Raw genomic sequence first — 140602 nt, forward strand, 5'->3', positions numbered from 1 at the left:
TGTCATTTCATGGCCGTCCAACCTGTGACGCTTTTTTGGTGTCTACGGAAGCCCGCGGGTGTCTAGGGAAGCCCGCGGGTGTCTAGGGAAGCCCTCGGTGTCTAGGGAAGCCCGCGGGTGTCTAGGGAAGCCCTCGGATGTCTAGGGAAGCCCTCGGGTGTCTACGGAAGCCCGGAAGCCCTCGGGTGTCTAGGGAAGCCCTCGGTGTCTAGGGAAGCCCGCGGGTGTCTAGGGAAGCCCTCGGATGTCTAGGGAAGCCCTCGGGTGTCTACGGAAGCCCGGAAGCCCTCGGGTGTCTAGGGAAGCCCTCGGGTGTCTAGGGAAGCCCTCGGGTGTCTACGGAAGCCCTCGGGTGTCTAGGGAAGCCCGCAGGTGTCTAGGGAAGCCCTCGGGTGTCTAGGGAAACCCTCGGGTGTCTAGGGAAGCCCACGGGTGTCTAGGGAAACCCTGGGGTGTCTAGGGAAGCCCTCGGGTGTCTAGGGAAACCCTCGGGTGTCTAGGGAAACCCTCGGGTGTCTACGGAAGCCCGCGGGTGTCTAGGGAAGCCCTCGGGTATCTGGGGAAGCCCTCGGGTGTCGGGGGAAGCCCTGGGGTATTGAGTATCTGCTGCGGAAGGGGAGTGAGATTCTCTCCCTCACCGCTAGGGGGCAGCACATGGCTGGGCTTGGTCAAGGGATTTTTGGTCCAGCATTTTGAATCTCTGGCCCCTGTGGCAGGGCCGTGGGTGGTGCTGTCTTTGCCGTGGCAGCTCCTTGCCCAGCCTCTCCCGCCACCATGGATCTCAGAGCTCCTCGTGCCTTCCCGAGAGCGGGTCCATCTCGGCTGCTCGTGTCCAAGAAGCTTCTTAGAAGAGCACACCACTGGTTGTGCCTCGGGGGAAAGGGGCGAGGCGTTTAGCCGACCCCCTGCCTAAATGACACGCTAACCTGGGGTTCACACATGGGCGATGGGGAAGCAGACTTGCTCTCAGGGGCAGTGTTCGGAGAGGATGCAGTGGGAATCCCCCTGGGAGCCCCCAAATTCAGCCGTCGCCCCCAAATCCATCGCTTTCTTGTGGCCCCATAGGAAGAGACGTCCCGGACCGGCGGGCAGAGCATGTGTCAGGATTGAGAGCTGCACCACGTGGTCTGGGAAAGGCAGGCATCAGCACGTCCGGCTCTGATCCTAAACGCTTGGGTGCTCTATCCTCTCTGCTTCAGTGTCTAATCTGTAACGAGGGACTAACATGCGTTAACGCTGCAGTGGGGGGACTGATGATACATTGTGTCTATTCACTAAGGGATACAAACTTGCAGCGACGCCCGGACAGGGCTCATTGCCGGCTCCCTTCCTCTGTGGACCACACAGCAAAATGCCTCAGAGTTGCTCAAAACGGCACCTGAGGCTGCACCTCTGCGGCCGGCAGCCGGCGTGGGTCTCTGCAGCTGCATCCCGCCCAGCGGCTCCTGCGTGCCCAGGGCCAGGGGTGCAGAGCCGAGAGCTGCATCCGGTCTCCAGGGCTGAGGGCTCGGTGAGCAGAACCGGAGGCCCAGCCCGGAGGCCGCTGAGTCCTCTCGGAAGATTCCTTGCCCGGAGCTGACCTTGGGCGGCCGCGCAGCCGACACAGAGGGTGCCAAACGCTAGGAGGACGGCTATCGATCAGGTCTGGAGGGAGGCGGCGGCAGAGTCGTAAACGCTTATTAATGGCCTGAGACGGGACGGATGCTGGGTTTCTGGCAGGAAGATAAGGGTGCGGAGGGAGTTAAAGAATCAGAATCTACAGCCTTTGCCCCGGACTGCTGGCTGCCCGACCGGCTGTGGGTCAGAATCAAGGGGGGTGGGGGAGGGAGCTTTTATTGCTATTTTTTTTTTTGCTATTTTTTAAAAATATATTTTTATTGATTTCAGAGAGGACGGGAGAGGGAGAGAGAGAAACATCAGTGATGAGGGAGAATCATGGACCGGCTGCCTCCTGCACGCCCCCCACTGGGGATGGAGCCCACAACCCAGGCAGGTGCCCTGAATGGGAATCGAACCGTGACCTCCTGGTGCCTAGATCGAGGCTCAACCACTGAGCTCGTGGGCTGCCCCTTTGACTTTGGGGCCTGGAGACTACAGGCTCTGAGGGGCGAGGGCCTCTGGTGACCGCCTCCTGCTGCGGTGACAGGGCTGCGGTGACAGAGGGGCGCACAGGGGTGGAGCTCACTGGGGGGGGGGGGGGCAGGAGGCAGGTTGCGCTCAGCGCGGGTCTACATATTGGCACGTGCGCCTCAGGCTATGCGTCTGTCCATTGCCCGGGAGCGGGCAGAGAATTTCACTCACTGTATTGACCGTGTCCGCTATTGGACGGGCGGCGAGGCCCTGGGACTTGTTTCCAAAGCCACGGGGTGTTCAGATGCGATGAGCGCCGGGAGGAGAGGAAGCCGCCTGTGCTGGGAGCGCCCACCTGGCGGGGGACCCGGGATGGCCTCCCCGCCCCCCGCCCCCTGCGCATCCCCCGAGCCACCTCCCCAAGGAGCCGGAGGGTCACCGCAGGCCACCCCGCGGCTCTGCCTCCAGGGAGCCCCTCTCCTGCCTGTGGAGGGGCGCTGAGGCCGAAGGGGTGGCCAGGGCTTGCGGGGACGCTGAAGGATCTGTCCTGCTCTCTCTCTCTCTCTCTCTGCCTGCATTTGGGACGTTCGGGGATAGGGTTCGTGCGCATGGCCAGGGTGTCCTACAGTTTCGAGCTGGTTACATGGTGTGACGAGGGGGGCCCTTGCTGGCAGCCCAGCGCCTGGCCGGTCCCCTTGTAGGTTGATTGTTGTTGTTGTTGCGGGAGAGACACAGAGAGACACGTGGATGTGAGAGAGACAGATGACTGGTTGCCTCCTCACGTGCAGGATCAAACCTGCAACCCAGGTCGGTGCCCTTGGCCAGACTCGAACCCAGGACCCTTCAGGCCGCGGGCCGATGCGCTATCCACTGAGCAACATCGGCCAGGGGTCCCCTTGTAAGTTTAGCTCCCTGGGGACTTCACCCAGAGGCCACCCCCGGTCCTGGGGTTCCCCGCGCCCCCAGATCCTCATGCCGAGGCCCAGCCCAGCTCAGGGTGAGGCCTCATTGGAAACGGGGCCTTCGCAGGTGCAACCCGTTAAGATGGAGCCGCACCGGCCCGCGCCCGCGGTGCCCGGTGCTCATAAGCGAGGGGGGATTTGGACACAGACACACGCACGCGGCGTGGGAAACCCCGTGGAGGCAGAGGTGGGGGTGGAGTCGCCCTCGCAGCCCGCGGGGAGCCAGCCCTGCCCGCTCGGACCCGGACTTGCAGCCTCCGAGGGCGGATTTCTGTGGCCCAAACCCCAGCGCGTGGGCCTGGGTCAGGCGCCCGGGAAAGCGATGCAGGTGGCCCGGGTGTGGGCAGCTCAGGGCAAGGAGGGGCCGCGAGAAGCCGGGGCCGACACTGGGGGGCGCTGAAGGCCGGCTTCCCGCGGGCTGGGGGCCTGGTCCCGGGTCACAGGTGCGCACCCCCCCCTCCCCGCCCCCCGGCAGGAGGGGCCGCAGGTGGCAGCAGTGAGGAGCCCAGGCAGGTGTGAGAGAAGCAGCAGCGCTGGCTTTATTCGCAGGGACAGGCGCCCGGTTGGAAGAATCGCCGCTGGTTCAGCCTCTGCCGACTTTCCCTCCCCTCTGGGCACGGGTCACAGGCCGGCCGCGAGTCCCCCCGACACCGGCAGGGGCGTCCCCGCTCCACACTCAGCGACAGACGCGTCCCTCGCTGTCCTGGGAACACAGCCCCCCTCCGTCTGTCTGTCCCCCAACTTCTGGGGAGAGACGTGTCCAGGAGAATTATTTCCCTATTTTAAGAAAAGGGGAGGAGTTTGCGCTCTGGTGTGGGGGGGACAATCTGGGTGTCCTGCCTGGAGGTGACGGCAGCAAACCCACCGGATTCTGTCAGGGATGCTCAGGTGTGAGCGCCATTTCGCCAGAGTGTCTGAACTTCTAAGAGGCTCACACATCCAGATTTTTTCCTCTTGTCTGTGTGTGTGAAATGGGCAAAGTGCCAGCTATTGACTTGTCCTTTATAGCACTCACCGCGACCCGAAAGTGACCTCCTTTGCAGTTGCTCCCCTACCAGCTGCAAGGCGCAGAGAGCGGGCCTGGGCCTGTCCTGGTCGCGGACCGGCACATGGCAGGTGCTCGGGAAGCACCCCCGGGAAGAGGCGCTACTGTTCGCACCTGGCGAGCCCTGGGCACGCTGCCCTGTTCTGTGGACCCGTCCGGGCCGCGTTATCAGAGGAACCTGAAGTCCAGCCGTTTCCACGCGGACAGTCACCCAGGCCACGGACACACACAGGACGGAGCCATGTCCGGGCCGCAGCCGGAGGGAGGCCGGGGACACCCCCGCCCCCCACCCCCCGCCTCCCGCCGCTGTGGCTCTCTGAACGCCATCCCTCAGCTGCGCTTAGCGGAGCCCCTTCATTTATCTGTGAACCCGCAGGTCCCGAAGGAGCCGCTGGGAGCAGGAGGAGGCGGTCTGTCATCCCCCCTCGCGGTGCAGGGCGCGGGGGGTCATTGCATGGCGCCGGACCCTGCAGCCGCAGGTCCAGCCGCGGAAGCCGCAGCCCGGCAGCCCTGGGGACCGCGGGATGGAGGCGGCCCCTCGCAGGGTCAGCCGCAGACACGCCGGGCGGACTCTGCATGTGCACCCGGAGGGTTTATAATCCATGTTACACCCTGTGGCCCGGGTCCGACACATTGTGTCTGCTCCCAAATTGAGGGGAGGGAGGGGGGCGCAGCGGCTGCGGCAGGAAACGAACAGCAAGTGGGTGAGACGGGAGGAGCAGCGGGACCGGGTCACCCAAAGGGTCCACAGTTACCCCCCAGGCGGAGGAGGTGAGGCTGCAGGGGAAGGGCCTGGGGCTGCGGGGGGCTGAGGTGCAGGCCCACAGCTCAGCGCCGGTGCGGGGAGCGAGCGCAGAGGGTCAGGGTGTGAACCTCTCCTAGGACTCAGCTACAGGCAGACAGAGAGCGAGGGCGGTGGGGGGCGGGAGGGAGACTCACAGAGACACGGAGGAGAGACGGGAGGAAATGGAGAGGGAATTGGAGAGAGACAGCGACAGAGGAAGGCGGAGGGAGACAGCGCTGATGTGAGGCGTGGCCGGACCTGCTGCGCCCCTCCCCCGCCCCCAGCCCTCGCATCTGCTAGACAAGGACTCACCCCCTCATTCCCCCTCCACCTCGGTGGGCACAGGCCTCGCCTCTGAGGGACGCACAGGTGTTCGGGGCCACCCCAGCCTCGGACGCACTGCAGTCGGCCCGATCGCTCTCCAAGGTCACGGGCCGTGCGTTCTGCCCGTGTGCCAGGGGGCAGTGGGCACAGGCTCCCTGCCCGACCGCCTTACCCACCCGGAGTCCCAACCCTCCTCCCCGGCACACGCCACACGGACGCCCACGCCTGCGTCCACAGCCCCGGCCAGGGACCTGCCGTCACCGCCCGGACATCACAGGGCCGCCCTCTTCCTTCCGAAGAACCGGGGCCGAGCGTCAGCAGGGACCCTCGCGGCCACTGTCCACCCTCAGACCAGCTCCTTCCGGGGCAGCCAGCCTGGAAGGCTGCCCGGAGGCCTCCTCGGGGACCCCCATCTTGGAGCCCACAGAGACCCCGTGAGAACTGCCCGCTGCCCACAGGGACCCGGCCGGGGAGAGGCTGGTGCAGGGAGGGCGCCTCTGAACGCGGTGCGGCTGCTACAGGAAAACCTCGGGTCTCTGAACCTGAGTGACGTTCTGGGCCCGCGTCCCCGGGGACAGGGGAGGAAGCGCTGACTCGCCGGCACGGAGGGCTCTGTCCGTCTGTGTGTCTGTGTGTCCTGGGCACCAGTTAGAAGGGGCTGTGGCCCCCACGCGCCCCGATGCGCCACTGCCCGGCTCTGCGGATCAGCCGGCCACTCTGGCTCTGCCTTTGGGCGGTGATAGCCTGTGGTCACGCCTCCCAGGGCCAGCGGGGCCACGCTCATGGCAAGACGTGCCCCCCGGGTCCCGCCACCCACGTCCCCAGCGACCACTTCCGCTCATCCCAGGGCAGCGTTCCTCCCTCGTCCACACCCTGAACGGCGGACCCACGCGGACCTCACACCCGACCCCCTGATTAGAGAGAGGGGGGCGCCTGTCCCTGGAGGCTCGCAGCCGCTCAGAGATCCGGGCTGTATTTCTCTCCCCAGTTTCAAACATCCTGCCACGCGTGACGAGCGCTTCGCCACTGACCCTGGCCGTGGGGACATGGGCGTCCAGAGGGATCCGGCCTCCGGGCGGAGCCAGGGGTGTTTCCTGGGACTCTGTTGACAATGTCACCGGGGTCTCGTCCTGTCCTTCCTTCCTCCCCCTGGCGGGGCACCCTGGCCGCCCACCCCCAAAATTAAAGGCGAAAAGGTGAGTGAGAACCACTGTCCGCGCGCGTGCGCGCTACACGTCATCCCGGAGGATCCCTTCCACGTAGCCGCGTGGGTCCTGCTCCCCAGGGTCCAGGGCCCGGCAGACCCAGCCCGAGTCTTCCTCGTCGCCCGACCCTGGGGCGCCCGCGGGGCCCCTGTCCTCCGGGGAGGAGGTGGAGGTGAAGGTGGTGAAGGTCACCCTCCTCCGCTTGGAGGTGGGGGACGCGGGTGGCTCGCTCTTCCCCTCGCTCCTGGGGGCGCCTGCGGCGGGTCCGGACAGCAGCTGCCCGTTGGCGCTGTTCTGGGTGCTGAGCAGGAACTTGCTCTCCTCCAGGTCCAGGCCCCTGTCCGCGGTGCTGACCGGCTCGTCCTGGGCGAAGCGGAGGCGGCTCTCCAGCAGCTCCGCCCCCGGGCTCAGCCCCACCCAGTCGTGGGCGTGGCTCAGCCCCTCCTGCTCCTCTAAGGGCAGCTGCTTGCGCCTGTACCCGAGGGCGAAGGTGGCGCAGTTGACCAGGAAGACGAGGATGGCCAGGCAGAAGACGCCCAGCAGCGCGTACATGCCGATCTCCAGGTCGCTCAGCCCCTTGGAGGCCTGCGCCAGGTCGCTCGGGTCCGCGTCCGCGTCGCCATGGCTCCCGGGGAGCTCGGCCTGGGCTGGGGCGCCGGGGAGGTGGGTGGGGACGGTGTGCAGGCTGCCCCGGCCGTCGGAGAGGCTCTCCCAGCCCTGGTTCCTCCGCAAGGCCGACCTCTCCGTCGTGGGCGCTCTCCCGCCCGCGGTGCCCACGGAAGCGGACGCGCCGCTGAGCGCCTGGCCCTCCGGCCCGTCCCAGGCCGGCGGGGGCCTGCGGGGCCGCCTGTCGCCGCCGCCCGGGGTCTCCAGGTGCGCGCCCGCCCCCGCGCGTCTGCTGTCGCTGGCGTTGGGGTGGGCGTCGGTCTGGCCGAATTTCACCCGCACGGCGGCGGTCCCCGCGGCCAGCACGCTCTTCCGCTGGGACTTCTGGCAGGACTCGCTGATGACGATCTCCACCCTGACCAGGGCGCCCTGCCCCTCGGATTCCGCCACGAGCACGGGCCACTGGGAGGCGGGGCCTTGGCGGATGGAGACCACCTGCTGGTCCGCGGAGGTGGCCGCCAGGGAGAAGTCTCCCCCCGCGTAGATGTCCAGGGGCGTGACGGCGCCGTCGCTGAACTGCACCCAGCAGCTGAGGGCCGCCTCCTGCGGGAGAACGCGAGTCCGTCAGCGCGGGCGCCAGGCTCAGCGAGCACCCGTCACGGACACGGCGGACGGACGGCATGACCGCAAAGGAAACGCGGTGAGCCGTGTGGAAACAGGAGGTGCGCAAAGCTCAGAGCAGGAAAGAAAACTCACTCCCACACGAGGTGAAGCGGAGGAAAACCACCAATGACGGCCCAGGGCGGGGGGTGGGGTGGGGTGGGGGGGGGGGAGACACCCCACAACACGAGGCCACCACCTGCGTGCGCAGCGAGGCTCACCCAAATCCCACGTTCCTCCCAAGAGGCAATGCGTCTCACCTCTGGGGTTCGAGGGGTCTCCCGTGTGCAAATCCTGTTAACAGTGTGACCTCTCCTGCACTGTGCCCTCCCCTGGGTGTGCCCTCACCTGGGTGTGCCCTCACCTGGGTGTGCCCTCCCCTGCACTGTGCCCTCCCCTGGGTGTGCCCTCCCCTGGGTGTGCCCTCACCTGGGTGTGCCCTCCCCTACACTGTGCCCTCCCCTGGGTGTGCCCTCCCCTGGGTGTGCCCTCACCTGGGTGTGCCCTCCCCTGCACTGTGCCCTCCCCTGGGTGTGCCCTCCCCTGGGTGTGCCCTCACCTGGGTGTGCCCTCACCTGCACTGTGACCTCACCTGGGTGTACCCTCACCTGCACTGTGCCCTCACCTACACTGTGCCCTCACCTGGGTGTGACCTCACCTGGGTGTGCCCTCACCTGGGTGTGCCCTCCCCTGCACTGTGCCCTCCCCTGGGTGTGCCCTCACCTGGGTGTGACCTCACCTGGGTGTGCCCTCACCTGGGTGTGACCTCACCTGGGTGTGACCTGCCCGATGCGACCCCACCCTGTGGTGTCCCAGCCTCTGTACCTGGCCCGGCCTCTGCAGAAGCTCCTGAGCCAGGGCTGTGGCGAAGATGGCCCTGTTGCTCCCTGGGCTGAGCTGCAGGGAGAGCGACAGGCCTGCCACCACCTGCACCCCCAGGTCCGTGACGGTGACCTTCTCGTCCAGCACCGTGATGGTCTTCTCAGCCAGGATGGCGTCCGACAGGGGCGACAGGATCTGGAAACAGAACCGCATGACAAGCGGAAACGGTGCTTTCTGGTGTCTTCTTCCCAAAACTGTGTCCTGCCTGACAAGTTCCTGTCTTTTTAAACAACAGCAAGATGGGAGGGGCTGGACAGGGCGAAGCGCCGCCCCTGCCCCACCACGGAGATGACCTGCGTGGCGTTAAAGAGGTGGGGGGCGCCCAGCCGGCGTGGCTCTGGGGGTGAGCGTCGTCCTGGGCACCAGGTGGTCACAGTTCCATTCCATCTCGGCACATGCCCTGTTGCAGGCTCAGTCCCCAATAGGGGCCGTGCAGAAGGCACGATGCTCTCCCTCATTGATGTCTCTCTCTCTCTCTCTCTCTCTCTCTCTCTCTAAAAACCAATACAACATATCTAAAATATAAAGAAAAGAGGAGCATCCTTGCCCCGGGGACGTCTTACCTGGAGGGTGGTCATCCCGAGCTCCTGGCCCACCAGGACCTGTCCCCCCTGCAGCCGGGCGATCCGAGGGTCCTCCACCTGCATGAACCCCTTCACCAGCTCCGTGATGTCCACCTGCCAGTCGGAGCCCAGCAGGTGGGCCAGGGGGCCCCCAGGGTCAGCTGATTCGGCCACAAACTGAGTCAGGACGCGCACCATGGCGTGCTGGTACTGGAGGGCGCAGCCCCGACCCCGCCTCTCCTCATCTTCCTCTTCCTCGCTGTCCCGAGCTGGCCTGGCAAAGGGTCAGTTCCGTTTAGCAGGTCCTGACTCGTTGGGCCAATGGTCATGGGCTGTGTGCGGAGGGCGGGGCTGTGCAGAGGGCGGGGCTGCACAGAGGGCGGGGTTGTGCGGAGGGCGGGGCTGTGCGGAGGGCGGGGCTGTGTGTGGAGGGCGGGGCTGTGCAGAGGGCGGGGCTGTGCGGAGGACGGGGCTGTGCAGAGGGCGGGCTTGCGTGGGGGCGGGGCTGTGTGGAGGGCGGGGCTGTGCATGGGGGCGGGGCTGTGTGGAGGGCGGGGCTGTGAGGAGGGCGGGGCTGTGCGGAGGGCGGGGCTGTGCAGTGGGCGGGGCTGTGCGGAGGGCGGGGCTGTGCGTGGGGGCGGGGCTGTGTGAAGGGCAGAGGGAGGCAGTGGCGCCCCAAGTCGCCCCCCGCCCCAACTCGTCCCGGCTGCCTGTTCCCGCTGAGCCCCGCACACTGACTTGGGTCCCTGCCGGGGTCCCCACGGACGCGCCACCTGCTGTCGGGGGCGATGGGCACCCTCCAGCCCTTGATCTGGTTGAGCTCGGCGTCCGAGACCTCGATGTGCAGCGGGAGCCGGGGCGCCCACACCGTCATCTCCAGGGGGGCGCTCAGGTGCTGGTAGGTGAAGGTCACCACCGCCCCCACCTTGCCCTTCATCTCCTTCCCGTTGACGAAGACGTAGTCGCAGCGGTCGGACACCTGGGGGGGGTGGGGGGGGGCAGGAGGCCGTGAGTTCCTGTCGTGGCCCACGGCCCACGGGCACCAGGGAAGGCGTTTCTGTGGTCCGTGTCCTGGGGTCTTTCCCGCGAAGCCTCCTGCCAGGGGGCGTGGCTGGGGCCCAGGACTCGGCTGCCCCCTGCTGGGAGGGCAAGGTAGGGCCCCCCCCCCAAGGGTGGCCGGGCACCCAGCACATCCTGGGCGGATGGTCCCCGCGGGAGCGGCGGCCAGAACGCCCGGTCCGACCGACCCCTCTTCTCCTCCAGCCCCTGGTCACCCCGCTCATTCCAGGGCTCAAGGCTCCAACCCGAGATGAGCTGGAGAAACGCAAGGTCTGGGGGCGCCGCTGAGACCAGCTCCTCCCTCTTATTAAAATATGACCCGTTGCTGCCCGGCCCGCGTGGCTCAGGGGTGGAGCGTCGACCTATGAACCAGGAGGTCACCGGTTCGATTCCCCATCTGGGCACCTGCCCGGGGTGCGGGCTCCGTCCCCCGTGGGGGGCATGCAGGAGGCAGCCGGTCCATGATTCTCTCTCCTCACGGGTGTTTCTACCTCCCTCTCCCTTCCTCTCTGAAATCAATAAAAAAATATTTTCAAGAAATATGACCAGGTGTGCGAGCCGAGGGATTTATTCGCTCCCACTTCACAGTGTGACGGCGGGAAGGGCCGTCCTTTCAGGCTCCCCACCCCTCCCAGAGCGCGAGGCGGAGCCACGCTGATGGCTCCCACTCCGCCGGGCACGGCCGGGCACTTATGAGAATTTAATGCCATCTCCTTTTTTCTGCGTAAATGCCGCTCGAGTATAAATCTTAGTTAAATATCGCCAATACTTGTGGGGAAATTTATGTTCTCATGTTTTGCTCTTTTTTTTAAGAGCTAGAGCTAAGGATATTAAAATTCTTCCCCCCTCCACCCCCCCCCCCTTTGAATTTATTTGCGTCTGTTTCTCCATCTAGGCATCGCCTCTTCGAAATTAGTTTTTATCCTGGGCCAAACAACAAGTCACGTGCACAATAGTGACAAGGAAATGCGTGGCTACGGGGTACCTAGGGCTGTGCGGCATCTGATTAGATGCTTCGCCCACGGAATCCTCCCCGAGAGCCTGGTGGGGAGGCACGTTTACCCCATTTTCCAGACAACAAACTGAGGCACCAGGTCCCTTCGCTGTCAGGGACGCGTCCCGCTGGCTAATGAATGAGAGACAACTTTACCTATCTCTGTGGCGTCTGTTAGCTTTTATATGGATACTAGAGGGTGTTTCTATCTCTCTCCCTCTCCATTCCTCTCTGAGATCAATAATATATATATAGTAAAAGCATAATATGCTGATTAGACTGGACGTCCTTCTAAATGACCTTCTGAATGAAGCCGGGGCTGTGAGGGAAGCCGGGGTCCCGGGTGACAGAGGGAAGCCAGTGCCGGCAGCCGGGGGAAGGACGGCCTACTCTTGCACGAATTTTGTGCATCGGGCCTCTAGTAGATATATAAAAACGACAACAAAAACGTTCAGGCCAAACACCATGTGTGTGCTGGCTACACATACGACCGAGACCCTCGAACTTGCAGCCTCTGACGCAGAACACAAGAGAACCTCATGGTATCCTTCTGTGTGGGGGACAGGGGAGGGGGATGCAGGAAAGGGCTTGGGCTTTTGGGCCCGTGAACTGGCCATAAAAACATGGCAACAACACGCTGACAGACAGTCTCCTCACACGGCCGCCGTCCATCACGCGGGAGGCTGGGCCGTGACATACGGTGACGGGCCATCTGCAGCCTCTGGGCCTCCCTCCCTGCAGCTCCCCGCCACCTGCCCCTGCTCGGGACACAGGGAGGCCCTGAACCAGCACACCCCGCCCGCCCTGCCCCTGCTCGGGACACAGGGAGGCCCTGAACCAGCACACCCCGCCCGCCCTGCCCCTGCTCGGGACACAGGGAGGCCCTGAACCAGCACACCCCGCCCGCCCTGCCCCTGCTTGGGACACACGGAGGCCCTGTACCAGCACACCCCTCCCGCCCTGCCCCTGCTTGGGACACACGGAGGCCCTGAACCAGCACACCCCTCCCGCCCTGCCCCTGCTTGGGACACACGGAGGCCCTGAACCAGCACACCCCTCCCGCCCTGCCCCTGCTCGGGACACAGGGAGGCCCTGAACCAGCACACCCCGCCCGCCCTGCCCCTGCTTGGGACACAGGGAGGCCCTGAACCAGCACACCCCTCCCGCCCTGCCCCTGCTTGGGACACACGGAGGCCCTGAACCAGCACACCCCTCCCGCCCTGCCCCTGCTTGGGACACACGGAGGCCCTGAACCAGCACACCCCTCCCGCCCTGCCCCTGCTTGGGACACAGGGAGGCCCTGAACCAGCACACCCCTCCCGCCCTGCCCCTGCTTGGGACACACGGAGGCCCTGAACCAGCACACCCCTCCCGCCCTGCCCCTGCTCGGGACACAGGGAGGCCCTGAACCAGCACACCCCTCCCGCCCTGCCCCGGCTCCGAGCCACAGGGTGCTTCAGGCTCCCGGACTGTGCAGGGAGCCAGAGGCTGCGTCCCAGTTCAGTTAGGCACGGGCGCGAGGGCGGAAACCAAATTCTCCGAGACTCGTTTTTCTTCGGCTTCTCTCGCCCGGTTCCCTGCAGCAGCCGGCGTCCAGCAAAGGGTAGAAATTACAGCCCCGTTCGGGGGGATAGAGCGACAGCTCCGCTCACCGGAAGCTGCGAAGGCAGGAGGTTCTTGGGGAAACGCATTTTCTCTTTAGAGGAAAGGGAGGGCATTTGCTGGGGAAATTGTCAGCCTCCTCTGCGAGCTTCGACTGAGGCTTTTTTGGGGGGGCGGGGGTCAGAGAACACTGGTCTGTAAATCACAGGAAGGAGCAGTAATTCCTACAGGAAACGGCTCCGGCCGCGAGTTCCAGAGGCAAAGGAAGGGCCCAGTGGCTGGGGAGGGAGGAAGGAGATGGTGACGAGCCTGGGGGGTGCGGAGGGGGAGGGGGAGGGGGAGGGGGAAAGGGGGGGAGGGACGGGCACAGGGAGCTCCCTGGACGGGGAGGCGCTGGGTCCTCCGTCCTCAGGGCTTTAAGGGGGGACTTTCAGGGAGGCCCCAGGGGTCTCAGTGGGAGCGCAGCAGCTCCCAGGTGTGTCCTTCAGGGTCGGGGTCTCCCCTGATTGGCTGGCGGCACCAGGTGCGGCACCGGTGACATCATTCTCACCAGGCAGCACCCCCCCACCCCCCAACCCCCACCCCCCACCCCGGAGGTTCCTCAGTTTACAGACCATCCTCGCAGGCAACACGGCGCCCCATCCCCCTCACCCCCTGGAATCCGCATCCTCACTTTCAGCATCTGCTGCCATCGCATCCCAGAACCTTCCAGAACCTTTCGGAGCCCCAGTCTCCCCCAGGCACCAGGGTGCAGGGCACGTGTCTGCAGAGCCCACAGCACCCTGGCTGGGCTCACAGGACAGTCACACCCCGTGGGCGACACACAATGGCTCTGGGGTCCCCCTGGGAGTGGCCACGTCCCTGTCACCTGGGTCTGGCTCCCCGCCCGCCCCTCCCGGCCTGGCGAGGGGAGGGGGGTGGCAGGAACCTCCATGGGGTGCGGGTCCCTGTGCCCCCTCCTGCTCCCCAGGGGCTGGGAAGAGCCCACGGTGCTGGCAGGTCGGAGCATCCCGCCCTCCTCGGCGGTCTTGCACCCTCTGCTCTTTCTCTCTCCCCCACGGCAGCGATGGGAGGGGAGGGGCCGGGGACCCAGGGGTCCCTCGGGTCCGGGAGCGGGGACACTGACATGGCAGCGGGTCAGGGTTCGGGTTCCGTGGGGACGGGGAGGCGTCACTCGCCTTGATGACGTCCTCGTCGGCCGACCTGCACTCCACGGCTCGCAGCAGGTCCGTCACGGCACCGTCCTCCTCCACCGAGACCACCGTCACCGGCACGGCCACCGCCTCCCCCGTGAGGCCCGCGGTGTTCAGCACCTCCGCCTCCTGGAAGACCAAGCACAGGACCGGCCGTGACCGCGACCCCCGGGTCCTGGTTCGACGCTCAGTCACTGAGCCAGCTGGCCGGCGCTGTCCCCCTTCTAATGGGAATGGAAAGGTGTTCCCAAGGTACCGGGCCCCGCGGGAACGTGACGTTGGGGAAAGGGTCGGTCACAGTGCGCACAAGGTCCCCCCCCCCAAGCCCTCGTCCTCTCCCCTTGGCCGTCCGTTCCGCTCAGGCCACACTTTCTACGCGTCTGACCATGTCCCGAGGGTCCCCGTGAACCTGAAGAACAGGCCACAGTGCACGTCTGGGGACGGCAGGGTGAGAGACCAGCCCCTGGGGCTCGGGGAGGACAGGTGCCACCTGGCCCCTCACTCAGGGCCGCTCTCTCCCCTCAGCCGGAGGATTAGGCTCTGGGTGTGAGTCCTCCATCGGCCACTGGTCATGTTAACAGACTGTCCTCCCATCAGGAGACCGCGTGCTGGCCGAGCCTGAGCCTCGTTCCGGCCACATCTCCTCCCAGCGCGAGGCCCCTTTTGGAGAAAATGGGGGTGGGGGGTGGGAAGGGGTTGCACTCTTTCCTCCTCGTCCGCACGCCCAGCGAGGCGAGCGTTTCCCAGGCCCCCAGCACCGCCGCCCGCACAGGCCGCCTGAGAGGCCTCCTGGCCCCGGAGGCCGGCGCTGTCCGTCACTCATTCCCAGTCCGACTGAGCTTCGTTGGGAAGCAGGTGCAGCTGCCTTATCGGCTCCATAGCCGGTGGGTGAGGTGGTTGCAGATCACCCCTCCCCCCACCCCACCCCCCTCCAGGGAGAGCGTGCAGCGCGGGAGGCCCCGCCACGGCCGTTTTATTTATAAACTCAGCTTTCATTGCGATGCTTTAAAGGTGGCGAGCAGCTAAGCCAGCGAGCCCAGCGGCCCCGACGCCCCAGGGATGTGGTCCAATCAGATCTGTATTTACTACTCGATTAGCTGCCCCAGGAGGTCCCCGGGCCAACGGCGCCGCAGCGTCAGACCTGCCCGCAAACACGCACCGAGAGGGGCAAGGGACCCACGGGGTCTCAGAAGCCACTTCCTGGAGCGTGTGCGTCCCCTGTGCATCGGGGGAGGGGTCCGCCCGACCGAGGGCCCCGCGCCCCAGGCCGCAGCCCCCTCCCGACCCGTTAGGCAGAGGCGTGAACGAGTGGGAGACTAACCCCATGTCACCCCGGAGAGCGGGGTCTTTAACATGGAATTTCCACGGAAGAGAGGAAACCACACCGTCGCCGGCCTTTAAGTGCACGAGTGGGGCTGGCGGGCATCCCAGCGCCAGGGAGAGGGCGCAAAGGATGGACCCCCCCTTCCTTTTTAATCCTCGGCTGGGCCCCCCCAGGTAACAAAACACAAGGTGGAGAGAGAAGGTCAGAGCCCTCGTGGGCAGAGAAGAGGCTAACGGGCCTCATGAGCCACCACTGGCCTGAGATTTAAGAGACAGGACATCATTAACCTTTTAAAAATATGTTTTTATTGATGTCAGAGAGAAAGGGAGAGGGAGAGAAACATCCATGATGAGAGAGAACCATGCATGGATCGGCTGCCTCCTGCACGCCCCGCGCTGGAGATCGAGCCGGCAACCCGGGCCTGTGCCCCGACCGGAATCCAGTTGTGACCTCCTGGTTCATAGGTCGATGCTCGACCACTGAGCCACACCAGCTGGGCTGTGCACATTTTTAAAACACGCTAATCCTCGTGTCAGAAATAGCAGAGCCCGTGCTCCAGGCCCCGTGACAAGCGACAAGGATCGCGTGTGTGTGTGTGCACTCGGCATGTACCGGGGACCGACCATGGTCAGCGCTGACACGGTTCTTACAGACAACGGTGCCTCCTTCCCAACCGCTACACGGCAGCCTGAGGGTGCGAGTGACGGCCGCGTGTAGGGGCCTCTTCCCGCCCTGGGTGTTTGCCCTTTGAAACCGGGGGGCGCCTGCCTGTCCCTTCCCCCACACGGCTGCCCCCCTCCCCCCCATCACCACAGCACAAGGCATGTCAAATTGTCAAAGGCGGCAGAACCGCCCCCCGGCCAGGAGCAGCCGGGAGCAGCCAGTTTTCCGTACACGAAAATGAGAAATTAATTCAACTGGCCCGGAACGGACAGCGGGAACCGACATCAAAGGGCCGCTCCTGCTGCACTGAAGCGCAGTGTGGGCCTAGGAGTGGGTGTCTCTCGGATCGCGGCCCCAGCTCCAGAGGGACTGCTGGGGTGCGAGCCCTCTCCTGACCCGGCGGCCTCAGGCAGCTCGGCGGCCGGTGGCCGGGAGCCGGGTCTGATTATCTATGCCGGCAGCCAGCCAGCGCCGTGGACCCGGGACCGCGGAGAGTCCAGAAGTCACCCGTGGGCCCGCCCCGGAATGCGTGATGAGTTTTTTCTCTCCTCCACCAGACAACTTCTTAATGATGTTGTCCTGAGGCTAATGCGAGGATGGATTTGCATGCCTCGAGTTCACACTAATTAGGAGGAGGAAGGGATGCAATTAAGATTGCTCTGGGAGGCGGGGGACGACCGCGCGGGGCTCTAAGCCGGTCGCAGTCACCCCGCGACACCGGCCCCAGGACGCCTGGCCATGGGTGCGCTCGGCGAGTCTGCCCTCCGCCTCCTGGTGGCGGGGTGACGGGGTGCGACCTTGCAGAGGGAGGGACAGGGCAGTTTTTGCTGCTCCCCAGCCGCAGCCTGTCCGTCTCCGTGTCTTCTCGGTGGACAGGGCTGCGTCTCTGTGAGTCCCAGGCGGGCTGGCCCCTGAGGCTGTCCCCAGGCCTTGCAGAGTCAGACGGAGAGGGGTCACGGGGCGAGGGGTCATGGGAGCTGGGCGAAAAGGAAAACCATTCCGGACCCTGCAGAGTGGCCGAGCTAACGGACACTGACCCATATCTCTGTGAACCTAGAGGAGGTGTGTCCAGCAGAGCAGCTGGGTGACCAGTCGTGTGGGGGCGACGTCGCCGTGGGAGGTCACCCCCCCCACCGTGTGATCTCCTCCAGCATCGAGGTGCCCAGCTCGGTCCTCGCCCCTGAGCACCCCAGGTGCCCCTGCCCGCCTGACCTCTCCGCGGGGTTCCTCCCTCCACTGGCTTCGCCCTCAGCGTCCCAAACAGTACGCGGTGCGATGGGCCCCCTGGGGGCTGCAGACCGAACCCCAGGCGCCACCACCCACTTTTCCTTCCCTGGTCCCCAGGGCGCTCCCGGCACAGGGTCCCCTCCCGTCAGCACCACGGACAGCGCACCCACCATTTCCTCCCCGCCACCTCCATTGCTGTCACCTTCAATCAGACACCACCCTGTCGCCAGGGTTATGAGAAAGCCCACCTCGTCATGTTCCCGCTCATTCTGGCCGCTTTGGGGAACCGTTTTCCCCAGGAGCCCCCTGGCGGCCTGAGCACCCGGGGTGCCAGCTCCAGGGGGCGGGGTTGGCGCTGCCCACCCCCAGCCCAGCGCGGACTGCAGGCACCTGCAGCTCTGACGTCACAGTTCACATGCCCACGCCCAGCCCAGCGCGGACTGCAGGCACCTGCAGCTCTGACGTCATCACGTCACATGCCCCACCCCCAGTGCAATGCTGACTGCAGGCACCTGAAGCTCTGACGTCACCGTTCACATGCCCCACCCCCAGCCCAGCGCTGACTACAGGCACCTGCAGCTCTGACGTCATCACGTCACATGCCCCACCCCCAGCACAGTGCTGACTGCAGGCACCTGCAGCTCTGACGTCAGCACATCACATGCCCCACCCCCAGCCCAGTGCTGACTGCAGGCACCTGCAGCTCTGACGTCACAGTTCACATGCCCACGCCCAGCCCAGTGCTGACTACAGGCACCTGCAGCTCTGACGTCAGCACGTGATGTGCACCACCCAGGCCTCACCCCCTGTTGTCGGTGTGAGGCCCTTTCAACCACTTCCCACGGCAACAGGTCACTGCCCGTGGCCGTGTCCCCGCTGCTATTCCGTTCACACTGACAGCGCAACGCGCCACCCGTGGGTCCTCGCCGGCGCCTCCGGGCCCCGCGTCTCCGGGCCGGGATGGGGAAATCCCGGCGCAGTCACCGCGCTGGGGGTGAAAAGTGAGCCCCACGTGCACAGGGGCCACGCGCGGTCGGTGTCTCGTTCCGAGCGGGACCGCGAGGGGGTGTGGCTGCCCCGCGGGATCCTCTCCGTGTCTCCCTCCCGCCGCCATCGCTCTCTCTGGTTTTACTCAGGAAGCTGGGGTGCGGCCGAGGGCACCCCCCGCCCCCGCGGAGTTCAGTGGCCGGAGGGTGTCCGCCCCTCCGCCTCCCTCGCCCCGGAGTCGGGTGTGTGCGCAACACGGGCTCGGGGACGCGGATTCCGCTGCGCCCGCGGCGCCACGCGCCCGAGGACCTGGAGCATTGAGACGAACCCATAAAACGGCGGCGGCGGAGGGAAATAAACACACGCACCCCGCCCGGCCAAGCAGGAAGGCTGCCGGCACCGGGAGCTGGAGGCCACGATCAGGGAATGACAGCGAGGCTCAGGGAGCAGGCCGCGGGCACTTGCGAATCAGCCGAGGTTTGCACACCCAAGGAGCTGCCCTGAGACATGGCCCGTCTTATGACGATATTCCCAGAAACGGCGCCCACTGGCTCCTCCGGGGCCCGCGGAAAGCTGGCCTTTTCAGGCTGGTTCGGTTCTGGAGAACGGACGCCCCTGCCCACTCCGCAGGCTGGCGGACACACATCTGGGCTCGGCTTTGATGTGCACAGCTTGCGCCTTGAGAAATCGACGTTCCTCCAACACTTGACGTCTAACGACCTGCCACCCGTCCGCTCTCGCCCGCCCAGTCACTAAATCAGTCTTGCTTTACGGCTTCCTTTCCAATCCGAAGCCCATTTCGCGAAATTTCCCATTTTTCTCTAAACCTCTGTGAGGTACTGGCGGCACACACGGGGTCAGAAACGCATAAAGAGCCCTGACTGGTTTGGCTCAGTAGATAGAGCGTCGGCCTGCGGACTGAAGGGTCCCGGGTTCGATTCCGGTCAAGGGCATGGGCCTTGGTTTCGGGCACATCCCCAGTGGGAGGTGTGCAGGAGGCAGCTGATCGATGTTTCTCTTATCGATGTTTCTGACTCTCTGTCCCTCTCCCTCCCTCTCTGTAGAAAATCAATAAAATATATTTTTAAAAAAGAAGAAAAAAAAAGAAAAAAAGAATATGCTGGGAGTGGCGCCTTCTTAGGATAATCAGGTTTTTAATGACGGACAGACATACAGGGACTGCTCTGATGGTGGGCGAGTAGAGTAATTTTTACGCACAAAGGCAATGGGTGTGGGCGAAATCCGTTACGGTGCACTGCGTGGGCAGACACACTGCGGAACATTCTGGTAAGAGTGTCTCTCTTTGTCGCCCGAAAGGGTTGTGCAGGCTCCTACAATGGTTCAAGTCCATTACTCAGACTCCATAATTAGTCGGCCAGAGAATCTCGTTAGACACACATTAAGTGTGTGGTTAAGCCATATTGCAGACACTTGACTATAATAAAACGTCCAGTCAAATTAAAACTCAAATTTATGGCCGCTCTTACTTTCCTGGAGAACAGAACGCTGGATTGAATTTTTTTTTTTTTTTTCCTCCACAAAAGAACAGCCCTGGCCAGGCTACGCATCTCATAACCACTGTGTTAGGTAGAATTTACATAAAATGGAGTCAACTATTTTAACTGTATAACTCGACGAGTTTGAATAGATTCAGACGATGGTACTGATATCCCCACCCACCGCCCAGGCTCAAAACATCCCATCAGCCCCTCGCGCCCCCTGCATGCTGTGTGGCTTGTCCCTCACGATCCATCACCCTTCCCGGACGTGGCGGGTTCCGTTTGACCAGATGTTGTGAATCGCGTCTGCACGGCTGTCCGTGAGGAATGCTGGCCGACAGTGTCCCGTCTTTAAGAATTTAAACAAATATTTTTTTTTATTGATTTCAGAGAGGAAGGGGGAGAGAGGGAGAGAGAGAAACAACGATGATGAGAGAGACACATCGATTGGTTGCCTCCGACACCTGCCCTGGCCAGGGCCCAGGATAGAGCCTGCAATCCAGGTACGTGCCCTTGACCAGAATCAAAACCAGGACCCTTCAGTCTGCAGGCCGACGCGCTATCCATGGAGCCAGCGGGCCAGGGCTAGGTTTGTGATTACAGAATAAATGCACAGCTCTGAGGTTTTGAACGTTGAGTTCACCTTGAAGAGCAAGACCTGACTCTCCAAGGTCAAGGTGCTGGCTGCTGTTTCTAAGACACTTCCTGCTCCACACAGGCCTCCCTAAGCCAATGGCCTCCCCCCAGAACTCCGCCCACTGCTTTCCCGTCTCAGAGGAGGGCGTCCACCCAGCTGCTGGAGTTCCCAGCCCAGGAGGCTCCCAGACGCCTCCTCACCCCACTCCCCATCACCGTGACTGTCCGCCCCCCTCTGAGCCGCCAGCCCAGCCCCTCTCTCCACAGCATCCCGTCCGTCCCGCTCCCCGAGCCCCTCGGCCAAGCCGCCGTCCCTCCTGCCCGGGTTTTGATGGGAGAAAGAGCTCCCATGTGGCCCACCCGGCTGGACCCCACTCAGGAGCCTGTTCGCCCTGCAGCAGAAGGGCCCTCCCTACCGCCCGGGCCAGAGTCTGGGGTGTGAGGCCCGTCACCCCGTCCTACTCTCTGTGCACAGATGCGGCTGCTGAACACATCGCTCTGCAGACCAGACCCGAGCAGCTGGGAGGAGCCGGCCTTTGGCTCGCCTCCGCGTTAACATCTGGGCAGATGTGATCCCGGCCCCGCTGAATGCAGAGTCAATTAGAGCCTTTAATGGGATTCTCTCGAGCACGAATGAGGGGGAGAATGTCAATCCCGCACAGCAGACGACTCTTGATTAATTTTTTTACGGGTCAGCTCACCGCCGACGGGAGACATCTTAGATAATGACTTGTACTGGGACCCACCCCTCTCAGGTTCTGAACGAAGCTCCGGAATGTTCTCGCAGTGGTTGATCTTGTTTGGCTGAGTCAACGGAGCGGGGACCTGGCTAGGGTTTCCACCTGGACCCTGAGCAGCCCCCGGGACAAAGGGCCGGGGGCTCCCACATCACAGTCACTTTTGCACGAGGACAGGGACCGCCGTGCGCAGGGCGGGGCCTGGGGAAGTCACGGCCACGGGCCCCGGACAAAGGGCAAGCATTTCACGCGTCTGAGCGCAGGGGAGTGGCTGTGGGAACTGCGAAGGGACAGGAAGTGAACTGGACCCGGGGAGGCAGAAGCGAGCTCGCTGAGGAAGAGAGTTAATAGGCCATGTGGCTCAGGGGTCGGGCGTCGGCCTAGGAACCAGGGGGTCTCGGCTCCATTCCCAGGCAGGGCACAGGCCCGGGTTGCGGGCTCCACCCAGTGTGGGGCGTGCAGGAGGCGGCCGATCCATGATTCTCTCTCATCATTGATGTTTCTCTCTCTCCCTCCCCCTTCCTCTCTGACATCAATAAAAATATATATAAAGAGAGGGGGGGGGGCTGACAGCCAATGTCCCCCATGAACCTGCACAGGATGCGGCGAGGGTTTCACGGCCGAGACCTGCTTCCCGTGGCTGCGGGGAGGGTGCCGTCACTCGGCTGGTGGTGACACGCACTCACTCCTTCGCTGGGGCCCGCGGCTCTCTCGCGGCCCAGAATAAAGTATTTACTCGCTAACCTATTCTTTCTGCCCGTTAAGCTGCTATCAAAGGAATGAAAGCCCCACAGGCGCCGACATGGCTTTTCCTAGTAACGTCTCTTTTTTCTTCACCGAAAGGGCCTTTTAAAAGCCTTCTGAGCAGCAGCTTTTACTCTCGCTCAGACTGTCCATCAGCCAATCGCGGACGCTGCCCCTCTGGGAGTCGATGAGCAGATTTCCCTGGGGAGTGTCCGGGTTCTGCCCACTGGTGTTTTGCTAACTCTCTGGGGGGGGGGGGTTAGTGTAGGGGTTCCTCTGTGTGTCTTGCTTCAGAGCATGGAGTGGGGGGGGGATGGGGGATGTATTTTAAAGGATGACATCAGCCCTGGCCGGTTTGGCTCAGTGGATAGAACATTGGCTTGCAGACTGAAGGGTCCCAGGTTCGATTCCCGGTCAAAACACAGACCCGGGTTGCGGGCTCCCTCCCCAGTGGGGGGCGTGCAGGAGGCAGCCGATCCGTGATTCTCTCTCCTCATTGATATTTCTATCTCTCTCTCCCTCTCCCTTCCTCCCTGAAATCAATAAAGATGTATTTTAAAAAATAAAGGACGACATTTACAAGGCGCGTCTGGGCCAGCGCCCGGTCTCCTCCCGGCATCGGCAATCCCCCCGCGTGCGATGCCGTCAGCCTCAGACGCTGCGGAACCAGCTCGCGCCCGGGGTTTGGCGACTGAAAGACATTCCCTGCATCTGGGGGACCACAGCCTCTAACTCTCACGGGGTTTCCTCTTCAGACCTTGCTCTGTGGTTTCCCGTCCTTCTTCCCAGAGAGAGGAGACAGCCCGGCCGGCGTGGCTCAGGGGCTGAGCATCGACCTATGAACCAGGAGGCCAGGGTTCGATTCCCGGGCAGGGCACAGGCCCAGGTTGCAGGCTCCATCCCCAGTGGGGGGCGTGCAGGAGGCAGCCGGTCCATGATTCTCTCTCATCATTGATGTTTCTATCTCCCTCTCCCTCTCCCTTCCTCTCAGAAATTAAGAAAAAAAAGACAGGAAACAAAGCTGGAGTGCGAGTCACCCTGGGCGACCGCAGGGCTGTGGGGCGGAGGACAGACACACATCGCCTGGAATAGCTGATGTCACACTCGTTCTCGGGAGAGTCCCGGGACGCGGAGCCACACCACTGGGCCACACCAGCCGGGCTGCCTGTGCCATCCGCCTAATAGCTACAATGACGCCCTATCTTGGTGTCGCCTGCTAGAGTTCCTGTGCGTCTGTGTGCGAAGACGGGCAACGTCTTTTCACATCGAGTCAGAAGAGCTGATCCCCGCGCATCGACCCTGAGACCCCGAAGCCGTAGGTGGCCGCGTCTGGGGACACGTTTGCTGAAGGACACGGCATCTGAGCGCCTCTCGCTCGGCTGCAGCCCAGGCGGCCCCCGTCCCCTTCGCCGCGGCGACATGACCTCATCGGCCCTGTGATCTCACCCCGTAAACGTGACGCTGTGGGTCCGGAGTGTCCCAGCCCCGGGGAGTCTGTGCTGCAGGTGGAGGGAGATGGCAGGGAGGGACGGCGTGAGACCCAGTCCCGTCTCCCTGTGCACGGCAGACACCGCTGGGGGCCCCCAAAAGGGCTCCGTCTGACAGGGGGTGACACCGAGGGCGAACCCCTCAGGGAAGCAGCGAGGCCTGTGGAGCTCGGTCCCCGGGAAGCTGACCCGCTGTCTTTTCTGAGCCGCACTGTCCCCCACCTCACCTCAACTCGGCCTCGGGCGGCAAGCTGTTCTCAGACCGGCTGTTCTCCGCCCTCCCTCCTCCCCCTTTTCCTCCCGCCGCTGCGCCCTTAGGTAAGACGGCGACAGTGTGCCCGCAGCCCCTCACGCCCACGGAGAACTCGGTGCCCGAGACACACCTGCTCAATCAGGGGAGTGTGTGTGTTGCGTGGGAAAAAGATGCACCTTCTTATTTATTTTTTAGTTACTGATTCCAGAGAGGAAGGGAGAGGGAGAGAGAATCATGGACCGGCTGCCTCCTGCACGCCCCACACTGGGGATGGAGCCCGCAACCCGGGCCTGTGCCTTCGACAGGAATCAAACCTGAGACCCTACAGTCCACAGACCGACGCTCTAACCACTGAGCACACGGGCCAGGGCGTATTGTGTTTCTTATCACGATCATACAAAGAAGCAATAAGCCCTCCCCCGTCTCCGTGGCAAGACTCGGAAACACGTCACAAGGTCGGCGCTGAAGGACGACCCGGTGTTTTTCGGGACCTCATCTCCCTTCTGCACGCCGGCCCCTGGCGTGGGGAGTGACGCGCGGCCGTGGGCCCGGATTTATGTTCTTGGCGTGAACGTGCAGGCTGGGCCCATCAAGTGACGCCAGGCCTGCCTTTCCCGGAGAAGGATGTCCGGCTGGCCCGGGAGGCCGGCAGCGCGCGGGGAAATTAGCCTCCAGACAGTGCTAATCACACGCTCCCCATTAGCGGGAGGGTAATCGAGCCACTCAGCTGCTCAGTAAAGAAACCCCCGCTGGCTCCCTAACGGGAAGCGACAGTGTTTAATGTTGTAATTAAGACGCAACAGTGTAGCCGCTGGACGGAGGGGAGGAAGTGCAGTGCGCACCGTGAATTAAGAGACGCGGAGGCTCCGGTAACACCCCCGTCGGCCCTCGATTTACAAGGAGGTGTTTCGTGGGGCAGGTGTGAGGGCAGGGATGTCAACAGCCCCGATGCGAGCCCTGGCCGGTGTGGCTCAGTGGGGAGAGCGTCAGCCTGCGGACTGAAGGGTCCCGGGTTTGATTCCGGTCAAGGGCACGTGCCTGGGTTGCAGGCTCCTCCCCGGCCCAGGCCCTGGTCTGGGCACATTCAGGAGGCAACCAATCGATCTGTTTCTCTCACATCGATGTTTCTCTGTGTCTTTCCCGCTCTCTTCCACTCTCCCTAAAAATCAATGGAAAGACATCCTCGGATGAGGATTAAACAACCAACCAAACAAACAGCCCGATGTGTGCAGTGCTGAGTAGCACTCATCACGCACCCGCACCCTGGGACCTCACAGAACTGGCTTACTGCTGCAGACACAGCTACAACCCTATACTCCTGTTTACAGGGTAGCCAGATACAGTATTTGTCTTTATCCAAAACAAGCAAATAAACAAAAAGAAAATGAAATGATTCACTTTCACAACACGCCCTCCGTAAGACAGGTGGGCGGTACCGACACCCACTCCAAGGTGACCTGGAGAGCTACGGGGTCAGCCCCCACCCAGCGGGGAGCAGGGCTCTCCCGGGAAACGACCCATCTGGGCTGCTGCTCGCGGTGGAAATAAATATTACTTTGTGTCGCATTGGAGATGCACAGCAGAGAGAGAGAGAGAGAGAGAGGGAGGGAGCTCACCATTAGAGCCGCTAACTAACACTTGTTACAATTCCCCGCAGTGCCTTCCGCAGACAAGGTCCTCTGCAAATGCCACCACGAACCTCAGGGCTCAGCCAGGCGGCCCCTGGCCAGCTGTCGGCCAGCCTGACCCACAGACGAGCTTCTGTTCAGCCCTTGCTGCCCCTCGACAATGTCGTCTCAGGGTCGTGGGTGGGAGAGCTGCCCTGAGTGGTCCTTCCAGCATAAACACGGGCCTGGGTTCGGCAGGGAGCTGGGCTGAGTCTGCCTCAGGTCTGTCTCCTGCCATCCTGGCCACGTCACGAGCGGAGTCTGAGTCCTGCGGGCGCTGAGGACGAAGGCAGGGGCGGCTGGTGAAAGGGACGTTCCTCTCCCAGAAGCACAGGGGCGCGCTGGGCTCAGGGACGTTTATTGAACATGCGTTTGTTCCATCAGAAGCTTTTCAGGAGCAAATTACATGGTTCTAAAACGGTGGGTGCGCTTCCTGCGCTGGGCTCGCAGGAATGGAATATTCCACCGAGTCAGAGATCGGGGGCCCTGACCGACGAGATTTAAGGTGCACGTGAGACGAGGAGGAAAGAGGCTGCCTACTGCCAGGTTCCTGTCAGCCTGAGAGCCACGCGAGCAAAGAACTCGGTGTGCAACTAACTGAGTCAGCGATGGGCCTGGCCAAGCTCCCCGCGTTGCCTGGGTGATGGAGACGCTCCCTCCAGCCAATGGGAAGAGGCTTCGCACAGGGCATGCGCAGTCGGCGGGGTGATGCACAGTGCATGCGCAGTCGGCGGAGTGATGCACTGGCGCTGGGCTACCTGCACTCTGGGAGGGCGCCGAGGTCGGGAGAGGGTAGGGGCGGTCCAGACAGTAAGGTGAGCCCAGGAAGCATGTGGGGGGCGCGTAGAGGGACGTGCTGAGCCGCGCCTCCCCGTCACCCTGGGTGTGGCTCCTGCCTGTTATGGCTCCTGGGGTGTCATCTCCACCAGCCACGTTTACAAGAGTGATTCCGGCCACTGGCCACGGGTCTGCTCTGCGCAGGGGCATCTCGGGGCCCCAGGGCAGGAGGGCCAGGCGTCCGGCTGCAGGAGGAAGAAGGAGCATTGGAAGAGGGGGCTGGGAGGCGGGCGACTGGGAGAGCTCTGAGGTTCGCGTGCTCGCCCCCCCGTGTCACCTGGCAGGAAAGCCTCCAGATGGGACATGGGGCGGCCCTTCCCGGAGAGAAGCGCACGGGCCTCTCTGTTTTTGCTTAAAAACTGTCTCCAGTTCCTAAATCTGCAGGGCGGGTCCGGCACACAGGTCCGCACTCTCCCGTCCCCAACCCCTTCGTCACCGGCCCCTCCGGGCGCGAGGCCTCCGGTTACGGTCAGTTCTGTCCATCCAGACGCTGCCGGGCCTGACAAGTTCTATCCGGAGCTGAGAACCCAACTCAAGTCTAAGCATAAGCCTCCCGCCGCAGATCAGTGGATTCGACCTTGCGCCAATCAAAAGGTTAGGATCGCCCGGCTGGTGTGGTTCAGTGGTTGAGGTTCGACCTATGGACCAGGAGGTTGTGGTTCGGTCCCAGGTCAGGGCACAGGCCCGGGATGTGGGCTCGATCCCCAGCAGGGGGCGTGCAGGAGGCGGCTGATGGATGATTCTCTCTCATCACTGATGTTTCCATCTCTCTCCCCCTCTTCCTCTCTGAAATCAATAAAAACGTATTTAAAAAAAAAAAAAAAAAAGCTTAGGATCCCCTGTGTAGGGGAACAGGAAGTAGAGGGGCGGGGCGTTAGCGCTGGGCGGGCGCAGCCTCCCGCTGGAGATGAGAGAAGTTTCTGGAGCTCTGAGATTGCACAGTAGCGTGGGCATATTTAGCGTTAATGAACCACACAGTGAAAAGCGGTGAACACGGCCCCCTTCGTCTCTGGCTTTCAGCACAATGCTCAAAAAGGACTTTAAATGACAAAGTCATAAGAATTTGAATTCCCAATCGGAAAAGGAAATGGGCTCAGAACAAATGTTTAAGAAGGAAATTTAAAAACATATAATGGAACCAAAAGGGGGAGCGACGGGGGGGGGTGGGGGGGGGACGAACCAAGGCAGCGCGGCGATGTGAATTGCCTGTAATCGTCCACTCTGGAGCCTGAGTGCTTCTTGCTGGTGCCGCGCGGGGCAGCGGGCATTCTCCGCAGCAGGCGGGCTGTGGCCGCTCCGCCGCCGGGAGGCCGCCGGAGGACGGTTACCAACAAATGTTACAGCGCTGCCTGTCCTATGACCCACCCCCTCTGACTCAAATTTATGTCTGCGAGTTTCTCCCCGAATCCATCAGGGACGTGTGCAAAGATGTTTGTGCTCAAACACAAACCACGGGATGTTCTGTCACAGAAAACCTCTTGCACATCGTGAGCCCACGTGGTGGTACCATGGAGACACACGGGGAGCTTTCTGGTTGGGCCTGAAATGAGAAGTCACCTGCCTTTCTTTCTTTTTTTAAATGTGTTTTTATTAATCTCAGAGTGTGAGAGAGGGAGAGATAGAGACATCAGCGATGAGAGAGAATCATCGATCGGCTGCCTCCTGCACGCCCACACTGGGGAGTGAGCCTGCCACCCAGGCCTGTGCCCTTGGCCGGGAATAAAACGATGACCTTCTGGATCATAGGCCGATCTCAACCACTGAGCCACGCCAGCCGGCCGCCTGCCTTTCTTACTTCTGCTCTGCAGACACGGACATGCTGGCCGCACCCCAGCGGCCACCTGGGGCCTCAGGGTGACCTTGAGGACAGGGTCCATGCCCTCCCTCGGCTGCTGACGCAGAAATAAAGCTGGGGCCTGGGCCTCGGGGGGCACTGCGCCGGCCCTGCACCCCATCCTTTAGTGAAGGGAGTTCCTTTAGTGAAAGCAGCAGCCGATTTGCCCTGGAGCCACTCCGGCCGGTGGGGTGGACTGGCCTGGACTGGACAGCGAGGGGCAGTTCCCAGCTCGTGCAAGGCTCGACGTCGCCTCAGCCAAGGCTGCTCCTAGCCCTGCCCTTACACAGCCCTGCACATCCCAGGAGTCACAGCAGGGAAGGGAGAGGCCTGGGGGAGCAGCTCCCAGGCCCCGGTGAGAGCAGGGGTTCCCGTGGGGTGTGAGGAGCAGGGTTGGGGACAGGCCTGGAGCCTGAGGGGCATCCTAGGCAGAGAAGGCTGAGTCAGGACACAGACCGAGCTCGTCAGACCAAAGGTGCCGAGGGGAGCAGATTGAATTAATTACTTATTCGAGACAAACGGTCTTGCCTCGGTGGTAACAGACCCACTGATGGCCCCCACGGAGGCATCACTATCACCCGTGAAATGAAGGACCGGGAGGCGCCTTTGCAGTGAGAGAACAGAGAGGGAGCGCCCTGTCCACGGATTCCCCCCCGCCGGCGCGTTTCCCCGTGGACAACCTCACCTGTCGTCACTAGGCAACCGTCATGGCGCCTGTCACTGGGAGAGGAACTCCCGGCGGCCTCTCACCCCGGGAGAGTCACGCCTGTCAGCATTTCCCATCGGACGCCAAGGGGACACGCCAGGCGGTGCCCACAGGCCACCATGCGCGTCACTGTCACGGGAAACGCGCGGTGACGGGAGGGGGGCCGCTCTTCCCACAGACACCGCTGCGTGGTCCCCGGCCCCAGGGCTGGTCCCTGCGAGGCAAGCCCATCCGTGTGGCACACACACCCGGCGGCAGACAGACTGACGGCCTCAGCCTTTCCGATTGGACACACGGCCCACACCGGTGACCTGGGGGCGCCAGGAGGGGCGCAGCCTGCAGCGTTTGATTAAAAAAGGAGTTCCAGCAGGAGTGAGAGGACGCTTCCATCAAATCAAGATCTGCAGCTTCTCTTGGAAAACCAGGAGATCCTAACAATTCGGAACATGGGTCTCCAGCAGGGGGACTGGGCAGGTGTCTGCCACGCCCCCCATGTCCCGCCACGCCCCCGCACGTCATGCCACGCCTCCCCTGAGTGTCACTCACAGGCTCCAGCTGCTTGGTCTCTGCAGGTGCCTGTGTTTGAGGCCCCTACGCAGTCACATTGCGGGATGCAAACATCCCATGATCGATGCTTTCCGGATAACGGGAGGCCCAGACCTACCACCTAGAGCAGCGGTTCTCAACCTGTGGGTCGCCACCCCTTTGGGGGGTCGAACGACCCTTTCACAGGGGTCGCCTAAGACCATCGGAAAACACATCTATCATTACATGTTGTTTTTGTGATGAATCACGATGCTTTAATGATGTTCAATGTGTCACCATGACATCGGGGGTCACCACAGCATGAGGGGCTGTATGAAAGGGTCGCGGCGTGAGGAAGGTGGAGAACCGCTGCCCTAGAGTTTGGTTGTTTTCCTCATAAGGAGCTATTATTCCGCTGTAGGGGAAGACCGCTTTCCGAGTCGGCTATTTCAGCAGACGCCACGGTGCCGCGGCCCCCGCCTCCCGGTTTCCCACGGACACCTCCGCCCACGTCTGGGTCACCGGGCGGAGCCTCCCGTCCCCGCGGCCCGTGGGGTCGGCCCGGGGACATGCTCACCATGGCCAGGGGCACGATGCCGACCAGCTCCTTCTGGCTCACGTAGATCCTGGAGACGCCCAGGTCGGATGTGATGTCCCCTGGATACTCCACCTGCCACGTGACGAGCTGCGTGGCCGGCGGGTCGCTGTGCGCTTCGATTTCCACGTCAATCTGCATGACCTCCTCCGCGGCGCCGGCGGCCCTGGGGGAGGGGAGGGGTTCTTAGGTCGGGGTGCCAGCTCGATCCCCAGTAATGGGGGGGGGCAGGAGGCAGCTGATCTGTGATTCTCTCTCATCATTGATGTTTCTCTCTCTCCCTTCCTCTCTGAAATCAATAAGAATAAAAAAGGTGGGTTCCTTCCCGCCCCTCCCTCCCTCACAACTGCTCTTATGCTGACCTCTAGCCTGTTTCCCGTGGACGGTGTCAGTGACCTTGGAAAGGGGCGGTGCTCTCAGTGAGAGAGGCCCCAGCATTTCAGGGTAACAGAGAGAAGGAACTAACGGGGGGTGAGGGGTGCAGAATCAGGAGACATGAACGGCCTCTGTGCGGGAGCAGGAAAAAGGGCACAATTCTGTTCCCTGACGAGGCCCTGGCGCTGCTCCCTCCCCCACCCCACCCCCACCCCCCGTGGGATCGTGGGATCGTGTCTCCACTCGTGAGCTGGAGCATCTGTGGGGGATGAAAATAGGAAGGGAACGAAGCTGCTCTCTCAGCTCCACGCCCTGACATTTCCTTAAACACGTTCACTTGGACCTGGAGAGCTACTTTATTTTAAAACATTTCTTTCTGTTGGGAGGTTTTTTTTCCTTTAAAAGGAATTCCATCTGCACCCACAGACACACTCGCTTTCCTGCCAGGGCTGCCGACGCCCCAGTCCCTCCCGTCTGCCCACAGGTGATGGGCGGGTGGGGGTGGGGCTCAGAGGCTCCGGAACCCCATGGAGCCCCGCCTGCAACGGGGGCAGGACGCAGCCTGGGGTGGGGGCGCTGGCGAGGCAGGTGGGTCCCTCCCCCCTCTGAGCTGGATCAGCTGCACGTGGTACACGTCTCCCCTTGGACTTTGTGCTGGAGAATTTCTCATTTAAAATGTCTCTGTACCCTGCGGGGGGTGGGGGGGTGGGGGTCGGGCAGCTCAGTTGGGTGGAGTGTTGTCCCAATACACCAAGGTTGTGGGTTCGACCCCAGGCAGAAGCAGCCAATGGATGATGCATAAATAAAGGAGCAACAAATCGATGCTCTTCTACCCCCACCCCCACCCCATTTCCTCTCTCTCTCTCTCTCTCTCTCTCTCTCAAATCAATTTTTAAAAATCATCTCTGGTCTGGCCAGTGTGGCTCAGTAGTCAAGTATGGACCCATGAACCAAGAGGCCGCTGGTTCGATTCCCGGTCTGGGCACAAGCCCGGGTTGCTGGCTCGATCCCTAGTAAGGGGTGTGCAGCCCACTCATCGATGTTTCCATCTCTCAATCCCTCTCCCTTCCTCTTTCTAATATCAACTTAAAATATTTTCTTAAAAGTCTCTGGTACATCTGGCATCCCAGTGCCTCTTCTTCGGCCACCCCCTCCATTTTTATTCAGTTTTAAGAGCGACACTAAGAGGTATTTGCCCATCAAGACTCCCTCTTGGTCAGCATGTGAGCAGCAGCTCCCAGGGAAGTGATGGAGATGAAACCCTCCGCGTGTTGACACCGGTTTTAAGGCGCGGCCCCGAGGGAGGCGCCACGCCCCAGGGGACGGGAGGATGGCCGGCGGGCTGCCCCCCAGGTGTCTCCATGACAGCGAAGCGACCTGTGAAACCTTCAGCGCCTACACGGGGACCGCCAGCTCAGCGCTGGCGCAAGGAAGGGGGGAGGCGGGGGGGCGAGACGGCGTCTCTCTCCCCAGCCATGGTCTCTGTGAGCGGCGGCGGCGTTGCTGGAGGAGAGGTTCTACACGCCTGTGAATATGCAAACAAGATGACTAATTGATCGTGATGATAATTGCCACGTCTCCTAATGGCTTTCTCTACTCCCACCTGACATGACAAATGGAAGCCCCGGGAGGCTCCGGTGTTTAATTCTTCTGCGATGAAACGTAACTCAAGCGTGTACGTGGTGAGCCCTCACGCCAGAGAGCGCCAGCGTGAGCAGCCCACCGGCCTGGGCTCGATACACCGCTGTGCTCCTGCCCCCGGGGCTGCGGGTTCGAGGCGGGAGAGTTAACCTGCTGGTTTAGGTCACCAGACCGTCAGCTAAATTCTTGGGATCAATGTCAACGCATCCCGTTCAGCCTTGTGGTCTGAACACGCTTAGAGATGAACGGCAAGCCGATGTTGCCTTTCCGGTTTGCCGGTCCGGCGGGCGATTTGCTAAAAATATCCTCCCGAGAAGGAGGTTTTCATGGAGGATTTTGCTGTTCGCCTCCAGGCAGAGGAGGCAGGCTACTCGCCCCTGACGTCATCGCAGCCCTCAGACGTTCACCCAGGAACCTCAGGGGTCGTGTCACCGACATGCGATTTTACAGCGCAGAAGGCCGTCTGGCCAGCATCAACTCTCCCTGGACGAGACGCCGGCTAAAGGCCCTGGGACGTCCGGCTGGGAGAATGGGCTCCGGTGAATCACAGCCGGAGAGAACCCTGAGGATGGTACCCGTTATGTGACCTAATGTTCTCTGGGGGCCTCTGGTTTCTCAACCTGAAAGTGTGGCTCAGTGGCTGAGCGGCATCCCGTGCACCAGGGGGTCATGGCTCGATCCGCGGTCAAGGTCACATGCCCAGGTAGCGGGCTCGATCCCCAGTAGGGGGCGTGCAGGAGGCAGCCGATGGATGGTTCTCTCTCATTGATGTTTCTATCTTTCTCTCTCTGAAAATCAATAAAAACGTATTTTTTTAAAAAAAGTTTTAAAAGTGATCAATAATTGCAACCATCTCCTGGAAACGTGGCCAGGCCTCTGAGGATGTGTGCGGGGTGTGGATGGGGGACACGGGAGAGGGGGAGCCCTGACCAGACTGGGGGTAACCCTCACACAGCCAACCTGGGGCTGTGCAGCTGTGGGGGATGCGACCTGTGCCTCTGGATGGACCGTCCAGCGCCGGCGACGATGATGAAGGGGGTCCCCCCGCGTGCAACGCACTTAGGCCTGCGCAGCGGCAAAGCCGGCGAAGGGGTTTGGGGAGGCATCGCGTTAGGATGAGCTCCCGGCTGAGCGGGGTATTAAGCCTCAAGTAAGCTGTGCGTAGAGTTTGGGGAGCGATGGCGATGTCAGCTGCGAGTTCAGCAAAGTTAGTTCTTTCCTTTCTCCTCGTCTAGCGCTGGGTTCGGACCTCCTCCTTCACGGGACCCATTGGCCCGGGGAGCGGCGCTGTCCACGGTGCTGAGGCCACAGCGGCTGCCGATGGCGCTGTCCACGGTGCTGAGGCCACAGCGGCTGCGGGGGCGCTGTCCACGGTGCTGAGGCCACAGCGGCTGCGGGGGGCGCTGTCCACGGTGCTGAGGTCACGGCGGCTGCGGGGGCGCTGTCCACGGTGCTGAGGTCACGGCGGGTGAGGGGGCGCTGTCCACGGTGCTGAGGTCGCAGCGGCTGTCGGGGCGCTGTCCACGGTGCTGAGGTCACAGCGGCTGCCGGGGGCGCTGTCCACGGTGCTGAGGTCACGGCAGCTGCCGGGGGCACTGTCCACGGTGCTGAGGTCACGGCGGCTGCGGGGGGGGCGCTGTCCACGGTGCTGAGGTCACAGCGGCTGCTGGGGGCGCTGTCCACGGTGCTGAGGTCACGGCGGGTGAGGGGGCGCTGTCCACGGTGCTGAGGTCACAGCGGCTGCCGGGGCACTGTCCACGGTGCTGAGGTCACGGCGGGTGAGGGGGCGCTGTCCACGGTGCTGAGGTCACAGCGGCTGCCGGGGCGCTGTCCACGGTGCTGAAGACACAGCCGCCCAAACCCGCAGAGCCTTGGCTGGAGAAAGGGCACCCCACGCCTCAGGGGCCACTTTAATGAAAGATGCGAGAGCGCCCCAGCCGGTTTGGCTCAGCGGAGAGAGCGTCAGCCTGCGGACCGAAGGGTCCTGGGTTCTATTCCAGTCAAGGGCACGTACCTCGGTTGCAGGCTCCTCTACGTCCCAGGCCCTGGTCAGGGCAAGTGCAGGAGGCAACCCATCGATGTGTTTCTCTCACACCGATGTTTCCATCTCTCTCTCCCTCTCCCTTCCTCTCTGAAATCCACTGAGCCAAGCCGGCTAGGGCGAGCAGGGCTGCTTTCAACACAGCCGTCGCCACCGCTACTCTCGCCACACTTTTCCGGTGGCGACTGGGAAGCCATCGGGGAGTGCAGGTGACGGGCGCGGGCGCGGTCAACGGTGAACTCTGAGCCGGAGCACCCGTGGACGCCGAGCAGTGCTGTCGCTCACGGAGGGCCTTGGGCGCCGGCAGGAGGTCATCGCCTGGAGTCGCAGGCGCTCTCATCACTCAGGCCTCCTGGGCCTGTGCCTTTAATTCAATCAACGGTTCCGTTTAATGGACCTGATGACGGGCAATAAACGGCAAACAGGCGCCATCCCGGGGAGGCTTCCGCTCTGACCTGCGATTAAACGCCCTGGAAACGCAGGTTGGCCCGTCTGCTCCGCATCTGAATGTGGCCGTGACTCAGCTGCCAGTCACACAGACGCAGACACCCACCGGCGGTAAAGTAGAGGCTTAGTTTGTGCTCAGTAGGGATGGGAACAAGGAAACCGTCTCTGCAATGTTTTCAGAGCTGCACCTGTCACCGGGTGGCAGCAATGACTAAAGGCCTATGAGTGAGAGAGTGAGTGAACAGCTGAATGAGTGAGTGAGTGAATGAGTGAATGAATGAATAAATGATCAACTTGGCGATGAATGAACAACTGAATGGATGAATGGCAGGGCACTTGGATGGACAAGTGGAAAACACAGAAGCTGAACCTGAGAATTCCTCACAAAACCCACGTTACCAGAAACACCTGTGGTCGCAAGGACACATGCCGATTCCCTGATTCCTGTCGGGGCCCAGGTGAGTTTCCGAATAAGAAGCATGCTGCAGAGCACCTTGTGAGACAGGCGGCGGGCGGGCGGTTTTCTCCAGAAATTGAGGTGCTAGAGAGGGAGGAGTATTTTGTGTGTGCATGCACCTCACGTTACACCAGCCTTCTGTACTGACTGTTTAAGTAGAAAGACGTACACACGCACGCACACCACACCCGCTCAGGTGCGCACACGGACAAGCACGCAGGACAGCACACGCCGATCACGCGTGGCCACGTGCACGCTACACGGCATCCTCTCGGATGAGATGTGAACGCTTCCTGTCTTTAGCCACTTCTGTTCCAGCAACAAGCCCAGCGTGTGAGAGGCCCCGTCGCGCTGCGGGGGCCGAGGCCCCGGTAGGTGGCTCACTTACGGGAATTGGGGATCACCCCCTTCCGGCACCTCGCGAAGCTAATGTGTCACCAACATTAGGCAGCGCACCCACGCGGCTCTAACGTCTATAAAATAAGCATATGGAGTGTGAAAAGTCTGGGCGCCCATAAATAGCCACACACGTATTGGAGCACCGTGTTACTTCCTATTTGTATGTTACGGAGCTCAGCCCAGGCGCCCGGGAATGTACAGAACAGAGAAAACACCACGCACGCGCTTCCACGCAACACAGGAACACGGCGCGGGTGGCCGGTCGGCCGGGACGCCGAGGGTGCCCATAGACACACGGACAAGACGCCGGCGGGCTGGAACATCCGTTAACCCCGGTCACGCTGCGGGAGGCTTCTAGGACACATTTTTGGTTTTTATACTTTTTTAATTTTTAAATACTTTTCTAAAATACATATTTTTATTGGTTTCAATAGAGGAAGGAAGAGGGAGAGAGAGAGAAGCATCCATGATGAAAGAGAATCATGGATCGGCTGCCTTCTTCACTCGCCACACTGGGGATCAAGCCCACCATCCAGGCATGTGCCCTGACCGGGAATCGAACCCTGACCTCCTGGTTCCTAGGTTGATGCTCAACCCCTGAGCCACGCCGGCCGGGCCTGACTTGCTTTTCGTACGGAACCGTGTAAGACTTGTTTGCGATCGTGCGGCCGCTGGTTCAGGAATAAGGAGGGTGGGGTTTTTGCTCCGCCGCATCCCCACCCCCGTCGGCTGCAAATCCCTGTGACTCCAGCTCCGGCTGCGGCGCAGTGTCCCTGCCGAGGGAGGCGGTGTCTGCAGGATGCGCGCTCCTCCCCAGGAGCTCGGCCGCGACCCGCCCAGCAGCAGTTCTTCTGGAAATCTCTGTCCTCCCCAGCTCACAGGGCTGGAGCACTTTTTCCCATAAGCAATTAAACCCAGCGTGATGTAATTCTTCCTTCTCCCGCACTGCTGTTTCAAAAGTTATGCATTTTTAAAAAAACACACCATTTTGGTACGTGTTCAAACTCAAATGTCACAATGCAAAAAAAAAAATGTCTTCAGGACTTCCACACAAGAATTCTCCTCTCTTCTTTGTTTGCAGAATAATTATTTCGGGGGGGAAAATGTGCCTTAGATTTGTTCGTGTCAATGTCAGAGACATGAATTAACCCGAAACTTTGAACTCGGAACCTTATGTTCTCCTATCGCACAGCCATTGGCCGCAGGTGGCTACTAAGTGCTGAAATGTGGCCAGGCCCGGCCGGCGTGGCTCAGTGGTTAAGCGCCGACCCAAGAAGCAGGAGGTCACAATTCAATTCTCCATCAGGGCCCAGGCCCGGGTTGCGGGCTCCATCCCCAGTGGGGGGCGTGCGGGAGGCAGCCAATCAGTGATTCTCTCTCATCATGGATGTTCCTCTCTCTCTCTCCCTCCCTCCCTTCCACTCTGAAATCAATAAAAACATATTTTTTTAAAATGTGGCCAGTGCCGCTGAGAGGTAGGATTTTAAATTTAAATTTAACGTAGTCTTCAGCGGCCACAGGTGTCCAGCAGCATCCACACTGGACAGCACAGTATGAGTGGGGTTTGTTTGTTTGGTTGGTTGGTTGGTTAATCCTCACCTGAGGATGTTTTTCCATTGATTTTTTAGGGAGCGTGGAAGAGAGAGGGAAAGACAGAGAAACATGGATGTGAGAGAAACACACCCATGGGTTGCCTCCTGCACGCGCCCGACCAGGGCCTGGGCCGGGGAGGAGCCTACAACCCAGGTACATGCCCTTGACCGGAATCGAACCCGGGACCCTTTGGTCTGCAGGCCGACGCCCTATCCACTGAGCAGCACCGGCCAGGGCCACAGTATTGACTCCCATGTCACACCAGCGAGAAGCAAGGGGAGAAGCAGCACGTGGGTTTAAAAATACCGGGTTTATTTATACCGGCCGTGCGGGGCCCACGGGGGACGCCCACGGGCCCGCCAGCGAGCAGGCGCATCTGCTCCCAGTTTGCCGCTCGGCTCCTCCCGACAGGTTCCCACGGGTTCTCGTTTCAAGCTCCCCCACCCCCGTCCTCCTCCCGTCCCAGGGCCGCTCGCCGTCCTCACCTGACCCGCACCTGGGTGCCCGGCCCACTCCCACCCGCCTGCACCTGGGAGCCCTCCGCCCCCCGGCCCCCGGCCCCTGGCCCCCGGCTTCCAGCCTCACTTAGTGGAAACCCAGTGCCTCTCCTTCTTCCTCCCGACTCCACAGCACCCGTCCCGGTCTGAAATGGCATCTCTGCTTTGTGCTTATGCTTATTTAATCATTAAAATATATTTTTATTGATTTTTTTAGAGGGAGAGGCTTGGAGAGGGAGAGACAGATAGAAACATCCATGATGAGAGAGAATCACGGATGGGCTGCCTCCTGCAAGCCCCACACTGGGGATGGAGCCCACAACCCAGGCCGGTTCCCTGACCTGGAATCGAACCCTGACCTCCTGGTTCATAGGCCGACGCCCCGCCACGGAGCCACGCCGGCCGGGCTGAAAAGGGGTTCTCTTCATTACTGATCAGGTAAACGCAGAACGAAACCCCAGAGATAACATTTCCCCCCTCAGATGAGCGAGGAGCAGGCTCCCATCCAGGCGGGGAGGAGGGTGGGAAGTAAGCGCCTTTACAAGTTGGCGTCAGGAAAATGAATTGGCTCAAATTTCAGAAAATTAATCTGGGGCGTCAGTCATAAAAAACCCACCAATTCTCTGACCCGTAAATCTCACGTGGGCATCAATCTTCGGAAATAAAATCTCCGGCGTCGGAGGGTGTGTGCAGAATTATTCATGGTGATGACAATATCTGCAAGGCACTATCCATTCTGGTGGAATAAATTATGGTAAAACTAGCCGGTTGGTTATTATGCAGATATTCAACAAAGAAAGCATCCAATCGATAGGTATTGATCTTGAAGAATATACAGGAAGTATTTTCAGGTTAAAAAAAAAAAAGTAAATCTCAATTTATTTATTTTTTAAATGCCCCACACTGCAGACATTTAGGCAGGCGTGGCTGGCACTGCAGGTCTGAAATGATACCATTTTATAATTTCCCTTCTTCCTCTTTTGCATGAAAAAGTGCTGTGCAGAGGGAATCAGCCTGGCCAGTGTTGCTCAGTGGTTGAGCATCGACCTAGGAACCAGGAGGTCAGGGCTCGATTCCCGCTCAGGGCACAGGCCTGGGTTGCAGACTCCATCCCCAGTGTGGGGCGTGCAGGAGGCAGTCGATCCATGATTCTCTCTCATCATTGATGTTTCTCTCTCTCTCTCTCTCCCCCTCTCCCTTCCTCTCTGAAATCAATAAAAATATATATATATATTTTTTAAAAAATAAAATAAAAGCGAGAATCAAACCAGGGATGGGGAGAGCCACCGGGACAGCGTGGCCGGCTGTGCTGTGGTCTCTCCGCCGGTGATGCCCAGAGGGCCTGCCCTGCCTCCTCACAGAAAGCTCTGTCCTCCATCGCATTCCGGCGGCTGGCTCACCAGGCACCTGATTCGTCCAGAGTGAGGCTGGCAAATGGATGTCACTCAAGAGCTGCACCGGGTTGACCGGTCCTGGCAGCCCGGAGCCATGTCAGGGCTCAGGGAAGAGTGTCACAGTTCGTCATCAGCGTCTCCCCAGGCGGGGGCGGGGGCGGGGGCGGGCCTGGCGCGGGAGTCAGCAGCAGGCCGCCCACCAACTTCTAGGTGCCCTTGGCGACAGACGTGCTGTGATGGGAACGGAAACACTGCGTCCAAGAGGGGAAGGAGGGGACGGGAACGAGGCTGGATTCTTAGCAACGCCTCTTCAGGCGCACGGTGATGTCTGGTGGTACTTACGGGGATGTGCACGGACCAGCAACAAACACACGTCACCGCTTTGACAAGGACAGACGACTGCATCTTAATTTTCAAAAATAGGTTTTCCAATCATCACAATTTCAGGCATGAAATTCAATTCATTAAAGATAAACAGCTCATAAGCATGAACTTCCTTCAATTTGAAACAGCCTCATGGGGAAGCCTCCTGGGCAGCTTTGGCTGAGAAAGTATTTGACATATTTGGGAAATTACCTAAACCTATTTTTCCTGCTGGTTTTAAATCATCTCTTCAAAGATGTACTTTTCTCTATGAGTATGATATTTGTTGGGTATTAAAGACAGTTCAATGATGATGATGATGGTGATGATGATGGTGGTGATGGTGATGGTGATGATGATGGTGATGATGGTGATGATGGTGGTGATGGTGATGGTGATGATGGTGATGGTGATGATGGTGATGGTGATGATGGTGATGGTGATGATGGTGATGTGATGATGGTGATGATGATGGTGATGGTGATAGTGATGGTGATGATGGTGATGGTGATGATGGTGGTGATGATGGTGATGATGGTGATGGTGATGATGGTGGTGATGGTGGTGATGGTGATGATGATGGTGATGGTGATGATGATGATGGTGGTGATGGTGGTGATGATGGTGATGATGGTGATGGTGATGATGGTGGTGATGGTGGTGATGATGGTGATGGTGATGATGGTGATGATGGTGATGGTGATGATGGTGGTGGTGGTGATGATGGTGGTGATGGTGGTGATGGTGATGATGATGGTGATGGTGATGGTGATGGTGATGGTGATGGTGATGGTGGTGATGGTGATGATGATGGTGATGGTGATGGTGATGATGATGGTGATGATGGTGATGGTGATGGTGGTGATGGTAAAAGGGATTAAGCAATTGGTCAGGCTCCAACATGTATGTGTCATTCGTCCCCTTGCTGGCTCTCCCTGGCAGAACGTGCCGTCTAGTTTAGAGATCCACGTCCTCTAACGAGCTGTGTGACCTTGGGCCATCGCCTTCCTCTTCCTGAAGCTTTGTCTGCTCCCGTGAGCTGGGGAGATGAGCCAAGCCTCAAGGAAGTTCGTGCGGATGATAAGCCCCCGTGCGGGGCACACGCTGAATCATCCTTCCTGCTCGTGCTCACATGTACTTTTGCTGAAATGTCTGTGTCTCATGTGGGGTGAGAACAGGACGTGTGGATGGCAGGAGGCCAGAGACTGAAAAACTCGAGGAGGAAAAGGCTCGGGCCCGGCCGCTCCAGCATCCCTGCCCTTGTCCAGATACGACGCCGGATCCAAGGAGGCAGGGCCCTTTCTGGTCTGATCCGGCTCATTCTGACTCACTCTGCCTCCCAGCTTTTGTAAGAAACAAGGTGAAATTAAGAGTACAATTTTTTCCCCAATTTTCTGCAGGAGGAAAATACAATAATGGAGCGTGGGGTGCCAAAATGCCACCGGTTTTGCTTTTATTTCAGGGAGCGCTTTCACGGTGACGGCTGCATTCACCGACTTTCCAGGGGCGACGTCCCGCGGAGCCAGCCCGGCCACCCTCCCCCCCTATCGCTGCTCTACCGCGCAGCGCTCTTCGTCCTCTCTGGGATTTTTAAAAAATATATTTCTATTGATTTCAGAGAGGAAGGGAGAGGGAGAGAGAGATAGAAACATTAACAATGAGAGAGAATCATGGATCGGCGGCCTCCTGCACTCTCCACGCTGGAGACCAAGCCCACAGCCCAGGCATGTGCCCTGACGGGGAATCGAACCCTGGCCTCCTGGATCACAGGTCGACGCTCAACCATTGAGCCACGCCGGCGGGCCAGGCTTGTGCTTTTCATGGAAACGCATAAGGTGGACCTTTTCTCAGGGGGAAGCTCTTGTTTCTCCTACCTGGGCCCGCCTAGTCCAACCCCGGTGACCCCCAGACAGGGACAGACTGAGGGGAGCAGAGAGGAACACGGGCAGGGCCTCAGGGAGGAACCTGAAGGAAAGGAGACGCCTTGCTCGCGTCTTAAACGGGGTGAGGAGTTTTAAACACTGAAATGGCATCACAGACGGAAAAACACGCGTTACAATCGAGTGGCAATGGTCACGTCCGTGTGGCGGAGACAGCGCGGTGCTGGGGCCAGAGCCCACGGCTGCCCCCGCGGAGGAAATGATCCGAGGGCCACGTGGTGAATGAACCCTCTGCCCGCCACCCCAGCCGCCGGCCGGCCGCTGGGGGCCGAGCACGCCACACCCGGTTAACTTCACGGCGGCACTAACTCCTCCTCCTCGTTACACAGAAACCGCCTGTGCAAACAGGCGCCGCGAGGAAACGCCGGCCGCCCTTGGGACACGGTAAAGAATTCTTTCGTCCAATGAACGCCTTCGAATCGATTATGAACGGGACTCCGAGGACGTGAGGTCAGCGGCGGAGCAAGGCCGGAGAGCGTTAACCCACCGGGTCCCAGGCGTCCACGGGAGCAGACTCGTCCTGTCACCGCACACAGCACGCCCGTGTCGGCCACTGTTTTTTTCTTTAAATATTTTTATGGATTTGGACAGGTAGGGAGAGGGAGAGGGAGAGAGAAACATCCATGATGAGAATCATGGACCGACCGCCTCCTGCACGCCCCCCGCTGGGGATGGAGGCCGCAACCCGGGCCTGTGCCCTGACCGGGAATCGAACCCTGACCTCCTGGTTCACAGATCGATGCTCAACCCCTGAGCCACGCCGGCCGGGCTCTGAGATTCTTATTTTAAAGGGAAACCGCGTTCAGCTGCATCACCTGTTCCCAGGACAGTGGGTCGGGCTGGGCTGGACAAGAGCTCTGGACACAGAGTCCTGCCCGGCATCGGCTTCTGAGTGAGCAGGGCCACCTCCAGCCGAGGGGACCTGGTCAGGGTGCCCACCCCTCCACCCACCGCTCTCCGGGCGAAGACGGGGTGTGCACAGGACTGTGCCACGGACTCACGTGGCCAGAGACTGACACCTGCGACTGAGCTCCTCGGCACCTTCTCCAGCACCGCGGGAGCGCTCGACGAATAATGACGCGTCCCTGCTGCCAGTCACTCACGCCTCGTCATTTCCCGCACGCCTGACCCCCTCCAACGGCGCAGGCTGACCATGCCCCCCGTCAGTCACCGGGAAGCCGGGTTGGCGGGGACGCCCAGCCTAGGGGCGGTGGGCCGAGACGATGTGCCCCTCACTAACAACCGTTTATCTAGCTGAGCCTCGATTCCTCATTGCTCCCGTGGCAGCCGTTATAAATGCGTTACTACCTGTAACAGCTCTTGCCAACGATGTCCATTCATCAGCTCACTCCATCAGCGAACATTCATTAATTACGTTCCCCGGGGAGGACACGGGGCTGCGGGCACGTCCGAGCCCTGCAGGGAACACCGGGCGGCCATCCAGCCGCGATGAGTTATGGGCTCCCCCGTCCCCCCCCCAAAGGCACTGTGCTGGCTCCTGTTCTCTCACATTATTCCCCGAGCCTGAGCGCCCGTCCCCCCTCCCTTGTGGCGGAAACTCCTGGCCATCCTTCAACACTCAGCCTGCATGTCACCACCTCCGGGAAGTCTGCCCAGATACACCCAGGGCCGCAGGGACAGCACAGCTTCTGCGAGGAGCCCATGGAGCCTATTGCCATGACTGGTATGTAGGCCTCCCCCTTTCCATGGATACCAGCCCCTAAAGGCTGGGAACTGTCCGCGGTGCTGAACGGGAAACCTGGCCGGTACCAGGTACGGAATAAAAATGCACTTTCAATGAATAACTGAGGATGGAAGTTAAAATAGGCGCCCGTCCTTATAATCCGATGCCGGAAGTAAGCAAGGCTTTTGTGAGTGCTTGGATGGAAAAGACAGAAACACAAATCTGGCTTAGGCCCCAAAATAATAGTAAGTTTACCGGAGTCAATTCCTAAGAAATTCCAATGGCCGTCTCCATCCAGACCCGGCGGAGCCCAGGGTTTAAGCTCTGTGGTTGGGACAGGTGCTGGGGGCCTGCTTTTCCACGTGACACCCAAACCCCTTCCCGCCGTCAGCTCTCACTGCGCCTCTGCACCTGGGGCGGCACCAGGAGACGAGAGGGACCGCTCAGGGGTGGGCAGTGCTGGGCACTAACCAGGCTCCCCGTGTCCTGGCTGCTGCCTCCAGGGGACGCGGGCGGGCGAGCGAGTGAGAAGTGGTGACCGGTCCCTGTCAGTGGCACTCGGACTGCAGCCACTCGTGGCTGATCCCTTGCTCACCGTGGACTCATGGCTGACCCCCTGCTCACCGTGGACTCATGGCTGACCCCCTGCTCATTATGGACTCATGGCTGACCCCTAGATGCCGTGGACTCATGGCTGACCCCCTGCTCACTGTGGACTCATCACTGACCCATGACGCTGTGGTGACCGGAGACGCAGAAGGGGGAAGCCACACCCCGGCAGCGCCCGATACACTTGTCAGCGCTCATCACTGTGAGGAGCTGTGACAGGCGCCGGCGCAGACGTCAGTGAGCCTCATCCCTGACCCGGGGGGGGGGGGGCGGGGGAGACAGTCTAACCACCTGGGGTCCCCACCACCCCTCAGAGGCTCCGGGCAGCTGCCCAGGTGGCAGACCTCCCGTCCTAGGGCTGGGTTTTTGTTTCCACCCTGTCCTGTTCCCACAGCGAACCCTTGAGACACGGATCACCGACACACAGGCCCACAGCGTCCCCGCGCTGGTCCCCAGGCCCCTCCGGCCGCCTCCTCCTCCCGTCACGCCTCGTAAACCGCATTCCCGTGGGCCTGGAGCTCCTCACCCCCGACAGCCGTGCTCGCCGATCGCTCCAGCCCCGGTGCTCCCCGCGTGGCTGTATCTTGGCGTGAGATAAATCACAGTTCACGGTGCGCACGCCTGCAAAACCTGGCTTCTTCCAGATGGAAACAGATGTTTTGCTGTCTTCTGTTTTTTTAAACTTATTTTTTAAAATTTATTTTTCAATTACACGGGACGAGCCACGGCAGCGTGGTTTCCAGGTGGTGCCTGTGCTCACGTGGCCCTAACGACGGGCCCGGCGAGTCCCCCTCTGACACGGAGCCCCACACCTCCCGTCGCCTGACGTGTTCCCTCCCCTCCCCTCCCTGGTGAAGAACACGGCCCCTGAGCAGGGACCTCGAGAGCCAGGGAAAGAGCACAGTTCATGCCCCCACGACCCAGGACGCTGCCCACAGGGCCGTGCAGAGAGCAGCCCTGGCGGGTGGCCCAATGGTTAGAGTGCTGGCCCGCCCGACGGGGTTTGAGAGTTTGATTCCTGGTCAAGGGCGCATCCTTGGATTGCAGGTTCCATCCTGACCCCAGGCAGGGCGCACGTGGCAGGCAACCAGTAAATGTGTGTCTCTCACACCCATGTTTCTCTCCTCGTCTCCCCCCTCCCTTCCTCCCTCCCTTCTACTCTCTCTAAAAGTCAGTGGGAAAATACCCCCGGGTGAGGATTCACAAAACACCGACCACAGACGGTCCTGGGAGTGGAGACACGGCGAGGTGAGGAGAGCCGGGTCCTCGCGGGAGGCGGGGCTGAGCGGAGCTGCCGGCTCCCCGCAGGCTTCTCACCGGGTCAAGGCCCCCTGGAGCCCTCACGCGGCTGCTGAGCGGAGAGGGTAGTGACCGCGATTCCAGAGGGATGGGGCTGCCTGCCTGTGCGCAGACATGAGGCCCCGAGAACCCCGGAGGGACGGACGGGGAGACACTGGCCGGATCCACCCTGAGTCGGGCCCCTGGGGCCTCTGGACAGACGGCTCGTGAAGCGAGGTATTGATCCCGGCTCTAAATTTGCGTCTTTGACGGTAAGAGCGATCTGTTGTGAAACAGCCGCACAGAATGAGTGCGTTTGGGTTATTGACTCCCAGACAGATTCCCGGGGGCAGCTCTGCACGGCTCGGCTCGCAGGCCTGCTCTGTGGAGCCGCTGGGCGGTTTCCGGGAGTTTACTTTCTTTTTTGGTGGGTTATTCTGGGCGATGGCGGTGCCTGGAGTGGGAGGTCACGGAGAAGGTCCTCTGAGGTCCTCCCAGTGACGACAGCATGAGCGGCCTTTTTCGGGGGGAGTGGGGGTTCCCACTTTGTGTCAGGCACGTCATCAGGGTTTCGCTCACGATTCCTAATTGGATGCATCCGCCTGACGATTCTATGTGTTGGGCATTTGAGGGGTTTTCAACCTGCATTTCTAAAAATATTTTTTTATTGATTTCAGAGAGGAAAGGAGACAGAGAAGCATCAATGATGAGAGAGAATCATGGATCGGCTGCCTCCTGCATGCCCCCCACTGGGGATGGAGCCCACAATTCAGGCCTGTGCCCTGACCGGGAATCGAACCCTGACCTCCAGGTTCATAGGCTGACGCTCCACCACTGAGCCACGCCAGCCAGGCTCAGTTCTGTGTTTTTAAAAGCGTGTCGTGAGCCCTTGCTTTACTGCCTCAACTGCCCGCAATGTCTCCAGGGGCAGGAGGTTTACCGTTTCCTCCAGCGCCAGGCACACGCCACGGCCACGAAATGCCTCCTCCCTGATTAGCATTTTTGCTCGACAGCTTTGTTTGCTGTAAAATGTCACCCCGAGAGCTAGAAAGGTCACCTGTTGGAGGGACCGGTACCTGGCCCCCTGGGGATTTGACAAGCAGGGTGTTTACTCCGGGTGGTCGGACAGGCTTCCTGCTGCTTTTCTCAAAGGCTCCAGTGTGGTCGCTTGCAACTTTGTATCTTAGCTTGTCATTTGCAACTTTGTATCTCAGCTTGTCGTTTGCAACTTTGTATCTTAGCTTGTCATTTGCACCTTTGTATCTCAGCTTGTCGTTTGCAACTTTGTATCTCAGCTTGTCGTTTGCAACTTTGTATCTCAGCTTGTCGTTTGCAACTTTGTATCTTAGCTTGTTGTTTGTATCTTAGCTTGTAATTAAGTGACGCTGACCTGGTGGCTTATAAATAACAGACATTTATCTCTCGGGGTCTGGAGGCTGGATGGACGTCTGAGATCAGGGTGCCCATGGGGTCGGGACCTGGCGAGAGCTCTGGGTGACGCCACCTTTTTCACAATAAGCACCTTCCCAAGCACATGGGATCGCAAAAGCTAACGCCTCTCAGCGAATACAGGGACTTCCAGAGTTTTCCTCACACGCATGTGTCATGCTTACCTGTGTACATGTGAACACAGACCTGCTATGATGTGGCGATGGATATAGCGACAGAGATGAAGCGATAGAATGGATACATAGATGCGGACATCTTTTTCCCTGCGGGGCTTTTACATTTTTTCCCATGTTTGCAGAGGTAACTAGGGCTGCACATGTATGTGCACATGTGCGCACATGTATACACACGCACACGTGTGCACACCCACCTACACAGATGTGCACACATGCATACACTTGTGACACATGGACACAGGTGAACACGCACCTGCATGGTGCACGCACATGAACACACTCACGTGCACACACACGTGCACACCTGCCTGCCTGCTCACACGCACACACAGTCACTGGAGTTGTGAGTCCAGAAATTCCCGTGAGACACGGCAGCCGCGGTTCTCGCCGTGCAATGCCGTGTGTCCCACCGGCGGCTCTGCTCCTGCGGACACTCCCGGTCACTGCGACGAAGGACGCGCTTTATCTCTCCCTGCGACCCGGTGACATCACAGCACATGCGTGGCTGTTAGGCCGTGGCTTGTGCCGTGTCCGCAGCTGCAGCAGGACAGCCCGGCGTTCAGCGCGGCGGGCGGGGAGCCGCTCAGAAGCGAGGACTCCCCGCAATGAGCCGCGTGGCAGCAACTCCCCGCCCGCCCACCCGCGGAGAGCGGCTGCGGCATCATTTCATTCTAAACACGGTGCTCGCCGGGAGACGAGGCCCTAAGCACCAAATATACGGCGGCAATAGAAGCGGAGCAGCGCCGGGTAAATCAAGGCGAGGCCCACGCTCCCCGCTGCCTGGTGACGGGCCTGCAGGGGCGTCAGGACGCGGTAAACGAGTCCGCCCGAGGGGTGATTTCCTCCGGAATTGGGCTCATAACTCCCGTCGCTGAGCTGCCACGGCCTCCCAGCTCCGTCTGCGTTTCTAACAGAGGCAGGACTGCGAGCAGCGGGGACAACACGCGGGCTCCTGGGGGTGCCAGGCCCGGCCCCCTCGATGCCTGCACCCCCTCCACACATCCCCCAACCCCCCCATCGCCCCCCGCTGCGTCTCGCGTGAGGGTTTTCGGGCAGCTGCCCTGTCTCACCCATCGACACCCACGGGGACTGGGCATTCCCCCCACAGAGCCCAGCGGGTCTCCCCTCCGCGTTCCCTGCGTCCGGCCCGTCCGGCCCGCGTTGTGCAGGTGACGTGTTGCTGTCGCACAGGTTGGTACCCGAGCCTCCCGCCCCCTCAGCGTGACGTTTTCAGATCCTCCCAACGCTGTCCCACGTCATAACCGACCTGGGCCCCCCCTCGCCATTGCACCGATTCTACCCCATGACGCACCGCCTTTCAGAATCCACCCACCGCTGGACGGATGCCTAGGCTGCTTTCAACGGCCGCCTATTTAAAGGGGCAGCGATGACCGCCGGCGAGGCTCAGGGGCTGAGCATCGGCCTAGGAACCAGGAGGTCAGGGTTCGATTCCCGGTCGGGGCACAGGCCCGGGTTGTGGGCTCCATCCCCAGCGGGGGGCGTGCAGGAGGCAGCCGATCCATGATTCTCTCTCATCGTGGATGTTTCTCTCTCCCTCTCCCTTCCTCTCTGAAATCAATAAAACATATTTATAAACTACTAAAAATGCAGCGACAAACACGCTTGCTCACTCTCCACATCTGGGGTGAAGCCTTTACCAGAGGCAATGCCCCCAGACCTGGGACCTCAGGGTCACATGCAGACACGTGTGTGACGCGTCGGCCAGGTGCCTACGGACACAGCTCCACGGGGAGCGAGCGGCTCCCAGCCCCCCAGCCCCCCACCCCCCCACCCCCCCCCCCCAGGGAACCAGAGGTCCCTGCAGCCCCTCATCCCCAGGAAAGCACTTTATTATTTGCATCTTTTTTGTGGCCAATCCGATGAAGGGAAACGTATTGGAGACAGTGCCTCGCTCTGCGGCGTCCCTAATGCGGAAGTTATTAAAACGCGCCCGAGAGAAAGTGCTTCTGACAGCTCATACGTCTAAACACAATGAGGAAAGCCCGGCTCCCGGCTCCCGGCTCCCAGCTCCCGGCTCCCAGCTCCCGACTCCCGGCGGCCGATGCCCTCCTCCCCGCGCCGGGAGCCTGCGGCTGAGACCCGGGTAATGAAGTCTCCTTCCTGATCTCGGCAGCCGTGGCTGGGGGGGTCGGGGAAGGGGCTGCACACGCCACAGGGAACACGGGCCATCACTTTCATCCTCCAGAGGCCATTCACAGATGGGGGCCGCGCTGGGTCGCGGCAAAGCGCGTGTCTGTCCGAAGCCGGGGCCCTCTGGTCTTCGCAGGGTCCGTGGAGGCCGCCTCCGTGACGCCGATTTACAGAAGATGGGGTTCGCCTCTCGTTACCTCCCAGCGGGAGGCGAGATGGCGGCCGGCGTCCAGCGAGAAGGAAGCGTTGGGCTTCCTGAACCTCATACGCGGCCCTTCCCTCTGCGGGGAGAACCGTTCAGACGCAACTTTTTTAAAAAAATACATTTGTACTGATTTCAGAGAGGAAGGGAGAGGGAGAGAGAATCATGGGCCGGCTGCCTCCTGCACGCCCCCCACTGGGGACGGAGCCCACAACCCGGGCCTGTGCCCTGACCGGGAATTGAACCCTGACCTCCTGGTTCCTCTGAGCCTTGCTGGCCCCCACACTCCGGATCCCGCTCACAGTTATGAGCTCCACACCCCGGTCTCTGCCGAGCCACAAGCCGGGCGTCAGGGGCCACCGCCTGCCGTCTGCCTCCCACGGTCGCCCCTCCCAGCTCCACACGGACCCACGTTCACGAGGGGGGTTTTCAGAAACACTGAGCCAACGCAGGCAGAACACCAACCACAGAAATCCACGCCCCGCCCCTTCCCAGAGCCCGGTCTCCCACTGACCTGCTGGGCTTAGGCGGGTCCCAGCGGTGAGAAGGCTCCACCCACCGTCCCTCCGTCTTACCTGGGAGCATCCCCAAGACGGCGACACCCACCGAGGACCCACGTGGACCTGGGGCGGGGAAGCCCCTTCGAGCACAGTGAGGGGGACTTACCCGGGTGCTGGGCCGGGGGACTTCCGGCGGCAGACGATGACGGCGGGGGCCGCCTTGCCGGCCCGGTCCACGCTCGCCTGGACCTCCCAGACGGCCGGGCTGCTGGCTCTGACCGCGGCGATGCGCACGCCCCTCTTCACCTTGACCCTGCGGGGGGAGACGGGAGGATCGGCTGAGCCCGCTGGGAGCCCGGGTGGCCGCTGGTTCCGGGGAAACATTGTTGCCCGGCAGGTGATACAATGTAACCTGTTTGATACAATGTAACCGCCTCCCAGCGCATCTGCCCCGTCCCCCGCTTTTCCTACTTTTCACGGAGGAGCTAGGATAGCACGTGACCCGAGCAAGTGTCACGGACGCAGAAGCGCAGGCGTGCGCTAGCGGGAGGGCTTGCGTGTTTGTTTGTTTTTAAAAAACACATTAACACCTGGAAAGCCCGGACTGTTAAGACCAAATAGAAAAGGGGAAATGACTTAAACATGTGCAAGTGCAGCCCTAGCCGTGTGGCTCCGTGGATAGAGCATCGGCCTGCAGACCGCAGGGCCCCGGGTTCGATCCCGGTCCAGGGCACATGCCCGGGTTGCAGGCTCCTCCCCGGCCCAGACCCTGGTCTGGGCTTGTGCAGGAGGCAATCCATCGACGTGTTTCTCTCACATCAGTGTTTCTGTCTTTCCCTCTCTCTTCGACTTTCTCTAAAAATCAAGGAAAAAATATCCTCGGATGAGGATTAAAGAAAAAAGAAAAGAAAAAAGAACGCAGCTTCTGCTTTAGCCCGTGAGGGGCCGAGCGTGTGTTGGGGTTAATCCTGCGGCCGCTGTGTGACTCGTGGCGCGAACCTCTGGGTTTAGGGGGCACCGGACGCTGCAAAGGCTCCAGACGGAACCCGCTACAATGTATCACCGATGAGATACAGTCACGCGAACCCGGCTCCTGGGCCTGACGCCGCGGACACGGGCGGCCCCGTCGGACCGCAGGGCCCGCAAGGCGCCGTCTCCGGAGGTTTCTGCGCTGGCGGCGCTGGGGAGTGACTGTCGCGGAGTCTGCGTCCCCGGGGCATTTTAAAGTTGACATTTAAAACCCTTCCTCCCTCCCTCCCGAGCGGCAAAGGTGGAGTTTCCGGCTCACTGTAACTATTGACATTTTAAAATTAAACTGTTACATCGCGCTTCTAAGAGTTTCGCCGGAATCTAAATACCAGGGCGGGCTTGCCACCCTCCGCGATGCGTCCTTAAAAAATTCAGCCTCTTCTTCTCCAGACGCGGAATGAATGTTCATTCATTTATTCATTTATTTTTCGCTGTTGGCTTGCAGACCTGCTCTATGCCTGTCTCAGAATCCTACCCGCGTGCAGCCTATTTCTGTGTCCGACAGTCCTTATCGATCACACTTGTCTGCAGCAAAGACACGCACACAATTCGGATTTAGCTTTCCCTGGGCCCAGAAGTCTCTACGTGCAATTTTATTTTTTTATTTTTTTAATATTTTTAATCTTTTTTTCAGAGAGGTAGGGAGAGGGAGAGAGAGAGAGAAACATCAATGATGAGAGAGAACCATGGACTGGCTGCCTCCTGCAGGCCCCACACTGGGGATCGAACCCGCAACCCGGCCTGTGCCCTGACCGGGGATCGAACTGTGACCTCCTGGTTCCTAAGTCGATGCCCAACCCCTGAGCCACACCGGCCGGGCTCTAAGTGTGATTTAAGAAATTCTAGATCGAGACTCATTGAAAGTATTTTCGGTGCACACTTCAGCAAACATGGCTGTGTTTGCATAAACATACACCTTTTAAAGAATGAGTCAGCCTTAACGCAGGGCGAGGCGCTCAGAAATGCACTGCCCAACGACAGGAACCGGGTACAGTCAGGACAGCCTTGGGCTAAGCCCGCAGGTCGTCTGAGGCCTGAGAAACCATTTGGTCTGGCCCTGCCGAGGCATGAGGGGTGAGCTCATTAAATGTTTGACCAAATAGAGCAGGCTCGTTTGTTTTTAAATATATTTTTTATTGATTTCAGAGATAAAGAAAGAGAGAGAGAGAAACATCCGTGATGAGAGAGAATCATGGACTGGCTGCCTCCTGCACGCCCCACACTGGGGATGGAGCCTGCAACCCGGGCCTGTGCCCCGACCGGGAATCGAACCCTGACCTCCTGGTTCCTAGGTCGACGCTCAAGCGCTGAGCCGCACCGGCCGGCCAACATGCACCTGTGAACACGGCACCTACGAGCAACAAGTGTCTTGCGTTGCACGCGGGGCCCCCGGAGACTCGATGTCTGTGCGGGGCTGTCCCCACCAATGGGGCCGTGTGGCCTAATTACACACAGGCGCCCGCAGCCAGTCCACCACGCCCGGCTCTTTCCCCGAAGTGCCCCGTTCCCCGGGCGCCGTCTGTCTCGGGGGACTCCCCCCTCCCCCCGCTCATTTATTTGATTTTTTTAACTTCAGCCAAATTGCCTTCATTTAAACCCAATTAACTTGGTGAAAAGCAAGGCATCACCGTGATCCCACTCGCTGAGCTGCGTTCTCTCCATGTCCCGCCGCCGGCTCCCGGGGCGGGTGTGTGAGCATGAGGCCGCGGGCACCGGCTCAGCGGGCTCCGCCGGCAGGTGGCGAGGAGACCGCACAACCCTTTTTGACGCCGGCGGAGTTTCAGTCCTGCTTCTCTCCCTCGTTTAAACGCCGTCAGGGATGTTGGTAAAGGGCGTTCCACTTTACACCTGAGTGCACGGCCCTCGGGGGAGAGGGACTCGTCGGATATAAAAGCCTGGCCTCGCCCTGGCCGTGTGGCTCAGTGGGCAGAGCGTCGGTCCACGGACTGAAGGGTCCCCGGGTTCAATTCCCGGTCAGGGCACAGGCCCGGGGTGTGGGCTCGATCCCCAGTGGGGAGCATGTAGGAGGCAGCCGATCCATGATTCTCTCTCGTCATTGATGTTTCTATCTCTCTCTCTCCCTCTCCCTTCCTCTCTGAAATCAATAAAAATATATTAGAAAAAAAACACCTGGCTTCCCTCTAGAAAGGCGTCCGGAATGAGCTGTATTCCACTCCCGCCCTGAAATAGCGCAAGGCCACCCGCTCCCAGTCCCTCTCGCTCATCCAAACCGACTTCCCCTTTTGTCCCCAAACCTGCTCTTCCTGCGAGAGCCGTCTGTCCATCCGCCCAATGGCTGGGGTCGCCTTGCACTTCAAGCTCATTCTTTCCAGCTCACCAAGGAGCCCTCAGCCTGCGGGCCGCCCCCAGCACCGGGCGCCCGCCCCCGCTCCAGCTGCCGGGGACCCGCGCCTGCTCCGTCTGGACCGTTACTGTCACAGCTCTGCTCCCTCCACGGCCCGACTCCTGCCCCTCCCGTCTACTCTCCACAGAAGCCTGACCATCCCCCCTAAACATGCCAGGCTGGCCCTGCCCAGTGCCCGGTCTGCACCGCCAGGAGCCAGGCCGCGAGGCGCTGGGAGAGTTTAGGAAACTGCACTGCACCCTCTCGCGGCCGCGGAGCCCCAGGGGGGCGGGGGGGGGGTCAGCCCGAGAGGAGCCCTCCCCACAGCTCAGCCCGGCCCTGTATCTGCCCCACAGTGTTTCCCGATACACAGACATTCTGGGTCCACCCCCTGGGGGTATTCTGAAACCAGGACAATCCAAAGTTTTCAGGAGACGTGACCAGGAACCGAACCGTCGACGCTCAACCGCTGAGCCACGCGGGCCGGCCGGGCCTGGGTGAGATTTTAAACCCACGTGGAAACCCTGTCGGGCCCCGCTTCCCAGGGTCAGGACACAGATGTCACCCCGCGGCCCCTGGGCCCCGTCAGGATGTGCTCCGTGACCCCAACGCCCGCGCCAGATGGCGGCCCATCGGACTCGGCTCCGCCGGGCGCCACGGGCAAACGTTCAGCGGAACCTAATGAGCCGAGGCGGGCGCGTCTCTCGCCTTCTACGTTCCAGCGAGGATCGCGCACACGCTTCCCCCTAAAGGACACGCTCGCCTTCCCGCCCGCGTCTGGCTGGCGCTCAGGCCGGTCCCCGCGCGCCGGCTGCAGGCTCCTCGCACGTTTTGCTCTTTTCTCTCGTGAACGCCCAGCGTTGCTTCCAGAGACAAACAGGCGGCTGTCCCCCTCCCCTACTCCCCTCTCCCTCCCTCCCTCCCCCCTCCCCCCTCCCCGCTCCCCCCTCCCCCCCTCCCCCCCTCCTCCGGGCTCTCAGGCTGAACGGACGCCATCCGCCCAGGCCAGGCCCACCTGCCAGCCACTTACTTATTTTTTAATTTTTTATTCGCTATTCTCTGTTGTTAATCCTCACCTGAGGATATTTTTCCTTGGGATTTTAGGGAGAGGAAGGGAGAGACGGAGAAACGTCGATGTGAGAGAGACACAGCGACGGGTTGCCTCCTGCGCTCGCCCCAACCAGGGCCCCGGCCGAGGAGGAGCCTCCAACCCAGGTGGGTGCCCTTGACCGGAATAGAACCCAGGACCCTTGGGCCCGCAGGCCGATGCTCTATCCACTGAGCCACACCAGCCAGGGCCACCTGCCAGCCACTTAACTCCAACTGTCAAGGGGCCCAGGTGGGCTGTTAGCCTGGGGGTGCCCGACACCTGCCCAGGGCACCCCCCCCCCCCGCCCAGCTACACAAAAGGCCTCACGTGGGTGCCCCGGCTGCTCCGTGACAGCCTAGACCCGTGGTCGGCAAACCGCTGCTCTTGAGCCACTTGCGGCTCTTTGGCCCCTTGAGTGTGGGTCTTCCACAAAATACCGCGTGGGGACGCGCACGTACAGTGCGATTGAAACTTCGTGGCCCACGCGCAGAAGTCGGTATTTTGTGGAAGAGCCGCACTCAAGGGGCCAAAGAGCCGCATGTGGCTCGCGAGCCGAGGTTTGCCGACCGCGGGCCTAGACCATGGGTGGGTCAGACACCTCCACCGCCAAAGGGACACCCGCTCAGATCAAACGGCCTGACTTTGCAGGGAAAACGGGGAGCCCGGTGCACACAGCTCCCCCAACCCCTTGGCGGGGGCGCCTCAGAAGCCACCTGCCCCCCCTTTCCCCCCCCCCCCCCCCCCAGCGCACTCACCTCAGGGTGAACCGGTCCCACGTGCAGTTGCTGGAGACGGAGACGGGGAAGGTGAGCAGGTCGCCCGGCCGCGCCCTCCGGGGCGGGTAGCGGACGGCCACGCGGTCATCCAAGCGCAGCTCCCGCAGCGGCGGCGGGCGGGGCGCGGGGCGGAGGAACACGCTGCCGATCCTGCGCAGGGGCGGCCCCGCCTCGTCCCCGCCGCCGGCCCCCGGCTCCGCCCGGGCGCAGTCGCCGCCGGCCCCGGGGTGCGGGTCCCCGGGGTGCGGGTCCCCGGGGTGCGGGTCCCCGGGGTGCGGGTCCCCGGGGTGCGGGTCCCCGGGGTGCACGGTGTAGTACAGCTCCACGGGGCTCCCCTCGGCCGGGCCCGCGGGCCGCCGCCTCCCGGCCACCACGGCGGGGGCGCTGAACCAGGCGGGCGGCAGCCGCAGCTCGGCCACGCACAGCCCCAGCGCGCCCCGCAGCCGGCAGCCGGCCCGCACCTCGCGCGTCTCCCGGAAGGCGAACACCCGCAGGCAGGGCAGCGGCTCCGCGGCGCCCGGCTCGGCCCAGTCCCGGCCCAGCACGTGGAACAGGACCTGCGCGACGGGCCGGCCCGGGTCGATCTGGTCCCGCAGGATGTGGGCCCGCAGCTTCCAGCCCAGGGGGGGCGCGCCCGGAGGGCCAGGGGGGCCGGCGGGCAGCAGCAGGTCTCGGGGCACCGCCTGCTGCGCGGAGAAGGGCCCGTAGCGGGCGCGGAGCACGGGCGGCCGCCGGGCGCGCAGGACCAGGAAGGACTCCACGCGGGCCTGCAGGCTGGCGTTGCGCATCACGTCCTGGTTGGCCTCCCGCAGGAAGAAGGCGGCGTCGGCGTCCACGCGGAAGCTCACGGGCAGGTAGGTGGGCAGCAGGGAGAAGCGCGGGGCGCTGTCCAGGAGGCCGCGGCCCTCGGTCACTGCGGGGAACGCAGGGCATTAGAGGGGGCAGCCGCGTCCCACGTTGTACCCCAGACCTCCGCCCCCCACGCTGTACCCCGAACCGGCTGTGGGCCACCGTCCCCCAGGCATGGTATGTGGTCCTGTAGTAATGTTGTGATTTCCGAAAGAAAGTCGCACGTTGTTACAAAGTTGCAACGTTGTTGCAAAGTTTGCAACGTTGTTACAAAGTTTGCATCGTTGTTACAAAGTTGCAATGTTGTTACAAAGTTTGCACTGTTGTTACAAAGTTGCACTGTTGTTACAGAGTTTGCACTGTTGTTACAAAGTTGCACTGTTGTTACAAAGTTGCAATGTTGTAACATCGCCCGTGGCAATGCCATGCTGTAGCGATGTTGTAACGCTGTCATGTCTAACACTGTCACATCTAATGTCTTAGGGCCACGCATCACTGCTCTCTGCAGGCTCAGCCTCTGGATGGCGATGCATCGGCTAGAACCACCCGGGTGCTCACCTGGGCAGGTGAGCTTCCCCCACCCTCTCCCCCTGGGGAACCAGGGACAACTAGGCCAACCTCGATGGCTTTCATCGTGACTGCAAGACGCCCTTCGCAATAACCAATGGAATGAGGGTTTATGACTTATGGGCCCTGCAGCACGCGGGCCAGGTTCTGGGGCCGAGGGTGGGAGCCGGGGTTTCGGGCTCACTGTTTGTGCATCTAAGACGCCGGGGGCAGTTTAAAGCACAGGAAGAGAAAACACGTAGCCCCAGCGGTCAGTGAGAGACATGAACACGTCCGGCCGGCGTGGCTCAGTGGTTCAGCGTCGACCTAGGAACCAGGAGGCCACGGTTCGATTCCCCGTTGGCACAGGCCCAGGTTGTGGGCTCGATCCCCAGTGGGGGGCGTGCAGGAGGCAGCCAGTCCATGATTCTCTCTCATCATGGATGTTTCTCTCTCCCTCTCCCTTCCTCTCTAAAACCATTAAGATAGATAGATAGATAGATAGATAGATAGATAGATAGATATAGATAATTTCATTCTACTTATTAAATCCCAAGATGGCCTTCGCCCAGCAAAAGGGCACCTGTGGTTATGAAGAGGGACTTCCAAGAGGAACCCCATCCCCCTAACTCGGGTCCTGGGACGCCCAGGGAGATGGTGGCAGAGTGTCACCCCGTGGGCCTTTCTGCCGCTTCTATTTTCAAAAGCCCTCCTACTGCCCACGGCAGCTGTTGCCAACCGAAGGCCCATAAGCCAATTCTGGCTCCAAAGCCTGTTTTACTGTGTCCACTCTGTGCGCCATTATTTAAAATCCTAATTAGGTCTTCATGCCAATATTTATCAAACAGATTTCACACGAAAAGCTGGACTCTGGGCTTTTCTTCCACACGTTGCAAGATGTGAGACATCTGTGAGCCCATCGCCGTATTGTGACCAGCCACCAAGCTGTGCCCTTGGGGTGGGGGGTGAGGGGTAGGGGCGGGGACTCACTCCTTGGCCGCAGGCCCCACCCAGCCCTTATGCCTGGTTTACATCATGTGCTTCCTCTGCAGGCATTGGCTCATCTCTAGGCTGTAGGGTTGTTCACAAAGTAGAGGTTTTAAAACAATCACTGTGGCTCAGGCCGGCCTGGCTCCATGGTTGAGCGTCAGCCTACGAACCAGGAGGCCAGGGTTCGATTCCCGGTCAGGGCACAGGCCCGGGTTGCGGGCTCGATCCCCAGTGGGGGGCGTGCAGGAGGCAGCTGATCCATGATTATCTCTCATCTCTCTCTCTCTCTCTCTCTCTCTCTCTCTCTCTCTCTCTCTTTTCCTCTCTGACATCAATAAAAACATATTTAATTTAGAAAGTGACATTTTAAGAAAACAACCCATCACCCCCGATAACCTACAAGGGCTGCCCATCAGGGGACAACGTCTGCGGCATTTCTACGGCCAATAATGCACTGTATTGATTGGCTATTACGGAACAAGCTAAGAAGATTAAATGACTCCTGTATTCATTTAAAAGAAAAATCTTACTTAAAAGGTCTCAGCTATAATATTCCACCCAGGGGCCAGGGGGATCAATGAAATCAGAGATCTCCATGCTAATCCTAAATGGCCACATTAGTCCTCGCTGAGGAATAAATGGAATTAAAATAACTATTGTCTGTATTGTCTGCCTTTGGAGCAGACACCTCCCACCAAAGGCTTCGAGGGAGCGGGCTCCTTTGCAGGAGAAAAGACGAGGGAAATGGCGAGGAGCCGGAGGGGGGAGGGCAGGGGGCGGGGGGGGGGAGGGGGGGAGGGGAGAGGAGAGAGTGGTGTCCACGTGATTGCAACAACATACACCCCCCATTCCATACGTCGCCTTATACTTAAGGGGCCAGAGGTTACAGCAAAGGGAAAGCCCGACACACTGTAGCCAAAGGCGGAAACACTCGAGAGGCAGGATAAACTGTGACTCTGCTTCCACTGAAATCCGAGAGGGCAGAGGCCACGCTGACCTGACAAGCTCGGGGGAGGCCTGCCGGGCGGCCTTGCAAACTCGGCCCTAAGTCACCACAAGGGACGGTCTGAGATGAAAAGCTTTTCCTTGAGAAGCCATTTATGGTGGGTGGTCACGTCCTAGGCCGGTATCTTCCCCGACAAAGGCCCAGCTTTGCCTTAACTGAGCCCACTGCCTCTTTGCGTCCACGACAGCGGTTCTCAACCTCCCTGACGCCGCGGCCCTTTCATGCAGCCCCTCATGTTGTGGGGACCCCCAACCATAACATTATCTTCGTGGCTACTTCATCACTGTCATGTTGCTACTGTTATGAATCGTCGTGTAAATATCTGATACGCAGGATGTATTTCCATTGTGACAAATTGAACATCATGAAAGCATCGTGATTAACCACAAAAACAATACGTAATTATAGATGTGTTTTCCGATGGTCTTAGGCGACCCCTGTGAAAGGGTCGTTCGACCCTCAAAGGGGTCACGACCCACAGGTTGAGAACCGCTGCTCTATGATAACATATCGTTTGAATGTGACAATCATTCTCCTTCCCCCCGGCCCGACCCTTCACGGCCCAGGCCCCGCTCTGCTCCCCGGAGACCACACATCCCCTCCTTGTCACTGAGCTCACTGTTGACTGTTCACCATCCTGCGCCCTCCTGAGTGGAAGAAGCAGGTGTCCATCATTTTACTTTTCATCCAATCCCAGAGGCCTTCCCCCCCCCCACCCCCCTCACTGTGCTTCTCCCGCCTCCCTCAGCTATCGCCGATGGGTCCATGTGACCCACTTACATCTCCTCTTTTGACTGTGATGCATAAAACAAGGTAAAAAACAAACACAAAAAAAGCATTCTCCGGAGCATTATCCCAGTCCTTGGAGATTCTGCCTCACAGCAATTGTCAGCAGTTTGGCTCAAATAAACTCACAAAAATTCCTTACAGGTTTGGTGTGTTTTTCACGTTCACACCGGAAATTGGGCCTCGCGCCGCCCGTCTTCAGTAACTCGGCGAGACGTGCCGTCTCCCTCACTTATTTTTTACTTTTTTGGTTAATCGTCACCAAAGGATACTTCGTCCCTTGCTTTTCAGGGAGAGTGGAGGCCGGGAGGGGGAGGAGAGAGGCCTGAGTGATAGATTACACATCGGGCGCCTTCGCCAGGCCCTGGGGATTCGAATGAAGACAGAAGGTGTCGCCTGAAGGTGGCCGTCCGTCCGTCCCTCCTTCCTGGTGACGGCGTCCGTTCCTATCCGAGCAGCGGCCGGCGTGTCCATCACTCACGTCAGCACTGACCTCGCCGACTCCAGGGGCCGGCCCTTCATCGCTGGGGAGAGACACGCCGATTGGTTGCCTCCCACAGTCACCAAGACGGGGGGCCTGGGACGGAACCTGCAACCCGGGAACATACCCTTGACCTCGAATCGAACCCGAGACCCTTCAGGGCACGCCCATGCTCTAACCATTGAGTAACACCAGCCAGGGCTGATTTCACTTGCTTTTAAAACCAGTCCCGTCCTGTGGGGGTGAGGGGTGGCTTGTCAGGAGCCAGGCCAGGAACTGGGGGGGAGGGGAGGGGGTATCAGGAGCCTGAGGAGGAACAAAGCCGACAAGCCCTGGCCCTGGGCTGGGGTGGGGGGGGGGACTGGCGACGGGAAGATGCCATCAGGTTTGAAAGCCGGAAGGAGAGCGGGCCTGGGCGGGAGCTGCCGGGTGTGGGGGTGGGCGGGCGCTTTGTGGAGCTGAACAAAGAATGTTCCATTTTCTCTCTCGACACAGAAGCGCTGTTTTGTGTGTGTTCACAGGCACGTAGGCCCCGGTTGCCGGGAGCAGAGAGAGCACGGTGTTCAGTCCTTCAGTGAAGGGCGCCCAGGTGCGGCGGGCAGATGCGGGCAGATGCTCTGTGCCCCATGGGAGCAGCGGGGGGGGGGGGGGGAGCTATATTGAAGGGGATGGGGCGATGCAAACTGGGGGGGGGGGTATTTTAACTCACGCTGGACCTGCCCCTGTAAGACTTTTTCTCTTTCTTTCTTTTTGGTTAATCTTCACTCGGGGATGGTCTTCCATTGGTTTTGAGGGGGAGTGGGAGGGAGAGAGGGACAGAGAGAAACATCAATGGGAGAGAGACACACTGATTGGTTGCCTCCTGCACGCGCCCCGCCCAGGGCCCGGGCCGGGAACCTGCCACCCAGGTGCGTGCCCTTGACCGGAATCGAACCCGGATCCTTCAGCGAGTGCCCAAGAGGCTGAATATTGAAAACGTCACAAAATGCAAGAGCCGGACTGTCCCCTCCAAACATCCAGGCCCTTCCGGGCCAACAGCTCCGCGTTATTAGATCCAGAAACAAAGCAGCAGGACAGGACCCCCGTCCCCCGGCGGAACCCGAGTGGTTAAGGGGGAGGCGGCGGGGTGCACGGGCCCTCGACACGGCCCCTCAATCACAGATGCCGGTAACACCTCCAGACCGAACCCGGGCTCCCGCCAGTCAGGAGGCACCTTTACTTAAACAATTTCAAATCGTTCGAAATGCTTTCTTTTCCTGAAAAAATAAAATAAAATAAAGGTAGACGGACACGTTAATTGAAAAAAGACGGACGGCCCATCGCCGATCGCATGAAATCCTGCGAGTCCTGGAACGACACAATAAAAGCCATCAGTTCCCGCAGAAGGGGAGGCGAGCGGACGTTTCCTGTCGCACGAGGGCCACGTCCGCACGGGGCTATTTATGAACCGGGCGCTCAGGCGCGGGGCGAGCTGGGGGGGAGCATTTTTAACTCTTGATTTGCCCGGTTTTTTTCTTTTGTGTGTGTTTTCTTTTTTTAAATGATTTTTTTTTTTATTGATGTCAGAGAGGAAGGGAGAGGGAGAGAGAGAGAGAACCATCGGTCGGCTGCCTCCTGCACGCCCCCCACCGGGATGGAGCCCACAACCCGGGCCTGTGCCCTGGCGGGGAATCGAACCCCGACCTCCTGGTTCACAGGTCGACGTTCACCACTGAGCCACATTGGCCAGCCGGTAGCCTTGTCTTGACCTTGTCCTGACCTTGGGCTTTAGTCTTCGCCCGACGCCCTCCCTGCCCACCAGCCCTCCATCACCCCCGAGGCTCCGGGGCCGGAACCCCCTTAGGTTAGAGCTGAAATGAAAGCCGGCCCGGGCTTCTGTGTGTGAATGACCGAGGCCCACTCAGCCCTGAGCCGGGGCTGTGTTCACGGCCCACTCACGTCGAGGACGGTTTTCTGTGGGAGGAAGAGGGGAGACGGGAGGGAAAGAGCAGGCCGGGCGCTCCGCCCCCAGCCTGTGCTCAGAACTTGGGGAGTTTGGGGGGTGGCGTGGGGGGGAGCAGGAGGGAGACAGAACCCCTCCCCACCAGGCATGCTGGGAGGTCCTACCACAGAAGGGATCCGAACCCGAAATCTCCACGTGGGATCCTGGGCGTCCAAACCCACTGGAGGCCCCGCTGCCCGCGGCAGGGAAGCCAGAGAGCCGTCAGGGCCGGCCGCTCCATCAGGAACTTGGAGAAATCGAGGCACCACCACTCCGGGTCTGGGGGCCCCGGGGAAGGACAGGAGTCCGTGTCCTGCAGGAGTTGGGGGGCCGGGCGGAGGGCCGGGGAGCTGCGTGAGGTCTGGGCCGCACCCCAGGCAGCAGACCGCAGACCGAGCTCCCGGAGAAGCCGCCGCGGGGACTGGAGGCCGACGCCCCGGGGACCCAGTGTGTTTAGCGGGGGGAGGAGGCCCTCCCCGGCCCGGACTCGGGGCCCCCCAAGGGGGAGGAGAGCCGCCAGGACGTTCCCGGGGGTGGAGCCAAGCCTCAGGGTTTTCCCAACGAAGGAGCCTGCGCCTCCCTCCAGCACGAAGCAGCCGGCGAGGCTCAGGGGCTGAGCACCATCCCGTGCACCAGAGGTCACCCAGAGGCCACCCAGAGGTCACGGTTCGATTCCCCATCAGGGCACAGGCCCGGGGTGCGGGCTCCATCCCCAGTGGGGGGCGTGCAGGAGGCAGCCGGTCCATGATTCCCTCTCATCATGGATGTTTCTCTCTCTCTCCCTTTTCTCTCTGAAATCAATAAAATAAAATAAATGTTTTAAAAGGAGGAGAGTGACAAGCAGGCCCCGTGCACGGCCCGCGGACGCCGCCATCGTTTCCGAAGCGAGGCGAGCCGTGGGAGGCACCGGGCAGCGATCCACCACCCGAGGCCTTTCCTTTCTTTTTCCTTTTTTCTTGCGTCGCCTGCGTCGGCAGAGGGGCCGGGGTCGCGCTGAGAGGTTGCCGGTTTCGTTGGCTCTGACTGCGTCTCTGTGGTTCCAAATACCATCCCCAGCGCCAGTGACTCACCAGCGGGCGTCGCAGCCAAAATCCTGCCCCGAGCGCCCGGCCCTGGCGGGGTGCCACCTGCCTCCTCCGGGTGCGCGGTCTCCCCGGAGGCTGCCAATCCTGCGCCTGCCTCCGCCCTCCCTCCCTCCCACCCTCGCCCACTCGCCAGGTCCCCTCCGTCCGCCCAGGCCTCTCCGCCCCCCCCCCCCAGTCCGCGTGTCACCTCTGAAATCACCCCGTCCCTCCAGCCACAATCCCCCTCGGTGTGTGTTGTCTTTCATGCAAACGGATCGCGCCCCAGCTCTGCTGGAAAGACTCCCCCGGACTCCCAGCCCGAGGACAACCACACACGCGTCCACCCAGAACCCCCACCTGCCCCTCTGAACCCCACCACGCCCACCTTCTTTCTTTATTTCGTGAAAATATATTTGTATTGATTTCAGAGAAGAAGGGAGAGAGAGAGAGAGAGGGAGGGAAACATCAATGATGAGACCCCTGGCTGGTGTGGCTCAGTGGATAGACTGTCGTCCTGTGGACTGAAGGGTCCCGGGTTCGATTCCGGTCAAGGGCACAAGCCTGGGGTGCAGGCTCCTCCCCGGCCCAGGCCCTGGTTGGGGTGCGTGCAGGAGGCAACCCATCGATGTGTTTCTCTCACATCGATGTTTCCCTCTGTCTCTCTCTCTCTCTTCTACTCTCTCTGAAAATCAATGGGAAAACATCCTCGGGTGAGGATTAAAAGAAAAGAAAAGAGGGAGAGAGAGAAACATCCGTGATGAGAGAGAGTCATGGACCGGCCGCCTCCTGCACGCCCCCCACTGGGGATGAGCCCACAACCCGGGCCTGTGCCCTGACCGGGAATCGAACCCTGACCTCCTGGCTCCTCGGTCGACGCTCAGCCCCTGAGCCTCGCCGGCCGGGCTCCCCGTCTCTATTTTATGTTTTGTTACGGACGCGGGTCCTCCAGCCTCAGAGTCCTGGCCTGTGTGTCCCCTCCTCTCTCTTCCTCTTCAGCGGCACCGGTCCCGCCGTTTGAATCTCTCCCCCGTTTGTCTCATTGACCCAGAAGCGTATGTTCTAGAGCAGCCGGGACCCCTGGATCAGAGCTTGGGGGGGAGGGGGTTCAGGGGGGCACCCCTGGGGAGGCGCCCGGCCTGGCGGTTGTCTTCTGCCCGGTCATCTCGCCGGCGGGAGTCCCGCAGGAAGGGGCGGGATCGGCCGGGAGGACGTCTGTGTCCAGCTCCCGGCCCCAGCACAGAGCACAGAGAAGCCGCCTGTGTTCGGGGAGCCCGGCTCTCACAGGCCCCGTCTGTCCGGCCTCCGCCCGCAGCGATGAAAAGGGCCCTGTGTCCCGGGTCCTCCCCTCTGGGCGCAGCCAGGCCTCTGGGCGCCCCCCCCCCCCCCCCCCGGCCCCAGCGGCTGGGCGGGGTCCTGGCTCAGGAGCCCTGGCCGGTGTGGCTCAGTGGATGGGATGTCGGCCTGCGGACTGAAGGGTCCCGGGTTCGATTCCCGGTCAGGGCACAGGCCCGGGTTGTGGGCTCGATTGCCAGTGGGGGGCGTGCAGGAGGCAGCCGGTCCATGGTTCTCTCCCATCCTTGATGTTTCTCTCTTTCTCCCTCCCCCTTCCTCTCTCTCTAAAAATCAATAAAAATATTTTTTTAAAAATACCCACCAGCCACAATCATGTTTTAAAAGGGACCTTATACCCAACAGATGGGTGCCCGCACGCTCTGAGCAATTCTAAAGGCCGTGTGTGAAAACACGTCTCATTTCCCAGGTGGGGCTCCCTGCTGTCCCAGCGTGTACACATTCTGGGGGAGGGACACTCCATGTGCACACACATATGTAGAGACGCAGATACACAGATGCACACGTGTGTGTCTAAGTACACGCACGGAGTTTACATGCTGAGCGCTCCATGTGACCTGCCTCCACACAAGAGAATGGGCCCCTTGGTCACGTAAGTAACCCGGGTCCGGGACTAGCGAGCCCGACACTGAGCTGTGATGACCTGTGCGGGGGTGACGGGAGACAGGAGTGGGGAGTCGGGAGACGGGAGTGGGGTGTTGGGAGACGGGAGTGGGGGGTCGGGGGTGACGGGAGTGGGGGGTCGGGGGTGACGCGAGTGGGGGGCCGGGAGATGGGGGTGGGGGGCCGGGAGATGGGAGTGGGGAGCCGTGAGACGGGAGTGGGGGGCCGGGAGATGGGAGTGGGGGGTCGGGGGTGACGGGAGTGGGGGGTCGGGGGTGACGGGAGTGGGGGGTCGGGGGTGACGCGAGTGGGGGGCCGGGAGATGGGGGTGGGGGGTCGGGAGACAGGAGTGGGGGGTCGGGGGTGACGCGAGTGGGGGGCCGGGAGATGGGGGTGGGGGGCCGGGAGATGGGGGTGGGGGGTCGGGAGACGGGAGTGGGGGGTCGGGGTGACGGGAGTGGGGGGTCGGGGGTGACGCGAGTGGGGGGCCGGGAGATGGGGGTGGGGGGCCGGGAGATGGGAGTGGGGAGCCGGGAGACGGGAGTGGGGGGCCGGGAGATGGGAGTGGGGAGCCGGGAGATGGGGAGGTTCACCCTGTTCCCACGGACACCAAGGCCTGGACGTCACACTCCCGGGCGGGGCGGCTCCTGAAGCCAGTCATTCCATAACCCGACCTCCCTCCCGGGAACCCCGACAGCCCAGGCAGCGGGGTCACCCCAGGCTCCTCTGGCCCATGAGCTCCAGGGCCTTCCCCTCAGAACCTTCTGACGCTGTTTGGGGGGTCCCTTCAGAAGCTTGGCCCTTTCAAGAAAGATTAGTGCCCCCCCCAAACCCCCACACCCCCAATCTCCCCAAGCCCCACCTTTCTCTCCCTCTCTCTCTGTTAATCCTCATCTGAGGATATTTTTTTCCATTGATTTTTAGAGAGAGTGGAAGAGAGAGGGAAAGACAGAGAGAGACATTGATGTGCGAGAAACTCATCAATTGGTTGCCTCCTGCATGAGCCACAACCAGGGCCCAAGCCAGAGAGGAGCCTGCAACCGAGGTCCGTGCCCTTGACCAGAATCGAACCCGGGACCCTTCAGTCTGCAGGCCAATGCTCTAGCCACTGAGCCACACCGGCCAGGGGTCTCTCTTTTCTAAAAATATATGTGTGTGTGTGTGTGTGTGTGTGTGTGTTTCTTGATTTCAGGGAGGAAAGGAGAGGCAGAGAGAGAAAAAAACATCGATGGTGAGAATCACTGATGGGCTGCCTCCTGCACGCCCCCTATGGGGATCGAGCCCGAAACCCAGGCCTGTGCCCGGGAATCAAACCGTGGCCTCTTGGTCCCTGAGCCAGGCCGGCCGGGGCCTGAGCTTCTCTCTCGGTTCCTCCTCTGGGACCAGCGTGGGCGTGGGGGGCGACCAGCCCGCTGATCCTGGCTCCCTGGCCCCCGGCCACTCATCACGGGACCGAACGCGGGCCCTGGCCCCGCGCACATCACAGGGAGACGGCAGCCCCCCTCCCTGCCCGCCCCCTCACCCCCCGGCCGCTCACACCGTGTGAGCTGCTTTGGCAAAATGGCTTTAACTCGTTCCTGTCACGCCGCAGCCCCCTCGGTGATAAACACGTTTAAATTGGATTCGGAGGGAGAGACGGTGCCTTCGTCGCTCAAGCGAGGCCTCGCCTCCTAACGAGACACAAAGTAACGAGAACAAATTGTCAGTCTGTAGCTGCGGTTTGGGATAATGGCCTTCACAAATAACTCGCTCTTTCCGGGGAGAAGGAAAGAAAAGGAAAAGGAAAAAAAACACAAACACGTCCTCTCCACTCGGGGGCCCACCCCTCCCTCAGCGGCTTTTCGTCGGCGTCGACCGTCTTGAGAAGGAAATAGGTCCGTGATGAGCGGCGTCGCCAGTCGCCCGGTCAGACCCTGGACGCCTTTGGTGACGAACAGACGTGTTTGAATGCCCGCCGCGGGCCGCCCCTTCCACCCGTGTAGGTCGCGCTGGAGAGCGGCCGCCGACGCAACCGGCGGGGCCCATACGGGGTCCCACGGGGACTCTGGGCTGTGGCCCCCGATTCCAGGCGGCACTCGCTCCAGCCCGAAGGCAGCCCTGCCTCCTGGGGTTTCGGGGCAGGTGAACGTGAGCGGTTCGTCGGCCAGAGGAGCAGGGAGAGCAGGACGCAGAGCTGAGCACACAGAGGACAGACCCTGTGTGTGTGTGTGTGTGAGTGTGTGTGTGAGTGTGTGTGTGTGTGTGTGAGTGTGTGTGAGTGTGTGTGAGTGTGAGTGTGTGTGAGTGTGAGTGTGTGTGTGTGAGTGTGTGTGTGAGAGTGTGTGTGTGAGTGTGTGTGAGTGTGTGTGAGTGTGTGTGTGAGTGTGTGTGTGTGAGTGTGTGTGAGTGTGTGTGAGTGTGAGTGTGTGTGTGAGTGTGTGTGTGAGTGTGTGTGTGTGTGAGTGAGTGTGTGTGTGTGAGTGTGTGTGAGTGTGTGTGTGTGTGAGTGAGTGTGTGTGTGAGTGTGTGTGAGTGTGTGTGTGTGTGTGTGAGTGTGTGTGTGTGAGTGTGTGTGTGAGTGTGTGTGTGTGAGTGTGTGTGTGAGAGTGTGTGTGTGTGAGAGTGTGTGTGTGTGAGAGTGTGTGTGTGAGAGTGTGTGTGTGTGAGAGTGTGTGTGTGAGTGTGTGTGTGTGTGAGAGTGTGTGTGTGAGAGTGTGTGTGTGAGAGTGTGTGTGTGTGAGAGTGTGTGTGTGTGAGAGTGTGTGTGTGAGAGTGTGTGTGTGTGAGAGTGTGTGTGTGAGTGTGTGTGTGTGAGAGTGTGTGTGTGAGTGTGTGTGTGTGTGAGTGTGAGTGTGTGAGAGTGTGTGTGAGTGTGTGTGAGTGTGTGTGAGTGTGTGTGTGTGTGTGAGTGTGTGTGTGTGTGTGTGAGTGTGTGTGTGGGTGTGTGTGTGTGTGTGTGTGTGCCGTTGCCTGGATTTCAAAACTTGGCAATGAATCCAGACTTTCAAAAACAAGGTTCGATTCCCGCTCAGGGCACAGGCCCGGGTTGCCGGCTCCATCCCCAGTGTGGGGCGTGCAGGAGGCAGCCGGTCCATGATTCTCTCTCATCATGGATGTTTCTCTCTCCTCCTCCTCCCTTCTCCCTTCCTCTCTGACATCAATAAAAATAGAATAAAAAAACAAAACACACAGACAAATAAACCCTCCGTGTGGGACAAAATGTGGGTCCTGCAGGGCCCCTTGGCCCCCTGAGGGGTAGTCGGGTCTTGGCCGGCCCAGAGCAGCCACCAGCCTCTGACTCCCATCCTCAGCGTCGCCAAAGACCCGCCCGGCAACATCCTGCGAATAAGGGGCGGCCGCGGGGGCGTCACCGAGCAGCCCTGGGGGGCCCTGCCCTGCCCGTCCGCGGCGACGCCTCATCACTCGCGGGAAGGGCCAGGGGTCCCCAGCTCCACGCGGAACACCCTCCCACACAAAGAACCCAACGCCAGGCCATCGGACAAACAAACGCAGGAGGAGGTTCGACGCCCTCTGCCAGGCGCCTGTGCTTCTGAGCAACTCGAGACGGAGGGTACTCGTCAAAAGGACCCAGCGACAAGCAGGTCTCTCCTTCCCCACAGCGAACAGGTAAAGGGCGTCCCAAAATTCACGCAAGATTTGAATTTTGCGTGAGCATTAACAGCAACAACGAAAAAAAAAAAGCCTAATTTTACTTGGTTTACTGAATCTGATTCTAATATCTGTTGCCCTTTGACATCAATCCCTTCCATTGGATCCGCATCACCAAGTACCAATGATGGCCCAGGAGCAGGGACAGTGAAGACCAATGAAGACCACGGTTTTGTGTCTGTGCCAGCAAAGCCGTGGAGGCCATTGGCCCGATGTGCTATTCCATACATAACCCTAGACTGTGTCCTTTATGCATCAGTAAAAAATATACAATTTTTAATTATAAACCTGTGTTTTCTATCAAAATTACTTCTTGCGTGAATTTTGGGACAACCTTTAAAACAAAACAGGAAACACAACCATCAGGAATTGCCTGCCTCGAATTCCCAGGCGCCTCCCCTCCCGACGACACTGCGCCCAGGCCCAAGCCCAGAGAACCGGGGCCCCTCTGAGCGCGAGCCCATCGCGGCTTGAGAGTCTGCACCGACCGGAATGGACACAGTTGCCCACACGCCGGCCACAGCGCCAGGAGGATGAGACTCAGCCGCCCGCGGGTGGGATAGATGCCAGGCTCTGGAGAAGCCTGGGGAGTCGTGTGCGAGTCGCCGGAGCCCAGGGGCGACTGGAGGGGCCCAAGATCTCCACACCAAGTCGATGTCGGGCAGGGGGGCTGTCCCAGCAGCGTGAGCCCTGACCCAGGCGTGGTTTTACTTTTATGCATTTCGGGATCTGATGCAGCACGGAGGGGGCTGCTCTGCTCCTAGCCTTGAGGAGCTTAAGCTCTTGTACATTTTTTTTTAAAGAATATTTTTTATGGATTTCAGAGAGAGGAAGTGAGAGAGAGAAACATCCATGATGAGAGAGGATCATGGGTTGGCCGCCTCCTGCACGCCCCCCACTGGGAATGGCATCTCCAACCCGGGCCTGTGCCCCGACCGGGACCGAACCGGGACCTCCTGGTTCCTAGGCTGACGCTCAGCCCCTGAGCCCCGCCGGCCGGCCGGGCCCACAGCATTTAGGCCCCTCCTCCCTGTGAGCTGTTGGAACCCAAGTTCGCAGCGCCGGCACCATGGCGGGAAGCTCGCTCACACGCCTGGCTTGCTCTTCTGACATTTTGCTAAATTAAATGTTAAGCCATCGCTGCCCTGGACGGGGACATCCTTAACGAAGGCATTAGAGCAAGACCCCCGTGGAGAAAGGTGCTTGGGGAGGGGCCTGCGTGTCCCTGGGAGAGAAATGTTAGCTCCTAACCCCCCTCGTCGCCCCAACGAAGCGCCGCCCGAGCGTGCAAGACAGGTGTGCAAGCCTCCCGAGCGTGCAAGACAGGTGTGCAAGCCTCCCGAGGGTGCAAGACAGGTGTGCAAGCCTCCCGAGCGTGCAAGACAGGTGTGCAAGCCTCCCGAGCGTGCAAGACAGGTGTGCAAGCCTCCCGAGCGTGCAAGACAGGTGTGCAAGCCTCCCGAGCGTGCAAGCCTCCCGAGCGTGCAAGACAGGTGTGCAAGCCTCCCGAGTGTGCAAGACAGGTGTGCAAGCCTCCCGAGGGTGCAAGACAGGTGTGCACACGGACGAGCACATCCACTCAAGGATGCAATGTGTCCAGGCCCCCGGCTCCTCTCCCCGAGTGATTAAAAACATCATCTTCCAAAAGCAACGCGGATGCATTTGTTTACATTAATGCTAATAGCTTGCTAACGAATGATAAATGTATGCTAATTTATTCCCGGGGAGACAAACTGTGCCCCGAAGACAGGAAGACAGACTTGGCAAATGAGGGGTCCAGCGCAGGCGCATTAATTAACGATGTTCTTTCACTGCGGGGAAGATCGTGGTATGCAAATGTATGCAAAGCGCCCACCGTAGCCACGCCCCGGCCAGGTGGGGGCCAGGTGGGAGCCTGGAGGCGGGGGGACAGGGGTTCCAGGCAAAGGTTCTGCGAGCGCCCCACCCCCCCCCCCGCCCCCTTCGCTGTGGCTCCGAAACCCATGCCGGGACGAGAGAATGTGCTAGAGCCTGTTCTCGGGCACGGCTGACATCGGGAGGGTCCGTCTTCGCTCCTCAGACGTCAACAGAATTAATAAACGCCCGAACGTCCTGCTGTGCGCGTCTAGAAATCATTAGGCCCCACTGTGCCTGCGAATTTGGAGATGATCATCGCCATCACTCGTGTTAACGGCTCTCGTTTAACCCACGCCAACTCGGCTGGCGAAATCTCGGGCCTCCCCGCGGCCTGGCTTCCCCTCCCGACAGCACAGCCACCGCCCTGTCGGGGGACACGTTGGCCCTCGGATTCCATCCTGAGACCTGATGTTTGTGGCAGCGACCGAAGGCCGGACCCACCGCCCGACTCCAGACCTCAGCCTACTTTTTAAAAAATATATCTGTATTGATTTCAGAGAGGAAGGGAGAGGGAGAGAGACGGAGGGAGACAGAGACAGAGAGACAGACAGACAGAGAGGGAGAGAGACAGAGAGACAGTATATGTGTGCACACGCATGTAGCATGTAACAGCAACAGGACGCAGACAGGACGTTAGCAGGGTTAGCCGTGATCACAGTCTCGAACCTGCGTGTTTCCTGCTCTCGGTAGAACGGTCGGAAGTGGTGACAGACACTGGGCTGCCCATCGCGGAGAAGTGGGCTCCTGCCACTCGGCCCTGAGGTTGTCGCTGACCAAGGACTTGGCGGCGGGTGAGCAGCCGCCGTCCTTCCCACACAGCCAGGGCACCGAACCCGCAAAGGCGAGCATGCGTGCATGTGCCTGTGTGCACGTGTGAGTGTGTGCACGTGTGGGTGTGTGCATGTGCCTGTGTGTACATGTGGGTGCGTGCCTGTGTGTGTGCACGTGTGTGAGTGTGTGCACGTGTGTGCACGTGTGTGCTTGTGCCAGTGCACATGTGTGTGCACATGTGAGAGTGTGTGCATGTGCCTGTGTGTGCACATGTGGTGCGTGCATGTGTGTGCGCATGTGAGTGTGTGTGAGAGAGTATGTGCCTGTGTGCATGCTTTGTGTGTGTGTGTGCACACATGAGAGTGTGTGCACGTGCCTGGTGCATGTGTGTGCACGTGTGTGTGCATGAGCCTGTGTGCCTGTGTGCCTGTATGCCTGTGTGTGCGCGCGTGCACATGTGAGAGTGTGTACATGCATGTGAGTGTGTGCATGTGAGAGTGTGTGCATGCGTGTGCACATGTGAGTGTGTGTGCATGTGAGAGTGTGTGCACACACAGGCACTGGCTGGGGCCTGTGATGCTGCAGGGCACCCTCTGCCTCTCAGAGGGCACAGATGTGCACATCAGCTCTTCCTCGAGCAAACCCGGTGCTCACATAGCAACCAGGCGACCGCGCTCTTTTCCTCGTGACGTGAAAGCGGCCCCACGACAGGAACGTCAGAAAGGGTCCCTCCCGGCGCCCGAGGACAGAGGAACCACGGCCCTAGGGGCTCCCAGCCCGGCCGAGCCCAGCTGCGCACAGCCACCCGTCGCCGAGCGCCAGGCCAGGCGGTTTCTCTCGAACTCACGGGGCCGCCAACCTTAGGGCATCGCCGCGTCGCCGTAGCGGCTCACGGACAAATCAAGTCGACGCTGAGCAAACCCAGGCCCTGATTGCGTCCACGTTTTGCAAAGCAGAGAAGGAAACGCAGATAAAGGGAGGTGTGGGGGTGGGGGATCTATTCTTAACCCAGAGGGAAAGGGAATGTGTTTCCGAGACACTCGCTAGGAAGGAGAAAGGTGACTTCGCTGCCCGCTGGTCGGCAGTCCCGCAGGAGGAGCGGGGTCTCGGGGGAGGGTGTGTGATTTACACAGCGCGGCCCGGCGGCCCGCACCTCGCAATTGCTCGCGGTTCCCAGCCTGGCCTGGTCTGCTTGGAGTGTGTGCATTTGCGGCAAATCTTCCCGGATAATTTCCTCATCTGACATCTTCCAGGAGACAATGCGTTCTCGGGGATATTGGCTTTTTCATGGGAGAGAAGCCTGGCCGTGCCCAGGCCCAGGCCAGGGTGTTACTTACAAGGGGGGGGGGGGAGGATTTCAGTGCCAAAGACACGTGCCAACGAATGCATTTCAATCACTAGGTCGAGCTCTGGCCAGTGCTGCTCAGCGCTTAGAGCGTCGGCCCCTGGACCGAAGAGTCGTGGGTTCGATTCCCAGTCAAGGACATGTACCTGGGTTGCAGGTTTGTCCCCAGCCCTTGTCGGAGCACGTGCAGGAGGCAACCAATCTCTCTCTCCCCCCCGACCTTCCTCTCTCTCTAAAAAATCAATGGGAAAAAATCCTTGGGTGAGGATTTAAAAAAAGAAAAATCACTCGGTTTACAACCAAAATGCCTTCCACCGCTTTCTGTAGTGGAATCTGGTGAGAAGAAATCGCTCCTCAGCTTCCACCGGAAGGCTCCATGCCCTTCACGGAAACGGACGGAGGGGAACCCGCTCAGGCCTGACGGACAGCAATGTTTCTCCCCACAAAAAGCTCGGGGTGCTTTTGATTTGCTGTCAAGACATTTTGTTGTTGTCGCTAATTCTCACCCGAGGATATTTTTCCACTGATTCTTAGAGAGAGTGGAAGAGAGGGGGCGAGACAGAGAGAGAGAGACATCGATGTGAGAGAGACATCGATTGGTTGCCTCCCACACGCACCCCAACCAGGGCCGGGGAGGAGCCTGCAACCGAGGTTCGTGCCCTTGACTGGAATCGAACCCGGGACCCTTCAGTCCGTGGGCCGACGCTCTCCCCACTGAGCCACACCGGCCAGGGCGCTGTTGATACTTTTCACAGAAAACATACGTGTGGGCAGGTTACCTGCGCCGCGTGTCCGTGGGGCATGCGGGCGGTGAGTCACATCCTGCCCGGGTCCCAGCTCTGCGTGAGGTGACATGTGCGTGAGGTGACATGTGCGTGAGGTGACATGTGCGTGAGGTGACATGTGCGTGAGGTGGCGGGTGCCGCCTGTGAGTGAAAAGGTCAAGCAAAATGTACGGACGGAGGCAGCGCCCCGACGCCCTGCTCCGGCTAATCTACCCGCCTGTCGTGTGCAATTACACACGCACCCTGAGCCAGAACATCTCATCTCTCTCTCTCTCTCTCTCTCTCTCTCTCTCTCTCTCTCTCTCCCTCTCTCTTTTCCTCTCTCTCTCTCTCTCTCTCTCTCTCTCTCTCTCTCTCTCTCTCCCCAAACATGAAGCCACTGCCCACACTTGAAATGGAACAGCAGCCCCGCCAAACAGAGCTATTAACCTCTGACGTATTTACGAACCAATAACATCAGGGCGTCCGGCTGGCTCTCTCATACGGATGTTTCTCTCTCTCCCTCTCCCTTCCTCTCTGAGATCAATAACAATATATTTTAAAGATAAAAATGTAAAAAGGAATAATATAGGTGAAGTTCATTCAACTTGATCACAATGCTGCAGCTCAAATTTGGAAACAGTACAGGTATACACACATGTAACACACTATGTACACACGTGTGCACACATGTACGCCCATTACATGTGCACATTATATTACATGTGCGTATGCATGCACATGTGCACACAGAGCACATCACATATGAAACAATATACCTGTGTACACACGTGTGCGTGCATAACGCATCAGATAGTGCATAGCATGTCCACATATGCATACACAGATACCTGTGTAACACGTTATATATTACATGGTATACATGCTGTACGGACGTGCACACACCACGCGCCTGTGTGTGTGCACGAGATTATAACTTTTAAGGCCCCCCGGGCAGTCGCACAGGCTCTCGGACCCGGGTCACCTGCGCTCCCCCTGCAGGTGCCTCTCACGGGAAGGAGGGGAGAGTCACGCCGCCCGCAAACCGCTTCTCGGATGGAGAACCAGGCCGGGGAGCCGCGCGGGGTGGGAGTTTCAAGGCCCCCATCGCGCTGTCTAATTAGGTCGGATGGCTTTTCATTTCCCTCGTCGGAGCTGAGCGATGACGAAGTCCCGCTTTAATCAACCCTGCGGCCCCGCTCCCGGGGGAGCTGTCCCCCCGCCCCCCTCCGGGAACTTCCGCCTGGAGCGGTCCCTCTTGCCCCCCCCCCCCCCAGCAGTAACCAGGCCCCGGGTTAATGCCCCTGGGTCCTCTTGAAGCCGTTTCCTCAGCTCTGCCCCACGTCCTCTCCTGATCACGCGGGGACTCACGGGGCAGCTCGGAGACGAGAGGATGGAGCCGAAGGGGGAGAGGGGAGGAGCGAGCAGGGCAACGCCAGCGTATCAATGACCGTCAGTGAGACCCCGCCCCCCCAGGCCAGCGTATCAATGACCGTCAGTGAGACCCCGCCCCCCAGGCCAGCGAATCAATGACCGTCAGTGATATTCCCCCCCCCAAGGCCAGCGAATCAATGACCGTCAGTGAGACCCCGCCCCCCGAGGCCAGCGTATCAATGACCGTCAGTGAGACCCCGCCCCCCAGGCCAGCGAATCAATGACCGTCAGTGAGACCCCGCCCCCCAGGCCAGCGTATCAATGACCGTCAGCGAGACCCCGCCCCCCCAGGCCAGCGTATCAATGACCGTCAGTGAGACCCCGCCCCCCCAGGCCAGCGTATCAATGACCATCAGTGAGACCCCGCCCCCCAGGCCAGCGAATCAATGACCGTCAGTGATATCCCCCCCAAGGCCAGCGTATCAATGACCGTCAGCGAGACCCCGCCCCCCCAGGCCAGCGTATCAATGACCGTCAGTGAGACCCCGCCCCCCAGGCCAGCGAATCAATGACCGTCAGTGATATCCCCCCCAAGGCCAGCGTATCAATGACCGTCAGCGAGACCCCGCCCCCCAGGCCAGCGTATCAATGACCATCAGTGAGACCCCGCCCCGCAGGCCAGCGAATCAATGACCGTCAGTGATATCCCCCCCAAGGCCAGCGTATCAATGACCGTCAGTGAGACCCCGCCCCCCCAGGCCAGCGAATCAATGACCGTCAGTGAGACCCCGCCCCCCCAGGCCAGCGTATCAATGACCGTCAGTGAGACCCCGCCCCCCCAGGCCAGCGTATCAATGACCATCAGTGAGACCCCGCCCCGCAGGCCAGCGAATCAATGACCGTCAGTGATATCCCCCCCAAGGCCAGCGTATCAATGACCGTCAGTGAGACCCCGCCCCCCCAGGCCAGCGAATCAATGACCGTCAGTGAGACCCCGCCCCCCCAGGCCAGCGTATCAATGACCGTCAGTGAGACCCCGCCCCCAGGCCAGCGTATCAATGACCGTCAGTGAGACCCCGCCCCCCAGGCCAGCGTATCAATGACCGTCAGTGAGACCCCGCCCCCAGGCCAGCGTATCAATGACCGTCAGTGAGACCCCGCCCCCCAGGCCAGCGTATCAATGACCGTCAGTGAGACCCCGCCCCCCAGGCCAGCGTATCAATGACCATCAGTGATATCCCCCCCCCCAGGCCAGCGTATCAATGACCGTCAGCGAGACCCCGCCCCCCCAGGCCAGCGTATCAATGACCGTCAGTGAGACCCCGCCCCCCAGGCCAGCGTATCAATGACCATCAGTGATATCCCCCCCCCCAGGCCAGCGTATCAATGACCGTCAGTGAGACCCCGCCCTCCCAGGCCAGCGTATCAATGACCGTCAGTGAGACCCCGCCCCCCAGGCCAGCGAATCAATGACCGTCAGTGATATCCCCCCCCAAGGCCAGCGAATCAATGACCGTCAGTGATATCCCCCCCAAGGCCAGCGTATCAATGACCGTCAGCGAGACCCCGCCCCCCAGGCCAGCGTATCAATGACCGTCAGCGAGACCCCGCCCCCCCAGGCCAGCGTATCAATGACCGTCAGCGAGACCCCGCCCCCAGGCCAGCGTATCAATGACCGTCAGTGAGACCCCGCCCCCAGGCCAGCGTATCAATGACTGTCAGTGAGACCCCGCCCCCCAGGCCAGCATATCAATGACCCTCAGTGAGACCCCGCCCCCCCAGGCCAGCGTATCAATGACCCTCAGTGAGACCCCGCCCCCCAGGCCAGCGTATCAATGACCCTCAGTGAGACCCCGCCCCCCAGGCCAGCGTATCAATGACCGTCAGTGAGACCCCGCCCCCAGGCCAGCGTATCAATGACCGTCAGCGAGACCCCGCCCCCCAGGCCAGTGTATCAATGACCGTCAGTGAGACCCCGCCCCCAGGCCAGCGTATCAATGACCCTCAGTGAGACCCCGCCCCCCAGGCCAGCATATCAATGACCCTCAGTGAGACCCCGCCCCCCCAGGCCAGCGTATCAATGACCCTCAGTGAGACCCCGCCCCCAGGCCAGCATATCAATGACCCTCAGTGAGACCCCGCCCCCCCAGGCCAGCGTATCAATGACCCTCAGTGAGACCCCGCCCCCAGGCCAGCGTATCAATGACCCTCAGTGAGACCCCGCCCCCCAGGCCAGCGTATCAATGACCCTCAGTGAGACCCCGCCCCCCAGGCCAGCGTATCAATGACCCTCAGTGAGACCCCGCCCTCCCAGGCCAGCATATCAATGACCCTCAGTGAGACCCCGCCCCCCCAGGCCAGCGTATCAATAACCGTCAGCGAGACCCCGCCCCCCAGGCCAGCGTATCAATGACCCTCAGTGAGACCCCGCCCCCCCAGGCCAGCGTATCAATGACCGTCAGCGAGACCCCGCCCCTAGGCCAGCGTATCAATGACCCTCAGTGAGACCCCGCCCTCCCAGGCCAGCATATCAATGACCCTCAGTGAGACCCCGCCCCCCCAGGCCAGCGTATCAATGACCCTCAGTGAGACCCCGCCCCCAGGCCAGCATATCAATGACCCTCAGTGAGACCCCGCCCCCAGGCCAGCATATCAATGACCCTCAGTGAGACCCCGCCCTCCCAGGCCAGCATATCAATGACCGTCAGTGAGACCCCGCCCCCAGGCCAGCGTATCAATGACCGTCAGTGAGACCCCACCCCCCACGCCAGCGAATCAATGACCGTCAGTGAGACCCCGCCCCCCAGGCCAGCGTATCAATGACCGTCAGCGAGACCCCGCCCTCCCAGGCCAGCGTATCAATGACCGTCAGTGAGACCCCGCCCCCAGGCCAGCGTATCAATGACCGTCAGTGAGACCCCACCCCCCACGCCAGCGAATCAATGACCGTCAGTGAGACCCCGCCCCCCAGGCCAGCGTATCAATGACCGTCAGTGAGACCCCGCCCCCCAGGCCAGCGAATCAATGACCGTCAGTGATATCCCCCCCAAGGCCAGCGTATCAATGACCGTCAGCGAGACCCCGCCCCCCAGGCCAGCGAATCAATGACCGTCAGTGATATCCCCCCCAAGGCCAGCGTATCAATGACCGTCAGTGAGACCCCGCCCCCCCAGGCCAGCGAATCAATGACCGTCAGTGAGACCCCGCCCCCCCAGGCCAGCGTATCAATGACCGTCAGTGAGACCCCGCCCCCCCAGGCCAGCGTATCAATGACCGTCAGTGAGACCCCGCCCCCAGGCCAGCGTATCAATGACCGTCAGTGAGACCCCGCCCCCCAGGCCAGCGTATCAATGACCCTCAGTGAGACCCCGCCCCCCCAGGCCATCAGCCCAGGAATCGTCTCGGGGTAGGCCCGGTGCTGGTCCTGCTACTGAAAACCCCCGTAAGACGCGTCCCGGTGGAACCGAGGGCGCTGCTGGCCCCGCCTCCTCCCGCGGTGGACGGTCCGGTCCGGACAGGTGTCAGCAGGGGCTCGAGGCCCCCCCCCCCCCGCCCACTCAGAGGAGGAGGCATCGCCGTGGGGGGAGCGAGGGCTGCGAGCGGGATGCGCGCTGGAGGCCAGACCAAGGCGGCTGCGTCCTGTGAAGGCCGCCGTCGGTCAGCTCCGGCTGGACTGTGCCTGGCAGCCCGCCCGGCCTGTCTGGGGAGCCGGTGATAAGGGAGGTGGTTTCTTCCCGGCGGTGCCGGCGGCAGCACCCGGAACCCCACCACTCGGGGCTGACTCTGAGGCCTCCTCGCTAAGGGACCGGCCCATCCCCGGTTCCCTCTCATCACTGACGTTTCTCCCTCCCTCTCCCTTCCTCTCTCCGAAAGCAATAATGATTTTTAATGGGCTCCCCCACCCTGGCCGGTGTGGCTCGGTGGATAGAGCGTCAGCCTAAAGACTAAGGGTCCCAGGCTTGAGTACGGTCAAGGGCACAGGCCGGGGGTGCAGGCTCCATCCCCAGTGGGGGCCGTGCAGGAGGCAGCTGATCCGTGATTCCCTCTCATCATTGATGCTTCTCTCTCTCTCTCTCTCTCTCCCTCTCCCGTCCTCTCTGAAATCAATACAAATATTTTTTTTTAAAAAAAAAAGGACAAATGTTTGAAGACACACGGACGGCCGGTGGGCACAGCACAGGGGCAGGCTTTGCCATCTCCGCTGCCAGATGGCGCGGGTGCAGCTGGGGGTGGGACAGAGGCCAACCCACTGAGGCTGGGGTTGGGGGTTGGGGGTTGGGGGGGGACAGGGGGGCAGAACTCGGTTGTAAGCGGCCAGTACGCGGCTGTACAGCACAGCCTCCGTCTGCCCGCTCGCGGCTGGCACGGCCCGGAAATGTGAGTCAATCGTCGGTGCCGCCCTCCCTCCCTGTCAACAGAATTGCCACCATCGCATCTCAAAAGGCTGAACGCCTGTCGCGCAAACAAGCCATTGTGCGTCGGGCGCAGCTCGTAACGGCCGCCATGCAAATGTTTACCCACACGGTGATTTCCATTGTGCCTCGTGCTCCCGTCTAATTAAGGATCCGCACAATCACAGTCGCGCCAAACAAAGCGCCCATCACGTTCAAACACACAGGCTCCTCCGAGGGGAGCAGGCGCCGAGAGCTGCCTCTGAGCCGCCGTCGAGCGGGACCCAAAGTCCTCTCTGCGGGGAAATGGGGGGAACAGGGGGCTGCCTGCCTCTGAGGTTTAAAACCACACCCCCTCCCCCAGCCCGGCCCGGCCGGTGTGGCTCAGTGGTTGAGCGTCGACCTAGGAACCTGGAGGTCACGGTTGGATTCCCGGTTGGGGCACAGGCCCGGGTTGTGGGCTCGATCCTCAGTGCGGGGCATGCAGGAGGCAGCCGATCAGCGATTCTCTCTCAGTGTTGATGTCTCTCTCACTCTCTCTCTCTCTCTCTCTCTCTCTCCCTTCCGCTCGGAAGTCAATAAAAATATTTTTTAAAAAATTAAAGTTTGACCCCCCAAAGAGTGGGAGATCGCCGGCTCGGACGGCCTGGCACCCATCGGCTGCTTTACGGCAACTGTGTCCCACGGTGTTTAGTATCAGCTCCTCCTACTCCCCTCCAACCGGCTGCGCCTCTCCGTCCTCCCGGATGCCAGGCGGCTCCTGGAGCCATGAGGCCTGGGGGACGCAGGGCACAACTTTACTTAGGGCGGGTGGGGAGCATATGGCAGGAGGCCGTCTACCAGTGGGAAGGCCCATGGAACCGCTTGGTCTGGCTCTGCTAAGGTATCAGGGGTGAGTTCATTAAATGTTTGACCAAGTATAGTGGGCAACTTTTTAAAAATATATATAGCCGTAGCAGGTTTGGCTCAGCGGATAGAGCGTCGGCCTGCGGACTGAAGGATCCCGGGTTCGATTCCGGTCAAGAGCATGTACCTTGGTTGCGGGCACATCCCCCATGGGGGGTGTGCAGGAGGCAGCTGATCAATGTTTCTCTCTCATCTATGTTTCTAACTCTCTATCCCTCTCCCTTCCCCTCTGTAAAAAATCAATAAAACATATTTTTTTAAAAAAATAAAAAAATATATATTTATTTATTTCAGAGAGGAAGGGAGCGGGAGAGAGAGAGAGAGAGAGAGATCAATGATGAGAGAGAATCATTGATCGGCTGCCACCTGCATGCCCCACACAGGGGATGGAGCCCACAGCCCGGGCCTGTGCCCTGACTGGGAATCGAACCCTGACCTCCTGGTTCCTAGGTCGACGCTCAACCTCTGAGCCACACCGGCTGAGAAAAACTTTTCGCTTCATTGTCTGGGTCCTGGGTCCCAAGGGCCAGAAGCGCCAGCGATGGAATTTTATTTTTTATTTACTTTCCCAAAGCCCTACGGGCGGGGGTTTGCTCTGTGACCCTCCTGTAACCATAGGTGGGGTCCAAAGACATGAGCCTGGTGCCTAAAGGCGCGTCTCTGTTCAAAGATTCACATTTGGAACGACCGAGGCCCACACAGTGGACAGCGACACGCAGAGCGAGCGGGCGACGTCGGCAATACCTCCGTCCGTCCGTCAGGCGCTCGGGCCTGTGTGCCTGTGTGACCCGTGCCTGCTTCCCATGAAATCCTTTGTTTTATTTTCATTAATCTTCACCCGAGGATATCTTTTCCATTGATTTTTTTTTTTTTTTTTTTTAGAGAGAGAGAGAGAGTAGGAGGGAGGGAGGGAGAGAGAAACATTGATGTGAGAGAGACACATTGATTGGTTGACTCCCGCATGAGGCTGAGGGTCGAACCTGCAACCAGGTACAATGAGTCCTTGACTGGGAATCCAACACATGAGCCTGCAGTGCTCGGACCGACGCTCCAACCACTGAGCAACACTGGCCAGGGCCGAGTGAAACCCTTCCCAACAGAGTCCACAGTGGAGGTCGGGCTGGGCCGGAGCTCTGGGAGCCGGGGGACCTGGGGGGGGAAGCGATTTGGACACGATGGAACGGGAGCCGCCAGGACCGCGTCGGGGAATCCCGTCCGCACCAGGAGCGGGGACCCTCGCCGGGGAGGGGCAGTGCCTCCTGCTGGTCAGCGGGGTTGGGAATGACCCCCGATCGCTTAGCCGGGCCGGGACCGCGCGCCGTCACACCTGTGCACACGGCTGCGCCAGGTTCTCCAAGCTCAGCACACGGACACGTCGCACGCCAAGCGTCCGGGCTTACGGTGTCACTGCCCATGCCCGGACCTCCCGGGACGGAGCCCCTCGCGCCGAGGACACTGGCAGACCCTCCTCCACGACAAGATGCCCCCTAGTCAGGCCGCGGTGACAGGCCATCCTGCTCCTTTCTTCATAAACCAGAGAGGCCGTCGCTGTGAGGAAGCCGAGTGACAGCCAGTAAGTCACACGCCTGGGAGCTGTGTGTGTGTGTGTGTGTGTGTGTGTGTGACTGTGTGTCACGTGTGTATGTGTGTGTGTGTGTGAGTGAGTGTGTGAGAGAGTGTGTGAGTGTGTGTATGTGTGTGTGTGTGTGAGAGTGTGTGTGAGTGTGTTAGTGTGTGTGACTGTGTGTCACGGGTGTGTGAGAATGTGTGTGCGTGTGAGTGTGTGAGTGAGTGTGTGTGTGTGAGTGTCCCCACAGGGCTGCTGGCACTTTAGAATTGTTTTTTCTTTTTTTAAAATATATTTTTATTGATTTCCGAGAGGAAGGGAGAGAGGGAGAGAGAGAGAGAGAGAGAGAGAGAGAGAGAGAGAGAAACATCCATGATGAGAGAGAGTCATGGACCGGCAGCCTCCTGCACGCCCCCCACTAGAGATCGAGCCGGCAACCCAGGCCTGTGCCCCGACCCGGATGGAACCGTGACCTCCTGGTTCCTTAGGTCGACACTCAGCCCTGAGCCCCGCTGGCCCGGTGGACTTGGTGGCTCTAACCTCACGTCTGCCTGGGTTCGAGCCTGATTCCATGACCTCTCTCCTCCGGGGTGCCCCCTACACACCATCAATCCCAGCTCGGGGCCTGGGGCTCTAACTCATCATCTGGAGACGCCAGCCCCACTGCGCCCCCCTGCGCCCCACTGTGCCGGCCGGGTCCCCTCTCCAGGCACCAGCGCCAACCCCCAGGCCACCGTCCCGTGAAGCAACTGAACACAGAATTCCTGGCATGAAACCCCGCGCCTCCCTGGTTCGGAAGCTCCTCGGGGGAAAATCTGTTTCCAGGAACTGGGGGCGCACCCGGGGGCCCCTAAGAACTCCTCTCCGTTTCCCTGTAGGAAAGGCTGCTGGGGGCGCGAGGGAAGCGGGAGGGGGGACCACACACAAACGCAGAGCCCCATCCACCCACCGCGACGAGGCATCACTGACACCTCGGGGGGAGCAGAGCCCCGTCCCATGCTCGGGGCCACGGACACGCCGGGGGCTCCCCGCAGCAGGGGCCAGGAGGAGGCGCCCGTCCCGGCCCCGCTGCTGGGGTAACTCGGTGACAAGTTGGGGCGGGCGACCTGCAGCGAGACGGGCGGGAGGGAGACCGGGCGCTAAGCAACGCGGGTCTCCGCAGCCAGGGCGCCCGGCGGCCTCCGCACCCGCACCCGCACCCGCACGGGACGGCCGGCCCTGGGTCGCCTCCGACAGGTCACGGAGCGCCTCCCCCGCAGCCACTCAGCCCGCCCTGCCCGCCGCCCCCTCCAGGGCCTCCACGCGGAGCGCGCCCTGGGCGCACGGGGCTCAGGGCTCCCCTCCCCCCGAGTCCTCCGGGGACGCACCTGCCGCAAAGGGCCCCGCAGACCTCGCCGGCCACACGCGCCCGCGCCCACCCACCCACGCCCCCTCCCCCCCGGCCACGCACACGCGCCCACGCGCTCACTCCCAGTAAAGTTGGTCCCGGAGCCCGGAAGCCGGGCCTCACCTGTGGAGAGCAGGGCGGCCAGGCCGAGGAGCGCGGGGGGCCGGCGGGGCCCGGGCGCGGACGGGATCATCCTGGACCGCAGGGCAGAGCCGCCCCGGGGCGTCCGGGCGGGGGAGCCGCCGCCGAGTCCGCGGAGGCCCGCGCGGGGCTGCGGGCGGGGAGAGCGGGGAGGGCGGCTAGGGGCGCGGGCAGCCGCGGGGCCCTGCGCGCCCGGCCCGCCTGTCCATGGCCAGGGGCGGCCGCCGCGCGGCGCGGGAGTTGCGCTCCGGAGCCCGGCGCGCGCGGGCGAGCCCCACCCCCTCCCCTCCGCCGCGTATTTTCACTTTAATCCGCGCGGGTGGGGGTCCCCTCCGGAGGACCCGAGCGTGGACCGGCCCCCAGAGGGCGGCTCCGAGCGCGCGGGCGGCGGCGGCGGCGGCGGCGCGGGGGCTCCGGGCCGGGTGGCGGGGCGCGCGGGGCGGCGCTCGGCCCCCATCCCGCCCGGCCGCGCCCGGGGGATCGCGCGCGCTGGCGCCGAAGTTTGGCGGCCGCGGCCCCTGGGCCTCCCGGCCCGGCCCGGCCTGGCCCGGCGGGCGGACCCCGGGCGCGCGGAACGCACGGCCGAGGCGGCGGCGAGGCGCGGGCCGGGGCGCGCGGAGGAGGACCCGCCGCAGCCGCGGAGGCGAGCGCCACGGTGCCCCGCGCGGGCTCCGAGCTCTGCCTGGAAATTGTCCTTTTCTTTAAAAAAGCCCCACCCTGTCGGAGTGACAGCCGGGAGCCCCAATCCGCACAGTCAACCCCACCTCCCCGCTCGCCCCCGCGCCCGCCCTCCCTCCCGGGCGCCCCTCCCCGTGAGCGGGGGCAGGGGGGGGGAGGCGGGGGAAGGGGCTGCTGGGAGGCGGGGAGGTACCTGGTCGGGGGGGGGGGACCCCAACAGGTGGCCAGGCGGCCAGGGCCCTCCTTCCTTCCTCAGACCCCAAGCTGAGGGCGTCCTCTGGCCTGGGGTGGGGGGGAGGGCAGGGGGCGGGGAATGGGGAGAGGGGGTGACAGGGGAGGGGGTCTAAAGGTCTTCTCCCTTCAGTGACCCCCAAGATCGCTGCGTTGGGGCCCCTCACCCTGCACCGGACAGTCCCAGCAACCTCTGGGCAGCAGGGCCTCTGACCGCTGACCTCACACGTGCCATCCTGAGGGCGCCCACACCCCATCCCGGAGTGACTGCCAAAGTCAGTGACCCTAACAGAATTCCCACTTGAGTCCTAGCTGGTGTGGTTCAGTGGATAGAACGTCGGCCTGCGGACTGAAGAGTCCTGGGTTCGATTCCCTGTCAGGGCACAGACCCAGGTTGTGGGCTGGATCCCCAGTGGGGGGCGTGCAGGAGGCAGCCGAGCCATGATTCTCTCTCATCATTGGTGTTTCTCTCTCTCTCCCTCTCCCTCTCCCTTCCTCTCTGAAATCAATACAAATGTATTTTTTTAAAAGAATTCCCACTTGGCCCCAGGAGCCCACTGGGAGCCGGGATGGCTCCCTTAAGCGCCTATGCACCTGCCCGAGGCCCTGAGAACACCGGGAGCCCGCATGACCTGCAGCAGCCGGTGTGTCAGCCAGAGGGCTGGGTCCGCGCCTGGGGCTTTGAACGAAGCAGATCAGACGTCAGAGCAGGTGACAGCGTTCTGCGAATTTAAAGAAGATTGCCAACAGCTACAAGGAGCCACCTGAGGGGACTCACCTGGGGGGAGAGGGGCGCTCCCGGCCGCAGGAGAAGCGGATGTTTCATTCTGGGGCCTGTGATTGCAGAAACGCCCGGACGCTCGCCCGGGGAGACCAGGCAAGCGAGCGCTTTGCTGCGAACAAGAGAGCCTTTCGGGGTTTCCGCTGAGATAGCGCCTCCCTGCTGTGCATGTACTTTTCTGCGTGTGTGATGTGTGTGTCTTTCTGTTTGTCTTTTATTTCTTTTTTCAAATATGTTTTTATTGATTTGAAACAGAGAGAGGAAGGGAGAGGGATAGAGAGAGAGAGACATTGATGTGAGCGCTAAACATCCATCAGCCGCCTCCTGCACGCCCCCCACTGGGGACCGAGCCCGCAAACCGATCATGTGCCGTGACTGGGAATCTAACCGAGGACCCTTCAGTCCGCAAGCCAACGCTCTAAAATCAATAAAAATGTATATTTTAAAAACAACACAATCATTGTCTATTTCCTAAATCAAACTGGGGGGGGGTTCCCCAGAATAACAATCATCCGGGGCCTTTTGTGGGGGGTGAGGGGGCAGCTATGTGATTGCAAATGATTTCTCTGAGTCCTTCGGGTCCCAGCAGCTGCCCAAACGGCTGAGCAGGTTCCCCGTGGTGCACAGTGGCTGGCAGAGCTTCCCCTACCTTTGGGGGGGGAGCTTTTTTGGGGGGCAGGGGGGCTGCCACTCAGGACACCTGGTCAGTGGCTAAAAGAAGATGTACCCACGGCTTCCTGCTCAGGTGGCTCAGTGGTTGAGCGGCGACCTATGAACCGGGAGGTCACGGTTGGATTCCCCGTCAGGGCACAGGCCCGCCTGTGGCGTCCCGGGGGTGGGGGGGACCTCAGCCGCATCGCGCCCCCTGGACGGCTCCCCGGCCCAGCGCCCGCCCCCTTTCTCTCCAACTGATTGTCAGGAATCTGCTCCCCTCCCAGCCTCCGTGTTTCCTCCGCGGCCGGGAATCAATTTGGAAGCCGGGCTGTCAGTAATTAAATAGCGCTAATTGGTCGTGCTGTGTGCAGCCGGCTCTTACACGAGGCGGTTGGGGTTGTTGTCGCTCCATAAAACAAATGTTCTGAGCAGCAGTTTCCAGAATTACCGCTCGGTCCGGGAGCGGGTGGCGGTGGGAGGGACGCCGCCAGGTGTGGGCTACGCCCGCCTCCCTCACGCAGGACACCCAGCCACGAAGACAAGGGGGCGGCCAGGGAGACAGCGGCCACGTCAAGGGTGTGGGTGGGAGACACCCACGCAGGCTCCGGGGGTCCGGGTTGGCTGGGAAAACCTCCGGATTAGAACTCTCTTCCTTTCTTCCTCTTTTTTTTTTTTAAAAAAAAATAAGATATATTTTATTGATTTCAGAGAAGCAGGGAGCGGGGGAGAGAGAGAAACATCAGTGATGAGAGCATCATGGACCGGCTGCCTCTTGCGCGCCCCCTGCTGGTGGGGGTGGAGCCTGCAACCCGGGCCTGAGCCCTGACCAGGAGTCCAACCGTGACCTGCAGGTTCCTAGGTCCACGCTCAGCCCCCGAGCCACGCGGGCCGGGCTTTTTCCCCTTTTTTCCTCTTAATAGAAGTTCACCAGGAAGCTGGGCGTGACGTGCACCGCAAATTTCCACGAAAGCTGGCTTCCCCCGGCCGCCTCATCTGGTGGGGGGGTTGTGGGGGGGGGGGTCCAACAGGAGCGTGAAGACCCGCTTCCTCGCCTCCGCATCCACAGACCCAGCCCCACGGGGGGCCTCACCTCGGGCGTCACCAGCGCCCCTAAGATGCTCTCCGCCTTCCTTAATGCCAGACGTCCGTTTCCTCAAAGGAACCGATTCTGCGTCCTTGATTGGGCTTTTTTCCCTCTTTTTTGACTTTGGGGGGGCGGGGGGCTGACACCCGGAGGTGAGTGTGGGGACACGCGGGTGCGCCTCGGAGCCACGGAGCAGATCACTCTCAATTGCTCCCCAAACAGGAAGCTCTGGGGCGCTGGAAGGAGGTGGTTTTCATCGTGATTTTCATGCATCGAAGGTTGGGGAGCAGAACCAGGGCATGGCGCCGCCCCAAACCCCAGGGCAAGGCCCCGTGGGCAGCCCCAGCGGCTGGACGGCAGGGCAGCGCGGATCCGTGGTCCTGCAGTGCCCCCTGGTGGCGAGAGCGTGGCAGTTCCAGACGCCAGCTTCTCCAAAAGCACGAGTGAGAGCATCTCCCCCTGTGACCCAGGGACACAGGTCGTCCTGTTTTCTTTATTTTATATTATTTTATTTTTATTGAATTCAGAAAGGAAGGGAGAGGGAGAGATAGGGACAAGGATGAGGAGGCAGAATTGTGGATCGGCTGCCTCCTGCACGCCCCCTACTGGGGATCAAGGAATCGAACCCAGGACCCTTCAGGCCATGGGCCGATGCTCTATCCACTGAGCAACACCAGCCAGGGCTTGTCCTGTTTGAACTAGTCAAACTATATAAAAACTAGATGTGTTTCTAATCACAATGTTTTGTTTTGTTTTGTTACCCTGACCCTAAGCCTAACCCTGACACCGACCCTGACACCGACCCTGACCCTAACCCTAACCCTGACACCGACCCTGACCCTAACCCTAACCCTCACCCTAACCCTGACACCGACCCTGACCCTAACCGTAACACTAACCCTCACCCTAACCCCTACCCTAACGCCTGGCTCCCAGCATTCTCTGCCTCTCGCTGACCTGGATGTCTCCAGGTGCCTCAGCACAGGGAACCCGCAGTCCGTGTCCTCTGTGACTGGCTCCTCTCACTCAGCACATCCCCCAGGCCCCTCCAGGCTGCAGCACGAGGCAGGGTCTCTCTCCTTCCTGCGGCTGGGCCTCCGCTGTTCACCTGCCATCAGCCCGTGGACACCAGCCTGGCCCCGCCTCTGGGTGCAGGCACCTGAGGTTCTGCTTTCGGTCCTTTGGGGTAGAAACCCAGAGTGGGATTGCTGGGCTCACAGAGACGATGGAGAGAGAGAGAGAGAGAGAGAGAGAGAGAAATAGCAACTCCTCCCGCCGGTGGGAAACTGAGGCTGGAGCAGCCATGGGGCTGCCGTTGATGGTGTTTTGTCCCACATGGGGGGCGGGGGAGCTGATCTGAAACCACAACAACTGGCCATCTCCCGGGCTCCCGGGCTCCCAATGCTGTTCGAGGCCTCGCAGCCTCCGCTTGGGTTTGAACGGACAGCTGTGTGGCCTGGGCTGGTGACTTGGCCTCTCTGAGCCTCCATTTCCTTCTCTTAAAAAAAATGTGGGCTCACCAGCACCTCACCTGTTGGGCTCTTACACCTGGCGGAGGCTGAGGATACACATACAGGGCCTATGTCGTCCCGGGGATAGGGTTAGCGCTAAAGAAGGTCACTGCTGCCCGGCTGGTGTGGCTCAGGGGTTGAGCGTCGACCTAGGAACCAGGAGGTCAGGGTTCGATTCCCGGTCAGGGCACAGGCCCAGGTTGCGGGCTCCATCCCCAGTGGGGGGTGTGCAGGAGGCAGCCGGTCAGTGATTCTCTCTCATCGTTGATGTTTCTCTCTCCCTCCCTCTCCTGTCCTCTCTGAAATCAGTATATGTATAATGTCATGTGTTTCCTTCCCCAGGTCCCGGTCTGCCCGTCCACGTCACTTATTGGGTTTCCTCAAGGTCAAGGCCGGGGACAGATGCTCCATTGTCTCCATGAGATTCCAACTCGGAAGCACAGGCCGCGTCGGACCTCGCGATCCCCCAAAACCATCCCCCCTCGAAGTCGGAGGAAGGCGGCCTGCCCATCCCCCCTCATCCCAGAGTTCACACAGAACCAGAACCTGCTCTTCTCTGTGTGAACGTTGTCCTCTCCTGCATGAGAAATGCCAAGGCTTGAGGGGTGGGGAGACAACAACCAAAACACCCCCCCACCCACCCCCAGCACCTACCTTCCCGGGCGAGGCGTGTGCGGGACGGGCTGCGGCCGGGAAATCGCTGACTCCACCGACACCGCCCGGGCCGTCACGCTCCCTTTGTTCCCGAGCGGTCGCACCGCTGAGTTCGAGTGCAGCGTCAGACGCGCCCTGTTTGGGGTGTTGCTGGGTGTTCGTGTCACGTCTGCCACACAGGCAGGAGGCAGCCGGGCGGCTCCCTGGGGGGTGGGGGGGGCAGGGACAGGGCAGGCACCCTCTGCAGAGCTCCAGGGGGCCCCTCACCGAGATCAAGTGACAAAAGACGGGGTCCGGGGGGCAGAGGTGACCTTCCGCGTCAAGGTCAGTGACGGTGCCCTTCGTCCCCCCTCCTCCCCAGCTCCCTGCCCGAGGCCCGCCTTCAGGCTGCGTCAGAGCCGAGACCACCAGGCTGATGAACCCAATGAGCCACTGCCAACGCCCGGACGTTCCCGCCCGGACAGCGCCCCTCGCCCCCCAACACCCGCCCAGCGCCCGGCCTTCCCCCTCCCCGGAGGATGTGCTTCTGCGCAGATGGTCGCCGTGGCGGGTCCGGCTTCTGCCCCCGTCCCTGGAGCCCAGAGGGTCCGCGTGGTCCTGGCAAGGCTGCGTGTCACTTCTGCTGTCCAGGTGTCAACGCGGAAACCGCGGCCCGTCTCCCAGGGGACATCAGGGGACACGCCCGGCCCCGCGTTCGCATCCCATCAGCTCCGGGCTCCGTAAGAAAAGACGGGATTTGTGCTGCCACGGGGCGTGACCTCCGTGTTAATCGCCTGTGACCGTAAACACCCCTCCCCTCCTCCGTGTAATGACCCCGCGACCCCCGACACGCGGCGCTAACGGGACGTTCACCGCGCTTTGCCTTCCATCCGTCCAGGGAAGCGCTCCCGGGTGCGCTCCGCTCCCACCGGCGCAGTTTCCGGCAGGGGACGGACTGGGAGCCTCCCAGCACCGGCACCGGCACCCGTGGGTGGGTCTCGCTCCCGCCCGGGCGTGGCCAGGCGGCGTCCTTTCTCTGAGCCCGTCGCCTCCTGCGGCCCCAGAATTGCTCCGGCGGCCGCGCAACGTGCAGCGCGCCATGTTCCGAGGAAACGGCAGGGAAGAGCCGCACCCGGTGCGTCTTCGAGCCGCTGCTGTTCTAACGGGGAGACACGTGGTGAACGTTCATGACCCGGTGACGTTCCCGACGGTTCCCTTATCCCGCGACCCCGGAGGGAAGGGAGACACAGGAGGGCAAGGCGGGGGGCGGGGGGGGCGGGGGGCGGGGGGGGGGGCTATGTTTCCTTCTGAAGCCACCGGGTCTCTCTCTTGGGTCTTGGAAAAGCAAAGCGTATGGCCACGCGGCAGGGAGGGGCTCGGATGTCACTTGGGCCTCAGGGAGGTCGAAGGTCGAGGAGGACGCGGAAGGTGGCCAGGGAGCCCCCAGTCTCACCATCGAGTTCCAGGCTTTTTGATTGTTGTTGTTGTTTATATATTTGTATGGATGTCAGAGAGGAAGGGAGAGGGAGAGAGAAACATCAATGATGAGAGAGAGTCATGGACCGGCCGCCTCCTGCACGCCCCCCACTGGGGATGGAGCCCGCCACCCCGGCCTGGGCCCCGACCGGGAATCGAACCCTGACCTCCTGGCTCCTAGGTCGACGCTCAGCCCCTGAGCCACACCGGCCGGGCACCAGCTCTTCCCAATGCCCATTCTGTCTGGGACCCCCAGGCCTGCGACCTTCGTGCGCCAACACAGACGGGAGGGGCGGGGGCCGCTCGGGCCGCGGGTCTCGGGCTGAGGCGGGCGCCCCCTCCCCCGCGGGTGCTGCTGGGCTCAGCGTTTTCCTGGAGCCGCAAACAGAAGCGCACAACAAAGGAACACATCTGGCTCCGAGAATAAACCTCGTGAAATAAAAAGGCGTCGAACGATTCCGCAGCCGGAGGCCGAGTTCACAGGCGTCTGAGCTCAGAGCCTGCAGACCACGCGGCAGCTGGCGGCCCGGCTGCGTCGGGTCCGGGAGGAGGCGGGCGGCTCCGCCTCCGCCTGTGCGTGTCCAGCTCCAAACACCATCAGCACAGACTTACAAGCAAAGCCAACGAACGCCCTGGGCTGCTCAGTGGTTAGAGCAGCGGCCTGGGCACCAAAGGGTCCCGGGTGCAATTCCCGGTCAGGGCACAGGCTCCGGTTGTGGGCTCCATCCCCAGTGGGGGGCGTGCATGAGGCAGCCGGTCCATGATTCTCTCATCACTGATGCTTCTTTCTCCCTCCTCCCTCCCTCCCTCCCTTCCCCTCCCTGTTAAATTCATTAGAAAAACTATCCTGGGGTGAGGGTTACTTTTAAAAAGTGAGGAAGTGGAACAAGGAGAGAGAAGGAGGGCCTGGGGCCTCTCCGAATTGCGGGGGTGAAGTGGGGGAGGTTGGGGGGCAGAGGGGAGGTTGAGGACTCCCGTGGGATTCTGACGAGCCCTGGCCCGTATGCTGATCAGATTATCGGAACCAGGAGGACAGGCGATTAGTTACATCGTTAGCTCAGGGATTTCGCCAAGTAGCCAATTACTCCGATAACAGTGATCGAAACCAGGGCGGGACTCTCTCGCCTCTCACGATCCCTCCGCTCACAGGCCCGCGGGGCCAGGGAAATGCCGTAAATGAGGGACCCTGGGGTCGGAGGTCATCGGGGTGACCGCGGGTGCCCCGTCTCCCCCCGAGCCCGGACTCAGCCCAGCCCCCCTGTTGCCTGCCGGCCGGGGAGCCCAGCCAAGTGTCATCTGATATCTCAGAGCTTTTAGAAGCCAGGAATCAGGATTGTTCTGTGAACCCTGACACATTTTTTAAAAATATATTTTTAATGATTTCAGAGAGGAAGGGAGGGAAAGGGAGAGAGAAACACCCATGATCAGAGAGAACCTCCTGCACGCCCCCCACTGGGGATGGAGCCCGCAACCCAGGCCTGTGCCCTGATGGGAACCCAACCTTGACCTCCTGGTTCGTAGGTCAATGCTCAGCCACGGAGCCACGCCGGCCGGCCCCACCTGATGATACTTTTCCATTGATTTTTAGAGAGAGGGGGAGAGGGGGGGAGAGACAGAGAGAGAAGCATCCATCTGAGAGAGACACATGGCTGGTTGCCTCCCACACGCCCCCTGACCACTGGTCCTGTCCGGGGCTGGGAATGGAGCCTGCAGCCGAGGTCCGTGCCCTCGACCGGAATCAAACCTGAGACCCTTCCGTCTGAGGGGCAGCGCTTGGTGCAGGAGCCACATCGGCCAGGCGGGCAGGACCTTTCGGGGAGAGGCAAGGTGTGCACCCCCAGGTCTCCCCCAGGGCTGCGTGGTGGGAGGGGAGGGAGCGCAGCCTGCAGGTGCTGGGCACTGTCTTCACGGCTGAGCCTGTGGCCGTGGCCGTGGCTGAGCCTGTGCGCTTCACCGCTTCAGAGAACGAGACAGTCACCCATCACCGGCAGCGGGAGGGGTGGCGACACGGAAATAAAGACGAGAGACGCCAACTCAGCTTTTTCCTTTTAAAGTTTAATCTTCGGGACTTTTGTAAAGGACACGAGGGGAGCTCGCAGATGCAGCACCCGGGGCCACAGCTGCGCGCGGAAGGAGGGTCCTCTTCCCCATCCGCCCAGGTGGCTTTTTTTTTTTTTTAAAAACCCCGCGGGGACTCCGGGGTTTGGGTCCCCGGCTGAGGTTCTGGGGAGACACCAGGATTCTGCCTGGTGCGGACGAGCCCAACGGACTGAGCCCGCCCGCTCTGTCCACACAGACACACTGGACAGAAGGGTGAGCCGCGCAGTTAAATGGAGGCGAGGGCCTGGCTGGTGTGGCTCAGTGGTGGAGCGTCGACCTGTCAACCAGGAGGTCAGGGTTCGATTCCCACCGGGTTGCAGGCTCGATCCCCAGTGGGGGGCGAGCAGGAGGCAGCCGATCAGTGATTCTCTCTCATCGTGGATGTTTCTCTCTCTCCCCCACCCCCCACCCCCGTCTCCCTTTCCCTCTGAAACCAATAAAAACTGTATTTAAAGATATTTTTAAACTAATAAACGCAGATCAAGGACTTGCCCTTTCTCCAAAGCAAACGCACGCCTGGCCGATGGGGGATGAAGGGTGCGCCGCAGCCTCGGGTCAGCGGGAAACGCCGTGGAGACCACGCTGGGCGCGGGCCAGCCATCCCCACAGAAGCTAACGGGGCGGGAGGATGTGGAGACGCGGCGCCGCTGGGAAGGGAAAGCGGCGTCGTTGCCTGGGAAACGGTGCGGCGGGTCCCTGGAACGGTGACCTCTGACCCGGCCGGGCGCATCGGGGGTCCGCCGCCACCCCGCAAGCCCAGGGCGGATTTCCCATCAGGCCCCGCGGGGGAGCTGGCCGCCGCGGCGTCCGCCGTGTCCGCACGCGGCCACCAGGTGGCGGCATTGCCTCGCGTTCCGGGGCGGCCGGGCCTGCGCCTCCGCGGAAACCCCGGTTCCTAAAGCTAAAGCCCTGGCGGGGTCCGCGCGCCGGAGGGCACCGGCCCCGCGCTCTGTGCCCGCCTCCCGGTGCCCCGCCGGCTCCTCGGGTCCGTTTTGGACCCGCCTGGGCCTCCGGTGCTCAGATCTCTGCTGAGCTCCGTCCAGGCCCTGCACTCTGCACCCGCCGCCTGGAGGGTGGGGGCTGCTGCAGAGGCACCTGCCCGCCCGGAAATTGGACCTGTAGGCGCTGCTGGGCTCGAGGGAGGTCACCCATGCACACACGGACACGTGCACATGCATGTACACACGTGCACGCAAACACATGATGTGCATGTGCACACGTGTGCTTGTGACTCATACAAGCATGCCCACACATGCATGTGCACAGTGCACAAATGCATGCACATGCACACACAAGCATGCATGCAGGCTCGTGTGCACCGTGTACACACGCATGCACAAACACACACAAGCACTCACACACACACACACGGCCTCCTGGACAGTGGCCGGCACCTGCTGGGTGAAATAAACCTGCTGAATTAGTGGAAACACGCCCGGGTCACGGTGGCCACGGCCTCCCTCCCGGCCTGGCTGAATTCTGCCGGCAGTTAACAGGAAATGCGTGGACATGTGCGCGGTGGCAGTCCCGGCCCACGGCTGCCACGGGCAGTCAGCGACGAGGGCCCCTACCGTCGCCACTGCGGCGGCTGAATTTGGGGCACGAGAGGGGAGGGGCTGGGATGGTGCTGTGACGGGAACAGACCTGCCGGCCTCCTGTCCACCAGGTGCAGATGTCTAAGGCCTGGGCCCCAGTGGCCTGGACCCAGCCAGGTAGGTGGGGGGTGGGGAGAAGCTCGGCCCACTGGCCACATCCCGTGGGGCCGGCAGGGGTCAGGGCTGACATCTGCACTCCGCGCCCGGCTCCCACGCCCTGGCTGCCGAGGGGACGCCTGCCAGGGCTGCGAGAGACGGCCGGAAGTTCAAGATCCTCTTAATGGGTTTGCTCAGCCTTTGGAATAGCAAGTGTCTGCTTTCCTGCGACGGGAAAGAAAGGCTCGATAGCCGACCCCCTCCCTGCGGCCCAGCTGGCTGGTCCCCCATTTGCCGGGGCCTCCAAAGGCCTCCCGCTCATCAAAGGCCCCTCGCACCTGAGGCCCGCTGACCCCCCGCCGCCCAGGCCTCGGGCATCCTCTCCGTGCGGCCTGGCTTTGAACTGCAGTCCCCGGAGGGAGGCAGCGGTGTTGGGCTCGAGCAGGATGGTCTTTGAGGAGGAAGCTGCCCTCCGTCCTCCATCTGCGGACACGGGGGAGGGGGGGGCTGGGCGTGGGTGTCTCCAGGGATGACCGCCGGTCCTCAGGTCCCCATTTCCCAGGATCACAGGCCTGAGCGGGTGGCTCCCAGGGGAATGGCAGGGGCGCCTGGGTCAGCCCTTCAGGGTGTTTTGTCAGGCTTCACTGTGACATCGTTTCAGACTTAGGGAACCCTTCCAAGAATCGCACCGAGAATTCCCGGCCACTTGGTATCCAGTGATCTCAATGGTGACATCTCACCGCCTCCCTCTGTCTCTCTCTCTCTCTTTACACACAACAGATGCATCTATATAATTTTCTCCTCACCTTTTAAGACGTGGTTCCTAATGATATAATTACACGGACCCTCCTTGTAAAAAGTGGAAGCCTTCCAGGCTTGAGTGCAGTTTCGCAGGACCCCAATTTAGTCCCCTGCCTCCTGTGCAGGGGACGCCCCCCCCCCGCCCCCCGCCGCCGCCACCTGGCCGGAGGGTGGGGTGGGGATGGGGGTGTAGCTGGCACCCAGCCCCCCTCGTCCTCTGGCCGGTTTCCCGGCGTCTGCCAACGTGTTTTTCCATGTCCTGCAACTTGTCCCGTCCTCTCCTCTCCGGCGTTTATCTGCGTGATCGCGCCAAGCTGCTGCGTCAGGTCTGCACTATTCTTCTTTAGCTGGTGCCGTTGTTTCTTCCTTATCAGATCGGCCCCAGAATGCAAGAGGGATATTATCTGGGAGGAGGGAAGGTGCTGGGAAGCGTTCCCACGGGCAGGGCGGCAATGAGCGGGCCACCCGAGGGCAGGTTGGCACAGCTGCTGATGTTCAAAGCGGGAAGGGCCCGCAGCTGCAGTTCCCTGGGTGTGAAGGGGAGGCTTTCCCACGCGGGCACCGGGGCACCTGGGCACGCAGCACGGCCCCACGGCTGCAGCCCACAGAGCTGGACGCTGAAGGGCACTGCAGTGGGGGGTGACGAGGAGGTCGCTGCGACGGTGGCGTCCTCCCTGCTGCCTGTGCCGCAGCCTCAGGGATTCTGTTTCATTTGGGTTTTGGTGGGATTCAGACATCAAGCAGCAGGTGATTCGACTATTCAGCCAGATGGAGAACCACGGAGACCCTGCAACCCAGAAACGCCTCGGAAATTACCTCCACGTGTAGCTTCCCTGTTGGCCTGCAGAGAGCGCAAGTGAGCAAGATGTCACCCGGCCACGTGGCTCAGTGGTTGAGCGTCCATCTGTGAACCAGGGGGTCAGGGTTCGATTCCCCATCAGGGCACATACCCAGGTTGTGGGCTCCATCTCCAGTAGGGGGCGAGCAGGAGGCAGCCAGTCCATGATTCTCTCGTATCATTGATGTTTCTCTCTCTCCTTCTCTCTTTCTCTCTGAAATCAATAAAAATATATTTTTAAAGATTTGGGTAAAAATGAAAAACCAGAGTCCCATGACCTTCTCATGACCCCATCCCGGCTGCTGCCCCTGGTGCTGCTCCAGTTCAGGGAACTTTGCAGATCGGCTCCTTGATTTCACCCAGATCCTCACTGACCATGGACCAGGACAGAGCCTCCTAATGGGTCTCCCACCACATCCCCGTGAGCAGTTTGTACATGCAGACGGCAACCGATGACAAAGATGATGATGGTGATGGTGGTGATGATGGTGGTGATGACGATGATGATGGTGATGGTGGTGATGGTGATGATGATGGTAATGGTGGTGATGGTGATGATAGTGATGGTGATGGTGGTGATGATGGTGATGGTGGTGATGGTGGTGATGGTGATGGTGATGGTGATGGTGATGGTGATGATAGTGATGGTGGTGATGGTGATGGTGATGGTGATGATGGTGGTGATGATGGTGATGGTGGTGATGATAGTGATGGTGGTGATGATAGTGATGGTGGTGATGGTGGTGATGGTGGTGATGGTGATGGTGATGGTGATGGTGATGGTGGTGGTGATGGTGATGGTGGTGATGGTGGTGATGGTGGTGATGGTGATGATGGTGATGATGGTGGTGATGATGGTGATGGTGGTGATGATAGTGATGGTGGTGATGATAGTGATGGTGGTGATGGTGGTGATGGTGGTGATGGTGGTGATGGTGATGATGGTGGTGATGGTGGTGATGATGGTGATGATAGTGGTGGTGATGGTGGTGATGGTGATGGTGATGGTGATGATGATGGTGATGGTGGTGGTGATGGTGATGGTGGTGATGGTGATGGTGGTGATGATGGTGACGATGATGATGGTGGTTGTGATGATGATGGTGGTGGTGATGATGGTGACAATGATGATGATGGTGACTTTTTCCATCTTCCTGCTTCCTCCCCACCCACCCCGTTCTGCCGGGGACCCATCACCCCCCCACACACACACACACACACACACACACCAGCTCTTTCGTTGAGGACAGGCGGCAGCCAGGTTTGTACCCAGGTCACAGGCAGGTCTTGTAAATACACATTGACTCACAGAGCAAACAGCTAACTCACAAGGTGAAGCCCCTGCCAATCAAATCTCCTTCTTAAAAACACAAGAAGGGGGGCCGTGGTTCCCAGCTCTGCTTGGGGTGAACCGCCTGAGACTATTCACGAAGCACGACTTTCTCTGAAGATCAGCCTGGGAACCAATGGCACACAGGTCCCCTCCAACAGAGCCCCCCCATCCCCGAGCCTCAAGCTCCCCCCTTTGAATCCTGCTGCAGACGCCGAGGGCCCTCCGGCCACAGTGACTCAGCCGCAGAGAAAACAATAATATTTTCTAGGAAAGGCTGGGAGGGGTCTCCCTTCGTTTCCTGTCCTTTCCGTCTGTCCCGCTGATAACGGCTTTGATGACCGACTTTCGCATCTGAACCGGCTCCAAATGGACGGAGCTCAGATGTCACGGGCGGGAAGAGTGCGAAGGCTGCTTCTAAAGGAATTAGTGAGCGAGAAGGAGCCATGGCCAGTGTGGTTCAGTGGATAGAGCGTCGGCCTGCAGACTGAGGGGTCCCAGGTTCCATTCCAGTCAAGGGCTCATGCCCGGGTTATAGGCTGGATCCCCAGTAGCGGGCGTGCAGGAGGCAGCCGATGCATGATTCTCTCTCATCATTGACGCTTCTATCTCTCTCCCCCTCCCTTTCTTGCTGAAATCAATAAAAAATATATTAAAAAAATAAAAAGTAACACACACACACCCTAACAACAGTCACTAGAGCAGTTTGGTGGCCTCCCCCCCCCCAACCCCCCGTCGTGGGGGGGACATCCTCACAGACCCATGAGGGTCCCGGGTCCTCCTGCCCCAGCTGGGCTGCGGATTCCAGTAGATGCCAGCGCGCTGGGCTGGTACCTGGGCCCGGCACGCGATTTCCTCCCCTCCTCCAGGCGCGACCCCCTGCCTCACCCAGGGCCACAGAAGCTGCAGGGTTCCCACACCTTTCCCCTGGCCCCTGAGGTTCCTGAAAACACATAACTCAGACACCGGGCCCTGCGGGGGGTCGGGGGGAGGGGGGTACGCTGACACCGAGACATAAGATCTTTCTGAACAGCTTGTGGGAGAACCAGGAAGGGAGCAGCGGCCGAGCAGGCCTTCCAGCCCAGAGACAGTCCCCGTTCTGCACACGTCACGGGGCTGGGACTCTGTTGCCAATTAAGGCCTCCGTGGGGGGGAGCAGGCCACTTCATCTTCGCTGCCAAAGACACAAGCCCCCCGCCCCCCAAATACCGCGGGGAAGGGGGGGGCCGTGTTGCAAAGACGACCCAAATCCTACCCGACGGCCCTGATGTTTTCATAATTCTTTTCCCGTCGGCTCATGCCTGGCTCGGCAGGTCGGCAAGGAGGGACCAGACCCGGGGCGACCGACCCCCCACCGACCCCCCTGCCAGGGCAGGAGCCTGAGCATTTCCTGGGGGGGCTGGGGGGGGGGCTGGGGAGGGGATGAGAAAGTGATTGTTTTCTTTCCTTCTTATAGTTTTTTTGTTTATTTCTAGTTTGTTTTATTTTTCCTTCTTTGTTGGTTTGTTTTTCTTCTTATTTGTGTGTGTGTGTGTGTGTGTGTGTGTGTGCGTACGTGTTTCTTTTTCTTTCTTTTTAAAAATAAGAACAGCCAAGGGTTTTATAAAGTCAAAATTACATGTAAAGTCATCTTCTTGTAAAAACTCCGTTTTTCCCGGCCGGTGTGGCTCAGGGGCGGAGCCTCGACCTGTGAGCCGGGAGGTCAGGTTCGATTCCCGTTAGGGGCACAGGTCCGGGCTGCGGGCTCCGTCCCCAGCGGGGGGCGTGCGGGAGGCAGCCGGTCCACGATGCTCTCTCATCATGGATGTTCCTATCTCTCCCTCTCCCCTCCTCTCGGAAATCAATAAAGATATATATATATTCTTTAAAAAGTAAAGGATTTCCCCGGAGCTGACAGCCTCCCCGGTTGACCCTCTGCGCGCCCGGGAGCCATGTGGTCGCTGACCCGGGGGGAGGGGGGGACACGGTGTCGGAGCTGGAGCCTCCCGTGCCGGTCCCCGAAGGGCCTGCGCGGCCTCTCGGGCGCTGGAGGCGGAGGGGGCTCTGCCGGAGAAAGGGGGGAGGTTCTGGGCACAATCGCCCCCCGGAGCAGCTCGGGGACAGCGGCTGAGGACGGAGGCTGGACGCAGGCAAGAAGCAGCGGCGGCGCATGCGCCCGGGGCCCGCGCGCGGCGGGGCGACACCTTGCGGCCGCGGGCGGAGGCGCGGCTGGGACACGAGTGATTTGCGCGGTCATTACAGACCCTGCGAGAGGCTCCCAGGGTCCGAGGGCTGGAGGGCTGTAATTGGCTCTAACTGGCCCGGAACCTTGGCAGCACCCACTGGATTCCCCCCCCTCCACCTGCACCCCATAAATGCCCCCTCCACCTGCACCCCATAAATGCCCCCTCCCCCTGCACCCCATAAATACCCCGACGCTGTGGGCCCCGGAGCTGGCCTAGCCACCCACCCCGAAGGCCCGGAAATCCCGGGTCTGGGGCGCACCCCGCGTAGAAACGTGCCCGTCCTGGCTCCAGGGCCTCAGACAGGTCAGGAGGCTGCTGAGCGGGGCTCCCAGGGGCTCCCTGGGGCCAATGCCCCCGCGTGTGAGGACATTACCAGGATCGAGTGACGTTACTCCCAGGAAAGGGCCCGGCAGCGACTGGCCCCAGCACCCCCAGCGGGAAGCTCATCAGGGAATGGCCTACAGCAGGTCAGGTCTCCAAGGGCAACGGTTCAAGTCCCACCTCCAACAGTCCCCCGAGCTGGGGCTCCGGCTTCCCATCTATGAAATGGGTATAATAGTAGCAGCTGCTGCTGGTCAGCCGGCGGGCGGGACTCCGAGGTTGAGCCACGACCTAGGAACCAGGAAGTCATGTTTCGATTCCAGGTCAGGGCACAGGCCCAGGTTGTGGGCTCGATCCCCAGTGGGGGGCGTGCGGGAGGCAGCCGACCCGTGATCCCCTCTCATCATTGATGTTTCTATCTCCCTCTCCCTTCCCCTCTGAAATCAATAAAAATATATGAATTTTTTTTTTAATTTGCTTGTGTTTTAGAAGTTCCCTCCCTCACAGGCGACCTACCCAGCATCCACACTCCGATCCTCGCTCTCTCCCGGCAAAGGAGCACTTTTATCAGCCCCAGGCCTCTAATACGAAACATGTGCTTCAGGGACTATCGCCCCCGGTTCCCTCCCCGCCGCCCGGTGTCTGCCGGCGCATCTACCGCCTGACAGAGATTAATGGGCAGCTGCCCACATGTGTTTCCTGTTCCCCGCCTCTCGGAGAGCAGATCCGCCGATGGATCCCAGCCGGGGCCCCTGGAGGCGGGAGGAAGGACGCGGAGAATCGTCCCAGGACCCGTCCGGGATGACAGCGTCTCCCTGTGGTTCCCATCAGCAGCCCCAGACGGACCGGGCTCACCCAGCCGGACTCGGAAAACGGCGCGAAAAACCGAGTGGAGGAGCTTGAATCAAGACGAACTGTTAGCCGGGCGGCCTGGCCCAGTGGGTGAGCGTCGACCTATGAACCCGGATCCCCGGTGCCACCCCTTCCCACTCCCCTGCATTGTGATGCCCTTGGAGGGAGGAGGACGCCGAGGCCCAGAGAGGTTCAGTCAGCACCCTGGGGTCACACAGCGGCAGGGGCCACGTCCCCCTGGCCGCACACGGAGCCGTGGACGCTCCAGTTCTGTTGACGGACAACATTCACAGGAAACGCACCCGCATTCGCCCCGTGGCTCGTTCCCGGGCGTTTCTACTCACAGGGAGGCCACGCCAGGAAGCAGGTCTCATCGCTCTAGCGACTATTGCTGTGACGGGGACAGCATCGTGGGGAGTCCGTGCCCGCCCCCCGAAACCCTGAGGGCATCTCCCCCAAACCGTGGAGGCGTGTGTGTCCCTTTCCCCGTAAATCAGGTCACGGGGTGGCCGGGGGCTTCCCGGGAAGCTTCCTGCTCCCAGCGGGGCGGCCGGCACAGGCAGGACTTGTGGGTTCAAACATCAAAGGAGCCGGCCAGTGACCGGAAGGAGGTCGGTGGGGGGTGGGGGGGCGGCATTTTCCTTTCAAACTTGAACCAAAGCAGATGGGACGCACCCTGGGCGTCCACTGATATTTAGAAACTCACGCAGATGGTGTGAGAGGGCGCACCTTCAGGGCTTGGTCTGGAGGGTGGGACGCAGCCTGGCGGGGAGAGAAGGCCTGGCCCTCGCCTGGCGGACAGACAGCAAACCTCCCGGCCTCGCAGGCACAGGGCGCCTCCTCCTGCCGGCCCCTCGTCCCCTGGGCTTCGTGAGGACAACCTGCGGGCCTGGGTAAGGCCTCACGTTGGACCTAAAAGCCTCTTGGGGGGGGGCGGGTCTCCAAGAGGATTTCTGACGTCCTGGGGCAAATGACTGAACCCCTTCTCCCTGCACATGACCTTAAAGCGCTGGCCCCGCCCGGCCGTGTGGCTCAGTGGTTGAGCGTCCACCCAGGAACCAGGAGGTCAGGGTTCGATTCCCGGTCAGGGTTCGATTCCCGGTCAGGGCACAGGCCCGGGTTGTGGGCTTCATCCCCAGTGGGGGGCGTGCGGGAGGCGGCCGATCTGTGATTCTCTCGCATCGTTGATGTTTCTCTCTCTCTCTCTCTCCCCTCCTCTCGGAAATCAATAAAAATATATTTAAAAAACAACAACAAGTGCTTCCGGGGGCGGCTGGGGGCTGGGTCCTTAGGCGGCTGCTCCGGGGGGTCACATAACTCCCCACCCACCGCTGCCTCCCGCCGCCGCCGATCCCGGAGGAGGGCTCGCCCGCTGCTGGCCGCCCTGGCTGCTCTGGGCGGCGGCCTCCCCGGGAGGGGCCGGGCCGGTGGGCTCAGCCCTTCAGACCGCCCAGCGCCCAGCGTGAGCCCCTCCTCCGCCTCCCTTCCCGCTGGGCCTTTCTTGTGAGCAGCAGGGGGCCCGGGATGAGGCGCTGGTCGGCTTCAAAGGCGGGCAGGCCGCTGGCTGCCCCTCCCAGCTCAGCCCCGTCCCCCCAGCTCAGCCCCGTCCCCCCAGCTCAGCCCGGGTCCCCCCAGCTCAGCCCCGTCCCCCCAGCTCAGCCCGGGTCCCCCCAGCTCAGCCCCGTCCCCCCAGCTCAGCCCCGTCCCCCCAGCTCAGCCCGGGTCCCCCCAGCTCAGCCCCGTCCCCCCAGCTCAGCCCCGTCCCCCCAGCTCAGCCCGGGTCCCCCCAGCTCAGCCCCGTCCCCCCAGCTCAGCCCGGGTCCCCCCAGCTCAGCCCCGTCCCCCCAGCTCAGCCCCGTCCCCCCAGCTCAGCCCGGGTCCCCCCAGCTCAGCCCCGTCCCCCCAGCTCAGCCCGGGTCCCCCCAGCTCAGCCCCGTCCCCCCAGCTCAGCCCCGTCCCCCCAGCTCAGCCCGGGTCCCCCCAACTCAGCCCCGTCCCCCCAGCTCAGCCCCGTCCCCCCAGCTCAGCCCCGTCCCCCCAGCTCAGCCCGGGTCCCCCCAGCTCAGCCCCGTCCCCCCAGCTCAGCCCCGTCCCCCCAGCTCAGCCCGGGTCCCCCCAGCTCAGCCCCGTTCCCCCAGCTCAGCCCCGTCCCCCCAGCTCAGCCCGGGTCCCCCCAGCTCAGCCCCGTCCCCCCAGCTCAGCCCGGGTCCCCCCAGCTCAGCCCGGGTCCCCCCAGCTCAGCCCCGTCCCCCCAGCTCAGCCCCGTCCCCCCAGCTCAGCCCGGGTCCCCCCAGCTCAGCCCCGTCCCCCCAGCTCAGCCCGGGTCCCCCCAGCTCAGCCCGGGTCCCCCCAGCTCAGCCCCGTCCCCCCAGCTCAGCTCCGTCCCCCCAGCTCAGCCCCGTCCCCCCAGCTCAGCCCTGGTCCCCCCAGCTCAGTCCGGGTCCCCCCAGCTCAGCCCCGTCCCCCCAGCTCAGCCCCGGTCCCCCCAGCTCAGCCCGGGTCCCCCTAGCTCAGCCCCGTCCCCCCAGCTCAGCCCCGGTCCCCCCAGCTCAGCCCCGGTCCCCCCAGCTCAGCCCGGGTCCCCCTAGCTCAGCCCGGGTCCCATGGCCACTGCGCTTGCTTTCTCTCCTGGCAACACCCTCCCTCCCAGGCCTGGGGTCAGAGGTGCTGGGGTGTGGGCGGGGGAGGGGCTGCCCGTCCAGCCGCCATTGTCTGCGGTTCCCTGGAGTCTATTAGGAAAGGGAGCGAGGGGCCAGGCGCGGTGGCTTCTGTTTGCCTGAGCGCAGGGGGGACAATCGGAGCCACTTGGGCAACCGGAGCCCCGGGGTGTCTGCGGGGCCAGCAGGGCGCGTTCTCAGGAAACCAGGACTCGCTGGCCGCTTCCAGTGCCCGCACACGCCTGACCCCCCCACGCCTGGCCCCCCCTCCACTCCTGACCCCCCCACGCCTGGCCCCGCCCACGCCTGACCCCGCCCACGCCTGGCCCCCCCTCCACTCCTGGCCCCCCCTCCACTCCTGACCCCCCCACGCCTGGCCCCCCCTCCACTCCTGACCCCCCCACGCCTGGCCCCGCCCACGCCTGACCCCGCCCACGCCTGGCCCCCCCTCCACTCCTGGCCCCCCCTCCACTCCTGACCCCCCCACGCCTGGCCCCCCCTCCACTCCTGACCCCCCCACGCCTGGCCCCGCCCACGCCTGACCCCGCCCACGCCTGGCCCCCCCTCCACTCCTGACCCCCCCACGCCTGGCCCCGCCCACGAGGGTTTCTGTGCTTCGTGTCCTTCTTTCCCCTGAAGAAAAGGCTGATCCGCGTGTTGGTTTATTAATGAGATCCGCCCCCCCCCCCCCAGACTCTGCGAGAAGCACCTGGGGCTCCAGCCGGGCCAGGGCGCCTCTGCACCGGCTCAGGCACCTGCCCCCCGGCCTGGGCGCTCCGCCCGAATCTCAGGGGCACCCGGGGGGCAGCGGGAGAGCAGGTTCTCGCGGCAGGAAATGCGGGCTCTTCCCCCCTTTCTAACGGGCTGTTGGGTTTGGGCTGGAGCCTGTGATTCCCCAAAATGTGACCAGGGTCTCCCCGGCCGGCAGCTCAGGGGCTAAGCGTTGACCTATGAACCAGGAGGTCAGGGTTCGATTCCCGGTCAGGGCACAGGCCCGGGTTGTGGGCTCCATCCCCAGTTGGGGGCGTGCAGGAGGCAGCCGGTCCATGATTCTCTCTCATCATGGATGTTTCTCTCTCTCCCTTCCTCTCTGAAATCAATAGTGTGTGTGTGTTGTGTGCATGTGTGTATAAGTATGTGTGTTGTGTGTATAAGTGTGTGTATAAGTGTGTGTGTGTAAAGATGTTCAGGGCCGGCCCACAGAACCTGTGAGCTTGGGGACGGAGACAGCGGGTGCGGTGAGGCCTCGGGGGGTGGGCACAGTCCCAGGAGGGCCCGGGGCCCTAGGAGAGGAAGCAGGTGTGACCGTGGGAACAGGAGGGCAGGCGCCTGAGGGGGCGGGGGAGCGGCTCTTCCTCAGGGACGGGGTCGGCCCTGCAGGCGGGTCAGGGTCTGGCCTCCGAGGCTGAGCCCAGGGAAGGGAGCTGCGGTCCAGCCGCCGGGCATGTGGCCACCTGGTGACCCGACCGTGACCCTGCTCAGAGGCTCCCGGGCTGCAGGGCCCACCCTCCTGGGACGAGGTTCCGGCTGGGTGGCCTCCCGAGACTCTACCGGCAGGAATGATGGCCCGTCCGTCCCCAGGGCCACCCCAGACAAGGGTCTGGGCCCGGGAACCCTGATCCGGGGACAAGGAGGCCTGGGAGGGGCACCTCTCGCCCCAGCACCCGCCTCGGGCTCCCTTCACCCCCCAGACCCCCCACCCCGGCATCTTCCGGACCCACCGCCTCCTGCAGGGCTAGTCACGGCAATTCTGGGCCCCCGCGAGGGGAGAACCCCCGGAAAATCCCCTGGCCCCTTTCCCCCAACTTCCCTTTGATTTCTCATTTTTCCTATTTTTTTTCTAAAGTTTCTTCATCACGGATTTCTGGAAGCGTCGTCCCTGGCGGCTCACACAACAAGTTTTGGCAAAAACCAAAGTCTTACTCCCCATTGGGCTGCGGAGGTCGGAGCAGCGGCCTCAGAGGTGGAGGAGCCCCCTCCCCACCCCCCGTGCAATTCGGGGTGGGGGGGGGATGGAAGATCCCAGCCCCGGGCAAACAGCAGCTTCGTTTTCACGGCCACAAGACGGGACTTGCCTTCGGTCGGCTTGGGGGCACCGGGTAGGGTTAGAGATGTGGGGGGTGGGGGCTCTCTGGGTATCGGGGCCCCTTCAGCCACCTGTCTTCTTATTTTTTTAAATTGATTTCCAAGAGGAAGGGAGAGGGAAAGAGAGAGAGAAACATACATGAGGAGAATCACGGATCAGCTGCCTCCCACACACCCCCTACTGGGGATCGAGCCCACAACCCCGGGCCTGTGCCCTGACCGGGAATCAAACCGTGACCTCCTGGTTCCTAGGTCGACGCTCAACCACTGAGCCACACCGGCCGGATGTGTTACTGGCCGTTTAGAGCTGTGTGTCTGTGTGTCTGAGACTGTGTCCCCGAAACCCCCCTCCCACATACGCACACAGACACACCTGCTTATCTGCTCACACACAGCCATTTAGAGGCACAGATACGCACATGCACCCACACGCACCGCCGGGGTTAAGGGTCGGAGGCAAGACCAGGGCGGCGCTGGAACACGGTGCCACCGAACGTGCCGAGGCCGAGGGTTTTATCCTAAGCGCACGGAGGTCGATCCAAGGGCTTGCCTCCTGGTGGAAGTCGCCAGGCCGTGAGTTACGTGCGGCTGGCGACCAGCCTGGCACGTCCAGGGGAGCGGTGGTTGGGCGAGCCCAGCCTGCCCCGAGCACACCCACGGCACGGGCGAGGCCCGTCTGCTGCACCCACTCACCTCCTGGGCGCTCCCCGGTGCGTGGATGCCGCCCTCCTGGGACCTGTCACTCCTGCCCACATGCGGGTTTGCAGCGCACACCCACCCAGGAAACCACATGCACTTAGTTACAGGGGGGACCCAGGGGCTGGACACACCCGTCCGTCCGTCCGTCAGGGAGAAAAAGGTGCTGAATGAAGGTGGTGACGAGAAAGCCTCACCCAAGAGGAGGCCTTAAGCTCAGCCTGGAGCCTGGCCGGTGCGGCTCAGGGGTGGAGCGTTGACCTAGGAACCAGGAGGTCAGGGTTCAGTTCCCTGTTGGGGCACAGGCCCGGGTTGTGGGCTAGATCCCCAGTGCGGGGTGTGCAGGAGGCAGCCGATCCATGATTCTCTCTCATGGATGTTTTGATCTTTCCCTCTCCCTTCCTCTCTGAAATCAATAAAAATTTTTTTTTTCAAAAGCTGACCCCAGCTGGGACTCAGAGCCCAGGCTCCGCCCCCTCCTCTTCCCATCTGTCTCTGAAACGCCACCTCACCTCCAAGGTCAGACACCACAGGCCCAAGGACCAAAGGCACTCACACCCCCACCCCCGCCCCCGGGATGCCAGCCCTGGGGCAGCTCCGAGAGTGAGTGAGTGAGTGAGTGAGTGAGTCATCGCTAATTCTGCTCCGGCGGCCCGCCGCCCGGGCACAGCCAGACCCACATACTTGGGGCTAATTCCTTTGGCAGCGGCATCAAAGCCCCAAGAGGGCTGAGTCCCAGGGTTCTCCTCCTTAAAAAAGCAACGACACACAAACACATCCTGGAGAGAAGAAGCGCAGAATTCTGATGATCTCTCCTCTTCTGTTTGCTAGAATTGGGGGGGGGGGGAATGGGGGCACCACCGGTGTCGGGTGTCGGTGGCCCTTATATAGCCCCTGCGCCTCCCGGAATGCCGGGCCGGAGGGCTCAGTGCGGGGAGCGCGGAGCTCTGACCCAGGAGGCCAGGGGTGATTCCCGGTCAGGGCACAGGCCCGCTGTGGGCTCCATCCCCGGTGGGGGGCGCGCAGGAGGCGGCCGGTCAGTGATTCTCTCTCATCATGGATGTTTCTCTCTCTCTCTCCCTCTCCCATCCTCTCTGAAATCAATAAAAATATATTTAATAATAATAAAAAGAACACACGTGCGCTGTTGCCAGCCGCTGGGGTGTGGGGTGTGGTGCCGGCACATGGGGGGGGGGGAGTGGAACTGCAGGGGGTGGACAGGGAACAGCTGGGCCCGGGCGCCCCCTCCCTCCCCGCCCCCTGCCCCCCGGGAGCTCGAGGGCTGCAGAAGGACGAAGACACGAGCAGACGAGCCCGAGCCCCGCGCAGCGCGCTGTTTGCTTTCCGGGCGCCTGGCCCACCTGGGCGCGCAGGCAGCGTCTGGGAACGAGGGCGCACCCGCCCCGGGATCAGCCGCGACTGGCCCAGGTGCCCGCCCGCCGCCCGGGGCCCGGGGCGGTCCAGAAAGATGGGGGGGGGGGGGGCTCCTGGGGATGAGTCAGCGCTCCAGGTGCTGCCGGCGGTCCGCGGGGAGCCCCAGAGCGCGCAGCTCGGAGGCAAGACCAGCTCCCTGGACCGGTCCCAGGAGGGCGGGAGTGGGGGGGTGGGGGGGCGCTGTGGGCGGCGGGGGGGGGGCGCTGGCTGCGGGGTCTTCACGGAGCCGGTGAGGGTGTGGCAGAGGGTCCGCTTGGCCTGGAACCAGAAGCTGGGGGACCAAACGCCCTCACCCCCGCCCCCCGACTCACCCCTTTGCACATGGGGCGGGGGGGGGGTGGGGGGGGGGAGGCCGGGAGGGGAAGCCGGCCGTGGACGCCAACGGGAAGCTGCCCCCAGCGGCGGCAGAGGGCACAGCACAGGCGCCCGGAGCGCACCTACGTGCCCACGTGTGCGTGGCCTCCTTTGAAATCTTAAAATATATATATATATTTATATTATTGATTATATATAATTGATTAAATATATTATTGATTTCAGAGAAGAAAGGTGAGAGAGAGATAGAACATCAATTATGTGTCCCCCCCCCCCCGCCCCAATGGAGCCCACAACCCGGGCCTGTGCCCTGACCAGGAATCCAGCCTGGCTTATAGGGCGACGCTCAGCCGCGGAGACAGCAGCCGGGCCGGGCGCAGCTCCAGATCCGACGTGACCCTTGAAGGACAGAAGCAGCAGCGGCCTTCCCTTCGCCAGCGGACGCCTCGGGGACCGTTCTCACCCGAGCGGGCGAGGACCTCGTTAGAGGGCTCTGCACCCAAGCGCCCCCAAACCTAAACTGTGCCGATCGGAGGAGGCTTTACCGGAAGGGCCCGCAGGGCACGGGGACCGGAGGGCGGGGGGGGAGGGGGGTGCCAGGCGTTGGGGCTCTGGTTCCCTTAGGCATCACGTGGCCGCATGTCCCTGGGTCCGCGTGCCCATCGCCGTGCCCCCTGTCACCTCTAGAAACCTGTGCATCCAGATGGGGGGCTGGGAGGGGGGCGAGGCTCACCGCTCCCACATCCTGGGCCCAACCCCAAAACTGGGTGAGCAGGCAGCCTGCACACCCCCACACACACACCCCTGGGGAAGGGAAGCCAGGACTCGGTCGGCTTTGAGTTCACCACCTACCAGAGGCCTGCCAGGCGGGGAACCCGTCACCGGGCACTTCGGGGCGATCACAGCCCAGCCTGGTGACTCACCGAGGCCCGGAGCCCTTTCCCCCGCCCACGAACGGTGATTAAGCTCCCCAGGGCCCGCTCCAGACCTATAATTATGCTCGCTTCACACGCAGGGAAACTGAGGCAGAGGCCTGCACGGTGGCCCACTGAGGTTGCCTCCCTGTCTAACCCCAAGCAGGGGTCCCCTGGGTGAACCCAGCCTGGGAGCTGGGCCAGAGTCCTCCTCTGGGGCCCGAGACCGTGGCCACCGTGAAAGTGGACACTCGGGCCCGGGAGTCCCTTCAACGGGGCAGGGCTGCTGGGCACCGGGCCCCATGACCAGGCCCGGAGAGCTGGGGAGCTAGAAGTTCGATTTTTATCAGAAAATAGTACCATGTTTTCAAGTCCGCTAACCAATTCCATTTATTTTTGTTGTTGTTAATTTTTCCACTGATTTTTAGAGAGAGCAGAAAGGCGGGGGAGAGAAAGAGAGAGAGCAACATCAATGCAAGAGAGACACATCCGCTGGTTGCCTGGGATCGAGCCTGCACCCCAGGTGCATGCCCTGGACGGAAATCGAACCCGGAACCCTTCAGTCCACAGGCCGACGCTCTACCCACTGAGCAAAACTGGCTAGGGCCAATTCAAGAAATGTTTAATGTGTTGATTGATTTGAGAGGGAGAGAAACATCGATGTGTTGTTCCAGTCATTGGTGCACTCATTGATTGATTCTTCTACGTGCCCTGGGCAGAGATCGAACCCGAAACCTTGGGGGAGGGGAGGACGCTCCACTTGGCTGAGCTACCGGCCAGGGATCCGTTCAGACTTCTTAAAGGCACCTCGAAGGCCACCAAAGCCTGTGGGTGGGAGGGAGTCAGGCCTGAGAACCACCTTGAGTCCCTTCACCTCGACGGCCGTAACCCGAAGGACTGTCACGGGAGCCCCACGGGCGGTTTGACGTTTCCTGGCAGCCACTGGCCGGTGAAAGCAGCCGGCTGCCACGGGGAGCAAATGGACGCGGCTGCGTGCCAATAAAACTTTATTGAAAAAAGCTGGCCTGGGGCAGGTCATGGGACCAGCGGCGGCCTGCGGCCTGGGCTAGTGCCATGGTTACCCCTAACGTTTAGGGGCCGAAAGGCCTGAGCTGCTGGCCCCGTGTCCACACATTATCCTCAAATACAGGACAGATGCCTGCCACGGAGGGTTTGTTCACGGAGATCTCGCCTGTGTCATCATTCAAGGCTGGTTTTTGCAAAAACGTAAGCCCAGCGAAGAAGGGCTTTTTGCGGTATTCCTGGCTCCAACGGCAGGCACTAGGGTGAGCACCCATGACTGTTCGCTGAATCAGCCAGGTTTGAAATCATCGGATTTTGTTATTTCACCACATTTTAAATTTGGGCCCAGCCGGTGTGGCTCAGTGGAATTTACATCGTCCTGTGCACCAAGAGGCTGCGGGTTCGATTCCCGGTCAGGGCACGTGCCAGGGTTGCGGGCTTGATCCCCAGTAAGGGGTGGGGTGGGGTATAGGAGGCAGCTGATCCGTGATTCCCTCTCATCATGGGTGTGGCCAAGGCCGGGACAGGCAAGGAAAGGGTCCCCGGGTGGGGAGGGGGACAGGAGGGGGGCAGCTGGGGGGGGGGGGGCGGGGAGAACAGATGGGAAGGTGAGTCATTAAATCAGGGCAGACCCCAGGGCCAGGGCAGGGGACAGAGGCTCAAAGTGATTCCACCCCAAACACTCAAGCTGGATCTCAGATGAGTGTTTGGGATAGAAATGAAACAGCACACACACACACACACACACACACACACGCACACATACGCGCACACACACACACACGCACACACACACACGCACACATACACACACACACACACACACTGCTTCACTTTTCTGGAATGCTGACATTTTTTTATCCATATAATTCTTCAGGAAACAGCCGAAGACAGCATTCCAGGATGAAGGGCCTTTTCTCGGGCTGCCCTGTCCCAGGTGAAGGGTCCATGCGTGTGTGTGCATGTGCGTGTGTGTGTGCGTGCGTGTGTGTGCGAGTGTGTGTTTGGGAGCAGGAGGAGCTCAGCCTCCCTCTATTCTAAACAGATAATGTCCCTGTCATGTGACCACGCAGGCGGCTTTGTCCCTCGCCCCGTCCCCCTCCTTTTTCGGGGGGCGGGAGGGGGTAGTGTTTGTTGTTGTTGCCCCTGCGAGCGAGATGAAAAGGCAGGACTGTGGCTTTAAAGGCGGAGGCGCGGACAATGCGGGCGGCAGTGAAAAGGCGGGCGCTGTGGAGAGGAGTTTAATCTAATTTGGTTGGAGGGTGTCCGTCGCGCTGTTGTTTTGGGGAGTGTGGGAAGCGAGGCCGGAGCAGTGGGGAGCCGGCTCTCCGAGAGGATCCAAAGCCGGGCCTTGAAGGGAGATTAGAGACGAGCGCTGATTTGCAATTCACACCGAGGCCCCCCGCGGAACCCTCGCTCGTATTTCAAACCCCCTCGCCCGGCAAGTGCCTGAGCCTCAGCGGGCCAGTCGCCTTGGAGGGCCGCTCCCTCCGCTCATCCCTTCATCCCTTCCAGGATGCGGGTGCTCTGTTGTTGTTGTTGTTTCTCTAGCCCCCCCAGTCCCCCCACCTCCCCACCCCCGGCCCTGTCTGCCAGCTCCTGTTTTGAGCTGCAATGAAAACTTTGGTGCCTGTTGGATGGGCGGCGAGGGGCCTGGGCTTTCTGTGGCGGCCCCAGGGCCCAGGCCTGAGGCCCCAGGTGTTTCCCTGGGAGAGTGTGGGGCAGGGGAAAGGCTGCTTCCTGGGTCGGGAAGGAGAATTCTCCGGGCCTTTTGTTTTGTTTTGTTTTGAATCTGATCATAAGTTTCTGCAGAAACGTTACACGAGATGACGGCAGGGGCAACAGTGCCCGCCGGCCCCAGGCCCCGCTGTGGACTAGGAAGTAGATCCCGGTTCATAGGGATGACGTGAGAGATGAAGCAACGCCGCCCTCACCCCCCCTCCCCCATCAGCAGACCCGGGGCTCCCCTGGAGCACGGTGTCACCCGAACCCCTTTCTGTCTGAAACGTCACCCACCGTCTGCGTCCTTCCCCAGCCTCCCGGGTCCTGCCACGGGCGAGCCACACGCGGAGTCTGAGGGGTTCACCTTTCTCTCTGTGGCCGGACGCGTCGGTAGGTCTTTATCTTAAAGAGGTGACCTGGGCTGGCTCCCATCTCGGTTCAGAAAGCCTCCCTCAGGCGGCGGCGATTCTAACCAACCGCAGGGATGGCCGGCGACGTCCTGGGAAGAGCCACGCCTTGGGTTTCCCGCGATCTCCGTGTCCACGTAGCTCATACTTTTCACTCTGCTGGGATGGAAGGAACCTTGAGGCTACTCCTTCCATCCGCTTCCACCAAAAACAAACAAACAAACAAACAAACAGTTGAGCCCTCATGCGACGCCGTGCCCGACTCCTGAGAGCGTCCCTTTTCCAAACCCTTGTGCTTTGCTGAGAGAACAAGCCCAAGAACTCGAAGGTAGCGAATGTGTAAGTGTCGAATTTTCCAAGAGAGAGATGTCTGTTTTAGGTGGTGGGGGGCAGAGGGTAGAACCAAAAATACTCCTCGCCCCTGCCCGTTATTTGAAATCATGTTTCATTATCAAGTTTCTCGCTCAAAATGCGAGAGGCCTAATGAGATTTCCATTAATTTAGAGCCCTCGCTATTCCCACGGCAGCCCCCAAACGCGTCCTGGCCCCTCTTTCATCCGCGGTTAAATATGTAAATAAAACGTCTAAAGTCATTCTTCAAAGAAGACAAAAGAAGAAAGGGCTGAGGGGGGAGCCAGGCCCAGAAGCCTCCGGATTCTCCATAACATTCGCCAGAGGGGGGCCGGCGGCCAGCCCGGCGAGCAGCAGGGGGCCCGGCCGCCTCTCAGAGCCTCTCAGAGCCGCACGTCTCACACCCCACACACGGGAACATAAACGAAAATAAAATATCTTTTCAGCTGGAGCCATCAAAAGGCCCCTTTCATTCCCGGGTTACGGAGGAGGCCGCCGGCACCGGCCAGCCAGGTTCCCCAGCCTTCGTTTCTCCCCAACGGCGTCGATTTGCGGGTCCCCGGCTCGGCTGGGCCGAGCGCACGGCACTTCTGCACACACCGTTTTTCTCTCTCTTTTTTTTTTTTTCTGAAAACCAGAGAAGAAAGCAGTCTGAAGTGGTTATCGCTAAAATAATGGGTCTGAACATGGCTGCATGGGAGCAACGCAGAGAGGGTTCATCGCTCACACCCCCTCCTGGTGTCGGGCCGGCTCCTTAACCCCTGCACATGGGTTTTTCCAATAGTTTCTGAGAAAACAGAAACAAAAAGGAAAAAGGGGGGAGGGGTGTCCAATGAAGGACCTTTGCAGGGAAAACTGTAGGAAAGCCAGCTGGTGTCCAGGGGACGCTTTTCCCCGACGGTTTTGAAAAGAACTCCCTGGACTCAAACACACAACAGAAAGGAAACGCAAGTGCGGACCCTCAGGCCAGGGGCTGCCTCGCAGGACGTGCGGGTCTTCCCTCCAGGAGGCCCAGCGCGGGGACCTGGGCTGCACTGGGGAGCCTTTCCCACTTCCTCCTCAGCTCAGCTTGCTCACACCTCCCACCACAGCCCACACCCAGGGACAAGGATGCAGGGCCACCCTGCCTGTTAGTTCTGGGATCTTGGGTAGGTCCCAGCCTCAGCCTCCTCCTAAGTGTTGGAAGGAAGGAAGGAAGGAAGGAAGGAAGGAAGGAAGGAAGGAAGGAAAGGAGGAAGGGAGGGAGGGAGGGAGGGAGGGAGGAAAAGTAGGTAGATGGAAGGGTGGCTGAATGAATGGAAGGACAGATGAATGAATGGGTGGATAGATGGATGGATGGACAATGGATAGATGGAAAAAAGGAAGGAAGGGCGGATGGAAGGATGGATGGATAGAAGGATGGATGATGGATGGGAGGGAGGAAGGAGGAAGGAGGAAGGGAGGGAAGGAGAGAGGAAGAATGAATGGATGGATAGAAGGGTGGATGATGGATGGATGGATGGATGGATGGATGGTTGGATGGATGGATGATGGATGGATGGTTGGATGAATGGTTGGATGGAAGGATGGATGATGGATGGATGATGGACAGATGATGGATGAATGGGTGGATGATGGATGGATGATGGATGGATGGATGGAAGGAAGGAAGGAAGGAAGGAAGGAAGGAAGGAAGGAAGGAAGGAAGGGTGTTTGAGTGGATGTGAGTTTCTTAAAGATGTAAAACCCTCTGACTTGTTTGAAATAAGAGCCAATGAATCCTGATCAGCCTTCTCAGCGGCAGCGCCCCCTTCGCCACAGCGGGCACAGCTTCCCAGAAGGAGGAGCGCCAGGCAGTGGCTTCTCCTTCGCGGGGAGGGGGCTCCTAGGGACACCTGGCCTCTCGGGGGCTCAGCCCAACCCCAGGGGGGTCTGCACACCTGTCCAGGCCGCCTGAGGGTGGAGGAGGGAGAGGAGGCCCAGGAGCACAGGGCCCGCTCCTCTGCCCTCCCTCCCACCCCTAAAGCCCCCCCCCGCCCCGCCCCTGCAGATGAGACCCGGAGTTTCAGAAGAACCTGAGAGACCCCGGCCGCCAGGGCCCCTCCCCTCCCCTCCCCTCCCCGGGGCGCTGTTTCTTTAGGGGCCGATCACGGAGCGCGGGGTAGCCTTTGAAATGTCTTCGCAGGGGAGGCGGGTGGGCGCGCCCTGTGCGGGGCGGGGCGGGGCGGGGCGTCCCTAAGTGACTTTACCACCAACCGGGTGGCCCCGAGGCGAGGGGGTGGGCGACGGGCCTCCGTCCGGGACGCTCGCTCCACTTCCCGGGAGAAGCGCGTGGCGTGGGCGCCTCCCGGGGGGTTGAGGACCCGGGACCCCGCCGGCTTAGCCTCCTCCCGCCTCTCCCACCCACCACCCCCCGACCCCCGTCACCTGACGGGTCTGTAGCCCAGGAGGGTGCGGGCCGGACCGTCACTCGCCTAATAACAAAAATCCCCGATGAGCGAACGGCTTCCGATCATAAATAAACTCCAGCCCGGGCCGGCGCGAGGCCCCTCAACGCCACGGCTTTGTTGGGTGGACGGGGGGATCCCCAGGATCCAAGCCAAGCCCCCACTTCCCGGGAATGGGGAGGGGGGACGTCGGCGTGCCGGGAGCGGGCCCGCCCCTCGCCCGCCCCCCTTCCGGGCGGAGACCCCGCGGGAGCGGCCCTAAAAGTCCGGATCCCGCCCCTCCCCCCGGCCCGGCGCTTCGCTTTGAAATTTCAAAGGCCGGGCCTCCCGGAGCCGGGCGCGCGCAGGCCTGGCGACTCCCCGCCCCGGACGGCGCGGCGGCTTTACAAGCGAAAGGGCCACTTTATGGCCGCGGCTGTAAAACGCACATCCCGCCTCGCTTTGAAGGCGCCCCGGCCCGGGACCCCCCGGGAAAGCGGGGACGATGCGCCCAGCCCCCCGCCGCGGGCACCCGCGCCCCCTCCGGCCCGTCTCCCAGCTTCCCGCGACCTCGGCGCCCGTGGGGTCCTCCGGGAGATGGGGCGCAGGCCGCCAGAGACGCAGGGTGCGGGGACAAGCCCGAGGGGTCCCCCCGGAAAGGGGGCGCACGCGGGCGGGAGGCGGAGGGAGAGCAAAGTTGGAGGCCGGCGGGGAGAGGGAGAAGGGGCGGCGGGCAGGACCGGCCGAGGCGCCAGGCGGGGAGTCCGGGCCGGGCGGGGGGCGAGACCGCGCTGCGCCCCGCGGGGCCCCGGAGCCGGCGAGGGGCCGCCCCGCTTTCTCATGCAAAGCAGCGGCGGGGGCGGGGCGCGCTCGGGGGCGGGGCCTGTCACCGGCCGGCTCTCCGCCTTCGCCTTTCCGCGCGTCTCCTCGCCCCGGGACGCAAAGCTCCCGACAGCTGCGGGCCGGGCCGGGCCGAGGCCGGCGCGGGTGGGGGGAGAGGAGCCCGGCGCGCTGGCCCGGCCACCGTGCGCCCCCGCCGCCCGCCGCCCGCTCCGGACGCGCCCCCCGCGCGCTCCCCGAAGAGGCCAAAGTTTGCCGGCCGAGACCCGCCGCCCGCGCCGAGGGCTCCCGGGGCCCCCTCGCTTCCCGGTATTGTTCGCCGACTTCGCTTCCCGGCTCCGCGGCCCCATCTCGGCGGAGGCCCGGGCCGCCGGGCGCCGGGAGAGCGGGGCCAGGCTAGGCGGGCATGGGCGGGGGCCCGGGCCGGGACGCGGAGCCGGGGCCAGCAGCCCGAACCCGAACCCGGGCCCGGGAGCGGCGGCTCTGAGGGCCGCGGACCTCCCCGCCGCCGGGGCGCCTCCGACGCCGGCACCATGCCGCGGCGCCCGGGACCCCGCCTGTGGCTGGCGCTGCAGGTGCTGGGGACGTGCGCCGCCATCAGCTCCCTGGACCTGGAGCGCCCGGGCGACGGCCAGTGCCAGCCCATCGAGATCCCCATGTGCCAGGACATCGGCTACAACATGACGCGCATGCCCAACCTGATGGGCCACGAGCAGCAGCGCGAGGCGGCCATCCAGCTGCACGAGTTCGCGCCGCTCGTGGAGTACGGCTGCCACGGGCACCTCCGCTTCTTCCTGTGCTCGCTGTACGCGCCCATGTGCACCGAGCAGGTCTCCGCCCCCATCCCCGCCTGCCGCGTCATGTGCGAGCAGGCCCGGCTCCGCTGCTCCCCGATCATGGAGCAGTTCCACTTCCAGTGGCCGGACTCGCTGGACTGCGGCAAGCTCCCCAACAAGAACGACCCCAACTACCTGTGCATGGAGGCGCCCAGCAACGGCTCCGAGGAGCCGGCGGCGGCGCGCGGCGCGGGCCTGTTCCCGCCGCTGTTCCGGCCGCAGCCCCGGCCCCCCGCGGGCGCGCCGGAGCCCTCGCTTCCCAAGGAGGGGGGCCCGGGGGGGCCCGGGCGCGCCGGCTGCGCCAACCCCGGCAAGTTCCACCACGTGGGCCGCAGCGCCTCGTGCGCGCCGCTGTGCGCGCCCGGCGTGGACGTGTACTGGAGCCGCGAGGACAAGCGCTTCGCCGTGGTCTGGCTGGCCGTCTGGTCGGTGCTCTGCTTCCTGTCCAGCGCCTTCACCGTGCTCACCTTCCTCATCGACCCCGAGCGCTTCCGCTACCCGGAGCGCCCCATCATCTTCCTCTCCATGTGCTACTGCGTGTCCTCCCTCGGCTACATCATCCGGCTGTTCGCGGGCGCGGAGAGCATCGCGTGCGACCGGGACAGCGGGCAGCTGTACGTGATCCAGGAGGGGCTGGAGAGCACGGGCTGCACGCTGGTCTTCCTGGTGCTCTACTACTTCGGCATGGCCAGCTCGCTCTGGTGGGTCGTCCTGACGCTCACCTGGTTCCTGGCCGCGGGCAAGAAGTGGGGGCACGAGGCCATCGAGGCGCACAGCAGCTACTTCCACCTGGCGGCCTGGGCCATCCCCGCCGTCAAGACCATCCTGATCCTGGTGATGCGCCGCGTGGCGGGCGACGAGCTCACGGGCGTCTGCTACGTGGGCAGCATGGACGTGCACGCGCTCACGGGCTTCGTGCTCGTGCCCCTGGCCTGCTACCTGGTCCTGGGCACGTCGTTCCTGCTGTCGGGCTTCGTGGCGCTGTTCCACATCCGGCGGGTGATGAAGACGGGCGGGGAGAACACGGACAAGCTGGAGAAGCTGATGGTGCGCATCGGGGTGTTCTCCGTGCTCTACACCGTGCCCGCCACCTGCGTCATCGCCTGCTACTGCTACGAGCGCTTGCACACGGAGCGCTGGCGGGCGCTGGCCGCGCAGCGCCGGTGCCGGCTGGACAGCCAGACGCAGAGCCTGGACTGCCTGCTGGCCGCCTCCATCCCCGCCGTGGAGATCTTCCTGCTGAAGATCTTCATGCTGCTGGTCGTGGGCATCACCAGCGGCGTGTGGATCTGGACCGCCAAGACGCTGCAGTCCTGGCGCTCCGTGTGCGGCCGCCGGTTCCGGGGGCGCGGCCGCAGGAAGCCCGCCAGCGCCGTTGCCCACCACGCGCCCGGCGGCGGCGGCGGCGGCGGCGGCGGCGGCGGCGGGATTTACAAAAAAGCCCAGCACCCCCAAAAGGCGTACCCCGGCAAGTATGAGCTGCCCGCACAGCCGCCTGCCTGCGTGTGAACCGGCCAGAAAAAACACAAAACAAAATAAAACAAAAAAACACACCAAAAAAAGCCAGGAAACTTTCCCACGGGGAGACGGTGGCCGGCGCAGCCAAACTTGGTGCTTTTCTTGGTTGGCTGGTTGTTGGTTGGTTTGTTTTTTGTTTTTTAATAAAAGTTTAAAAAGTAATAATAATAATAATAAACCGGTATTTTGGGGGGGGTTGTTTTTTTTTAAATATGTCTTTATTGATTTCAGAGAGGACGGGAGAGAGAAAGAAACATCCATGATGAGAGAGAGCCATGGATGGGCCGCCTCCTGCACACCCCCTACTGGGGATGGAGCCCGCAACCCGGGCAGGTGCCCTTGACCGGGAATCGAACCCGGGACCTCTGGGTTCCCAGGTCCACGCTCAACCACTGAGCCACACCAGCCGGGCTCATAAAGGTTTTCACCCTGAAATTCAGGACGGCCGGCTGCCCTGGGAGTCGAGGCTGGGGGAGCGGGTTGGGTTTGTTTGCAGGGAAGGAGGGCTGGGGAGGGGGGGGCAGTCGCCTCTTTGTAACTAATTTGTGGTAAAGTAGTGGGTTCAGCCCCTCCCTCCTCCCCCACCCCCACCCCCACCCCGGAAGAAAACTTTTGTTTAGAAGCTTCGGTAAATATACATCCGAGCGTGTGTTTGCCTTGGCTTTGCTCGCCTTAGACAAACCCCAGCAGAGGGGACTTGTTTGCCAATGAAAAGGCCTGTCTGTGGTGGGCTGCAGAGAGCCAGGGGGAGTGGGGGTGGGGGGGCAGGGAGGGCCCCCAGGAGGGCAGCCACTTCTGCGCCCCCAGGGCGAGAGGGGAAGCCCGGTGGGTTGGGCCTCTGCCCCCCACACACCGTCTCTCTCCGGGACAGAAACTTCCACCAGACCTCACCTGGGCCGGGGCCACCGCGGGCCATTGGGACATTGTTTTCTCCTCCTCGTCCCCTGAGCGTCCGAAGAGGAGCTGTGGATAAAGACCATAAAGAAGCCTCCCCACAAAGGGGCGAGGGGCCCAGGCCTCAGACGCCCTCCGCCCGGTGACATTTGTGGCTTTTTCATGGAAACGGAGCCTGCGTGAGCGGCTCCTCGCCCTGGTTTGTGGGAGGGAGGGGCGGGGGAGGGGGGGGCCATTCAAAGTCGCCCGAGGGCTGATGGACTCTCTATTGTGACCCAAATGGCTTCCCTGAGGGGCCTGGAGCCCTGGGCCCAGGGCGAGCTCACACCCCTCCCGCCCCCGCCCCCTCCCCCTCCCCCTCCCCACCGGGGGTCGGCGTGGGCCTGCTGGTGCCCCTGCGGCTAGATGATATGATATTTTCGTGCTCCTCTATTTTATTAAAAATAAACGATGTTCTTCCGCTTGCTGCTGGTCCCTGTGCGCTGAGAGGGAAGAGAGGAAACTTTCTTGCTCTGTCCAGTTCCCAGCGAAGGCTGAGTGTGGTCTCCGCTAGAGGTCACAGCTCATCCATAGCGGTCACAGCTCATCCCTGGGACCTGGCAGATGGGCAGAGCCTGAGGGAGGGGCAGTGTCTTTTATTTTACTTTAATATGGATGTTTTATATCGATTTCAGAGCAGGAGGGAGAGGGAGAGAGAGAGAGAAACATCCATGATGAGAGAGAATCATGGACTGGCTGCCTCCTGCACGCCCCACACTGGGGATGGAGCCCACAACCTGGGCCTGTGCCCTGACCAGGATCGAACCGGGATCGAACTGGGACCTCCTGGTTCCTAGGTCGATGCTCAACCCCTGAGCCACGCCGGCCGGGCTCTGAGCAGGGTGTTTAGGAATTAAGGCCGGTGCCTGAGACCACCCTCACCCTGACAGCACCAGAGCTGGGCAGAGGGGCTGGGCACCGCCTGTCGGGCCTGTGAATGAATGTCTGGCAGGGCGGGGGGAGGTTTGAGGGGGCAGCTGCTTGGGGTCCAGTTCCACAGGCAAAGTAATTTAAGGTCAAATGCAGACTAGCCTTCCATGCATTAAAAACGAACGAGAAAAGTGCATTTAAACACCTACAAGGATCTTAGCTGGTGTGGCTCAGTGGACAGAGAGCGGGACTGTGGACCGAAGGGTCCCAGGTTCGATGCCGGTCCAGGGCGCATACCTCGGTCGCAGGCTTGACCCGCGGGCCTGGTCAGGCCGAGTGGGGGCAACCCATCGATGTGCCTCCTCTCTCTGTGTCCCCCCCCCCCCCGCCTTCCCCTCTCCCTAAAGATCAATGGGGGAACACCCTGGGTTGAGGGTGAACAACCACAGTCAGAGCAGGGCTGGGAGCCCGAAGCTGGGGTCCGACCCCAAACCCTCGGCTCTAACGTCGGCCGCTTCCCACGGCAGGTGGGCGGCTTCGACTAAGGTCCCCAGGAAAGCGCGGCTTCGGCAAACACGAGAGCCGGCCCGGGGCTAGGGTGGGTGTCGGTGGGTCCGCAGAGGAAGCAGTGACCTTGCCCACAGAGGTCAGGGGAGGTCAGCCGGCCCCTCTCTGCCCGGGGGGAGCTCGGGTCTCAGCAGAGACTCCTGGACATTGGGGTCCCCTCCCACCCCCACCCCCGGGTCACAGACAGAGGCGGACAGTGGATTTTAGGAGATGCATCAAGACTTAAAAGTTAGGCCCAGCCGGCGGGGCTCAGGGGTTGAGCATCGACCTATGAACCAGGAGGTCAGGACACAGGCCCGGGTTTCGGGCTCCATCCCCAGTGGGGGGCGTGCAGGCGGCAGCCGATCCATGATCCTCTCTCATCATTGGTGTTTCTCTCTCTCTCCCTCTCCCTTCCTCTCTGAAACCAATAAAAATATATTTAAAAAGAAAGAAAAGAAAGGGCTCCCCCGGACCACCCTTGAAACACACCCACCTCCGTCCATCCCACCCGCAAGGACCTGAGGGCGGGGGCCTGGGATCCGGGACCAGGACTGAAGGCTCTCAGCTGGCCCCTGACCACAGGTGGTCCCTCGAACATCTGTTCTGAGGAGCACCTTGGGGCACGTTAGGGAAGATTTGCCCTGAAAATAAAAAATAAAATAAAAAAAACCACACAGAACGCCACCTTGGAACCTACCCTGACAACATCTCCTGTGTCTGAGGCGGAACTACAAAGTGATGGGCCCTGACAGGCGGTAAATCAGCGTCCTCCTTGAAAGGGGGCGAAGTGATTATGAGGTGCAGGTGCCGCCTTTGATCCCCAGTGACAAGCTCCTGGGGCTGGTGCCACTGTCCCCCGCCCCCTCCCCCCAGCAGGGCCACACCTGGGGCCCCTGGGGCCTGAACACATGGTTCATTAACAACCTGCTTTTCTTTCTGCAACTCAGGGAAGGCACCGCTACTGAAGTTGTAACATTGTGTCCACATCACCCCGTGGCCCTGAGGTTGTAACATTGTATCCATATCACCCAGTGGCCCTGAGGTTGTAACATTGTATCCACATCACCCAGTGGCCCTGAGGTTGTAACATTGTATCTGTATCCCCCCCCCCCCCCCCCCTGGCCCAGGCTGAGCTAAATGCAGCCAAAACTTTGTTGCTACTTTTTTTTTTTCCTTTAAGAGACTTTCTCTAAGTATTGGGAAAATCAGTGCCAACCTGGCCGTCCACACATGGCACAGAGAGAAGGAAGCGTGAGAGCTGTAGGGAGAACGTGTGATTCTAATTTGCCCTAATGAGAAGGATAGAGAAAAAGTCGGTTATAAAATTCGTCATTTTGCTCTGGGTATGGTGGTTGCAACCATGTTATTTTTTTAAATCAATACAATGTGAGCCCTGGCCGGTTTGGCTCAGTGGATAATGTCAGCTTGTGGACCCAAAGGTCCCGGGTTCGATTCCGGTCAAGGGCACATGCCTTGGTTGCAGGCTCCACCCTGGCCCAGGTTCTGGTTGGGGCGCGTGCAGGAGGCAACCAATCCATGTGTTTCTCTCACATCGATGTTTCTCTCTGTCTCTCCCTCTCTCTTCCACTCTCTCTAAAAATCAATGGAAAAATATCCTTCGGTGAGGATGAAAAAAATAACCTATATATACAAAAGCCTAAGCGACATTATGACACACACTGACCACCAGGGGGCAGACACTCGATGCAGGAGCTGCCCCCTGGTGGTCAGTGCGGTCCCACAGCCAACCTCCCAGGGTCGGCCAACCTCCCTCGGTCCCTCCCCCCCCCCCCCCCCAGCGGGCCAGCACCAGTCGCCCGGATCGGCTCTGATAGCAAGCCAGGCCAAGGGACCCCACCTGTGCATGAATTCGTGCACCGGGCCTCTAGTAATAAAATAAAATAAATGCAATGCACTGCTGCAGCAATGCAGAGTTACATCCTTGGGTAAACAGAACACACTGAAGAAAAAGGAAATGGGAGAGGGAAAGCATCCAATAAGACCTACACAGCCCAGCCGGTGGCTGCAGTTGAGCATCCGCCTGTGAGCCAGGAGGTCACGGTTCCATTCCCAGTCAGGGCAGGAGGTGAGCGCTTACATGACACTCACGAAGGGACACAGCGGGCACCCTCTCCTCCCTCCCCCCCACGGGTGCCCATCTTCCGCTTCCCCGTCCTGGTGGCCACCGGCGTTGTCCCAGGTGGCCTCGCCTCCCCGGCGTTTGAGCTGCACCGTCCCTACCCCCGTGGGCACCGCCTCTCCCCAGAGGACCTTCCCCAGGAACCGGGTGGCCCAGGAGGCGGGCTGGGAAATGCGCCCATGGGTCTGGAGCCACCGGAGGCCCCAGCCTGGTCGCCAGGCCGCCGGGGACACCGTGTGAGCCAGACTGGTTCACTCCTGGGGAAACCTGGCTTCCTGCTTCCAGGGGCACCAGGTTGCAAAGGCCTCGTAAAACAGGGCCCCGTGCCCCCCCATCAAATGGCACTTCCGGGCGGCACTTGCCGAGTTCAAGGGGAGGGAATCAGAAACATACGGGTTGGATTTCCCCGGGGAGACACGTCGGTGAGACATTAAGGGGGGGAGTCATGTCAAAACACGTCCTGGCGCTTGGCCAGGACTGAGACGCCGGAGATGGCTCCTGCCGGCGGCCGAGCCCGTCCTATCTCGGTGCCTCCTTGGGGGTGGGGGGGGGGGTTCGATGTGTTTATGCTTCGATCCCCCAGAGGCCTCGCAGGCTGGGTGGGGGAGGGGGTCTTTCTAATTTCAGTTACCAGGTTTTCTTTTTTTTTAAAAAAAAATGTATTTTATTGATTTCAGAGAGGAAGGGAGAAGGAGAGAGAGAAACATCGATGATGAGGGAGAATCATGGACCGGCTGCCTCCTGCACGCCCCCCACTGGGGCTCGACCCTGTAACCCGGGCCTGTGCCCCGACCAGGAATCCAACCCGGGGCCCTTCAGTCTGCAGGCTGACGCTCTAGCCACCGAGCAAAACCGGCCGGGGCAAGATTTCTATTTTTTTGAAAAACTTTTTACAATCTCATAGTTATTAAGAAATGGATAACACCCCCCCCCCCCAATTTATATATATACAGTGGGTCCTTGACTTACGAGTGTCCCCACTAACAAGTTTTTTGAGATACCCGCTGTCTCTTGGCCGATTTTTTGCATTGAGTTGATAGAGTAATTTGAGTTAACGAGCTCCTTAACGAGCTCGGTCTCCAAACGAATTAAACTCGTAAGTCCAGGCCCCACTGTATATCAACAAAAAATGGGTACCCTGTCCCGGCCAGCGTGGCTCAGGGGTTGAGCACCCACCCATGAACCAGGAGGTCAGGGCTCCATTCCCCGTCAGGGCACAGGCCCAGGTTGCGGGCTCCGTCCCCACCAGTAGGGGGCGTGCAGGTGGCAGCCGGTCCATGGTTCTCCCTCATCCCTGCTTCTCTGTCTGTAAAAATCAACACAAACATCTTAAAAACCAATCAATAACCAGGGTGGTGAGCTCCGAGCCCACGGAGGACGGAGCCAGGAGGCCACGGGGCCCAGGCCAGGCACGCAGTTCCCAACCCGGGCAGCTAAACAGGCGCAGGAACGCTCCCGAACAGCCAGCTCCACCTGCTCGTTAGGCCCGCGCCCCGGCTCGTGGACCGGAAAGACGGGTCCCCAGGCCTGCACAGCCGCACAGACCTGCCCCCGGGAGCCGCCTCGGCCGGCTCGCTGCTGGGGGGCGGGGGAGGAGGTGGCGGGGGCAGGCGGGGACACAGGAGCACCTCCGTGCCCTGAGCTGATCCACGTGGCCTGTGACCCCGAACCTCAGCCCGGGCCTCCGTCTCTGCTCAGGGGTGCGAGCGCCCGGAGGAGGGCGGGCCCTGGCCGGTGGCTCCGTGTGTGGGAGCACAGTTGTTCTAAAGAGAGCGCGGGACTCAGCGGTTGAGCGTTGACCTATGAACCAGGGGGGTCAGGGTTCAATTCCCGGTCAAGGGCACAGGCCCGGGGGGCGGGCTCCATCCCCAGTGGGGGGCGCACAGGAGGCAGCCGGTCCGTGATTCCCTCCCATCAGTGATGCTCCTCTCCCTCTCCCTTCCTCTCTGACATCAATGTGAACGTACGTTTTAAAAAATGGAATAAAAAGGAAGGCGGCTGGACCTGGTGCTGCTGCATTTATCTTGGGTCCATCGCAGGTCCCCGTCTTCGATGCCGTTCCCGGGGCCTGTCCACCTGGTCCCAGCTTCGCGCCTGGGGTCCGTGGGGGTGGGAGGGGCTGCAGTGGAGGTGCCAGCTGATAAAGGTGCCCCCCCACGACCCCCTCAGCTCGGCCACCAGCTTGCTGAGCTGCAGGAACGTACTAACGGTGGGCAGGCTCGACCCACTGACTCCCCCCCAACCCCCCGAGTCAGGCCGACCCGTCTAAGATTCCGGAAAAAACTGCAGCGGGTGACACAGGCCCCCAGGCCGGCCCCCCCCCCCCTCCCGTCCCTGCTGCTGACTCAGCCATCTGGGGGCAACAGACAGAGGCAAGTGCCCCGGCCCCGTAAGGAAACACCGACTTCAAAGGCCGACAGCTGTGTCCTGGGCTCAGCCCCGGCCCCAAAGCCCGGGCCTCGGGCCGGATGCCTGGCCTGCCGGCCACCAGCACAGCCGGGCCACTGGGCGCCCGAGGGGGGAGCCGGGGACAGCGGCCTTAGGTCACGTGTCGTGTTTTTTAAAAATCCTGCTCTCGTGTGACAATCATGGACCGGCTGCCTCCTGCACGGCCCCCACTGGGGGGGATCGAGCCTGCTACCCGGGCCTGTGCCCTGACCGGAAATCAAACCCGGGACCCTTCAGTCCGCAAGCCGACGCTCTAACCACTGAGCCAGACCACCCAGGGCTGCATTGGTCCTTTTTAAAGCCCCCCCCCAAGTGTCTGAGCTGTGACACAGCATCCAGTCGCTGCAGCCCTGGGGACCGGCCCGCTGAGCTGCACGGAGAGCGGAAGGGGGAACCTCGGGCCCAGAGTCCGGATTCCAGGAACCTGCCTCCTCTCCCGGGTCCTCGGGGGACAGGCCTGGGTCCCCGGATCCCCGACTCCACCCCCCCTCCGCCCCCCGCCGGCCCCCCACCGTCCCCATCAAGTCCCATAAAAATATCAAACGAGAAAGGAAAACCTCTCTCTGGTTTTTCAAAAGCAAAACTTGCAGGAACCGTCTTTGATCCCAAATGTAATTAGCATTAGAATTGGAGATGGAAGGGATATTTGTCTAAAAGCATTAATTTAATTCCTGGCCCAGTTTTCTCCCCCCCCCCCCCGCCCCCCTCGCTCTCATGCTAACGGGCCTGTGGCAGCTTCCGGGATCCGAGAAACGGGACAAGTGGGTCCCCAGGCCGCGGGAACCCCAATAAAAATTCCACGGGAGAGACCGGCACCTCGAGCCGCAGGCAGGGACCCGGGCGGCGAGTTTGCTTTTACATCATAAACCAAACCCGCCCCCCACCCGCTCCCCAGCGCCCTAACACGGGGCTCCTCTCTGCACCCCTTGCCGACCGCGGAGGCTCCACGTCGGGGTCCGTGGCCTCCGAGGCCGGGTGCCCGCCGGCTGCTTTGCGGGGATTTCAGCAGCTGCTGCGGGCGCGTGGGCACAGGGTTCACGGGGAGTCATTTCACAGTCAGTGACAGGCTCCCACGGGGCCTGGGGGGTGCAAGACGGCGTCTGCTGTTTTCAGTGGGAATACGGGGGAGCTGAGAGTTCAACGCCCCCAGCTCGGCTGCTACAACAAGAACCCCCCGATGGGGGAGGGGGCGGGGCTCCAGCCACAGAAACGCACCCGCTCAGGGGCCTGGGGCTGGACGTCCAGGATGGAGGTGTCGGCAGGTGCGGTTTCGGCTGAGGCCCCTCTCCCGGGCGTGCAGTCGGCCGTCCCTCTGTACGTGCGTGTCCTCCTGTCCGTCCCTCTCCTCACGGGGACACTCAAATGGCCTCCTTCTAACTGAATCGCCTCCTTACGAACCCTGTCCCAAATAGGGCTGCCTTCGGGGGGCTGGGGGTGGGGACTCCAGCAGGTGAGTTTGGGGGGACACTCCAGTCCACGGCCCTGCTCGGCCAGACACCCAGCGAGACCCAATTCCTCGCCTCACCGGTGGGCACCCTCTGTCCACCTCTAACCCACAGCCCTGCTTCGAAAGCCCACCTTCGCCCATCCCAGGGGGACACGGGGAGTCCTGGCGGCCATTGGAAAAGCCGGATGCCCCCCTCCCCACCCCAAATTGAGCCGCCCCATGGCCCCTGCCCTCCGCCCGCCTCAGATTGGGTGTCCCCGGGAGGAAAGCAGCTCCTCAGAGCAAAGGTGGCCTCTGTGTCCAGGTGGCCCCGGAAGCCGGTCAGAGCCACACCGAGCGGGAATAATGACTCCTCTCGCCGGCGGGGGAGGGGGCGGGGGGGCGGGGGGGGCGCGGGGTGCGGGGGGGGGGCGGGCGGGGACACCATCTGGGCACCAGAACCCCTCATCCCCTCCAGGAGGAAACATTAACAAGAACCCAGGAGCCAGGAGGTCAGGGTTCGATTCCCCGTCGGGGCACAGGCCCGGGGTGCGGGCTCCATCCCCAGCGGGGGGCGTGCAGGAGGCGGCCGAGCCATGATTCCCTCTCGTCACTGATGTCTCTCTCTCCCTCTCCCTTCCTCCCTGAGATCCATAAAGACATGAAAACAATAAGCAGAGGCCGGGAAGCGGGTGTCTGCCTGGTGACCTCTACTGCCCTTGCGAGGGGCCAAGCAGAAGCGAGGGGCTGGGGGGAGCCGTGCCGTGCGTGTCCCCCTGGCAGGATCTGTGTGTTCCGGCTGGGGGTGCGGGGGGCGTGACGTCCCCTGGGGCCCACGTCACCTGCACGTTCGGGGAAAGTGTGTTAAGAGCTCTGTGGAGAGAACAGGATTAAAGAAAACAGGGCCGTCCAGGGCCTGCTGCCCGGGGGTGGGGAGGGGCGGGTGGCGCTTTACTTTAGGTTGGAACCAACAACCCCCTCTGACAACAGGCCGAGGCAAGACTGGGAGAGAGAAGAGCCTTTGCTGGAAGAGCCGCGTGTCAAACGCTTTAATTTGGAAGTTTTTAGAGCAGGGATCCCCTTAGGGTCCCCGCAGAGGTGCCGGCAGAGGCCTGAGTGTCCCCGCAGGTCCTGGGAGCAGCTGCGCGGCTTTCATCTCTCTCCCTCCCTCCCTCCCTCTTTCTCTCTCTCTCTCTCTCTCTCTCTCTCTCTTGCTGTCTCTCTGCCTTTTCTCTCTTTCTCTTTAAAAAGGCATGTGGCCTGATGTTATTATTCACTAGACATGTGGCTTCCTCCGTTAACTTTGCTCATAAAATGTTTCTCAGGGTCTAAAGTGAGAGAGATTGTGCATTCTCCACATCCGCCCTTTTTTTAAAAATATATATATTTTATTGATTTTTTACAGAGAGGAAGGGGGAAGGATAGAGAGAAACATCGATCAGCTGCCTCCTGCACGCCCCACACTGGGGATGTGCCTGCAACCAAGGAACATGCCCTTGACTGGAATCGAACCCGGGACCTTTCAGTCTGCAGGCCGACGCTCCATCCGCTGAGCCACACCGGTTAGGGCTACATCCGCCCTTTTGCGTTCGAGGACCACAGCTTCCTTCAGTTCCATCAACCAACTAACCAGCTCATCAAAGAACTACCCAGCTCATCAACCAACTAACCAGCTCATCAACCAACTAACCAGCTCATCAACCAACTACTCAACTCATCAAACAATTAACCAGCTCACCTACCAGCTGCCGAGCTCATCAACCATTAGCCTCTCTAGCTCCTGCTCTGACTCCGCACACCTGTGCAGCTCCGGTGTCTGGAGAAAGGCTCCCCGGGCGCTGGATGCGCTGGGAGGCCAGGGCCGTCTTTCTCCAGCTGCCTCCGCCGCTCGGACACCCGAGCCTCTGGGTGAGCTGAGCCCACCCACCCTTTCTGCTCCAAAGTGACTTAAAAAGCTCAGGTGCCTGTCCTCGTCTCCAAGGACTTCCGGTACCAAGAATGAGCCGATCGGACCCGATCGGACGCAGCCTGCCTGTGTGACGAGACCATTGAGACACAGCTCTACCCCGTGACCTGGGCGGCGATGGCTCAGGACCCGCATTCGCGCCAGACGCTCGTGTTGTGTTGGCTGCTGTCACTGTTCTATTTGACAATCTAGGGGCACGGAGGGCAGTGCCCCTGATGACATTGTCAGATTCTGCTTGGTTTTTTTAAAATATTTTTATTGATTTTTTACAGAGAGGAAGGGAGAGGGATAGAGAGTTAGAAACATCGATGAGAGCGATACATCCATCAGCTGCCTCCTGCGCACCCCCCACGGGGGATGTGCCCGCAACCCAGGTACATGCCCCCGACCGGAATCGAACCCGGGACCCTTCAGTCCGCAGGCCGACGCTCTATCCACTGAGCCACACCGGTCAGGGCTGCCTGTTTTATTTTTAAACATGTTTTTATTGATGTCCGAGAGGAAAAGAGATAGAAACACCAATGATGAGAGAGAATCATGGATCGGCTGCCTCCCGCACGCCCCCCACTGGAGATCGAGCCGGCAACCCGGGCCTGGGCCCTGACCGGGAATCGAACCCTGGCCTCCTGGTTTCTAGGTCGATGCTCAGCCCCTGAGCCAGGCCGGCCGGGCATGGGTGTCGCATGTTTTAGAAATTCCTGGGGCACACCGGCTGGACAGCGCTGCTCTACATTTTTGGGCCCAGGCAGCGGAGGGATGGACTTGCCATTAAGTAGCATGCGGACGACGGGGGTGGGGCGGGTTCCTCAACCAGCTCATCAAACAACCACCCAGCTCCAGCCTGGGGAAGGGCTGGGCGAGGGAGGAAGAGCCCCAGTGCCCCCAGAACCACTTTGTGTCTGTTTTGTTGCCTCCGACCAGCACGTTCCCTGGGCCCGTGAGTGCGGCCAACGCTGACCAGCCCGGGGCAGGCCGCCCGAGATGGGCCAGGACCCTCCACACGGAATCTTCCAGCGGAAATCAACCCCCCAGCCCCGGGTGAGGGGTGGGGCGGGCTCAGATACAGCCCGTCTCCTGCGCCCGCACCCCCGCCCGCCCATCACCACGGGGCCCCTCCCCTGCGGACACCCGGGCCGGGGGCCTGGGGGAGGGGGTCCCGTGCGGAGCAGAGCGCAGAGGGTGGCGAGGGGGGAAGGCTGACATTCACAAAACCCAACGATCCAGAAACCAGGGAGGCAGGGTCCTTGGTTTCCAGCGCGGGGGGCGGGGGAGCCGGAGGAGCAGAAACAAAAACAACACGGCCATTAATCTTTCATTGCGTTAAAGGGATGAAAAGAAATCTCTTAAAGTCGCGTTCCTCCTCGCACCGCAGCACGTCGCCCCCCGCCGACTTCAAAGGCCTGACGAGAAGTTGGTTAACGTTGTTGGCACAGTCCCGGCTGGAGCTGACTTTTGCTTAAGTATGATCTCCCCCCGCTACCCCCCCCCCCCCGCTATCTCCCCGCTACCCCCCTGCTACCCCCGCCCCCCTTTCAACAAAGAGAGCAGAAGGGCCGACTCGCTCCGGGATGGGGGGGGCGGGGCAGAGATGCTTTTGTGTGGCCCGCAGAGGCCTGCAGAGTTCGGCTCTGCCCAGGAGAGGCGTGTGCAGACTGTCACAGGCATGAGCCACCACACACACATGCACAGAGACTCACGCATACATGTGTGCACATGCACAGACACACATGCACAAAGACTCACACATGCACGCACGCACATGCACACACAGACACACGTGCACACACATGTACAAAATGAGATGCACACACAAACACACATACACGTGTGTATATACAAATACACGTATGTGCATGCGTGTGTGAACACACAGGGACACACAAATACATGCAAACACATGTGCGTGCGTGCGTGCGTGCACCCGGTCCGTCAGGAAGGGCGTAGAGAGGGGGGCCCTGGTCCACACTCACTCCTGCTCTCCGCTTGGGGGGCAGGTCTAGTCCCGGGCTAGTCCCGGGCTGGGCCCGGCCCCGCAGCCTGAGCCGAGCCGAGACGCCGCGTGTGAGAGATGCTGCATGAGAGACGCCCAGAGGCCCGCCCGGCGGAGGGAGAGCCGCGTGGGGGCTCGGGGTCTGGGTCTTGTGCTTTGGGAGCAGCGCCTCTCTCCCGGGGAGTAGAGCGTTGTTGACACTGAAAACAGAGCTAATTGGGGAGGCAGGGCTCTGTGGGGGGCCCTGGGGGGCCGGGGGGGGGCTGCAGGTGGTTAGGGCCGCTCCCCCGCCTGGCCAGCGAGCAGCAACCCCCCACGCTGCTGAGACAGAGTGTCCGGTGGGACCAGCCCAACGTGGGGAGCCGCTAAGACGGACACGGTGGGCAGCCGGCGCAGGAGGAACAGGGAGGGAGGGAGCAGGAGCCTGGGCGCTAACCCACATCCATCCGGAAGCAGGGCCCCTCAAGAGTGGGGGGGGGGGGGAGTCTGGCTGGTGTGGCTCAGTGGTTGAGCATCGACTTATGAACGAGGAGCTCAGGGTTCGATTCCCGGTCAGGGCACAGGCCCGGGCTGCGGGCTCCGTCCCCAGTGGGGGGCGTGCAGGAGGCGGCCGATCCAGGATTCTCTCTCATCATGGATGTTTCCCTCTCCCTCTCCCTTCCTCTCTGACATCAATAAAAATATTTAAAAAAAGAAAAAGAAAAAGGCAGGACGGCCTCTGCACGGAGCTTGGGATGCGCGTGGGGGCCCGTGTGTCTGACTGGCCGAGCGCCCGACGCACAGCCCCGCGACGACCTCCACCATCCCGGCCGGACGGAGAGGTGGCTCTCACAGGGGAGGGGAGGGGAGGGGAGGGGAGGGGAGGGAAAAGGTCCCTTTAATCAGCTTTAAAAAAACATGGTGAGCAGTCAGTCCTCGTATTTGAAAGTTTAACTCGACTTTCATCCGCGCATCATCAGAGCTCGGCGGGCGCTGGATCCCCGACAAACACGATGAAAGCCCCGTGGCCGTCGCTAATGAGACGATGAAACAGCAGGGATCGGGGTTTTAATTACTGCGGGCGACGCGCGGAGAGGGCCCACGCCGCGGTGCATGTCCACGGCGACCGCAGGCTGTGACGGCCCCGCTGCGCGGCCGGCCTTTGATGCGCGCTCGCTCTTGTCTCCCGAGAACACACACCGCCCCCCGCGCCCCCGAGGGGCCGGCGATCCTGGCAGCACCTGCCTCCGGTGCCCCCCGCCAGCGTCCCGCCGGCCAGGGTCCCGCCCCTCCACGCCGTCCTGCCCGGGAAGCCGGACGTGCACGGAGCCCGTGACCTTTGCCACGCGGACGACCCGGCCTCCTCTCCCGGCGCCGGCTTCCCGTCCATCCCGAGACGCTGAATTGACTCGGAGGCCTCTGGGAAGAGGCGTCTTTCATTTCTATTCAAAGTCATGCTGGACGTTTTTGTCAGAAACCTTATTTTTAGATGCTTTTGTGGGCGTTTGTTCTATGCGTCGCTCTCATCCATTTAAACACGTTTCTGACAGTGTCCCCATTGTCCCTGCAGACGGGGCGGCGGGGTTGGCACAGGTGCGTGTTGGGTCCCGTGTGTGGAGGCGAAGGCCGCGTGTTCTCACCCCGATGGAGACGGAGGCGGGGCCAGGATGCCACCAGCACTCACGCTCCCGGGACACACACAGGTGCACACGCTTGGCAAACGAGGCTCCAAAACTGCGGTTATTCAGGAAAGCCAGAGCCCAGAATTAATCTCACCTGGGGACAGTCGGCAGCCCCATCTGAATCTAACTAACCAGCTCCTCAACCACTGCCCAGCTCATCAGGTAACTAACCAACCACCCAACTCATCAAGTAACTAACCAGCTCATTAACCAACTACCCAACTCATGAAATAACTAACCAACTACCCAACTCATGAAGTAACTAACCAGCTCATCAACCAACCACCCAACTCATCAACCAACTACCCAACTCATGAAATAACTAACCAGCTCATCAACCAACTACCCAACGCATCAAATAACTAACCAACTGCCCAACTCATCAAGTAACTAACCAGCTCATCAACCAACTACCCAACTCATCAAATAACTAACCAACTGCCCAACTCATCCACAGTTATATAACCAACTATATTAATATATATTAATCCTCACTCGAGGATATTTTTTCATTGATTTTTAGAGCGAGTGGGAGAGAGAGGGGGAGAAACAGAGAAACATTGATATGAGGGAAACACATCGATGGGCTGCCTCCTGCACGCACCCTGACCAGGGCCCGGGCTGGGGAGGAGCCTGCAACCAAGGTACGTGCTCTTGAATGGAATCGAACCCGGGACCCTTTGGTCCACAGGCCGACGCTCTACCCACTGAGCCACACCGGCCATTATGCATATTAGTCAGTTTAGTCCAATGGCTGTAACGAGCAGCACGAACCTCCGTGGCTGCACACAATAGATGCGTATTTCTTGCTCGTGGATGTCCCTGCGACGGGCCTGGTTGGGCAGGGCTCCTGGCAGCCATCCCAGGGCCAGCTCCTGCACCCAGCACCAGCCCATCTTCTCAGATGGCGCGCCCACCGGACTCCCCACATCTGCGTGGCTACAGGGGAAGAAGCCGGTTGAAGACCTCCTGGGGGCTGGAGGGACCGCGTCCACAAGGGTGGTCTTACTTTGCGCACCTCCCGTGGGCCCCAAAGGGGTGACAAAGCATCACTCAGATGCCCAGGGAGGGCCCAGGGGAAGGTGAATTCGCTCGGTGAAAGCGTCAGCGACTTCTCTGCATCAGGGGTAACGCTTGCCCCGCACAGAATGCGTCAGAGTGGCGGGGGTTTATCGATATATTTCATCTCATCCTCACAGTCGTGGAATGAGACAGAGGTGAATCTTACTTGCGGAAAAGAAAATGGGGATTCCTTTTCTGACGAGAGGCCCGACAGCCACCAAGAGCTGGAACCAAGCGCTGGTTTTCTGCCTTCCCCTTTGATGTCTGCTGTGCACATGTCTGCCTTGATTCATGAAGTCTATTGTCCGTTAGAAACGCTGTTTAGATGAAAGTAATCGCCTCCTGAAGAAAGATGCTTAACCATGAAAGACCTGAGTTACTCATTACCCACACGCAACAGGACAATGCACGTCTGGCGTTTCCTGGGTGCGGGCATTGTTCCAAGTGCTTTTATAGTTCCAAACGCTTTAATGGTTAGAGCTACTTTATTAGGTGTTCACCACCATCATCACCATCATCACCATCACCATCACCATCATCACCATCATCATCATCACCATAGTCATCACCATCATCCCCAACATCTCCATCACTATCATCACCATAGTCATCACCATCACCACCATCACTATCACCACCACCATTACCGTCATCATCATCATAACCATCATCATCACCATCTTCATCAAATCATTATCATATCATCAGCATCATCACCATCACTATCACCATCATCATCATCACCATAGTCACCACCGTCATCACCATCATCATCATCACCATAGTCATCACCATCACCACCATCACCATAGTCATCACCATCACTATCACCACCACCATTACCGTCATCATCATCATAACCATCATCATCACCATCTTCATCAAATCATTATCATATCATCAGCATCATCACCATCACTATCACCATCACCACCACCATCATCACCATCATCACCATCATCACCATCATCACCATCACCATCACCATCATCACCATCACCACCATCATCACCATCATCATCATCACCATCACCATCATCACCATCACCACCATCATCACCACCATCACCATCACCATCACCATCACCATCACCATCACCATCACCACCACCATCATCACCATCATCACCATCATCACCATCATCATCATCACCATCACCATCATCACCATCACCACCATCATCACCACCATCACCATCACCATCACCATCACCACCATCATCACCATCACCATCATCACCATCACCATCATCACCATCACCATCATCACCATCATCACCTTCATCACCATCACCATCATCACCACCGTGACCATCACCTTCGCTTCTATCATGAGCAGCATCTCCATCTTACAAGGAGCTTGAGTGACGTGTCCAGGGCTGCACACCAACCCGTGGCAGGGAGGGGGCTGAGCGCAGCCCTGTGACCGGCGTTCCCACCACACCTCTTGCTGCTCCGCGTGGGCGTGAGGCGGCCGCAGCAGACCGACTGACCGCTTGCCAGGATTTCACAGGAAAAGCAGCGGCTGTGGAAACGCACAAGGAGAACACGCCATCTCTCTAACTACCAGCCCCATTTCGTGCGCATTTAAAAACGCCACGTGGAGGTGAGCCGTGCTGTGGAAAAGATGATTTCAGTGCGTGCCAGGGTTACGCACGCTCCCGCTGTGTGCCTGTCTGCTTGGAGTTACAGCAACGCAGACGTGACCCCTCCTGCCTTTTTCTCACCGATGGTCTCTTTACGCGGCGTCCCCTGTGTGGATGTAACGGCGACACGGGCGTGATCAGCCGAATTTACATCCTGGCCGGTCGCCCGGGTGAGCCGCGGTTTCCCTGGGCGCTCCCCAGCCCCCAGCTACCGATACACCGGACAGAGTGTCCTTAGACGCGTGGGTGCCTGGGTCACGGCCCACGGAGGGGGTGTCGAGGTCGAAGGCATGGATCAGTTCTTCGCGCTTCTCCCGTGTCCCCTGACGCAGGAGAAATTGTGTCCCTGCTGCTGTCACCCTAAACACGGTCGGCAAACTGCGGCTCGCGAGCCACATGCGGCTCTTTGGCCCCTTGAGTGCGGCTCTTCCACAAAAGACCACGTGTGGGCGCGCACGTACAGTGCGATTGAAACTTCGTGGCTCATGCGCAGAAGTCGGCATTTTGTGGAAGAGCCACGCTCAAGGGGCCAAAGAGCCGCATGTGGCTCTCGAGCCGCAGTTTGCCGACCACTGGGCTGACAGCATCGGTGCCTAAAGAGAACGTCCGTGAGATTGGTATGTTACGGAGGCAGAGTCCACAAAACATTCTGCCGGTAATTATATTTTTAAATTCTTATTAAAAATTTTTTTTTAAAGTTGATTATCCTCAAAAAAACAAAGCTTCTACTGAACACAGGGCGGGCCGGTGGTTTTATGGCCAGCGTCACCCCGTGGCCGGATAGGGTTCTAGTGCACGAGTGCAAAAGGCGTTTTACGTAAACGTCCAGGCGCCTTCACATTCAGTTCCCACTGCGTTTTGAGGTTATTTATCACGGGTTCTTACGAGCCGGTACCTTTTAAAGCGGGAGGCTTCGTAAAGCGCGGTGATGGCAAGCGAGGACCTCGGGATCCGTCCGCAATGCGGTGACTCTTAAAGCTGCACCAGTTACAGCGGTTTTCCACCTTCCTGATGCCGTGGCCCCTTAATACAGCTCCTCACGTTGGGGTGACCCCCAATGTCACTGTTACAAATTGGACATCATTAAAGCACAGTGACTCATCACAAAAACAATGTGTGATTATAGATGTGTTTTCCGGCGGTCTTAGGCCACCCCTGTGAAAGGGTCGTTCGACCCCCAAAGGGGTGGCGACCCACAGGTTGAGAACCGCTGACTTAAAGTACCAGTGGCCTCCCCCCCCCCCCGCCCCCATCACTCGGGAAACGACTTCAGAGCCATTGAGGGACACAAGCTTTTGCTGCAAAAGGACAGGAGGATCCAGCCGCCGCCGTGGCGTGTAGGGGGGCCGGGGACTTGAACATCCTAAGTATGTTTGCATGGTCGCCTCTCCTACGAGTCTAACGGGCTATTGTTGGTCCGGTCGCCTGTGGTTTCCCTTCTTACAAAATCCAGGTTGAAATGGGCCACAGGCCCGGGCTGCGGGCTCCGTCCCCAGTGGGGGGCGCGCAGGAGGCGGCCAGTCCACGGTTCTCTCTCATCATGGATGCTTCTGTCTCTCTCTCCCTCTCCCTTCCTCTCTGATGGCAATAAAAATACATTTAAAAAGAAGAACAATCGGAGTCCACCACCTCGTTTCCGCACAGAATGACCGAGAGCGGCCCCGTGGGGAAGGGAGACGCCGGTCGCCGGACAGTGCCCGGAGCCGGGCCAGCCCCGAGCGACCGACGGCTGCCACGCGTCTGAGGCCGAGAGCAAACACCCCCAAACCACTGCCAGGTTCTGTGCCAGCCGCCCAACAGCAAACGCAGGGACCCCCCTCCCCACGCCCCCCCACCCCCGATAAAAGGAGGAAGAGGTCGGGTTGCTGACAGGACCTCGGCTCCCCGTCCGGAGACGGCCGGCCTGTGGTTTGTCTGACATCAACACGCTCCGGACGGCAGATTCCTTCCCCATTCCCCCCCAAATTAAATCATCTCGTTAGCAGAGGTCTGGTGCCCAGACGCGGGCACCCCCTCCCCCCAGGGCCGGGAACAGGAGCGGGAAAGGACTCCCCGGCCAACTGCGATGGTGGCCGCGTTCCCCCCTTCACGCTCACCGTCCACACCCCCCCGGACCCTCCCCCCCTACCCCTCGCGCGGTGGGTGCTCGGGGTGGGGGGCCCGCCTGGGGCTCCCCTGCTGTCAGCCAGCGGCCTCCCCCGGCGCGGCCAGGAGAGCGAACATCTGCTTTAAGTCCTCTTTTATGAACACGGCTGAGCTTCCTCGAGGCTCTTATCTTTTAATTTCGAAATTCTTTGTAGCAATAACTGGAGATAATAACCGGCCATGTTCTGGCCCTTTAAAAAAATAAATGGGGGGGGGGAGTGGGGAGGGGCCCCGCCTGGCTTTGAACTTCTCTTTCTAATCCCCCCGCAGGCCCCAGGGCGGGGAGGCCCCCTCGTTTGCCTTTAGATCGGCTGAGCCCCCCCCAAGGACAGTCTGCTCCCCTGGGAGCCCTGCCCGGGCCCAGCGTGAGGGCAGGCTTACGGGAGGGCCCCCCCGACAGGTTCGGCTTCCCTCTCTAACCTGAGGACCCCCCCAACCCCTTTCACAGAGTTTCTCTCGCTGCCACCCCCCCAGGAGAGGGCACTTGAATGTCCCGGACACTGGATCCCTTTTCAGGACTGGAACCGCCTGGCATGCGGGGGCCCAGGGCCTCCGAGACGTCATCGGGGATTTGGGGGGGGGGGTGCGATGCCCCCTCCCGGGCCCATGCCCTTCCTGCTTCCTCTAAGCCGGGGGTGGGGTAGCGGGTTAGCTGTCAACCGGTTAAAAATGCGGATTTTGTCATCAGAGAAAACACAATAATTTCAAGAGAAGCGTGGAAGATGCTTTATTCAGAGTCATGGCCATCGATGGCTACACATCCCCATCTTTCAGGTGATTGGTGGAGACCGTCCCCATAGAACTTTTCTTGTTTTGAGGCCGACCATTCAGAGGCCCAGTTTCCACGTCTTCGCACGTGTTGCAGTGCCGCTCAGAGAGCGCGTGGGCCGTCGATGGGAACAGGTGGTCATCGGAAGGAGCAATACAACCAAACAGCACACACATCACATCGCATGTAGATCAGCACACGCGTGACTCCGTCTATTGGGAAAAACCCGCATTAGTAACCGGTTCACCTAGGAAACATCCATGATGAGAGAGGATCACGGATGGGCTGCCTCCCGCACGCCCCGCACTGGGGATGGAGCCCACAACCCGGGCCTGTGCCCCGACCGGGAATCGAACCCTGACCCCCTGGTTCCTAGGTCGGCGCTCAGCCACTGAGCCACGCCGGCCGGGCAGACCCCTCCCCCGTTCAGTGGAGATCTGACCCTCTCTTCTGGGTCCCCTCCCGCCCGGCCTGGAGGATTCACGCGACTCCGTGGCCTCCCGGGAACACAGAACCGAGAGACAATGGGCGATGCTTGATTCTCTTTCCCTTTACAATGACTGACTGATCCCTTCCACTGCAGATGGGGGCGGGGGGCGGGGGGGGGCTCGGCAAATGCTTACCCCCCTCGGCCACGGGAGAGCAGCCGGCAGCTCCCCGGGTGACATCCCCCTTCGCTGTGACCTTCGGGTGCTCAGAGCATCACGTGTGAGTAGATGGGCCTGCGTTATGTGTGGTGACTCACCTGTGTCACACACATGTCACCTGTGTCACACACGCCAGCTGTCACACACTCACACGTCACCTGTGTCACACACACATCACCTGTGTCACACGCACACGTCATCTGTGTCACACATGCACAGGCCACCTGCGGCCGGGCCTCTAACAGGAACCCGCTCGGCCTCGGCCTCCTGGGCAGGGTCTGTGCCTCGGTTTCCCCGTGTGCCCGGCGGGGGCGGCGCCTGTGTCTGGCGAGTGGCTGTCACAGTGTCGCTCCCTCTCCCTGGCCCTCGGGGCTGCGTCGGCGACGGCCGCGTGGGAACCTGCCTCCGTCTGTCCGGCCGGCTCAGCCCCGGAGACATTTCCCGCCAGGTGCCGGCTGCCCTGCGACCTCCGCGGCGACCTTCACGGCGACCGCCACACCCAGGGGGCCAGGCGGCTGGCACTCGGGACCTGCCGGCTCCCTCATTGTTTGTCACAGGATGGGGGGCGGGGACGGGGGCAGGGGCAGCACAGCCAGCGACGGGAAGGGAGGGGACGGCTGCCTTCCCAGGGCGCGCGTCTCACTGGAGAAGGTTTTGACCAGGAAGAGCCAGGCCGTCCCCCCAGGGCAGGGACCACAGCGTCCCCCCAGGTCAGACCAGAGCCCTGCCTTCCTTCCAGCAAGTTCCTCCTCAACCCGAGGGGCGGGCCCAGCACCTTCCCCGGAGGGGGGGTGGGGGGGATCGTGCTGCTGGGCCCTGGGGCAGCTTCGGGGCACCTGCTCCCGCTGGGCGACACCCCCTCTTCTGAGCTCCGGGTGCCGATGACCCTCGTCCCCGGGTTTCTCCCCCCGCCCCCCATCCTAGGAGGGCAACAGCTTCTGCAGTTACAACGGTTTCTGTTTTTAAATATATTTTTCTTGGTTTCAGGGAGGAAGGGAGAGGGAGAGAGAGAGATAGAAACACTAATGATGAGAATCATGGACCGGCTGCCTCCTGCACGCCCCCCACTGGGAATGGAGCCCGCAACCCGGGCAAGTGCCCTGACCGGGAATCGAACCCAGGACCCTTCAGTCTGCAGGCGGAGGCTCTAGCCACTGGGCCACACCGGCTGGGGCAGGAGTCCTCGCTCTGAGGACGCGTCGAGGCCACTTTGCAAAACCGAATCCGAGCGCAGCTCTGATGTGTCCACGGCCACTCACCCTCCGGGGTGCTGACTGCGCACCAGCCGGGCACGGACACGCCTCGGCCGGGGACGGGGCCAGAGGAACAGCTGCGCCGAGCCCGGGCCGGCCGCAGTGACGCCAGCTCGGCCACAGCTGCTGCGCGGCCCCCGAGCCTCGGATCCCGGGGAGGGCAGAGCTGACTCTGAGCTCGTCTTGGGCCGAGAGCCATGGTCCCCCTTCGCAAGGCTGCCCCGGGAACCGCTGGCCCAGAGGGACGGACAGGTCCGGGGGGAGGGGCGGGCGGATGGAAGAAGGGGAGAGATTAGCCGAAGCGCTTACAGGCACGGCCGGTGGACGGAGGACAGTGTGACGAGGGCCAGGGGAGGGGAGGGTAGGGCGGGGCTGGGTGGGCGGAGGGGGCCAAGGGGGGGTGGGGGTGTGGGCGGCATCTGTATGAAGGTCAACAATAAACAGGAAATACAATCTTTTAAAAAATGGCGCAGAGACTGGCTGGCGGGGCTCAGTGATTGAGCGTCGACCTAGGAGCCAGGCGGTCAGGGTTCGATTCCCGGTCAGGGCACAGGCCCGGGTTGTGGGCTCTGTCCCCCGTGTGGGGCCTGCAGGAGGCAGCCAGTCCATGGCTCTCTCTCATCATGGATGTTTCTGTCTCCCTCTCCCTTCCGCTCTGACATCAATACAAACATTTTTCTTTAAATAAGAAATTGTAAAAAACACCAGATTGTAAGTAGCAGGCGTGGGATTTGAACCCGAATCACAGCGGCCAGAAAGCAACCTTTAGACTTTCTCCGCCGGCACGAGTCATCTTTTGATTAGAGAGACAGAGAGAGAGAGAGAGACAGAGAGACAGAGAGAGACAGAGACAGAGAGACAGAGACAGAGAGACAGAGACAGAGAGACAGAGAGACAGAGACAGAGAGAGAGGATGTGGCTCCAAGATGCAGCGTCCTGAGCGGCAGGCGGTGCCCCCGCGGCTGCGGGCGCCACAGAAACGTGCTCTGTCGCTGAAGAGAACTCGCTCCAGCGATCGCGGCTCCGTCTGCGCGGCCGGAAGGTGGCCCCCCCCCCCCCCAGCCCACATCTGAGCCTCAGACCAGCCTCCATCCCGCCGGCTCCGGCCCGTCCTGCTCTTTACGAGGCTCGAGGCTCAGGCGCAGCCGCCTGCGGGGAGAGGGCGAGGCCGGGGCAGGCGGCCGTGGGCTGGGACACCTCCCGCCGCCCGGTGAGCGGCCGCTTCCAGCGCGACACGAGGAATATCCGTGACCTCGCGTGGCCGCAAGGACGGGACTCAGACAGAAGCGGCGCTGAGCCCTCCCCTCGCCCCGGGCCGAGCTTGGGAGCGGATTCCTGCCCCGGCGGCTCGGTGGCTGTGCTTTGACCTGTGAACCGGGAGGTCAGGGTTCGATTCCCGGTCGGGGCCCAGGCCGGGGCTGCAGGCTCGGTCCCCAGTGGGGGGCGTGCAGGAGGCGGCCGGTCCGTGGCTCTCTCATCATGGATGTTTCTCTCCGCCTCTCCCTTCCTCTCTGACGTCAATAAAAAAGAAAAGGTTTTTTAAGTCCGTTTCTGTGGATCTGCGTGAACTGACTGGGGCGGCGAGTGAATCAGACACGCGCGGGCCTCCCACCAGGAATGGAACTGACACGCGGAGCGAGCGGCGGGCAGCGTCCTGGGCCCCTCCCGCCCGCGCCTCGCCCTGCGCCCTCTCCCTGCGCCCTCTCCCTGCGCCCGCGCCTCTCCCTGCGCCCTCGCCCTGCGCTCTCGCCCTGCGCCCTCGCCCTGCGCCCTGCGCCCTCGCCCTGCGCCCTCTCCCTGCGCCCTCGCCCTGCGCCCTGCGCCCTCGCCCTGCGCCCTGCGCCCTCTCCCTGCGCCCTCGCCCTGCGCCCTCGCCCTGCGCCCTGCGCCCTGCGCCCTCGCCCTGCGCCCTGCGCCCTCTCCCTGCGCCCTCGCCCTGCGCCCTGCGCCCTCGCCCTGCGCCCTCGCCCTGCGCCCTCGCCCTGCGCCCTGCGCCCTGCGCCCTGCGCCCTCGCCCTGCGCCCTGCGCCCTCTCCCTGCGCCCTCACCCTGCGCCCTGCGCCCTCTCCCTGCGCCCTCTCCCTGCGCCCTCGCCCTGCGCCCTGCGCCCTCTCCCTGCGCCCTCTCCCTGCGCCCTGCGCCCTCTCCCTGCGCCCTCGCCCTGCGCCCTGCGCCCTCTCCCTGCGCCCTCACCCTGGCCGCCTCCCGCCCGCGCCTCTCCCTGCGCCCTCGCCCTGCGCCCTCGCCCTGCGCCCTCGCCCTGCGCCCTGCGCCCTCGCCCTGCGCCCTCGCCCTGCGCCCTGCGCCCTCGCCCTGCGCCCTGCGCCCTCGCCCTGCGCCCTGTGCCCTCTCCCTGCGCCCTCTCCCTGCGCCCTCGCCCTGCGCCCTGCGCCCTCTCCCTGCGCCCTCACCCTGGCTGCCTCCCGCCCGCGCCTCTCCCTGCGCCCTCGCCCTGCGCCCTCGCCCTGCGCCCTCGCCCTGCGCCCTGCGCCCTCGCCCTGCGCCCTCGCCCTGCGCCCTCGCCCTGCGCCCTGTGCCCTCTCCCTGCGCCCTCGCCCTGCGCCCTGCGCCCTCTCCCTGCGCCCTCACCCTGGCCGCCTCCCGCCCGCGCCTCTCCCTGCGCCCTCGCCCTGCGCCCTGCGCCCTCGCCCTGCGCCCTCGCCCGGGCCGCCTCCCGGAGGCGCGAAGGGCAGGCTCACAGCTGGCCGCCCGGCGCCGCCCGCTCCCCAGGCTCCTC

General features: G+C 61.4%; 2 protein-coding genes across 2 annotated transcripts; one reads left to right on the forward strand and one right to left on the reverse strand.

The window, feature by feature from the left end:
• Positions 1-3546: 3546 nt before the first annotated feature.
• On the reverse strand, positions 3547-82003 carry TMEM132D (transmembrane protein 132D; the record flags this gene model as incomplete). The annotated part of the gene is made up of 9 exons (XM_081113752.1): positions 3547-7599; positions 8482-8673; positions 9102-9375; positions 9875-10080; positions 13935-14078; positions 29653-29836; positions 49033-49179; positions 54085-55018; positions 81934-82003. 9 exons carry the CDS (start codon positions 82001-82003, stop codon positions 6415-6417), a joined length of 3336 nt encoding a protein of 1111 aa, XP_080969878.1. The 3' UTR covers positions 3547-6414.
• Positions 82004-114539: 32536 nt separating this feature from the next.
• FZD10 (frizzled class receptor 10) lies at positions 114540-116496 on the forward strand (the record flags this gene model as incomplete). The annotated part of the gene is made up of 1 exon (XM_081113429.1): positions 114540-116496. The coding sequence occupies one exon, from the start codon at positions 114540-114542 to the stop codon at positions 116349-116351; it is 1812 nt and encodes a 603-aa protein (XP_080969555.1). The 3' UTR covers positions 116352-116496.
• Positions 116497-140602: the final 24106 nt, after the last annotated feature.

The sequence above is a fragment of the Myotis nattereri genome, assembly GCF_964212035.1.
Source record: "Myotis nattereri genome assembly, chromosome: 19".
Lineage (NCBI taxonomy): Eukaryota > Metazoa > Chordata > Mammalia > Chiroptera > Vespertilionidae > Myotis > Myotis nattereri.